Source organism: Phytophthora cinnamomi, assembly GCF_018691715.1.
Source record: "Phytophthora cinnamomi strain GKB4 chromosome Unknown Contig0, whole genome shotgun sequence".
NCBI classification, from domain to species: Eukaryota; Oomycota; class Peronosporomycetes; order Peronosporales; family Peronosporaceae; genus Phytophthora; species Phytophthora cinnamomi.
Window position 1 is genome coordinate 1,446,848 of NW_027150933.1, and position 142,232 is coordinate 1,589,079.

The window sequence follows — 142,232 nt, forward strand, 5'->3', positions numbered from 1 at the left end:
GAGGCGCGAAAAGTGCACCACCGGGTAAAACATATACCCGCTCCTATCTGGCAGCTCCAACTCATACGCGAACACGTCGCCTTTCTTCTTGACCCGAAATGGTCCGTGCCACCGGTGTGCTGGCTTCTTGGTTAACCAGGGTTTGCCTCGTTCCATGTAGAGCCAAACTCTACTCCCCGGCTGGAACAGAATCCCCGGTCTCGCGTCTGCAGCATTACCACCTCTTTCGGTGTCGAGCGATGCGTCCTCAGATGGTTCAACTCGCCCGGGGTTTGGCACAGCTCCTCGCTTTCGGGTCCTGTTCGACTCGTTGTGCTTCCCGACCCTCCGTGACTTTTCGGTTGCCTGGTACCCCTTGGCCATTCTGAGTACTATATCCTGTTGCCGGCTTACTTCTCGGCGCCATGCTAGGGCGTCTGACTTTGTTCCTGATCCTTGTTTGAGGGACGAGAACATCGCCTTTAGCGTCGACCGTGCATCCCAACCGTGAACGAGGTAAAAGTGGGTATCCTTCCTTGTCGCATCTCGGGAGGTGTTGATGGCGAAAATTAGTTTCTCCGCGATCTCATCCCAGTTCTGCTGCAAGGGATCCTCAGCATACACCCTCACTGATTGCATAACAATTTGCACGGAGCGTTCTTGTTGCCCGTTGGCTTGGGGTCGATAACTCAGGGTCGCTCTCGACCAGGACTGCATGGTTTCCGCAAAGGCTTGGGAAACCTCGCTCCCGAAGCGCGGGTTTCGGTCATGTCGTATCAGAGATGGCGCCCCGAACCGTCGGTAAATACATTCCTCAAATGCCTGGGCTATCTACAGTGCAGTCGTGTCCGCCATAGCTTTTTCCATCAAAAATCTTGTGAACGAGCATTGGAAGAGCAAGAGGGTAGTATTTCCTCGGCGACGCTTTGAAAGAGCGATTACAAAATCTATCGAGACAAGTTGAAATGGTCTCTCCGCCAAAATGTTGCCAGAGCGTACCCCCGGAACTGAGGCCGGCCCTTGCTCAAGCTACAGTCTGTACATGCGTCTCCACATCTGCATACATACCGATTTAATAGTAATCCACCCACACGTTGTGGAAAGTGCGTCGAGTTCCTTGGTGTCCCCCTTCTAGTGAGTCGTGGTAACTCTTCAACACCTCCGGAATCATCGTTGAGGGTATCACAAACTCGTAGCATCATCTCTGTGTCTCCCTCACTCCCCGACCAGAGATTCCCGTTCCTACTCAGAGTTAATTGGTCAGTCATTTTCGATGCGTTACGGGCAGCCCGGTATCCGATCTTCTCGTCCTCTGAGTACTGCCTTCAGGTTGAACCACGGCTTTTTTTCGTTTTGGGCTTCAGCTATCCCCCCCCCCCCCCCCGACGTTCTTCCTCCACCGCGAGTGGGTCTATGTCTTCTGCATTTGGTGGTGCTAACGAAGTCTCCGCGCCGTCCTGGCGCTCGTTCGCTGCGCTCCAGGGACCCCACCACGAAACGCCACGGGGACAGCAGTACGATGAACTGGGTGGCTCGCCCGAACAACGATTTGGATTTGCAGACCCAATCCAGTGTCGAGAACCGGGTGTACACCCGAATGGGTTTCCCCACCAGTTGGGTGTAGCACACCTTCACAACCTACAATAAGGCCAGGACTTCCTTCTCGGCTGGGTGGTAGCCCATTTCGCTTTCCTTCAACACTCGCCCACAGAAGCGCACCCGGTGCAACTTCCCTTCGTGCTCTTGCATGAGCGTCGAACTGAGGGCGCACTCGTTGGCGAACAACATCACTCGGACATCCTTCTGCCGGTCAAAGTGGCGTAGAATTGGAGCGTCCGCAATCTACTGCTGGAGCATCGTGAAGCTCTGTTTCGCTCCGATCCTTCCGCAACGGAAGCATCGCACGTTACCTCCCTGCTGCTGGTAACCAGCAGTTGTTGCGTTCGAGAGGCCCATTGGTTCCGGACCTCCCGTCCTCGCTACCGGGCGCGGTTGCGACCTCGGTACATTTACATGGAGTTTAGCCTGCCGCAGGCTAAACTCTTCTTGCATGGCAAGGGTGATTGCAGCTTCGAGAGTACTCGGGTACTCTCGGAAGAGATAGGTCTTCACGGGCCCATCTCTAAGTCCCTTCATGAACGTGACGACCTTAGTCGCCTTGTCAATTGGATTGGTCACGATATTTGAGACCAAGTATCGTGCGCGCTGCGCGTAAGCATGGACGTCATGCTTGCCCTGCTGAAGGTCGAGGAACTCCGCCCTCGACCGGAACTCGTTTTGCGGGGGCTCAAACGCTTGTTTGAGCTCCTCCTTGAACACTGCGTACGTGCTGAAGCACATAGGATCGGAGAGTCGGCGTCCTACGCCCAACTCCTTGCGCGTCCGCCAAGGCAGGACATGGCGAATGCGACCTTCGACGGCGGGTCGACGATGCGTCGAGCCGCTATGGCTGTGTCGAGCTCGACAAGCCATCGGAGGAGAGGCTCACCCTCTCTTCCCACGTAATTGCTTACGCTCAACTTTAATGGTTGAGCACGCGGTGTCGTCCCTGACGACGCCGTCACTGAGGAAGCAGCATCACGCTGCTCCTTCATGATGAACCCCAGAGCAACACCATGTTGCTCCGTCGGCGATAGCGTACGCAGAATTGTAGCTATCGCCGCTTCTCCTATGACTGTTGACAGTCGTTGGAGGGCTTCCCACTCTGGGTCAGACAGGTGGGGGCAGTCAGCGCGTGCAACATGCGTTGCAGGCGTGTTGGAGCTCTCCATGGGCACCTCCGTGCTCATGGGGTTCTCGGCTCCGCGTTCGTACACCGCGTACGAACGTCAAGCAGTCGGTCGTTGGACGGACTACAAAGTGGTACCAGGTGTACTGGGTCTAACTTGACTCACTACTTTAGCTTACACGTCGCGCTACGTGTATGAGGAAGCGTAGGTACTGAGTAATTGCTTAGGTTAATTATATTTGAATACACAAATATAATTTAACTTTAGATAAGACTCCAAGTGACTTAGATTAGGTAAAATGAGAACTGTATTGTTTGTAAATTGATCTTCCTTCTAAAACTGCTAAAACTGTTTATCATCTATGAAAGGGGTTGGCAGAGGCTGGCTGTCAGAGCCCGCTAATATGCACGTCTCTGATTGGTAGAAAGATGCTGCTTTCTACCAATAGGATCTTTGGGTAGGTGTGGACCACTCATTGTGGTGGCCCACTTCAATGTATCCATTGGTGTGACTTACACCAAGGTGAGGAAGTATCTAAAACTTTTAACAGATATTCTATTTGTTAATTCTCGAGTGGTTTGTAGCCACTTGTGCGTGTAACCCCGTTACAAAGTGCACGTGGGTGAACGTATTGTTTCCGGAGGACGGACGCTGCCAATTGCTGCGTATGGATCTTGTATTTCACTCAGGTATCGAAGCTGCTGCCACCGGCCGTAGGCTGAAGTCGCTCGACATCGGGTTCTGCAACTATGAATCCTACGTATCCGATGGGTTGCCTCAGTTTCTTGCAACGATCGGTTCTTCGTTGGCGTTTCTGTCACTCGAACACCAGGAAGATGTCGAACTGGACGATATCTGTCGGTTTTGCCCGAATCTGGAGGGATTGACTTTTAGTGCGGGAGTTATACTGGGAGGCCAGCTTTAGCTGGCTGAACAGTCTAAGTAATATTATTTCATTGCCCCCCCAGGGATTTAATTCGAGAATGTCAATTGAGTCCATAGGTCACAGATTGCGCTAACGCAACACAAACATACGTGTGTGTGGTGGCCAATTGTTTCCTGAATGCTACACGTCTTCACCATTCAACCGACGGCTCGAAGCTACACTTTCAAGGCACCACTCGCGATTGCTTTCGAAGAGAGGAGAGAGAGGGGGCACGCATCGCCTTGCCTCATGCCCCGTAATCATGTGACCCGCCAACGTCGGGGTGTTGACTTACTAATATAACTGTTTGAGATACAATATATGATGTCTAAAAGACGACGTGGGTAAGAGAGCGTAGCGGACCGCTTGGGGCTGTCCTATCATTCGGCTTCAGTGTATGAACGAGTGTTCATTCTGCTCTAACTTGGTGAAGGTCAGACACGATTGCTCTTGCTACGTTACGAGGTCAGACAAGGCTACCCTTTCTGCTCTAACTTACTTCTCTTGCTACTCTTGAAGGCCAGACAAATCTACGTTTTCTGCTTTAATTTGTGTGCATTCATGAAGTTGAGCTAGCAAATGCTCCACATCTCCATTCACCGAAGAAGTTGAACGGCTTGCTTCTTCAACGCCAACGCACGGGCGCTTCTCTTGATGCGCAGGCAACAACCGACGTCTCGCCAATTTACGCTAATTTCCAACCATGGCCCATATTCTATTTTCAGAAATTACCCAAGACACACACTGTCCTCCCAGACTAAAGCTTCGCCTGTAGTCAACACATGGTTTAACTTTGACGAGTACCATGCAGTGAGCGAGCCGATCCTGTTACTAAATTGTGATCGGGGAACCATTTACGAAAGAGCTCAGTTATGTGGATGTGCTGGTGCAGAATGTCCGGGCCTCAGTATCAATCAAGCATCGAGGGTGATTTGATGGAATTCCTCCGCGTGCTCGATTCCAATAGGACGCTGGAATACGTCGACATCACCGTTCCACGAAAATACGAGCGATTTACCTCTGACGCTCTGAAGCACCACCTCGCCCCAACAAGGCACGCACTTCAGCTGTCATCGAATAACAAGGTCGCATTCCTCCGTGTCACGGATGCACCGAAGGCGACGAAAATCAAGAGGATGAAAACGCGCTCGTATCGGCTCCCCCGACACTAGGCCAGCTTGACGATCACGTTCTGACCGAGATATTCGCCTGTGCGGCCCCATCACTTCTCCAGCAGGTTTACAAGAAGCGCGATGAGTGGAGTGAACGTAACGAAGCGCCCATTTAGGACGCAATGCGGGCGTGCAAGTTGAAAGTGTTGTATTGTGCTTTTTGTTTATTCTGAATACGCTATTTTTGTCTTTTCAGGCATCGTTGCTACAGGATTTGGGGGCGTGCCATGAAATGACACAGATTATGAAGCTTGAATTGAAGCTCCTCCGCTACCAGGGAGTGGCGTGGAGGAGGCCCTCTAGGTTGCTTCATGGCAGGCTTCGCAAGCATTTGGGCTGCCATTTCTGCCGTGAGACGCCCGCTTAATTGTGTGTAGCGCTCTACAGCATCCGATCTCCATCTTCCAAACATTTTGACTGCTGAACTATCGTAACCAGCATTGAAGTGTGCGGTAGCGCCGCCGCTCCGTAACGGGTGCGACCCGTAATGCTCTGGGTTGAGTCCTGAGCGTTGAACGGCGGATTTTATTGCGTCGACAACTTGACGCACTTGCAAGTTGCTCGTCGAGTCTACCTTGCATAGTAGCGTGTTTTTCTCTACGCCGAGTGCTTTGTGGTGGTTTACTAAGTACCATGCAGCGAGGACCGGGCAACACCAATTTGCGCTTGAGCGTTCAAGCCTGCGCCTGGCACCTTTTCCAAATTGGTCGGCCTTACTTCCCCTGAAGTGAATGACTACCGCGGACACTTCAGACAGAATGTCTACTTCTCTCTCGTCGTCGTTCACAAATTTGATGTCCGATCGGTGAATTGCGTACAATTTTACCTTCGAGTCTTGTGCCAGGTATTCAGACCGCCTTAACAGAAAGAAGAAGCCCAGCACCGAAGCCCCCCATAAGACTCGGTGCTGGGTTTTTGAGAAATCGATATGTTCGTGCAGCTGTTTGAGGATCGATGTTGTAATTGGGGTTTTTGGTGTGCTGGAAGGGTCCGACCATCGCATTCCGGTAATTGCGAGTTGGTGGCCGGCAGTAATTTGACGTTGTATCCGAGCATCTTCCGATGATGCCACGAGATATGGATGAGCTTTGAGAGCACGGTACTGGCAGTGCTCCGTTGCCTGTGTTGCTCCAACCATATCGCCAGCAGTATACGGCGAACAGAGCGAGCTGGTACGAGTGGTTATTAGGGTTTTCAGGAAGTCATCTTGAAAAATTGAGCCACTCGCACCACTGACACCATTGCGCCCAGGTTTTATTGTATTTTGTTGCTGATGTCGAGGCCAATGAGTGGGACTGAAGTTCCTCGAGAAACTTGTGTAGAGTTTTCTGCATTGTAGCGACACATGGTATCTGCATCCAACGCAACGAGAAGTTAGTCCACCGAGAGCGATGTGGTTTCGTCCAAGCACGTGACGCTGAATGTGCCATCCAGTGTAGAGGGTCTAACTTGACTCACTACTTTAGCTTACACGTCGCGCTACGTGTATGAGGAAGCGTAAGTACTTTGTAATTACTTAAGTTAATTATATTTGAATACACAAATATAATTTAACTTTAGATAAGACTCCAAGTGACTTAGATTAGGTAAAATGAGAACTGTATTGTTTGTAAATTGATCTTCCTTCTAAAACTGCTAAAACTGTTTATCATCTATGAAAGGGGTTGGCAGAGGCTGGCTGTCAGAGCCCGCTAATATGCACGTCTCTGATTGGTAGAAAGATGCTGCTTTCTACCAATAGGATCTTTGGGTAGGTGTGGACCACTCATTGTGGTGGCCCACTTCAATGTATCCATTGGTGTGACTTACACCAAGGTGAGGAAGTATCTAAAACTTTTAACAGATATTCTATTTGTTAATTCTCGAGTGGTTTGTAGCCACTTGTGCGTGTAACCCCGTTACAAAGTGCACGTGGGTGAACGTATTGTTTCCGGAGGACGGACGCTGCCAATTGCTGCGTATGGATCTTGTATTTCACTCAGGTATCGAAGCTGCTGCCACCGGCCGTAGGCTGAAGTCGCTCGACATCGGGTTCTGCAACTATGAATCCTACGTATCCGATGGGTTGCCTCAGTTTCTTGCAACGATCGGTTCTTCGTTGGCGTTTCTGTCACTCGAACACCAGGAAGATGTCGAACTGGACGATATCTGTCGGTTTTGCCCGAATCTGGAGGGATTGACTTTTAGTGCGGGAGTTATACTGGGAGGCCAGCTTTAGCTGGCTGAACAGTCTAAGTAATATTATTTCATTGCCCCCCCAGGGATTTAATTCGAGAATGTCAATTGAGTCCATAGGTCACAGATTGCGCTAACGCAACACAAACATACGTGTGTGTGGTGGCCAATTGTTTCCTGAATGCTACACGTCTTCACCATTCAACCGACGGCTCGAAGCTACACTTTCAAGGCACCACTCGCGATTGCTTTCGAAGAGAGGAGAGAGAGGGGGCACGCATCGCCTTGCCTCATGCCCCGTAATCATGTGACCCGCCAACGTCGGGGTGTTGACTTACTAATATAACTGTTTGAGATACAATATATGATGTCTAAAAGACGACGTGGGTAAGAGAGCGTAGCGGACCGCTTGGGGCTGTCCTATCATTCGGCTTCAGTGTATGAACGAGTGTTCATTCTGCTCTAACTTGGTGAAGGTCAGACACGATTGCTCTTGCTACGTTACGAGGTCAGACAAGGCTACCCTTTCTGCTCTAACTTACTTCTCTTGCTACTCTTGAAGGCCAGACAAATCTACGTTTTCTGCTTTAATTTGTGTGCATTCATGAAGTTGAGCTAGCAAATGCTCCACATCTCCATTCACCGAAGAAGTTGAACGGCTTGCTTCTTCAACGCCAACGCACGGGCGCTTCTCTTGATGCGCAGGCAACAACCGACGTCTCGCCAATTTACGCTAATTTCCAACCATGGCCCATATTCTATTTTCAGAAATTACCCAAGACACACACTGTCCTCCCAGACTAAAGCTTCGCCTGTAGTCAACACATGGTTTAACTTTGACGAGTACCATGCAGTGAGCGAGCCGATCCTGTTACTAAATTGTGATCGGGGAACCATTTACGAAAGAGCTCAGTTATGTGGATGTGCTGGTGCAGAATGTCCGGGCCTCAGTATCAATCAAGCATCGAGGGTGATTTGATGGAATTCCTCCGCGTGCTCGATTCCAATAGGACGCTGGAATACGTCGACATCACCGTTCCACGAAAATACGAGCGATTTACCTCTGACGCTCTGAAGCACCACCTCGCCCCAACAAGGCACGCACTTCAGCTGTCATCGAATAACAAGGTCGCATTCCTCCGTGTCACGGATGCACCGAAGGCGACGAAAATCAAGAGGATGAAAACGCGCTCGTATCGGCTCCCCCGACACTAGGCCAGCTTGACGATCACGTTCTGACCGAGATATTCGCCTGTGCGGCCCCATCACTTCTCCAGCAGGTTTACAAGAAGCGCGATGAGTGGAGTGAACGTAACGAAGCGCCCATTTAGGACGCAATGCGGGCGTGCAAGTTGAAAGTGTTGTATTGTGCTTTTTGTTTATTCTGAATACGCTATTTTTGTCTTTTCAGGCATCGTTGCTACAGGATTTGGGGGCGTGCCATGAAATGACACAGATTATGAAGCTTGAATTGAAGCTCCTCCGCTACCAGGGAGTGGCGTGGAGGAGGCCCCTCTAGGTTGCTTCATGGCAGGCTTCGCAAGCATTTGGGCTGCCATTTCTGCCGTGAGACGCCCGCTTAATTGTGTGTAGCGCTCTACAGCATCCGATCTCCATCTTCCAAACATTTTGACTGCTGAACTATCGTAACCAGCATTGAAGTGTGCGGTAGCGCCGCCGCTCCGTAACGGGTGCGACCCGTAATGCTCTGGGTTGAGTCCTGAGCGTTGAACGGCGGATTTTATTGCGTCGACAACTTGACGCACTTGCAAGTTGCTCGTCGAGTCTACCTTGCATAGTAGCGTGTTTTTCTCTACGCCGAGTGCTTTGTGGTGGTTTACTAAGTACCATGCAGCGAGGACCGGGCAACACCAATTTGCGCTTGAGCGTTCAAGCCTGCGCCTGGCACCTTTTCCAAATTGGTCGGCCTTACTTCCCCTGAAGTGAATGACTACCGCGGACACTTCAGACAGAATGTCTACTTCTCTCTCGTCGTCGTTCACAAATTTGATGTCCGATCGGTGAATTGCGTACAATTTTACCTTCGAGTCTTGTGCCAGGTATTCAGACCGCCTTAACAGAAGAAGAAGCCCAGCACCGAAGCCCCCATAAGACTCGGTGCTGGGTTTTGAGAAATCGATATGTTCGTGCAGCTGTTTGAGGATCGATGTTGTAATTGGGGTTTTTGGTGTGCTGGAAGGGTCCGACCATCGCATTCCGGTAATTGCGAGTTGGTGGCCGGCAGTAATTTGACGTTGTATCCGAGCATCTTCCGATGATGCCACGAGATATGGATGAGCTTTGAGAGCACGGTACTGGCAGTGCTCCGTTGCCTGTGTTGCTCCAACCATATCGCCAGCAGTATACGGCGAACAGAGCGAGCTGGTACGAGTGGTTATTAGGGTTTTCAGGAAGTCATCTTGAAAAATTGAGCCACTCGCACCACTGACACCATTGCGCCCAGGTTTTATTGTATTTTGTTGCTGATGTCGAGGCCAATGAGTGGGACTGAAGTTCCTCGAGAAACTTGTGTAGAGTTTTCTGCATTGTAGCGACACATGGTATCTGCATCCAACGCAACGAGAAGTTAGTCCACCGAGAGCGATGTGGTTTCGTCCAAGCACGTGACGCTGAATGTGCCATCCAGTGTAGAGGGTCTAACTTGACTCACTACTTTAGCTTACACGTCGCGCTACGTGTATGAGGAAGCGTAAGTACTTTGTAATTACTTAAGTTAATTATATTTGAATACACAAATATAATTTAACTTAGATAAGACTCCAAGTGACTTAGATTAGGTAAAATGAGAACTGTATTGTTTGTAAATTGATCTTCCTTCTAAAACTGCTAAAACTGTTTATCATCTATGAAAGGGGTTGGCAGAGGCTGGCTGTCAGAGCCCGCTAATATGCACGTCTCTGATTGGTAGAAAGATGCTGCTTTCTACCAATAGGATCTTTGGGTAGGTGTGGACCACTCATTGTGGTGGCCCACTTCAATGTATCCATTGGTGTGACTTACACCAAGGTGAGGAAGTATCTAAAACTTTTAACAGATATTCTATTTGTTAAATTCTCAAGTGGCTTGTAGCCACTTGTACGTGTAACCCCGTTACACCATCACCCCCTTAAGGTTAGACGCGCGGGGTCTCCGCACGTCGATCTACGGAATTGACCATTCGTCAATTCTCCGCGTTTGGAGAAGAAATCCGCGCTCATTCAACGATGAGCGCACCTCAACAGAAGAAGACTTCGAAGTCGGTGGAGAGTCATCTCTCCATCGATGACTACTTCAAACGCCAGAAGGTGAAGTACGGCGACGTCGTCGACTTCGACGACGACGATGAAGACATGGAGGGCGAGGAGGACTCGCCCTCAAAGCGCAAGGACTCAGTATCGAGCGAATCGCTCGACCCTCATGCTAAGAACATTCGCCCGCGTGAAGGGGACGAATCGGACGCTTCGAGTTCGAATCGTTCGCGGACTGAGAGTGATACCCCACTCGCTTCCGCTGGGGCTCTCAGTACTCCGCGCGCTGCAGGCGCAGCGCGCGATCCGTGGATGCCGTCCGCGTCCGAGATCTCGGACCGGTATGGGAACTCGGTACCTCCGAATGAGGTACCGCTGTACGTATGCAGCGCCATCAAAGATGACGCTGTCGCTGCCGAGCTGCACTTTGATGCGGAAACGCATCAAAGGCGCGATTACTACATCGGACTCTTTCATGAGCTCCGATGGTTTCAAAGCAAGAAGACATCTTCTCGCAGCAAAGTGCCCGACTGGCAGGCACTTTGTCAAAGTTGGAACGCTTTTGTTGACGACTTCAACAAGAAGCCGAGTGCTTACCGGGATCGGATTAAACAAGCGCGTGATCGCTTTGAGACGTACTCGAAGCGTGGAAAGTTGGAGCAACTCCACGTTGCTGCGGAGGAGGCAAATGTGACATGCGCTGTGCCCGAGGGCTTTCGGTGCGCGAAGTGCTTCCCAGGCGCCGTCCGCTTGAGCGACCGCGACCTGAACGGGTACACGTCGTTCCGTGTGCCCGAGAGTCTCAAAGAACTCCGTGCTAAGTTCTTAGCACGTGAGGGTTCGGGCGCTGGCGATGATCGCAGCGCTCGCACTACTTCCGCTGCGCCAGCGCGTACTGCTCCTCGTACGCCCTCACCATTTCCGGAACGTCCTCCAGCAAGACGTTCCGCGGCTCCCATGTATCTCGATGGGGAGGAAATCCTCTCCAACGAATACGAAAACGAGCCCCTTGAGGGTTCGTTTTGGGGATACTATGGTCAACAATCCGCTCAACAATCCAGCGGGTTGAGCCGCGGGCGTCACGGGTCGGCGGTGGCGGGGGTGGGAACACGCCCCGGGTATGATCAGCCATGGGCTGATCAGTACGCGTCTCTCCACGACCGGGTGACCGCCAGGGCGCTGAGTTCGCCACCCTGAAGCAGGAGCTGGCGAACCAAAAGGATCAGGTCGCGGTGGTCTCGCAGACCGCCTCGAATATCCAGGTCGAGTTGGGGACCCGGATGAAGGAGTTGCTCCAGCGCGTCCGCGCGCTGGAGGAGAGGCTGCTCGTCGCCGAGGCCAAGGCTTCCGCTTTTGCCTCGGCTCCTGCCAAGGCTTCGGGTCAGACGAGCTAGATGGCTCGTGCTGCAGGTATGGCTTCAGCCGTCCGACGTAAAAGGTCGGATGGAGGCGCATGCTAGATGGTATGGCTAGCGTGTATGCGTTGCCGTGCCGTGCCAACACAGTGAACGGCCCGATAAGCGCGGAGCAAGCTTGCTTGCTCCGAAGTCCGAAACTGCATGTTTAGGCAGATTTTGCGTAGCTAACAAGACCAATGAACTAACGTTGAATTCATTTGTGTTGCCTCTGCCCGCATTGTCTGCGTTCAGCTTCTGTTGGTCAACAGAAGCTGCTATTGCGTCTTGGACAAACCGAATTACGGCTTGTCTTTTGGTGATGAAATTGATCGCATCCGAGCTGAAGTCATTCAGCTCGCTCTCCGCTAAAGGCCCAGCCTCTGCGTGGTTCTTTGCGGTGTCTGCGTCCTGCGCAGACTCATGTGGTTTGTCCATTGTTGCAGCTGACACTGTGCAAGTGTCAGCGGTTTTCTGTGGCTGCTGTATTGCAGTCGTAGATCCTCCCCCACTTAAAGTGGGAGCCATCACTCCGAGTAAACTCGGTTGACGTAGATGCCGCATGGCATTCACGTAGAACGGTGTATGCCCGGTCGAGGCATGCACTGAGTTATTGATGGCAAACTCTGCCATCGATAAGCATTCGCTCCAGTATTGGAACGAGTGAGCGTAGCTCTTCAAAATGTCGACGAGCACGCGATTCACGCGCTCGGTTTGACCGTCCGTCTGCGGATAATCCGGAGTCGACATTGAAAGTTGGCTCCCAAGAAGTGTAAACACTTCTTGCCACAGGTGCGCTGTGAAGCGCGGGTCTCTGTCCGACACGATGTCGGTCGGCATACCATGGTGTTTGAACACCATGTCGACGAACAGACGGGCCGTCTGCTTCGCGGTCACCTCTGCCGGCACCGCAGCAAGATGTACCATCTTGCTGAAGCGGTCGACGAAGACCACAACACCGGTATTCCCTCCGCTGTCCGGGGGAAGACCAAAGATAAAGTCCAAAGATATGGACTTCCAACACTCCGATGGAGTCGGTAGTGATTGTAACGGAGCCCGCGCGAATGGCGCAGGCTTTACGCGTTGGCATACCTCACAAGCACGGATGTACTTGCGCACCCACATATACTGGTGGTGCCAGTAGATGTCGCGCGTGAGAAGGACGTATGTCTTCTCACGTCCGAGATGTCCCGCAGTCGGGGCATCATGATATTCGTACATGATCCTGAGTCGCAGGTCATGGTCATTCGGCACGACAACGCGGACCGCGTTGTCGTCGACTGCATTATAAAAAGCAGTCCGTCGTGCACCCGATATCGGTGTGCACGCGCGCGAAGGTGCTTGGGCAACTTCTGATGAGCCTTGTCAGAAGGTGTTGTGCCATAGGCCAGCAAGAGTTTCGCGTCCGCGTCGTGCGCGTACGCGGCCTTCACATCGTCCACCAGAGACGATGTGGGTTTGCTCGATCGCATGGCGTCAATGGCACTGACGTCAGCAGCTTCTGCGTAGTCCGGCCGACGTGATAAAGCGTCGACCACTACATTCAATCTTCCGGGTTTGTATTCGACCCGGAAGTTATACTCCGCAAAGAATGAAAGCCATCTCGCCATTCTTTGTGAAATGTGTGGTGACTTCACTGCAGTGCGCAGTGATGCATGGTCGGTGTAGACTACAAACGGTCTACTTCCAAGCAAACACACTCGGAACTTTGCGAGTGCGTACTTCATGGCAAGGAGTTCCTTGTCATGCACCGGATAGTTGCGCTCAGCTGGCTTCAGCTGACGCGATTGGTAGTAGACGACACGATCACGGCCCTCGTGATCGTGCTGCATCAACACACATCCGATCGCGAAGTCGGATGCGTCACATACAACGTGGAATGGACGATCTTGGCCAAGATTGGTGCCTCAGTCAAGCCCCGCTTGACTGCATCGAATGCCTTTTGGCAATCGGTTGTCCAATTCCACACAGCTTCCTTCTTAAGAAGCTGTGACAGCGGGCGGATCTTGCCCGCATAGTCCTCCACGTACTTACACAAGTACGTGGCCAAGCCAAGGAACTGCCTCAGTTCCTTGACACTTGAAGGCGTTGGTCATTCGTTAATCACTCTGACCTTTTCTGGGTCAGGGCGAACACCATTCTTCCCTACGAGACACCCGAGGACGGGTATCTCGCTCGCCCCGAAGATACACTTCTTCAGGTTCGCGTAGAGCTTATGCTTTCGCATAAGCTCAAGTAGCTTCCGGAGATGCACCCTGTGCATCTCTACGTCGGTCTTCCCGTCCACAGCCCGGCTGTGGATGAACACATCATCGAAGTAGCTCGATGCGAAGTCGCGCACCGAGCGCAACATGTGCGTCACGCACGTGTTGAAGGTCGCAGTGGCGTTCTTAAGCCCCTGCGGCATCACTTGCCACTTCCAGAGCATGCCGCTTGACGTGCTCTGCCGTGAGAGGGATATCGTTCTCACGCATTAGGATTTGATAGAATCCATCTCGCAAGTCGAGAGCACTGTAAACGGTGCTCCCGGCCATCGAATCGATGATGACATCTTTTCGTGGTATCGGCGTCTGTGCCGGTACCGTCGCATCGTTCAGCTTGTGGTAGGCATGAACGATGCGCCATCCGCCCTGTGGCTTTTTGACACAGAACGTCGGAGCACTGTGCGGGGACTTCAATTACCGCACTTGTCCTGCATTGCGACGACTTTCAAAGAAGTCGTCGATCGCCTTGACTTGATCTCGCGGCAGTGGCCACTACCGCGTAACGCAATACTTCGTGCCCGGCACGAGACCAATCTCGTGCTGAATGCCCTTACCCTGCGGAAGCTCCGCGGGAATCTCTTCCGGGAGTACGTCTTTGTACTCCCTCAACAATTCGTAATAGGGACTCGACTTCAGCGAGTCCCAACCTTGTTCCTCGAAGCGCTCTCGCTTCGTCTTCGCACTGAGAGTGTCTTCACTCTCAGAGGTACTTCCCATGAAGAGCTGCCTCAGCTCTTCGCTCTCGCTCTCCGTTCTTTCGCTGTCCGAAAGAACGCAGACTTGCTCGATGCGTCCATCGTGCAAGTCGCGCGTGAAGCGCTTCCAGCTCATGGCTGGAAGCGAAGTCAACCCCGACGCCGTCGTCGGAGGATTAGCGAGTTCCATTTCACGATACTGGAATCCAGTATCGGTGCGCGTCAAGACGCTTAGCGTCTCGACATCCAGCGTCACCGCCTCCGTCTGCCCAGCAGACTGCTCTTGTTGCGTCTCGGTCCCGGACCGAGACTTGCACATCGTTCTCCGCATGCGCCGTCTTCTTGTTGTGCGGAGCCCGCCTCCGCACAGTTGTTGTTCTGGTCCAGGTCCGGCCGTGGACAGTTGTTCGCCGGCGGACCCTGTCCGCGGGCGCGCGGTATCAAGCCCGGCTTGACCGCATTTTCCTTCGTGCAGCCCAGCTGCACGGTAGTGTATCCTTTCGCCGGCAGACTCTGTCTGCGGGCGCGCGATATCAAGCCCGGCTTGATCGCATGGTGCTTCGTCGTGCGGCCCGGCTGCACGACAGCATGCAAATTGCGTCAGTGCGGTACGTTTGCAACTGTACGCACTGTTTGCAGCGTCAACCCCCGGAGTTGACACGCATTCGTCACCTCGACGCCATTCATTGGCAGAGCCCCTCATGACAGAGGGTGCGTCGGATCCGGGAGCCGACGCGTCGTTGTCGACTTGACCTCTTCGAGTCAGGGACTGTCCCTTACACGCTTGAACATGGGTGTTGGTTCCCGGAACCAACACATCTTTTTCTTCCGACGTCGGCAGCATTGCCGACGTTGGTCTCACTTGTGCGCGCCATCGCGCACTTCCTGGGCACTCCGGGACAGCAGCATTAAGCGCTGCCTCGACTGGTGAGCCGCGCGCACCTGCTGGGGCGTGCACTGCGGTAACAGGGTCATCGCTCTCTGTTCCGCTGTCGCGGCCGAATCGCACGAGCGTGCGCTTCTTCCAGTCTATCACCGGATCATGCCGTGCAAGCCACGGCATGCCCATTACCACGTCGAACTTATCGTCCAGGTCCAGGACGATAAAGTGTTCGACAAACACTCGTTGTTTATACGAGAAGCGCACGTTTACGACGCGCTTCTCGGTCTTCACGATGGCACCTGTTGCCAGTCGTACCCCCAGAAGACTTCGAGGCACATTTACCTCCTCGAAGTCAAGTCTCGGCAGGCTTCGTAGTCGAACAAAGTTGTTCGACGCGCCTGAAGCTACCAAAGCTCGAAGAGAGTCACTCGCTCTCTTCGAGTAAACCTTCAAGATGACTAGGTTCGGCCTGTCGACTTGCTTCTCGCAGCGAAAGCTAGTCCCACTGGGGGCTGCAGTCTTCAGTAACGCGTGCCCGATGTCGGCACGCGTGACTGCATTACCAGTAGGGCGCCCCGCGCCTACTGGATGTTCCCGTTTTTTGTTGGTCCGCGGCGATGCCTAGCATCGCCACGACGGCCACCTCCAGGGGGCATGGGAGTTGTGCACTCCCGTGCAAAGTGACCGATCCTTCCGCAACGGAAGCATCGCACGTTACCTCCCTGCTACTGGTAGCCAGCAGCCGTTGCATTCGAGAGGTCCATTGGTTCTGGACCTCCCGTCCTCGCTACCGGGCGCGGTTGCGACCTCGGTACATTTACATGGAGTTTAGCCTGCCGCAGGCTAAACTCTTCTTGCATGGCAAGGGTGATTGCAGCTTCGAGAGTACTCGGGTACTCTCGGAAGAGATAGGTCTTCACGGGCCCATCTCTAAGTCCCTTCATGAACGTGACGACCTTAGTCGCCTTGTCAATTGGATTGGTCACGATATTTGAGACCAAGTATCGTGCGCGCTGCGCGTAAGCATGGACGTCATGCTTGCCCTGCTGAAGGTCGAGGAACTCCGCCCTCGACCGGAACTCGTTTTGCGCGGGCTCAAACGCTTGTTTGAGCTCCTCCTTGAACACTGCGTACGTGCTGAAGCACATAGGATCGGAGAGTCGGCGTCCTACGCCCAACTCCTTGCGCGTCCGCCAAGGCAGGACATGGCGAATGCGACCTTCGACGGCGGGTCGACGGTGCGTCGAGCCGCTATGGCTGTGTCGAGCTCGACAAGCCATCGGAGGAGAGGCTCACCCTCTCTTCCCACGTAATTGCTTACGCTCAACTTTAATGGTTGAGCACGCGGTGTCGTCCCTGACGACGCCGTCACTGAGGAAGCAGCATCACGCTGCTCCTTCATGATGAACCCCAGAGCAACACCATGTTGCTCCGTCGGCGATAGCGTACGCAGCATTGTAGCTATCGCCGCTTCTCCTATGATTGTTGACAGTCGTTGGAGGGCTTCCCACTCTGGGTCAGACAGGTGGGGGCAGTCAGCGCGTGCAACATGCGTTGCAGGCGTGTTGGAGCTCTCCATGGGCACCTCCGTGCTCATGGGGTTCTCGGCTCCGCGTTCGTACACCGCGTACGAACGTCAAGCAGTCGGTCGTTGGACGGACTACAAAGTGGTACCATATACAGTTCTGCGTGGGGAGGAACCATGTCACCGAACATTGCCAAGGGTAATTCTGCGAGAGAACCGTACTCAAGTATTTTTGCGAACCACGATAAATCATCGATTGAACCTTGGGAAAGGTTAAACCTTCCGAATCTCGGAGCAGACGTACACTGTGACTATAGGCGCTGGTAAAACGGCTTGGGTGTGCGAAGACAGATAGCCACGTGGCGGAGTGAGCCAAGCAGCTTGGAAAATTCTGTTTTCGATGCCGTACCGCGATCAAAGATATATTTTACGCGAGTTCGGGCCTTTGCAACTTTTTCGGACGGAATCGATACTGTGCGTTGCGTAGTGTTCCATCGTAGCTCCAGTGCGACGAGGTCGGATTGCCAGTCCGAAAATTTGGCTTCATTGATTGAGCGGGGACCCAGTACTGCTGGTATGGCATGTCGTAGTGTAGCTTCAGCTAGTTCTAGCCGGTTCGCGACGTCGGGCTCGATAAGTATGTGATCGTCGACCCATTCGTACAGGAAAAAGGGGTCCATATCGCTCAAATCAGACACAAAGGCCGGTGAATTAGTGCCCATGAGCCACGAAATGGTTCGTCCAAAAAGGGCGTAGCATGGTGGTGAGCCAGACCACCCGAAAGGAGCGGCCATGTCCACGATCAAAATGCCTAGTTGTTGAATCAGCGCCGCCATGCGAAACACCTGATTGCGCGCGTTCTCAAATGCCGAAATGCTCCTTTCACATTCCCTTTTAGCATACGTATTCTCCCCGTGTACCCCTTTCTTGCCAGGAACTCGATCCGCCGAGCAATAATCATCACTGACTCCTAGCGTACCCTGGGTACAGAGTCCACGATAAAAGAAGAGTTGACGGATGCGTCCTTAGGGAATGACAAATCGTGAATTGTGCGAATTTCGTCGACCGGGTTTGTATCTTTCTTCTCAACAGCTCCAATGGGACTGCACAACACTTCGGTCCACCGCTTCAGAATGTCTGCCTCGACGATCATATATTGGCCAGCATCTTGACCCTCGCGAATACTCCTAGTTATCCCACGGAGGTATCGCTTACATGAGCTGTGATTCTTCGGTGGCGGCCTTCTTGGCAGGGGTCCGCGTCTCCACTCTGCTTCTATCCCGTGATTTACTATTCCAACTAGTAATTCGAGGTGCGGGTAACCAGGTAAAACCACCCAAAGCCTCCCCGGGTCAAGGGCCTTACTGGGTCTTTGATCAGTGTGGTCTTCCCCCCGAAGGAACTGCGTAGCTTCTTCTCGACTCATATTCTGGGTAAGAATAATTCGAGATAAGGTGTCGCAGGCAATCTTGCCGATCTCAAATTTCGAGCTTTCTTGTTGCGGCGAGCGTTGTAACCCTCTTTTACGGTGAGGCAGCGAGATTTTGCACTCTTGAAGGAGTAACTCCTCCTCCAGTTTGGCTCGAATCGTTTCTGCCGACTGCAGTGATAAATTGATAAGCTGCTCGGTGGGTACGAGGCGGCTCCCGTTCTTCGATGTTGCAGCTGGTGTCGCGCAAGGCCTCGAGCAAAAATAACTCCTGGTTTTCTTTGTGACAGCCATCGACAGGTGTCTATCAGATTTTGACTTTTGCTTGGCTTCGGTATAACTCGCTGATGGGCGGAAACTTTGTACGCAAGGCTTCAAACGACCATGTTCTCTAGTCAGTTTTTCACTGGATACCGGGATTTCACGGTGGTGTACTTCCTGATTCAAGCTGGTCCTCACGTTCATCTTGCTCGTGGCTTTTGTTCGGCTTGGTTGGCAAGGTCTCAACCGACGCCTCACTGCCGTATCCCCCTCCAGTTTTTCACGCGGCTTGCTGCTGTGTACTTCCTGGAGGCGTCCTATTGGCACGCCGATCTTGCTCGTTGTGCCACTGTCCGTTCTGCAATTGAAATTAATATCCCTATCGATATTCGCAACGCGTTCGAATACATTTGCCGACCTAAGCTGCGCTAATACTCCTGGTACTAGAGGAAGACGCGCGGCCGATCTTCCCTTGGGGAGTCATAAAACTTTGTGCTCGTTTTTCAGTCCGCTAAAATGCTTGATAATGGTATCCTTAACGTCGTCTGGCAACGTCTGAGGGACAAAGTGACCGCGGTTACTCGGACAGCTACCATCACTGGCGGTATCACAACCTGCTTTTGACAGGTAACTCATGCACAAACTCCGAGACTTGCCGGAGGCGGGATCCACCTGCACCGGCAATTGACGAATCGCATCTCGGGAAATCTGTCCCAGTCGCTTCTTGCTTTCACCGAATTGAGCGTTCCGGTGAGGACTAACGCTGCTTTTGTGTTCGCCGGAGCGACCTGCGGTTGCCGCCTTGATGGTGGCTTCAGCCTGACGGTGCATTTTAACAAATATCAGGTCTCGTAGTAGATGATCGTCGTTGGAGCAGCGAATTATGATGCGAGTTAGGTCTTTTCCAGATTCAGCAACACCTCTGAAGTCTTCCAGAAGATCATTGATCCAGTACACCAGAACTGAAAGGTCCTTCATGCTCCAGGTGACTTGCATGAGGGTTTCCTCGACAAATTCGACGATACGCTCCACCAGTGCGACCACTTCAACACAGCAATATTCGCGAGCATAGATAAGGAATCCTCTCACCGCATCGACTACGTCCTCAGTGCACGAGGCGGGTGTTGCAGGCATAAATTCCGCAGTAGCGGAAAGATTATCGAAGTTGGAGCCACCGAATTCCAGCCAACTTATGTGGTAAGCCTGTGAGAGTCAAGCAAAGTGTCGAAACAAGCCGCTGGAGCCAAACTGAATATCGTATACCCTTGTGCAAACACCGGGTAGCGCCTTGAACTTCACGTGGTCGGAACGAACCATACCTTTTACAAAAACAGTAGCAGGCTTACCTTGGTGTTTTGCCGACGTAATTCTTTCGTGTTCTGCTTGTTGGTCCTCGCGTGGTATAAATGCATACTTCGACACTCCCGACGACTTTTTATTCGGTGGGGCCGCCACTGCACTTGATTGGGCCACCGCCACGCTGCTCAAAGCCACTGGAGGTCTCTCCGTAGCCCCCACAGAGTAGCCGCAGCCCTGTAAAACTTGTCTAATGCTGAGAAATCGGTCTAGAAGCTCAGGGATACCTTGAAGTTTTTCCACAATCAATGCGTCCTGGTCCAAAGCTGATCGGTGGCGCTTCCGTTCGCGAGCTCCATCGTCTAGAATAACTACGTTTTCTCCCGCCCGCTTGCTGCTTCCGTGCGCGAGCATCGCTTGGTCTGTTGATACAGGTTCGCGTTCGGACTGGTCCTGGGGTGATTCATCGTCATCAGCGAATGGGTCGAACAGCTCATGCACTTCACCTTCGGATCCCTGATCGACTTGAAGTTGCCGGGGAGGTCTTGATGGTGCTGGTAGTCGACAAAACGAATTCCCAACACCGGCAGGTACCGGCTCCACGCCACCGTCGACATAATAAGCAAAGTCCAATGCATGCTGCAGCGGAAATTCAGTTGGCTGTCCTGTTTTAGGGTCGACCCAGTTACATATCTTCGCCGGAGTCGGCTGGCTTTCGGCCGCCATCAACTCTGCCAGTACAGTGGATAGTCTATTAGCTCGAGCACATCTAGCTCGGCCAAGCACTTGATCGAGGATCATAGACTCCATCGCTTCGATTTCACTGGAGCTCCATTCGTCACTGTTGAACTGGACATGTTCCAGGAGGAGCGTGACGATGGGTGCTACCGTGGCCGCGTGTTCTACGGCAACCTCAAATTCGTCCCCGTCCGAACATACTGTCAGTCGGTCGCCATCCACCGCGATGACCTGGCTGTACTGAACTTGCTGCTCAAGCTGGACAGATACAGAGCGCCTAAGAAACGAACTCCCCCCCCCGCCTTGTTCACCTCGCCTGCCAGCACGGTGTGTTGGGCGTCTACCTCGCGGGGCACCCTCCCTTCGCTTCCATCGAGACTGCGAAATACCACCGTATCGCCATCCACGCGTAAGACCTTCGTATAGAATGGTTCGTCGAAGTCACAAGTTCTGGGGTCAAATGAAGGAACAAGCGAGATGAGAGGCAAACCAAGGTCGGGGGTGCTAAGGGGCAAAGACACGCAGCAGGAAAGTTTGAGCGCTTACAGGAAAATCTGAAACTAACTGGGCGACCGTCCGTGCGTTCTCCTACGTTGGTTTCACCTTTTGCTGCCTCGCCTGAAAACTATTTTCACGCTTCGCTTGAAAACTTCCATTTACATGTTAGGATGACAGTTTATGATTTTCAGGCAACAGCGCATATCTAACGAATACTCTGACGAACACGCGCTGGGTACTAACACCTAGTTAGTCGACTATTTGTGTTGGCAGCTTTCCTTCTTCCAACAGTAGGAAATGGTAGGATTCCTACTTCCTAAAAATCACGCCTAACTGCGTTGGATTCGACGAAGCTTCTACCTTGTTTACGTGGTATATCGGATATTGGATGCAGGTTTGGGGTGGATTTTGGTTGTGCGACAAAACGGCTTTAGAGCGTTGGAATGCAAAATTTGCATTTAATGAGATGATAGCAAAGTCTAATGAAAGTGCCCGTTGGGACTCCTGGTTTGCCTTTGAGCTTTCCGATTGCTGCTAAAGAACCGCCCAGCCCTGCAATCAGTTCACGCTACTCTTGTTGCGCCGAACCAGACTCAAAATCGCTCGCTGACTCGTCTTCCGACGCCGAGTCTGGCATGGATTCCCCAGATTCGTCCTCGGACATGGAGTCTGACGTGGATTCACCCGACTCGTCTTCTGACATCGGGTCTGTCATGGATTCGTCCTCCGACTCCGACTTGTATGATTCGCCTGACGCGTCATCTGAGCCGGGTGCTGAAAGCGACAAACCGAACGTGCCCAAAAGTTCATTCGTTGTACTGAGATTGTAGGCGCCGTCGTAAGGTTCATCAGTACCGAAGAACAGACCTTTATAGTTGGACGGTATTGTCACATTCCACGCCTCGTCATCAATGCACGTCTTGTTCAGTTTGCTTAGGTCGCCATCGCCTTTCACGAAAGATCCGACGATATCGACGCCGCAATACCCGGCGACCGACGGGCTGATCCCCAAGCTTCCCCGCGCACCGTACTTCAGAGTGACGAGCTCTTTCTTGTTACCACGCAGGGCCTTCAGCAAGGCCTCTGCAAATTTGCTGGGCATCAAAGGGTCCATTTCACTGCTGATAAGCAACACGCTAGCTTGCTTCGGGATTTTGGTGGCCTTGTTCCAGTACTCGTCGCGCTCGTAAATGATGCCTTTGCCCTTGTAGTTGCTAACATTGAGCTTGTTACACGTTGGAGATTTTTCTTTAGAGAAGGCACAGTATTTGGGAACGTTTTGGTACGCCAAGTAGCCGGTCATTAGCGTGTCTTGGTATCGTGCCCTCAATTCTTTCCCAGAAGGCGTAGGCGATTCCCACATCTCGGACATCATGATGAGGTTGTCAAGCATTGGAGACGTATACTCGTCAGGGTTGTCATCAGAGTCCAAGTCAAAGTTGATGACCGTGACGGCTTGCATCAAAACCATGGCATCCTGCTCCTCGCAGCGAAGCAGTCGGTGAACAATAGGCGGGAGGAGAGTTCGCGCCCGCGAATACATAAGAAGTCTGCCGAATAAAATCCGAAGCGCAAATGATGGCGGCTCGGCTTCCTGGTGCGTTTTCAACATCTTCACCACTTGTGCGCAATCCGATTTGGGGTTCTTATCGAGGTTGGCCATGAGTTGCAGGACACTTGCTTTGAGTCCCTTTTTCTTGAAATGAGCATTGCACTCGGGGTCTTCCGTGCACATGGCCATGAAGGCGTCGCCAACCTCCCCGAAATTGGCATCCGTATCCGTCATGAACAAGAACTGGTCGAGCGAAGCTCCCGACGTCGTGGCGACTGCGTCCAAAACATAGCCCGTCACTTGCGGAGGGTCGAGGTGCATGATACGCTCGACCAACATCGTTCCATATCCGAGGCCGTACAGCGTCGTGCTGTAATCGTTGCCGTGCTCGGAGATGAAGGTCGTCACATCCATCGCAGCGCTTGTGGTCGAGAATGCCGCGAGGTCACCGTATTTTGCTTCGAGTTCCTTGGCGCACGCAGGAACTTGTGACGGATCCGGGTTCACTGCCTTCTCGCATTTCAGAATGGTGCCATGCCCGGTTCCGCGGTGATCCATCATGTACACGTTAGCGGCTCCACCCAGTTTATCGAATAGGTGTAGACTTAACGCATTCACTGCACAACAAAACAAGGAAATGAGTCCTTCCACAATGCAACTTCTGCCAAGGTAACTCCAGTACTCACATCCGGATGGGTTGTAGTTGACGCCGCCTTGCAGAAGCCACACATTAGGAGCCTTCTCCGGATCGGTTTTCGCTCGAAGACGCTTCACATAAACGTCGATGGTAGGATTGGCCGAGTTGGGCGTCTCGCACACTCCGGTGTGACACAACGGGGCGGCGTATGTTGTGCACTCAGCACTGTTTGGGACATCAAACCCCTTCAAATCGAGCGATATCACGGGGCAGAGTGACCAAGTAACGTTTCCAGCAGCTGCCGATTCTTGTCCGAATGTTAGCGCTATAGCGATAGCCCAAAAGGCCAGCATCGTCGACACCACTTTCTTTCTGTGTGTGCTTGGCTGCTGGTAAATTGGAGAATGAGGTTCCTGTGTCCGTTGGGCATACCAAATCAAAGCCCATGATCTAAAACAATAACGACTTCAGCGATTGCAATGCTGTATCTAAAGCAATAACGACTCCACCGATTGCGTTGCTGTATTAAAGTTTTAATACGGTTGATCATGCTTGACGAGTGCAAAAACACTGCATACCATCACGAAAGTCGTTATGAATTTACAGCATGGGCTTTGACGCTTGCCGCAATTTAACGCATGTTTATTCTCATACCAAACTCAAACGTTGCTCGGTACATGCATCTGTCGTCTACTATAACTGCACTGGATTACACAAGAAGTGTCAAGCATTTGGACCCAGAATCGAGAAGAAGACGATATATTGTTGGAGTTTTTCTGAAAGAGAAGTACAGCCTCTGCGTTCTCAAAATCACGCCAAATGCAACAGCTATGCCCCCAGACCTCCGCATACATGTAGTGAGTAATCTAACGTCGACAGCTCGTGACGTGGTCGCCGCCCAAGGAAGTACATCTGGTTGCCGTCCGAAGGAAACGCTATCTAGTTGCGCGGAGCCCTTTTGCTTATTATACGGATCGACTCAATGTGACCACCGCGGAAAGCTGCCAAACCCCACGTTAAATCATGTACACGCACCGCGGACCGGGTGCCTGAACACGCACACAGTGAGTTGTTGACACTGTCACGTCTCGACTCATCGTTATGACTATTATAAGCAGTAAACAGTCCACAAGTATAGAGGCGACATATATTATATTTCGCCTCTCTACTAAAACAATACGTATATTATGCTTAATCCAGTACAATCCATCGGCCAATCACATCTGTCCTCCCACGCGATTGGCGAAAACAACTGTTCCGGATCTTCCGTTGGCTCCATTCCAGAATCTGATAACCAGCACCGCCATGACGTCCTTGGACGCCGCTCTGGAGCAGCGCTGGGGCTTCCTGGCGCCCTGGTGCAGCGTGCTGCAGTACCGCGTCAACCTCCGCGCGCTGGAGGACGTGCCCGCCGACGCGTGGGGCGCGCAGAGCCGCGCGCTGCACGTGATTTTGCCCCGGCGCGCGGGCCTCTACGGCGAACTCAAGGACGAGCAGGCGTTCCAGATCGAGTTCCAGAACACGCGCGAGGCGCTCTCCCTATTGGCTGCTGTGGCTCATGTGGACCACTCCGCCTGGAAGTTTTTGCTTCGGAAATACTGTGGCGTGGATCTGGGTCGCCCCGGAGACGAAATTTTCGATTCGGAAATTCAGGTTAGGGTTTTGGTGCAGATCGAGCCCCAGGCCGAGACGGACCTCATCCAGCTCTGCGGCGTGAACCAGCGCCGGTATCTGAGCGAGGGCTACGTGAACACGTTAGCGAGGATCGCGGCGCTGGGCGGGGTGCAGCAAAATTCGGATGGGGTGGACCTGGAAATTCCGGTTCGGGTGAATTTCAACTCGGTGGCAAATGTGACGAACAAAATGACAATAGGGCCGATCCAAAATTTGGTGAATATCCAGGCGGCCGAGAAGATCATTCGCGAGGAGTGGGAGAGCTACAACTGGAGTCTGGAGAACCAACCTGTGGACGCAGGCGCGCTGAGATGCACGCTGGTGCTGGAGCCGATGATGGCAGATCTTCGAGGGTTCGGCTGCGGGAACGACATTGCAGAGACGATGGCTAAGTTTGTCGGCGAGAACGTGTGGTTCTCACAGTTGGCGTTGAAGGCAGAGATGAGCTACCAAGGAAACCGAGATCTGGCGTTGATGTCATTTCGGCAGGTGATGGCGGTTGTGTTTGATGCTACGCAACGGAGTCGTGAACTGGCGAACACAAGATATTGCTCTCAGACGCTGGTGCACAGCCAGAAAATGGATCCGCTCCAAATGGGGACGGTGACTTTGTACTGTGACTCGACACTGGGCGCGTCGGAAGTGGGGGCAATGTTTTCGGCGCTGGTACTCAACCAAACTACAAGACATTTGACGATACGTGTGCCGACAAAGTCGAACGGCCGGGTTAACTACAGAGACTGGTGGAGGTGGGTGGCGTACGCGTTTTTCTCGAAGCGAGCCCAGGCGTGTTCTGCGCTGGAATCGCTGGAGCTAGCCGATATTGATGACGTGGATATCGAAAACGTGCAAGCGTTTTCTGCTGTGCTGGCGGCTGAGCATCCTGAAGAAGTTCTCTGTGACTCCCGACGGGGACTTGTCTCTGAGAGAGATGCGGCGCTGAAGCAAGGTTCTCCAGTTCAGTGGCAGCTACCCTGGAGCGGACAATCGCATCCTGGCTCTAAGATTGTAAAATTCGGGTCAGCTATACCTTATATTCTAACATTCGGAGATGACGGGGAGAGCGAATGGTTAAACGTTCTGATTCCTGGTTTTGGCCACTGCCTGGTCCAGCGTTCAGACCTGATATTTCATCCAGCCCGCCGACTCGGTGCTACTTCCTGTACATTGACGTCTCTTACAATTCGATTCGGTGATTTTACGCAACCAAGATTGAACGGTCTGCCACTGCTGCTTTCGGCTTGTGGAGCTTCATTGCGATCCCTGACGATTCAGGGTCCAGCGGGAGAAGTTGACGTAAACGTGATTCTTCAGTGTTGCCCGAGCTTGCGGGACCTAACTCTTCAGAAAGGGTTGGTTGTTGTGGAGATGGATCTCACAGAGGTTCGAACAAGAAAACAACATATCTCGATGCAATCGTTTAATTGGGAAGATGTGACGGTGCTGGCGAGCGAATTGAGCAACTCAAATAGCTCGTTTACTCGCTGTGTCCGACGATTGAGCATTCGACTTACGGGCTTAAATCAAATGGACAACATGCGATGGGAACGATACGGACCAGTGCTTGCTTCCTACCTTAACGCGCTGCTGGAGATGTTGGTCATGAATGACTATTTGGAGTATTTTAAGATAACAGCGCCATCTCAGTGCCACGAGTATGCAACCTACTTCAGAAAGCATCACAACACAACGATTCACCGAGGCGGCACCCTTTCCATTGAGACCAAGGCTGCTCTTCTGAGTGTTTTGTTAGCTCGAACGAAGACGTTACCGTTGAAAAAGGGCAGGAGAACAAGAAGGAAGAAGCCGGCGCGCCAATCCCTTGTCTTAGATACACACCACCAGACATTTGCAAGAATCTGTGCGTTTGCAGTGCCCGCCCCGCTGCGTCAGGTGTACTTTCAACAGGAGTACAGTGAACACACGGCACCCGAGCTCTGTTAAGCATGGACGAACCAGAGAGGAAGTCGGCTAATGGTTATGTGTATGTGTGCTGTAGCGAGGGGGGCGTAATGATTTCTCGCATCACACACAAGATTGGAGTGTCTACGTTGGTGCTTTTGCTGTCCTTTGTCCCCTGAAAGTTCCTACAGCCTGCTAAATAAAGCACGCACCTAGTGTGTTCTGGTCGCTGATCAGATGGGTTTTGTTCTTGCGGTTTCTGTTGTGGTACTGTGACTATGAGTACAGTAAGTAACTACGTCCGCTCATTTTCAACTACAGTGTGGACGCGGTTATCCGTTGTTTTGGAAATCCTGCCGGTCAAGCTGCCATTGTTGGTTGGGTCAGCACCTTTGCTGGCCTTAGTCACCTGATAGCATGGAACTGAAGCTGACAGTGTATGGCGTTGTGCGCTGTAGAGTAGAATGCGAAGTGAGTTCAAGAGCAGGTAAGACAAAGCTCCTAGCGCTACTTGCCTTACAAGGAGGGTGTGCTTTGTGCAGCGCCCTCAAGCCCTCCAGCACCACCCATTGGTGGTGAATATGCAGTGCCACGGTTGACGCGGCGTCGATTATGTAGATGAAGTTTGACGCGGTCCTCGTGTGCTGTCGGTCGGGCTGCAGCGCTGCCGGCGTCGTCGGCAGCAACATTGAGGTCTGGTGTGTCGCCGTCGTCTGGTTCTGATACTCCACACAGTGGGTAGTTTGGGATGCGCCCATGCTCTTCAGCTTCTTCATCGACGACGGGTGCACTGAAATTCTAGATACGAAACCCGGTAATCCCTCTATGTGAATTAGATCATGGAGTTGAAATATCTCATTTTGCAGAAGCTTGGTTGTACCGGTAATTCGAGGTCCTTATATAGTACCTCGATTTATCGTGTATCCTCCAGGAAGTCACAAATCTCATCTCGCTTTGCAAAATCCTTAAAAAGCGAGTGCAAACTTATCTGTGTACAAATGATCTGGAAGGAATGTCTCTCTGCTTTGGTCTTCCTCCGTGCTGGCAGTGCACAATTTAAACGTTCTTTGAAAACAAAAACGGTTTAAACGCCCCATCGAACGTTTTAAAGGTTCTTACCAGCCGAATCGTTCGACTGGCACAGGGTACCAATATTTTCGACATTTCAGCCAATTAGTGACCTGCCAGTCAAGTCTTACTTTTTACGACTTTTTACGCGTGGGTGTTTGTAAAAACGGTATACACGTTTCACTAAAAACGGTAAAAAAAAAAACTGCTTACGTTTTAAACGTTCGTCAACGAACTGATTTACCAGCACTGTCCTCTGCGTGAACGAAGGCACTAGTACGAGTGCTTGTGGTGCTGCTTCCTGAGCCCAGTCATAACTGATAGTCACGAGTGAGCTTCATGGTGGAGCAGGGACCTGCCTATTAATAACTGAGCATATACATCAGGGTTACCATACATCGCAAGTGCTAGCTTCATGTTCATATGTCTGGCGCTTGTGCGACAACAAGTGCGTCGTGATGTATAATAATACATAGTATTGTGAAAAGCACTCAGAATGTCTAATCGGATAGTAAATCGGCTGATTTAGTGCCTTATTTAGAGACGGGAACCCTTATTTATTTCGACCCATCCCTTATTTAGAATTGGGTACCCCTAATTATAATCGGTCTTATACTGCATCGCGTCAAAGCGATTTTAGAGTCGGAATCGATTTGGTCTCTAAATAGGCTGAAATGTCAGCTCCAACCTCGGCATTCCGAGGAAGTCCGCACAAATAAATCCACCGAGCAAGCGGCTATGCAAACACTAACCAAGATATCAGTCAAAATAGGAGGAATCAACAGGACGAGCAGAACTAGCGTCCGTGTCGAGGACGCGGAGTTTCGCTTCGACCCAGAGGGCAGCTTTGATGACCTCGCCGTCATGTTTGAACTGCTGATACCATCGAAGTACCGTCGCGAGCTGATGCCAAATATGTGGCCGACACGCTTACATGGCACACCATACGCGTAGTGTAGCACCACAGCTCTCCATCGAAATTCTGCAGTATCAATCTTGTCTCCGCTGTCTCTCTCCCTCACCACTCTGTTCCGACAAGATGGCTTTAGAGCCCAGTTCCCAACTCCTATTTAGGCCGACTTACTCAGATTAGTACCCACATTAACTTCCTATCCAGTACAAATTACCACGTATCGTTTTTGCTCACAGCCCTGATTTACAGAGCTATACGGAGTGACAAAATCACCTGTTTTCACAATATATTATATTGTAAACATAAGGACTACAGCACAGTTACAAATCATAATGCGTTTCCCATGTGGCTTCCATAAACTAGAATTTGGGTAATACAGGCGTCCCCATCATTCGCGGTAGAGTGTGGAAGGAAGCGATTTAACAGGGAACTAAATATCTGTAGGGAAAATCACAAACACTTAGTGCATCGTGCGACTAGATATGGCGGGGTATACAGAGAACAGGGTCCGCAAATGAGGAGTCTCGTCCGAACACGTAGTCCCTAGTAGCCGGTTTTCGAGCTAGAAAGACAAGCCCCCGGCCAGCTCATTCCTGAATTCACGAGCGTCCGACAACAAAGGTTGCCCAGATGCGATTTCCAGTCCCATCAGCAATTGCTGCAGTTACGGCTTTGCTTGTCAGCGTGGTTGGCGGCTCGAGAGATGCTGACCCCCACCGCTTCCAAACCTCGTTGGTGGACGCACCCTCGCTGCTGCTACATGTCACGCTTGGTAACGACATCTCGATCCACGGGCAAGCTGCGTTCGACATTTTTGTGAGGCCGGTTGTATCCACCGACAAGACCAGCGTTCGCTACGATGGCGCCACCACCATCATTGAAGGCGATAAACGATTTACCTACAAACTCGTGGACGGCGCGGGGTACCTTGTGACTACATTTGGGGACAAGAAGACCTCCGCCGCTGGTAAAACGGTGGCGTGTCTGTCCAACATCTCGCCATTCGACCTCATTTTGCCAGCACTCAACAATGCGAGCGTTATACCAACCAAAACCCACGCTTGGAAATCTATGAAGTGTCCAAGCCAGCATCTGCTCCGGAGTTTTTATCGTGGAATGGACTTGGTGTTGTGCCCGGTTGGGTCGTCCGGTGCAACTGGACTTGGCACCATTGAATGGGGTGGACAAGTGATTGACGTCGCCGTTGCTGTGGAGTATCTTCCCAGTCATATCCGTAGCTTGACCGCGCCAGTTTTGGGCGACGAGAGTGCCCCTTGCTCGATTCAGATTCTACCTACTTCTGTGACACCAACGACACTAGCGTTGCTGACAGGAAAAGTTATTGAGCCTACCGCGTCAATTGGTTAAGAAATGATTAGGTTGGATGGCAAAGCCAGTATCGTAGCGTCACCAGTGCGTGATTGAATCCTGAGAACGGATGCTACTGTAGTACAATACCAACGTACACGGTATCTTTGACTTATTAAGGATCCTGAAGACTAGCTATCATCGAGGCTTGGCGAAGCTACAACCTTGGCATTTTTTTTAAGGATGCCTGATTTCCTGGGTATTTATTAGCCACTTTTCATAATGTCGCTCCACATAGATTGACCAAAATTAACTTTGATCCAACTATTTGACCACTTGGCAGCGCATTGGTTGTGTGGCCAGCACGGCGACTACACACGAGCACGAAGACAATGATAGACCACTTGCAACCGGAGCGAAGCAGAGATCTGCAATCGTCGGCGCGTAGTGCAACAACGCGAGGGTGGTAGGAAGCACAGTTCTCGTAGGTGAATCGATTGAGTGTCCGAATGGTTCTCTGATCCAGACTTCTTTGGCAGATTGGACTTGCGTTGTGTGCGATCAGCACGTCTGGTGCAAGTGCCATGGGTATTTCGGGATAGAGTGAAAAAGAGGTGGAGATCGACTATCTAGCTTATTAGCAACGACTCTCAGCGAGGGAAATACCTGTTTGCCCTGTGCGAATAATGCCTTCATTGGTGACACCGACGACGCTTGCGGTGCTGTGAAAGAAGTGAACCTGCTGCGTCAAGAGATTTAACAGAAGTCGTCGGTGAGACAGCGAAGAGTGAACCATGCGCGTCCAAGTCTACATCGCACCCCTGTATCTTCTTGCACGGCTTGGGGAACCCAAATGAAGAAGCTCAGCTTCAGGATACGCCGAAGTTGACGCTCGTCAATGGGAGGTGCAGCATTTGCACCAGCACGTCTTGGGTTAGCACCAGCGCACCGATGCGCGGCACTGCCGCGCCGCGGCAACATTGCCAGAGATTTCAGTCAATGATGAGACGAACTCCTTCGTGACAGGCATGGCGGAGTTTGATGGCCGATGTCGACCGTCTCGTGCTCCCTAGCCGGTCTCCTACCAGAACTACCTAGGCGTACAGCACACTCGAGATCAGTACAGCTTACATCGTTGCCCTGGACGCGTATCGAGGCAATATCACTACAGCAATGTGTAGCAACAGCTACCACAGCGCGGTATCCAAGTACTATCTGTCATGCATCGTTGTGGGCAAAGTGATTTCTCACAAATCACGTGACGGCCTCGAGGAGCTCGAGAGTTGCCTAGGGGGTTTGGATGCCTCTTTGTTTGGCGACAGCAACCTCGACCAGTTTTATTTGCCCAAGCTCAACCATGCTGACACGGCCTTATGGTTTCTACAAATACACACAGAAGCCTTTCAAGTGGTTCGAGTGTCTGCTTTCATTAAAACTCAAGCAAACATCAAGCCATTCTTATCATCTCCATAAAACACTACCACTCAATTCTAGGGTACACCCCACACATTCCTTTCCCTATCGCTACCATTGATGCTGCAGGAGGGGTTGCTGCTGCTCAATCCGGCTCTACGAAGCTGAAAATAAGTATGCCGAAGTACATGCACGCGCGATGATTTCAGTTTTAATTTACTCTATTAAGTTTTTTTTTCTTAAAAAGCGAATTTCCAACACTGTCGCGTTTGGGGCAAATGATTAAGTTGTCATTGTGCCACCGGTGAGGGCGTGGCGTGGCTGGTTAACTGCGGCGCGGAAGACCTCGAATGGGCAGTTCTGCAGTCTGCTCACTTCGGAGCTCCTATAGTGTTCCTGCGACAGTGGGAATCTACGACTTCGTCAGCAACCGCTCTAACCTAGGATACATCTGCCGCTTCCACAACCTACAAATCATGAAGTAGTCTATTGCGCGAACAACCGTGAGTGTGGCCCACAAGAGATTCTGAAGTTACAGGCAAAGTATCCCCTTGTATTTTTCGATCTTACGCTAGGATGGAGCAGTGCTGGGGGGGGGGGGGGGGGGGCTCCTTTTCAGGTGGTGCTCGGACCTCCACGGCCGCATCCAGTAAAGGAAAGTGGAGCGCGAGGACGACGCTTGGGCCTAGCACAAGTTACGGCTGCAGGTGGAGCTGCCCAGGCGCTACGAGAGCAGCAGATACAGATATGGATTCGTACTTAACGAGGATAACGAGGCAGAATTGCGGCTAAAGATTCAGAAAGCTAGCGATGCAATGGCCCTATTGGCCACCGTGGCTCGCGTTGACCACGAGTTGGAGTTTCATTAAGTTGTTCTGGTGATCGGCCCCACTGTGGCGCAACGGTAACAATGATTAGCTGCGACTCGCTGCCAGGGAGTGGTGTGGCGGTTGCCCGGTTAGAACGCTGCTGCCCACATTTGCCTAGCATGCTACACGCGAGCGAGGCCGTTAAGTCATCCTTGAGCACCGTGTACCTTTCAACAGCTGCAGATTTCCACCGGCCGAACTTCTTGACGGTAAGGCTGTCAACACCCGCGCTGATCATAGCCGTCGCACCGCCGCTGCGTAGTGTGGTCGAGCCAATGCGCGCGGGATCTTCTCCGACTGATGCCGCCACGCACTTCAAGGCACCCGCTACATGGGAGACATGGAGTTTATCGTTCTCAGAAACTAGACATAACAGTATATTGGCTGGTGTCCCGGTCATCTCGTGATGCTTCGTATGGAACCAGGCAATTTGGACAGGACGGCACCAGCCTGGCTCCGAGCGACACGGCGTCCGTGACGTTCCTTCTCTAAGCTGATCAGTTTTTGTTGCCGCGAAAGCGAATTTTCGCCCATCCGCCAGACCCAGAGTCTCGCTCGGCTTATTGGAGTCGTCAAGTACTGTGACGTCTTCTCCCGAGATGCCATAGGACTGTGCTTTTCTGACGCTGGCAAGATACTCGAAACGCCGCCGCAAATATAAGTAACCCAGGACTCCAGCGCCCAACAAAACTCGGTCTCGGGTGGTGGTGAAATTGAGGCGGCGATGAAGCGCGCGCAGGATCGGGACTGTGACTGGGTGCTTTCTTGCGGGTGGCCTGACGTGACGTTGCATTCAGGTGTTTACCAGTTTGGGTCCGGGCAATAGCCCGACGCTGAAGCCTCGCTGGTGTGAAGTAGCGTCTTCGCAGTTTTGCGCAAAGTAGTCCTCATCCAAACCCAACGCGTTCGGATAGCGGTTGCGTCGGGCACTTTCCCCGGTTCTTCAGTAGCGTATCTCAGGCGTGGCTTGGGCAGGCGATCATGCTGAAGCGCCATAAGTGTTCCTTGTTGACGTTGCGTCCTTGGGGTGTGCGGCGGTTATCGTGGCCGGCGTTTCCTGGACGAGGTAGTCTTTCTTTCGTTTGTGTCTGTATATCCCCAACGCGGTTGGTGTGCAGCGATTATCGTGCCAGCACGTTTCTTCGTCGGGCTCGCGGTTATCGTGGCGCGCTTCGACGGTATCCTTTAATGTGTCCCTCGTTTTGGACACGGGTCTGAGCGGGTGAGTACCCAAAACCAGCGAGTGCTCGGGGGCCGGGTTTTCTTTACGGCACTGCCGGCGCTTGGAGGTCTTCGAGACGTGAGGGAGGATATCCAGTTGCGTACTACAAAGAACATTCGGGACTGAGCCTTATCCTATCCTATGCTGTCGACTGACTACCTTGAGGCTTGTTAAGCTTTGGTCCCATGCCTAACCCTACGTCTGTCGTACCTCTGACCTTCAATCTGATTAATGATTTGTGGACCGCGGTCGTGGATCTGGATCGTGGATCGGGAAGACCTCGATCCAGAGTCGGCTGGATCGAGGTGCCAGAGACAGGCGCCCGATCGACCCGTTGACATCCGTCGAGCCGACCCGACTCAGATCTGAGCCACCGCTCCTTTCCCTGAAAGCTGCATCTTGGACCGCTGTCACCTCCTTTCACCTTCGGCGGGCCAACACCGCGTCGCCATACTGCAGTCCGCCTTCACCTTGGCGGCTGCTCCACCACACTGGCACTGATGATTCCAAGCGATATGTCTGATCTTGGAGAGGATGGCTGAAGTGGAATTATCATGGTGTTGTCGACCGAATCCGTAGCACCAGCAGAAGATAGCGAGCAATGGAAGCTGGTACGATTCCTGAGCTTTGGCGTCAGATAGCCACCGTGAAAACCGCTTGAATTTGCACCATTCCGTCCACTGGATCCACGTCCGAATGTATTTTGCTGCCTACGAGTGGCCAGCGAGTCGGACTGCAGCTGGCCGATAATGTTGTGTAGATCTCTCTTAAGTTTGGCGGGATCCTGTAACCAGTGCACAAAGAAGTTAGTCCAGATGGACACGTGCGGTTCTTGCCAATCTCTTGAGGTGGCGTCTGCCAATCGATTTGTACCCCGGAGAAATGCGCGACTGAGACCCGGATGGTAAATACAACTTCTCCAAGTCCATTTGCTCGATTAATATCGTGAAACTCGGTGCAGTATCTAGTCAGCCGATTTGTCCACGCCACCGCCGAGGCATTGTCGCTCCAGCAGCGAATATGGGCAATCTCGGACGGCGCTGTCTTTACCCACTGCCCACCCCATGTTTAATTCGTGAGAGCAATGCACAGGTGCTCCCGGACATCGGTAGATAGAAAACTGGTGACGATGCCCTGGATTTCTTCGTTTTCAAACCGAACTTGAACATATTCCTTGGAAGCGGGGTTCAAAGCGGCGATGCCCAGGTCAGACGCGTCCTTGAATATGCGAAACAGTGGTGTTGACAGCGAAGCGAACTTGCATAGCGTCAGTTCGGAGAGATGGCCATGGCGAAGAATGTGTTCAAACCAACCGAGTTTATTCAGACAACGAATTTCGGCCGAAACGAGGCCCCCGCCGAGTCGCCGAGTGTAGATCTTGAAAATAGGATTTCACTATACTTAGCGCAACCTCTCCAATACCTTTTGTAGCTCATGGCATGTGGCTTAACCGTGGTCAAGTAAGTGGTTGACTCGAAGGAGCCCTTTGCTGATTTTATCCTGTGGAGTTTATACTCTATGCTCCTTCGTATCCCATGTCAACCCCTAGTTCAGTAAACCTAGTCTCCTACTTTCAAAATTTGGTCTCGTTGATGGAGCGAGGCCCGAGAATTGCTAACATCGCGTACCGCAGTGTAGCCTCGGCGAATTGAAGTCTATTATCAGAGTCGATTTCGATAATCACGTGGTCGTCTACCCATTCATATCCAAAGAACGGTACTCGATCGGAGGACTCGACTACTATTGCGGGTGAGTTGTATGAAACTAATGATTAATGTGGCGAGGTGCGGGCCAATTCCCGGCTTTCCAGATCGAACCTTGAATAAACGTAGACCGCCGAACGTCGGATTAGAGCTCAGAAGGCTCAGAGTCTTGGGGTCTCAGCTGAAATACCTCAGCTGAGCCCAGCAACGGCTCGGATGAAACTCCCCAGCTCCGGTCCTTGGTCAGGCGCGGCGTGTGCACCTCCCTTGCAATCCCCTTGACGGTTCTTCCTAGGGCTACGCTTTGGGCCCAGACGTCAGCCAGCCACAGCAATCTTGTTCCCACTTCAGATGTCTCCAGCGCTCTCCAAACGAAACCTGCTCCCCACTCAACAGGTCTCAGCCCGCACGTGTCCAACCCAATCTGCCCTGGGTTTTCTCCAATACAAAACACGGCACTCCACACGCAACTTGTCCACCTCTTCCGAGACCTTGGATCTGGTCTCCGTAGCTTCTTCACTTCCTCCGGCGGCTCCAGCTGAGAGCCGCTTCCACAGGTCTTCACTCGCCCCTCAGACCTAGAGTGGCCCCGAGAAAATTGGCTCGGTTTGAACCTGTCCGTAGTCTGGGTTCTCGCTCTGCACCCAGGGACGCCCGCGTACCACGCTCCAAAATGAGCGAAATTCAGCAACCGCACTGAAGACTTGAGCCTATCTCAGCCCCCGCGTAGTCGCTCCGCCAAAACCTCAGGAGAGTCACTTACTCCCCGAAAATACGAAATACGTGTCGGTAATGTCGTCCAGATCACGTAATAATATAAAATAGCTAATCAAGCTCCTCCTCACACCGGGCACACCCAAAAAGACTATATGGGGTTGGGTTTTGATGGAACCGGTCCTCGGCACCCTTTTCACAAGGAAACACTCCCACTTGCGTCCTTCGGGGCAAATTCGATTCTGATTCAATTATCACACATGCAAACAAAGACCTATCAAGTGGGGGCGCACATCGCCGTTCGGAGAGCACCCACAAAGGGTGCTAAGATCATCCTGAGAGCTGCCAGTGTGCCTAAGGCATTCGGCGCTTCAACCTGAGTTTTAGCCAATAATGGGCCGAGCTCAGCAAAATCCAGCGTGGTCAGGCATGGGTTCGGCAGATCTTCAACGAAGCTTCAGTGATGAGTAGCTGATCCCCGGTGACTCATTGGTCGAAAGTGTGTCGTACCCGGGTACAGCTGGTCCCACCCCGGCTGATATATGAGTCCGTCATCATTTGATGACGCGACCCTCCAGCAGCGCGCATTCACCGTGTACCCATCGGCCACTCTGAGCCCCCATAGTCTCAGGCGAGATTCCAACTGAGACCCCGGCATAAATGCCCACCAGTGTCCGCATCATCTGAGACCTGGGTCGCCAAACTGAGACTCCGGAGCGTCCGCTGAGCCCAAGCACATCCCGCTGAAACATCTGAGCCGAGACATACAGATTCCAGCTGTTCCGGCTGAGACCACCCAAGCTCAGAGCAGTGAGATCTGAAACCAACTGGCTTCAGCTGAGACCAGCTAGTCTCAGTGATCCAAGCTGAGACCCGGGGACTTCAGCTCTTCCAGCTGAGACTTGGAGACTTCAGCGCCTTCACCTCCAAAGCTGGCCGACTCTCAGCCGAGCCGCAGCGAGTTCAGCAGAGACCAGGTCGGCCCTGTTTGCCGCGCATCCAGCCATCAACAGGTGTCTATCCGGGACGTCTGAGCTCAGCGTAGCTCAGCGGGGTGACCGCAATCCGAACTTCACAGGAGTCAAGCCAATCCATAGTCAACTTCAGTCATCGTGGCTTCAGAGTCGCAATAGTCTCAGCGAAATAGCTAGGCCTCCCAGCAGAGACCTGGGGCTTCGGCCGAGAGTGTGTCCATGGTCTCCGAGCCAGTTCTCGTTGAAGTGGCGGTTCCTTGAAGCCAGCTGCCCTCTCCCATCCATTAAGGGTCGTGCGTGGGACATAGAGTGCGTTGGCGGCAGGCTATTGACGGGTTCGCCGGAAAGATCTGAGCGAGCCTCGTCACATTAAACACGCGGTGTCGTCCCTGACGACGCCGTCACTGAGGAAGCAACATCACGCTGCTCCTTCATGATGAACACCAGAGCAACACCGTTGCTCTGTCGGCGATAGCGTACGCAGCATCGTAGCTACCACCGCTTCTCCAATGACTGTCAACAGTCATTGGAGGGCTTCCCACTCTGGGTCCGACAGGTGGGGGCAGTCAGCGCGTGCAACATGCGTTGCAGGCATATTGGAACTCTCCATGGGCATCTCCGTGCTCATGTAGTTCTCGGCTCCGCGTTCGTACACCTCGTACGAACGTCAAGCGGTCGGTCGTTGGACCGACTACAAAGTGCTACCAGGTTTAGTGTAGTGGTCCTACTTTGGCTCACTTCTTAACCTTACACGTTGCGCTACGTGTATGAGGAAGCGTAGGTATTAGTAAACTTTTAACATATATTTTATCTGTTAAAATAACAAGTGGCTTGTAGCCACTTGTGCGTGTAACCCCGTTACACAAACGGTCTGGGAACAAACGATAATACTCCAGCATAGTAATTTCCCCGTAGTAGTTCTATTAATACAGCAGTTCTCCAGTGGGCATATTAGTACAGTAGTTATTAATATTAATTAACAGGTGTTCGTTATGGTTTCCCAGGTTGCTAATGACTATGTGGTGGGTCTGGGTCTGGGGCGGGCATGGAGGCATATTCGTGGGTCTGGTGCTTGTCGGACTGACCAGGAACCATACCAGACCCGGAGTAGACCTGTTTTAAGGTAACCTTCACGTTCACCAGGACCTGAACCAGTACGTACTATCCAAGATCTTTGTTAGCTCCGGCCCTCCTGTTCTTCAGCAAGTTTTTATCTGAACTGAACCTCCTAGTGCCAAGACGTACTATTCCGACTCTTCCAGCAACGAGAGCAAAGGCGGCATATCAAACGTCTGGCGACGACCCGGGTCACCGCAAACAAAATGAAGAAAATTTGAATTAATTATTTTTTCCAGGTCAGACTCATAACACTGTGTTTCCGTTAGCCAGAATTACCCTGCAGCCCGTGCAACGGCGCTCTGGTGGCTCAGGAGGATCGCCACAGACTACGCCAAGCCGACGCCCATCCACTCGTACACATATGAGCGCTCTCGAAGTGCTAGGGCTGCATTCCGATCAAGCTTGTCTTCAAGCGGGTTCTGCCTCTTCGATAATCGTTAATGCTGGAGCAGCAATCAAAGCCTCCGTATTGAATGTAAATCGTGTTGTGTCAAAGCGATTCCCATGCATTTGTTTCAGTGGACGTTATGTACTGGTAGATTTCACGGCTTCATTTTCACCACGCTTTCGCATAAATGAAAGCACAGTTGAGAAGCCACCTCGGGCCGGCGCCGAAATTCTACTGGCAACCTCGACTGTAAATGCTCTTACAATCGCTAAAGCGCGGCGCCTTGCCGTGACTTTGACCCCGTTGACCAACGTTGTACTCGGTTTCCATTCTGACGTTTGGGATGGCGATAGCTCCCGACGCGCAGATAGCGATGACAGCGGCTGCAGCTCGGACGGCGTTCATGGTACCGCGGTCGTTCTTGATGTTTTGGTTGGTAATGACGGGAATTGAAGAATGAATTCTGGCGCGGACGTTGACTACATCAGGCTCGTAGCGTAATGCACGTGGACTCGCTTTATGCTATGGTTTTTGTGGTGAACCGACCATATCTCTCAGATGCAATCACCCAAACCGTTATACTCATATCACGTGCTTTGCCCAAGGCTCTGGCGTGTGTATACGGTACGCGGAGCGATTGGATATTAGCAGTATCCACCGTAAAGGGTGGGCACATTCATGCGAAAGGTATCAAGACCTGAAGTAATCACTGAAATATAGACTGTGAAGATATACACGGCATGAGGAACTCAGCCATGTTATGAATTTGTCGTCTATACGATCGTACGTTTCAGGCGCTTTGTTTTGTACCAGCCGTCGTGGTACACAGCTAATGGAGAGAAAAGATAGCGACGAGCTGGAGCGTCGGTGCGGCTTCTTGGCCCCGTGGTGCGACATACTGCGTCCACGCATTGTTGTGGGCCACCCGGTGCCTGGCGCGAGGGTCGGAGACGCCCCGACGATTCCCCTCCGTTTGCATTTACCGACATTTCATCAAGAATGTCGTGAGAACAGGACATTTCAACAAGAATTCCAAGACGTCCGCGAGGCCATGACCATCTTGGCAGCGGTGAATCATGTGGACTCCGATGCGTGGAATTGGCTGCTGAAGAAATATTTTGCAGACGAAACGGGGAAAGAGGGCGAAGAACGCTTCGAGACGAAGATCAAGTGCCACTTCCTGCTCTACCTGGACCTTGAAGCCGTCGATGCCACTAACCGGGGGTACGATCTTGTCCGGCTCTGTGGGATTGATCAGCTCGAGAATAGGAGTGCCGAGTATTTGAACACTATGCATCAAATTGCAGTGTTAGTTCACCCATTGGCCGTCAATGAAGTCAGAGTGCCGTTCAAGATTCCTGTTACTGTGAGATTTGACCGTCTTGCAGACCCTCTCGACGACAGGATGGAGGAGTGGCTGGACGTTGCCAGAGCTGAGCGAGAAATTAAAGACCAGTGGGAGGGTTTTCAACAGGACGCGTTGCCCATTGTGCCACACCAGGGTATATTCGCGCTGACGCCAATGGCGGTAGACCTGAGTGGGTTCGATCTTACGGAGAAAGCTATGAGGGCATTGGAGAGGCTGGTGAAAGATAATGTATGGTTCTCGTCCGTTGCACTTTACATGGGTATGGAACCCAAAGTGATGTCGGATTATCTTGCGTCCCGAGTACTCTACTACAAGTTGGTAACATGCATCTTTGATCGTTGCCATCGCACCAGAGAGTTCGCGAATACGCCATACTTCTTTGAATCCGATGCGACGAGTCTAAATGCTGGTCAACTCCAGCTTGGCTGTTTGGATTTATGGTTTGAGGAATCAATGCGGGCTTGTGACATCGAGGCGATGTGCTCGGCGATGATTGATAACAAGTCGACCAAGACATTACATCTAAATTTTAGTTTGTCAAATAACGAGGACGCTGCAGGCTGTTGGTGGAAATGGCTGGCGTATGGACTCTTCTCGAAGCGAGCGCGTGCATCGTCGCTGTTGGAATGTCTCTCGATATCAGGGCTTGATACCTTGGCAAAACAACATATGACTACCTTCGCTAGAGTGGTTGCCTCTGATCATCCTGAAGAAGACATTTTCGAAACTCCGCATGGCCCGCTTGATGATAAGAATGTAAAAGTGAAAGCTGGTACGCGGATTCGGTTACATTCTAACGACACACTTGTGGAGGTGAGCGCTGATGAGCTACTCCACGACGAATCCATATTGGTGGGAAAAACATTTAGCGACGACGGGAAAAGTGTGTGGGTGAATATATTGGTTCCTGGAGCTGGTAGGTGCCAGGTTGAGCGTGAGAACTTGGTGTTTCATGAAGTGAACACTACTCCAGCCACGCCGCACAGACTGACAGCGCTTTCCATCGAGTTTAAGCCCAATGAATCAGCACGAGTCGATGGGTTTTATGCTTTTCTCGCAGCAATTGGGTCTGAGTTGAAGTCATTGAGCTTAAATATACCCCCTCAGGCGCGGCAAGAAGACTTCAACGAGAGCTTAATTCTGGAGTGCTGTCCAAGCTTGCAGGAGTTGTCGATAAGTAATGAAGTTGTCGAGATAAGTCTGAACTTTCCCGAAGATGTCGTGCATACTAAGTCGCGTCCCGAGCTGAAGATCGAGTGGCACAATCTTCTATGGCTTGCAGCCAACTTGAGTGATTCGACTAACTCACTTTCGAGGTTGACGCGGGGTTTGGCATTTTGCCTGACCGCACGCTCAGTCGATTTTTCGACGTTTTCGGAGGAACACGACCCTGTTGATGAGTATGCTGATGCTTTGCTGAGTATGCTGCAAGTAAATCAGCTTTTGGAATACCTCGAGGTGTCGACTCCGTACGATCGCTATATGAAGGACTTCAGAAAGCATCACCTCAAACCAATCAACCGAACAAAGGCTCCTCTAGCGCTAAAGAATAAACTGGCGTTGCTCAGCGTGGTCGCATCGAAAGGGACACTCGCCAAGGCAGCCAAAAGAACGAATTATGATCAAACGGCTAGGTCAGCATCCAACAAGCTCGATCAGCACGTGGTGTCCAGGATTTTTGCCTTCTCAGCGCAGCCAGTCCTCCGCCGTGTTTTTTACTGCTTAGTAGCAGGTAGATCGCGGCCATTACCGTGAAGTGCATTAGCCATTTATTTGATGCTTTGAGCTTTGTTGTTTGCGTCAACGAGGCGAAAATCGGATCATCCATGGCACCTTCTTCAACACTGGCATAAACATTCAACGTAAAAGGCTTAAATAACTAGATTAGCAACACCCCAAATGTTGATTGAGCCACGGTCAATACGCATTAGCCTCTCAGCAAAAACAAATGCTTTCAGCTCTTGAGCGGGACTATCGACTCATCTCGCTTAGTACTACGACTTTTCTAGTTATTTCCGGAGGGTGAAACAGGTATTGACAGGAAGCTCCATAGCCTGCCTCGTAGAAGAGAAACTATTCTTCATCGGTCTCCGTGGAGTATTTTTCGTCCCAGTCGTATTCAGAATCCCCGTCATCTTCTGCATGAAGTGAAACCCCCAACGAGAGAGTCTTCCAGCTCAGAACACGGCCCATATGAAGCGTCTGGCGACGACCCGGGTCACCAAAACAACCTGGGGCTTGCAAATCCTACTAAGATGCATGATTATTAAGATGAAATTACGTAGGTAACCCTACTAAGTACAAAGAGTGCAAGCTTGTCATTCTCGTCTCTCTCTCTATGGCTCGCGGCAGCAGCAGCACGGCGCAGCTGGAGCAGCGCTGGGGCTTCCTGAGCCCGTGGCTGGCGCTGCTGGACCGCCGCATCAGCTACACGCAGGCGGCCCACGAAGAGGAGGTCTGGGCGGCCGAGAGGCGCGTGCTGGAGGTCACGCTGCCCGCCAAAAACTCGACTAAGTACGAGCGCTATACGCAGGGCGAGTTCAACTACGAGCTGCGCGAGGTGCGCGAGGCTTTGGCTCTGGTGGCTGCTGTGGGCCACATCGACCAAGAGGCGTGGAAGTTTCTCTTGAATAAAGTATGGGGCGTGAAATTGGGCAAGAAAGGGGCAGAGGGCTTCGACCAGGACATTCCGCCCAGTTTCGTGCTCATTTTCGACCATTTAGTGGGCCTCGTGCCCGGAGAAACTGAGCTCTCGTACCTGAGAGACGTGGTTTTTTTCTGCGGGACCAATCAGGTCGAAGATCCGCGCCAGAATTTATGACGGCGCTGAGGGATATCGCTGTTAGAGCTGGTAGTAAGTTACTACCCAGAGATAAACCGGGGTTGGACATCAAGATCCCGGTGCATGTGTCTTTCAGGGACGAGAGCTACATGTCTGGGCGGCAGTTCAACCTCATTGCCAATTCGGAGAAAATCGTCAAGGACAAGTGGGAGCTGTACGGGAGCCAACCGGTTCCGGGCGGAAAGGTGCGATGCACTTTTGAGCTGGCGCCGATGGTCGTGGAGTCGACGGACACGATGGGGTACTCGTCCTTCGCGCCGAAGATGGAGAAAATGGTGCACGACAATGTTTGGTTTTCTCAAGTTACGCTGTCGGCGGAAAGTGGAGGCGGCCTGATCGGAGATGTTCGCCAAGGAAGGGATGAGTTTAGACAGCTCATGACTGCTGTCTTTGACAGTACGCGTCGAAGTCCTGCGCGCTCGACCTCACGCTATTATTTCGATCGAGGAGCGTATCTTCGAGACGGCAGCCCGTTGCAGGTGAATCAAGTCGACTTGAAAACGTACACGAGTCTGCAAAGCACCGATCTGGGGGCGATCATGTCGGCCCTTACAATCAACCAGACCGCTAAGAAGGTCACGATACGCGGGGAGAAGCGAACTATTTCAGGTGATGGCAACTGGATGTGGCTGGCGTACGGTCTCTTTTCCAAACGGGCACGTGCATTCTCTGCTCTGGAGACGGTCGCGCTAAACCAGGTCGACTCGTTGAGCGTGAGTGAAGCTAAGGCGTTGTCCGCCGTGCTTCATTCTGGCCACCCGGAAGAGGTTCTGTGTGGCACCTCTCCTGGTGTAATTGAGGATAGGAGTGCGACGTTGAACGCTGGAGCTTCGATTCGATGGAGATTCAAGGATGGCCAACCCGTGTTGGATGCCAAAACCATAACTACAAAATCTGCCATCCGAGGTGTCCGCACTTTCAGCGATGATGGAGAAAGTGAATGGCTGAACGCCATAGTTCCAGGCTTGGGGCGATGTCAACTACCGCGTAACGATCTCACTTTTGATTTCTCTAGTGCCATTCCGACCCGTACCGGGGCACAAAAGTCGCTGACGATTGGATTCAACAAAGAAGAACACACGGACCCGCTTTCCGACGGCCTATTAGATTTCCTAGCCGCGATTGGTTCTACGCTGAAGGATTTAACTCTCGATGGGCCACGAGAAGACTTCGACGAGAACGTAATTCTTCGCCATTGCCCCACCCTCCACAGTCTCTCCCTTTGTGGGGGTATCGTTGACGTTCAGCTGGACTTCAGCGAGTACCGCTACAACAACGAGCCGATCCCCGAGCTAAATTGCCATTGGCATGATATCCAAGCTCTTGCAGCAGACTTGAGTGATCCCTCGAACCCTCTCTCCAGGTGCGTTCGTCGACTTCGAATCCGCCTAAACGACCGATGCGACGGCTGGAGACGCGTTGACGGTGGCTATGAATTCGACAAAATTCCGGATGATATGAAGGCCGTCACGCGTATGCTGACCTCTAATCGGCACCTGGCGTACCTCAACGTTCTTTTGCTTACGGACCACCGCAAGTATGGCACTCCATTGAAGAAACACCACATGAAGCCGATAGATCTACCCGCGAAGCTCCCGCGAAAGGTCAAACTCGCATTTCTAAGCGTGGTGTCTGCCCAAATGACACCCGCAGAAGCGGCTAGAAGCAAGAGAGCTCGTCTGGAGTCCCAAAGCGAGTCTGCGGTTGGTGGACTGGACCAACGTGTGGTGTCACGAATCTTTGGTTTTGCGGGTATGGCTCTTTTTCGCTGCGTGTACCTCCAAACGACCAAGCACTACTGGGAACCGTATGATGATGTCTGGTGAGCACGAATGAATGTGTGGTGAAGATGCCTCGACCACGATGCGCATGACGACTAGCGCTATCTTAGTGAAGTTCTTCTGCTTTATGGCGCATCCTCACAGCCATTGTGTTCCATGCTCTATGACGTCTCCATAACGATATCTAGTTCCACGGTGTGCGTGCGATCAGCCCAAACATTCACAGTGAACTGCTCGTTTCGGCAACACTATCTACACCTCTGTCGCCGATCAACCAAGTTCAATCTTGATAGTGACGAGATCAGGACGATTTTGCCCCGGTTGGAGTTCCCTTATCCTTGTTGATAATGACGTTCAAGTCGTAGTTATGCGTGTGTCGATACATCAGCCTTAGGTTTGATTTAGTTTTCGTTTAGCCAGCACTACGAGAAGTCTACCTCCCAGTTGATCAACTTCATTCTTCTTCTTCTTAATGTCTCCTCCCCAGGCCGAAAGCGTACGGGTATCCCGGCACAAAGCATACAGGTATGTTTTGGCAAAATTAAATTATATAGGAGTTTGTACTGCTCGCCCGGGGGTATACACAGTTCGTTAGGACTGTGAGCCTGGGCTTTGTTTTCCTGAGCTTTGGCCTTCTTTTCTGAACTGAACTTTTTGGTATCATTACGTATTTCAAAATTCAAGTCAATTCAATTCATGTGACCGTTTTGAACAGCTGAAGAATTGAACAGCAGAAGGAATGTTTTAAACATCTGAATCAAACAGCAGAAGAATTGTTTTGAAAATTGTTTTGAACCACTGAAGAAAGCAGTTAAAAAATTGAATTTAAGAGGGAAGAAAACGAATGAAAGAGGACACTGAGCAAGGAAAAGATACAATGTATAGTGAAACCCCTATTGTTTACCAACTTAGTTATCAATCGTTGGAATGAATGTGCGCAACAGCCGTATCATAGTAGCATAGTGACTTTATCACATGTGAGTTTATCACATAGCGACTTTATCAACTTTATTAATTGAGCTACCAACTTTGGCTTTTTTCTTATTCTTACTACTTACTATGACGTATTTCTCAGACTTTAGGTACCGCCGGGTGCTGGGGCGTTGCCTAGAACCCGTATAGAAAGCGTCCCTGTAGCTTCAACGCATACAGGACATCCGTGCTCGTGACTGTCTTACGATGCCCATATTCCGTGTAAACGGCTGCATCTCGAATGAGATTCTCCAGAAATACTCGTAGAACAGCACGTGCCTCGTGGTAGACAATACAAGCGATTCTCATGATACGAGCACGGCGGGCGAGCCGACGTATCGCTGGTCCCGTAATACCTTGGATGTTATCTCGGAGAATTTTGCGATGGCGCGTGGTACCTCCTTGCCCGAGGCCGCGTGCTCGGTTGCCCTGGCTAGAGTCACCGTGAGCAGGGCATCTGAACGTACTGTTCGTCCGAAGACCGAGAAGTGCGTCGTGAACGTGCGCTTCTCGTACAAACAACGGGTGTTTGTCGAACACTTTATCGTCCTGGATCTGGACGATACGTTCGACGAAGTAACGGGCATGCCGTGGCTTGCACGGCATCATCCGATAATAGACTGAAAGAAGCGCATGAGCGTGCGCTTCGGTCGCGACAGCGGAACAGAGAGCGATGGCCCTGTTACCGCAGCGCACGCACCAGCAGGTGCGCGCGTCTCGCCAGTCGATACAGCGCTTAATGCTGCTGTCCCGGAGTGCCCAGGAAGTGCGCGAGGGAGCGCACAAATGAGCCCAACGTCGGCAATGCTGCCGACGCCAGAAGAAAAAAATGTGCTGGTTCCGGGAACCAACATTCGCATTCAAGTGTGTAAGGAACAGTCCCTGACCCGAAGAGGTCATGTCGACGACGATGCGTCGGCTCCGGGAGGCGAGGAGGGGCTCCGCCAATGAATGGCGTCGAGGTAACAACGGCGTGTCCACTCCGGGAGTTGACGCTGCAAACAGTACGGACGGTTGCAAACGTCCCGTACTGACGCAATTTTATGCTGTCGTGCAGCCGGGCTGCACGACGAAGCGCCATGCGACCAAGCCGGGCTTGATATCGCGCGCCCGCGGACAGGGTCCGCCGGCGAGCAACTGTCTACGGCCGGGCCTGGACCAGAAGAACACCTGTGCGAAGCCGAGTTCCGTACAACAAGAAGCCGGAGCATCCGAAAAAACGCTGCGCGTGTCTCGGTCCGGGACCGAGACGCTACAAGCACTGTCTGCCGGGTAGACAGAGGCGGTGATGCCAGACGTCAAGACGCTAAGCGTCTTGACGTGCACCGATACTGGTTTCCAGTTTCGCGAAATTGAGCTCGCTAAACCTCCGACGAGGGCGTCGGAGTTGACGTCGCTTCCAGTCATGAGCTGGAAGCGCTTCACGCGCGACTTGCACGATGGACGCATCGAGCAAGTCTGCGTTCTTTCGGACAGCGAAAGAACGGAGAGCGAGAGCGAAGAGCTGAGGCAGCTCTTCATGGGAAGTACCACTGAGAGGGAAGACACTCTCAGTGCGAAGACGAAGCGAGAGCGCTTCGAGGAACAAGGTTGGGACTCGCTGAAGTCGAGTCCCTATTACGAATTGTTGAGGGAGTACAAAGACGTACTCCCGGAAGAGGTTCCTGCGAAGCTTCCGCAGGATAAGGGCATTCAGCACGAGATTGATCTCGTGCCGGGCACGAAGTACTGTGTCACGCGGCAGTGGCCACTGCCGCGAGAGCAAGTGAAGGCGATCGACGACTTCTTTGAAAGTCGTCGCAAAGCAGGACAAGTGCGGGAATCAAAGTCCCCGCACAGTGCTCCGACGTTCTGTGTCAAAAAGCCACAGGGCGGATGGCGTATCGTTCATGCCTACAACAAGCTGAACGATGCAACGGTACCGGCGCAGACGCCGATACCGCGAAAAGATGTTATCATCGATTCGATGGCCGGGAGCACCGTTTACAGTGCTCTCGACTTGCGAGATGGATTTTATCAAATCCTAATGCGTGAGAGCGATATCCCTCTCACGACAATGAGCACGCCAAGCGGCATGCTCTGTGAATGGCTGGTAATGCCGCAGGGGCTTAAGAACGCCCCTGCGACTTTCAACAGGTGCGTGACGCACTTGTTGCGCTCGGTGCGCGACTTCGCACCGAGCTACTTCGATGATGTGTTCATCCACAGCCGGGCTGTGGACGAGAAGACCGACATTGAGATGCACAGGGTGCATCTCCGGAAGCTACTTGAGCTTATGCGAAAGCATAAGCTCTACGCGAACCTGAAGAAGTGTATCTTCGGGGCGAGCGAGATACCGTCCTCGGGTGTCTCGTAGGGAAGAATGGTGTTCGCCCTGACCCAGAAAAGGTCAGAGTGATTAACGAATGACCAACGCCTTCAAGTGTCAAGGAACTGAGGCAGTTCCTTGGCTTGGCCACGTACTTGTGCAAGTACGTTGATGATTATGCGGGCAAGATCCGCCCGCTGTCACAGCTTCTTAAGAAAGAAGCTGTGTGGAATTGGACACCCGATTGCCAAAAGGCATTCGATGCAGTCAAGCGGGGGCTTGACTGAGGCACCGATCTTGGCCGTGGCCAACCAAGATTACTCATTTCACGTAGTATGTGCCACATCCGATTTCGCTATCCGATGTGAGTTAATGTAGCACGATCGCGAGGGCCGTGATCGTTTCGTCTACTACCAATCGCGTCAGCTGAAGCCAGCTGAGCGCAACTATCCGGTGCATGACAAGGAACTCCTTGCCACGAAGTATGCACTCGCAAAGTTCCGAGTGTATTTTCTTGGAAGTAGACCATTTGTGGTCTACACCGACCATGCATCATTGCGCACTACAGTGAAGTCACCTCACATATCACAAAGAATGGCGAGATGGCTCTCATTCTTTGCGGAGTATAACTTCCGGGTCGAATACAAACCCGGAAGATTGAACGTGGTGGCCGACGCGTTATCACGTCGGCCGGACTATGCAGAAGCTGTTGACGTCAATGCCATTGACGCCATGCGATCGAGCAAACCCACATCATCTCTGTTGGATGACGTGAAGGCCGCGGTCGCGCACGACGGGGACGCGAAACGCTTGCTGGCCTACGGCACAGCGCCTTCTGACAAGTCCCATCAGAAGCTGCCCAAACACCTTCGAGCGCGTGCACACCGCTTTCGAGTGCACGATGGATTACTGCTTTAAAATGCAGTCAACGACAACGCGGATCGCGTTGTCGTGCCGAACGATCATGACCTGCGACTCAGGATCAAGTACGAATATCATGATACCCCGACTGCGGGACATCTCGGCCGTGAGAAGACATACGTCCTTCTCACGCGTGACTTCTACTGGCACCACCAGTATAAGTGGGTGCGCAAGTACATCCGTGCTTGCGAGGTATGCCAACGCGTAAAGCCTGCGACATTCGCGCAGGCTCCTTTGCAATCACTACCGACTCCGTCGGAGTGTTGAAAGTCCATGTCTTTGGACTTCATCTTTGGTCTTCCCCTGGACAACGGAGGGAATACCGGTGTTGTGGTCTTCGTCGACCGCTTCAGCAAGATGATACATCTTGCTGCGGTGCCGGCAGAGGTGACCGCGAAGCAGACGGTCCGTCTGTTCATCGACATGGTGTTCAAACACCATTGCATGCCGTCCGACATCGTGTCGGACAGAGACCCGCGCTTCACAGCGCACCTGTGGCAAGAAGTGTTTACACTTCTTGGGAGCCAACTTTCCATGTCGACTGCGGATCATCCGCAGACGGACGGTCAAACCGAGCGCGTGAATCGCGTGCTCGTCGACATTTTGAAGAGCTACGCTCACTCGTTCCAATACTGGAGCGAGTGTTTGTCGATGGCGGAATTCGCGATCAACAACTCAGTGCATGCCTCGACCGGGCATACACCGTTCTACGTGAATGCCATGCGGCACCCACATCTACCGAGTTTACTCGGAGTGGTGGCTCCCACTTTAGGGGGGGGGAGGATCTACGACCGCAACACAGCAGCCGCAGAAAGCCGCTGACACCTGCACAGTGTCAGCCGCGACAATAAGGAACAAGACAACCAGGTCTGCGTCCCGCGCAGACCTTGGCAGGAAAAACCAAGGGTCGACTCAGGGCGCCGACACCCAGAACAAGGAGAACGAGTCTGTGCAGGGCACAGACTACACAAGGAACAAGGATCACGGGTCTGCGCAGGGCGCAGACACCGCAAAGAACAACGCAGAGGCCGAGCCTCTTGCGGAGAGCGAGCTGAATGAGTTCAGCTCGGATGCGATCGACTTCATCCATCGCAGACATACCGTAATTCGGTTTGTCCAGGACTCGATTGAAACTTCTGTGGATAGCCAGAAGCTGAATGCCGATGATGTTGGCAGGAGCAACACAAATGAATTCAAAGTTAGTTCATTGGCTTTGTTAGCTACTCAAAACCTGCCTAAACATGCGGTTTCGGAGATCGGAGCAAGTAAGCTTGCTCCGCCCTTCATCGGACCATTCACGGTGATGGCACGCCACGGTAACGCATACACGCTAGACATACCGTCTAGTATGCGGCTCCACCCGACATTTTATGTCGTGCGGTTAAAGCCATACCTCCAGCACGAGTCACATGGCTAGTCTGACCCGAAGAGACAGACTCGGCAGGAGAAGGCCTCCTCTCCAGCGCGACTACGCGTTGGAGCAGTTAATACAGTCGGGCCTACAGCCAGACCGGCACGTTCAAGGCGGTCTGGGAGACCGCCACAGCCGTGTCACGATAGTACAGAGTGGCAACCTCCGCGCTCTGAAGGTACTCGACGACCGTCACCTGGTCGTGGTGCGACACGAGATGAAGGTCAACATGGCGTTGACCATCGGGACGTGTTTCCACCACCTCCACCACCGCTGCGAGACGCACGCGGAGAAATTCGCTGGATCGTCCAGCGAATTAGAGGAAAACAATCCGAGGTCCGGATTGTTTTAGCATTCGCTGGAGAGGTTTCCCTCCCCAACACGACACATGGGAACCACGGAACGTCCTGGTGGAAGACGTTCCGGACATGGTGGAGGAATACGAAGCCCAACACGCACTACCAGCAAGAAGGTAGTGCGAGCGCTGTAGTAATCTACAACGCCTGACGACTCGCGTGCTAGATAATTAGCACGGAGATCATTGAAGCTTTCAGGTATACATATAGTATACCTGTTGTGGTCGCGGTTGCTAATACGCACCGCCACCTGGACGGACAGTGCGCACGACGCACGGACACCAGCCTCCACCGCAACAGCGTGGAGTTGCTAATACTTGCCTCGCTTCGAAAAGGACTCGAAGTGCTTTGGCGCTTGCTTACCCGATCACGGTAAGCAACAGAAATTCGCTTAGAGATGTCGACGCACAGACGCGGTTGACATCGAAGAATCGTACACAGACACTGCGTTGTCTGTTCCCGTGGTAGCGGCGCACCTTGCCCTGCCGCGCATGATACTCAGCAACAGAGAGCTTACCCTCTGTTGCAATGGCAGTCTTCAGCTTGGTCGTGCTCATTGCGGATGAGCACGGAAACCCCCAGCACAAATAATTGACAAGCAGTCAATATTAATTGACGTGTCGAGACCGACACGTCTAAGCTTAACGGAGGGATGGTGTAACGGGGTTACACACACAAGTGGCAACAATCACTTGTGCATGACATTTGTCACTTATATTTTAACAGATAAATATCTGTTAAAAGTTTTAGATACTTCCTCATCTTGGTGTAAGTCACACCAATGGATACATTGAAGTGGGCCACCACAATGAGTGGTCCACACCTACCCAAAGATCCTATTGGTAGAAAGCAGCATCTTTCTACCGATTAGAGACGTACATATTAGCGGGGTTCTGACAGCCAGCCGCTGTCAACCCCTTTCATAGATGATAAACAGTTTTAGCAGATTTAGGAGGAATATCAATTTACAAACAATACAGTTCTCATTTTACCTAACATAAGTCACTTGGAGTCTTTATTTGATTTATATTATACTTGTGTACTCAAGTATAATTAACTCAAGTAATTACTAAGTACTTACGCTTCCTCATACACGTGGCGCGACGTGTAAGCTAAAGTAGTGAGCCAAAGTAGGCCCACTACACCAGTTGCCATATCTGTGGTCTGAAATCTACAACAGCTTCATCCGTGTTGGTCTGGTCCTTCGCTTGTAGGTCTTTTTGTAAATCTAACAATTAAAAAAAAGTGTTATTTGAGGATATCTGCAAATGCCAGCTATCCAGAAGTTGCCTTCGACGGTACGTATGGTGCGGTGACTTTCTTTGCGTTGTAGGGCCTTCGTCGCTAAGATGGTTTTCATGCGCTGGTATGGTGTTCGTCTCGAACATGCCATAGGTAGCTCCATGTCGACGTCGGTCGTTGTAGTTGCAGCGCTATCAGCCTTGCGTGGCTTGCGATCACGTTTCGAGACTTCGCTGCACTCAGTGATATGCCGGTCATCCATCAAAAGTGTGAATGGCGCTAGCGCGGTAAGGGCTATTTTATCCAATACTAGCATAAAGGAGTATGCTGACGAATGAAGAGGGTGTCTTGTATCATGTTAAGACGTCGTATCACGTTGATTCATGCCTTCGTAACTGAGCGCATCATAGAGTGCAAGTAAGCGTGTTCTGGAGACACACAGCACCACTCGGGTCGTAACTAAAACCGCCGTGACCTGTTTTAAAAGATACAGGACATGCTATTGACGCATCTCGCTTGAAGATACAATTGCACAACTTCTTCGTCATCGAACTGTCAGCACGTAAGTTATGTATTAGACTTGCGCCTTGTGTAGTGCGTTAGTACCAGGACGTTTTCGTCGCGCTCTTCCATGCGTACGATAACGCGCATGCATAAGTTAAATGACCTCGCAGACGCTTGCTTACGCGGTGAACACATGTTGGATCGATCATGTTCATGAAGCCGTCTCAACCAGTTTAGAAGATGCTGGACATCACTATTGGCACATATCGCTTGAAGATAGAATTTTACAACTTGTGTATCGTTGCTACAGTATACACGGATACACCTAATAAGACTACTGCATAACTTAAGCGCGGGGACTCTCGTCGCACTTTTCCGCGCGAACGATAAGCACACGTTGTTTGCAAGCGAACGCACGGGCAGCCAGATCATATTTGTAGGTAGCGCCGCCACCGGAGCTAGGCAAAATATTCTGACCAGGGACAAACCGGGGCTTGATATCAAAATCAAGTTTCAAGTTGCCTACAGTAACGAATGCGACTCCAGTTTCGGCGACCAATTCGCGAGCATCTTGAACGCGGAAAAGGAGACTCCGGCTGGAGTTGTTGACGAGTGAAACGCGACGTTAAAGAGCGGTTTATTCGGTGTAATTTTTCAAAGGGGCAGTCCGTTGCGTATGACAGGCACAAATTGATCAAAGCTGAATCGAATATACGTTGCCTTCGTACTTTCAGCGACGATGGAGAAAGCGACTGGGAAACACCATGATCCCTGGTCTCGGTAGATGCCAAGTTCAGCGAGACGATCTGATCTTTGACTTAGTTAGTACCATTTAAACCCGTCCTGGTGCACTGAAGATGCTTACGATTGAATTCAATAAGAAAGAAGACACGTATTCTACCTCGGACGGTTTGTCCTAGTGTTTGGCTGCAATTGGCTCGACCCTGAAGGACTTGACACTCGACGGACCTCAAGCAGATATCAATGAGAACGTGATTCTGCAGCATTTTCCGTGGTCTGACGACAGCAATGGGGGCGCAGTCAAGTCATGTTGAAGTGTTAGCTAGGCCGGCTCGGAAGAGTTGAGCTGGCCGAAGCCCCCGCCGGCGGAGCCGAGCTAACACGAGACTTTGCGTCCTCTGTCATTTGCTGGGCCAGGGACATGGAGACCGTGTCGTTCATTCTTGTATACACTTCGAACGCATCTGAGGACCATCGCCCGAAGAGCTTTATCGTGAGTTTGTCGATACCGACCGCGAACATTGCCGTTGCCTCATCGCTTCGCATAGAGTTGGTGCCGAACCGTGCTGGACTGCTCCGATTGCAGCTGCTGCACTTCTGATTCCATCGCCCAATGATTTTGCAGTGAGAACGTGGTTCCCGCACAGGCTTGGTCAGTTTTGCTGCCCCGGAGGCGAACTGAGACAACCGCAGCTGTGTTCAACGACTTTGTTGTGACACCTTGGCTGGTAATGAACTTGATATTGTTTGTGCGGATGATGTGTGGTTTGGATCTTTTTCCGTCGCGAGATACTCGGATCGTCTGAGTAAAACGAAAAAGCCCACGACCGCTCCCCCCCCAGAGTACGCGGTCGTGGGTTTTTGTAAAATTGCATCTCGCGCGGATTTCGCGGAGGATTGCAAGCGTGACCGGTTGTTTCTGTTTGGAGGGTGGCGACATCTGTTACATCCCACGCACCTGTCCGGCGTGGAGGCTAACTGTGTAGCCGCATTCGAGCATATGATGCCATGAGATATGGCTAATCGCGGACAGAACGGTCTTCGTTGATAGTGATTTGCATGTCGATGTTGTAGCTGAGTGGCAGTAGTGGACGGCGAACAGTGCAAGTTGGAGAGAATGTTGTTGGACTTCTGCAGGCAACCACCTGTCGTATCCGTGCGAGAGACACCATGCTGTCCAACGTTTCCCAGTGGCTTCATATTTTGGTCTTGATGCAGTTGCCAATGCTTGTGAGTGAAGTTGGTCGAGAAGGTCACGTAGAGTTTCCGCAGTGTCCGGGGAGATGAATCAGTTGCCATGCATGAGATAAGTTAGGTCATAATTCGCGATGCGGTGTTGTCCACGCGCGTGACCCAGCGTCGGCCATAACGTTGATCGCCCCAGGAAGGTGGCTACACGTCATACGAAACCCGAAGATGGCTTCATTGCGCGATTAACCTCTTGGCCCATCCGATTTGAGTTTGATAGTTGGTTGGCCCATGATACCGCGGACGTGTTGTTCGACTACGCTCTAACCAAAACCTCCGGTGTAGTCGAGTTCGAGGCCCAAGTCGGCCCAAAAATCCAAGCAGCTAGTGCGACGCAGAGTTGCTCTCGGAGATTGATATTGAAGCCCGCACACCCTGTTGATGGGCGTATCAGCCGACGTCCATCGTCGTCGAATTGGATCTGAATGTACTGTTTGGCGGCAGGATCCAGCACGATCAGACCCAGATTGCTTGCATCCATGTCCAGACGCACGTCGGCCGGATGATCCTTGGTAAATATGGCAAGAGGCAATTTTTGAAGTTGGCCATCACTCCAAATCGCCTCGAACCATATTAACGCTTGATTAATGTTGTTATCGACAGGTATTTTGCCGTATCGTGGAGCTCGGACGCTCGCAGCTTGAAGACAATGGTAGAAAGGTTTTGCCGCCCGTAAACATGAACTCACATGCCGTAAGCTACCGAGAAGCTGCTGAAGCTGGGTGCGTGTTATAAATTGTCGATGTTGCATCAAGCGGATCCTTCCGAGTGCTTTGGATATCTTATCTCCTGGTATCGAGACGGTGCACTCTGCGGTGTCGAATGCTAAGCCAAGTACTTGAGAAGTGTTTCCCAAGCGGGGAATTTTTCTTCGTTGATTGAATTGGGACCCAGGATCGCCATCATAGCGAGGCGTAGTGCTTCATTCGCCAAGAGTAGTCGATTGCCTATGTGGGGTTCAACGAGCATGTGGTCGTCTACCCACTCGCAGCCAAAGAAAGGTTCCTGATCGTCGGTACTTGGGTCCATTGTTGCTGGTGAGTCGCTGCGAACTAGCCACATTATGGCACCACCAAACGCGCCTTAGTAGACCAGGGAACTTGTCCAGCCAAATGGTGCAGACATATGGATTATCAGGACGCCTAGGTCTGGTATCGTGGCAGCCATCCAACGGACGTGGTCACTAGCGAGCATGAGATGTCGGAATGTGCCTTTAACATCTCCTTTCATGATTTTTGTTAGATTTCCTTTGTGGTCTGCTCGACAAGCCAAATTCTTCGAGCGATTGTTGATACATACTCGTAGACGACATCCGGGGAAGAATCGGTGTTCGATAGGTCATTAGTTGAACGGCCTTGGGGAAAGGAGAGGTCATGAATCAGACGAATGGCCTCCTGTGGATCACAGTCTTTCTTCGGAACCACGCCAAGAGGGCTGTTCTGGATGTCCCACCACTGTTTTAGTACGGTTATGTCCATCACTAGATATTGGTAAGCATCTTGTTCCTTGCGAATCGATTTAACTACGCCATTGAGATGGCGTAATGCTGAGCCATGATTTTCAGTAGTCGCGTTTGATGCAGTGCATCTGCTCGCCATAGAGGTTGAATACCTTCGCGAGCGGTTGTAACAAGAAGTTCTTTGTGCTTGTAATTATCGAGCAGTTTGTTGAGACGAGAGGGATGCATAGCCGTGTTGGGGCGGGGGTCTTGTGTGGATTGACCTCGAACGATCTCAACGATGTATCGCACGCTCGTACCGTGATCGATGGTTATTGTGGACACCACCCGTTGTTGTTCAGAATAGAGCTACCCCCCGTTGTTGTTCAGAATAGAGCTGCCATCGTCGCTCGCTGTCGCGCTGCGGGACATTTTCAGGTGGTGCGATGCTTCACTGACTACAAAATTCGTTGATGTCGTTGGCGCGACAGGCGGCACTGGCTGAAAGGCGTTGATTTAAGTGATGGCGCACTCCGCTTGAAAGTCTCCACAATGCGGTTTTCCGATCACTGAGTGCTGTTCGACTATTAATTTCCGCGCCAATCACGTTGTCCGGGCCTGCATCGCCGCATTGGCCAAGGCGGATGCTGCGACTTGCAGTCTTCTTTCTTGATCGAACCGACGTGTCCTGAATGACATTTTCTCATGCTATAAAGTGACTTGAGTTGGTCCATGGCCACAGAGCTAGGATACGCTGCATCTAGTTGTTGATTTTGTGGCCTGGGCAGTGACTCGCCTGAAGCCATGTCCACCATATTGGTGTGAACTGAGTCACACTGTAGCATTTGTTGGCTATAGTGACTCGAATGAAGTCGTGTCCACCCTTCTAGGGTGACCTGGTCCCTTGCTCTGTTCTTGGTGTTCGTGTTGCGAGTTAACCAGGTACTTTGTAGCTAAAGCAGAACGGCCCGCAGGAAAACAGCACCGTGATGGTTGGCGGTTTGCGTCGGCACGTTGACTTTGCAGCGTACTTGGCTGTGATGGCACTAATACGGGGAAGCGCGAAGGCGGTTCCAATGACTCACCCAGATACTCACGGTCCCATCTGTCTTTTCCCGGGGGTGAGGACCACTTTTCCCTGGGTCCCGTCAGTCGTATTTGAGATTGGGTTTTGATTGCGGAGTGGAGTCACCGGACCGAGGTCTAACGGCATCGAGGCTTTGAGAGGAGAAGACCGAGGTCTCCTATTGGCTACTCACATTTACCGCGCCAGAGTGACAGAAAGCTAGTTAGTGACTGTGGGGCACGGCGGGTCCTAATAGATCCCCGCCGAGCCCTCCAGGTAGTCATAGTGGATACCCTTTTTTGCCTCCTATTAGGAATCCGGACTTAAGACGAAGGCTCGTCCGGTTGTAGGATTAGACCGAAGGCTCGGTCCATATTAGATATTTGTATAGACATTAGGGATTAGTTATAGTCGAGGCCTCACCGCCTCTAACTATTAAATCAGAGCAGAATATTCCCCCCAAGCCATCAGGGTCAAGTCCGTCTACGGTAAGTCTAGCTAGCTTAGCTGTAGGGTCTGGATACGCTCGGCCGACGCGGGGTATGTCTGCCGGTGAGCTTAAGGTACATTGACCGAGCGTTCGCCCTGGTAAGGCCAAGAGTGGATAGTGGCCGAGTGTTGGGAGGTAGAGAGTCCTCCCTGTACGTTTGTACGTTGACCTGGGTGCGTGGCGTGGCCCCCCAGTGTGTTTGACTCTTTGGCCGAGGTTTCACCTCGGCGCCCCTGTTAAAGGCCTTGACCGGCCCGGTACCCTTCCTTTCTGAGGGACCACAGTGGGTTTAGCGCGAAAGCGTTTATATTTACGCACCCCAGCCGTTGCTCGTGGCTGGCGGTGCCTGTGTGTGGGCTCTACCTACCTGACCGATACTTCAACACAAGGCATATTTCCAGCCCGGTGTAAGGGATCGGACCCGGTCTTCAGGTTTAATCCCAACAATCTTCGCCGACCTTTCGAGGGAAGCGTGTGTTGTTGGTAGGACTCGTCCCATTTGCCGAGGCTGAGGGACGAGGACTCGTAAAATCGTGAATTCCTACACGACAACTGGTGCCGCGACCCGGGACTGGTTTGACCGAGTGTTTGTTGTTACGGTCTGTGTAGGTATTGCCCCTTAACGAGCATTGAGGAGAGAAGGAAGAAGAAGAGAGAAGAGAACAAGAACAAGAAGAACAAGATGGCGAACGGATCCAAGTCAGCGGTACCAGCAACGACGGCAAAGTCGACGCGCGGACCCACCGAGTACTCGTCAACCGTCGCTAGCGACTTGACGTCGCGGTTGTCGGTGATCACCGAACGGTCGGTCAGCTTCGAAGAGTCGGTGGATGACGATTCCGACGCCAAGGATGAAATGATGGACTATGATGACCTGGAAGAGAAGTCATCTGCAGCGGTGCAGGAGACGGACGACCAGGAAGACGCGATGTTGTCCGCGGGACACAGCGGGGTTCCCCGCTCGCTCTCGCGAAACCTCGTCGAAGAATTTGATGAAGTGGCGGAGCCGGACCACGCCTACGACGACTATGAGGACGGCACCGAGGGCTCGAAAGCCCTGGTGCAGGTTACTAAGGGTCCTCAAGTTGTCCAAGGCAACCGACCGCCGATGAATGGCAGCACTCCAGCTGCAAACAAGGTGCTTGGACGAGTGTTCAAGCAAATGATGGATGAAAGCGAGTGGATGCAGCAATTCTCGCCCAAGTCAATCCGACAAGCCATCTGGGTGGAGTTGAAGGGCGAGTTGGCCTGGCCAGTAAACTCTGTCAATACCACCCAGGTGGCCGAGGACACGGTCTCGCTCATTCGGGCTATGGGGTGTGAGCCGCAAACTCACCCCTCGGATGCTGCGATCCGTGACTGGCCCCCTGCCATAGCTGGCCGTGAGCTGCAGAAGTGAAAGCGTAAGCTTCGTCTGAGCTTTGGCGCCACAGACATCGGCCTGGCTGGCCAAACCAAGGCCTCGGCGGAGCAGGAGGAGGACGACCCGTCGAAAGTCCCACTTCCACAGACGCCTCAGAAGAAACCAGAGAGCTCGGCCAGACGGCGAGTCGCGCGGAACGCATTTCGCGGACCGAGGGGTCGAAGCCCACTCGCAGTACACAACGCGGGAAAACGAGCCGACGGTTTGCCCCTCGGTCGGCCTCCTCTGACGAGGATGATGATGATGATGATTACCTGGACCACGTTGACGGCCGCGACAGTCCTAGTGACGAATTGGCCCGCCAGGTTCGGGAGGTAAGCGAGATGGAGCGCTTGAGCTCGACGCCGAGACTTGAGCTCGCGACCCACCGACCCCTCGCTCAGATCAAACATTTTTCCGGAGCCCGCAACAAGAGTGAAAACTCGATGCAGTGGCTCCGAGCTTTCGTATACGAGATGAAAGGCACTCACACACCGCCCAACGAGTGGTGCATGGCGTTTGAGTTAAGCCTTCGGGATGGTGCCCTTCACTGGTACCGTCAACTTCCGAGGAAAACCAAACGTCAGTGGAAGTTGCTCAGCGACGCCTTCATTAAGTACTACTGCTCGCAATTCAAGCAGTCTGCTAAGGCTCGGTACTACTCGGCGAAGAGGGATGGTGCCGAGCACATTTGCGACTACCTAAATCGACTGAATGGCTACGCTCGCAACGCTGGCCTCCAGTTCGAGAAGGGTGGTCTCGATGCGAAAGACCATGAGCACCGATTCCTCGAGTCGTGTGGGGACCGAGGGCTCGAACGGCGACTCTGCCACGTTCGAATGAAGGACATTCACGAGTTGGAAGACATGATTAATGACATCTTGAAGTTGGAAGAGCGTGGACAGTCCCGCGAGACTTCGGCTTACCCACCGAGAAGCCGTGAGAGTACTCGTAGACGCGATGACAAACGCCCCGAGGCTTCGCGGGACAGTTACCGACGCGATGTCCGACGCACCGACTCTTCGCGTGACGGTTACCGTCGCGACCGATACGATCGTCGGGACCGAGACTTTGACCGCCGTCGCGATGACTCGCGTCATGTGCCGCGAATCTCGTTGGCAGAGGCTTCGCTCGCCGACATGATGACCGAACTCCAAGTCCGAGGGTCTAGGGGTGGCCGTACCGAGCGTTCGTCACCACGCCGACACTCGTACAGCAATAGCGAGAGCGAAGCTGGCAACGGCCTCTACTCTGAGGACGATCAAAGTGGCGGCGACTATAGTGATGACTACAACTCCGAAGATGAAGGTGGGCACGTAGCCGCGGCGAACGATCATGAAAGACGTGCAGCGGCAGACGGGACCTATGCCCGCTCCGGCCACCGTCAGCGCAAGAATGGCGACTTCGGTCGAAACGTCGACCGAGGAAATCGAAACCTCGGCCGCGATAACCGCGAGGGTCGCCCCCGTCAATATGGACCGTGCGCTGCATGCGGAGGGCTCGGTCACTCGGACCACTACTGCTACCGTCGCTGCAAGCTATGTCAACAAGTGCATGATGTCGGAAAATGTGAAGCTCTGCAAGCGCTCACTTCTCTCCTTCGAACGATGGTTGAGAAGAAGGACCTCACCCCCGAGCTCCAAGGCCTAGTCTTCGGTGGCCATTTAAACTAGGCAGCCCGCCAACTGAAACTGGGTTGGTCCCAATCGGGCTACCACAGTTAGCCGAACCCGCGATCGACGCAGACTGTGTCTACGCGTTCGTGGGGAAGTGCAAATGGCCGAACCATGACAAGGAATGTATGAACCCGATGGAAAATGAAAAGGAGAGAGGTGGAAACCTCGGTGGAGGTGAAATGAGCGACACGAATGATGAAGATGAAGATGGAAGTGGCACAGAGGCTTGGGTTTCAAGCGCGGTGCCGGTAGGACGCACCAGCCCAAAGCTTGGTGGAGTGCTGAAGCTACTCCCGGGCGAGAGGCTGGGGTGGTGGTCCGCGTGGAAATTCGACCAGAGGGCTCGGATGAGAGCTCTGGCCCGAGGCGCGGTAAATGATGTGCGCACCCGAGTCCTTTTGGACACAGGAGCGAATGTGAGTGTGATCTCGGAGCGATTTGCAAAGAAGTTGCGGCTGCGTGAAATTCAGGGTCACGGCCGCTGTATGGAAATACAAGGGTTTACCAAAGGAACGATGGCTACAGAGCGCTGAGCCTTTGTCAAAGTGACGCTCGGCTGGGAACGAGTGTACGAGTTTGAATTGTGGATTATGGATCATGGCGCCGGTGTGGACGTAGTCCTCGGCACCGACTTTATGATTCCGGCTGGAGTGCGCCTGGACATGTTCCACGCGACTGCCAAACTGCCGGGCGAGGTGAGCATTCCGCTCATCAAGACGAAGAACATGCTCGATGAACGAAGTCTCGGTCCGCACATCAACAGCGGACCCGCCGAGGATTTACTTATCCCCGGTCACGAGTGGGTTGACTATCGACCACCGAAGCGCCAACCCTCGGAGGAGACCCACGAGCTGTGGATACGCCGGACCGAGACGTTGGTGCCCACGGTGAAAGCGTTTAGACGGGGCAAGGTGTCTCGAGTACGAGTGACAAACGTGAGCGACCGGCTGTTGTCTTGCCGAGCTCACACGCCCCTGCTCCTGTGGGTCCCAATTGGGGACCTCCCGTATGATGAGGGGTACACTCGGTTGGAGTCGACCAAGTACCGAGAGTGGCAGGTGGCCGCATTTGAGGAATCTCGCGACGAGGATTTGCTCCAGCGCGAGTACGAACTCTATCAGAAGTGGCTAGCCGCGCAACCACCGGCGGTTGATCGGCCGAGTTATCCAACCCCGGCCGGAATAAAACCTCGGCCGCCTGATGACTCGCCGGGCCAGGCATGCCGTTTAAGCTGCGCCAAGCTTTGGGAACGGGAACTCGCGAGGCGCGAGGAGATGGAGCAACTTGCCGCCGACGGCTCACCAGTGGGTGATGATCCGGCGGCGCTCCCTACTCAGCGCGCCGAGCTTGAGTACACTAGTACCGAGACCTCGGCGAAAGTTACGAACGAGGTCACGTTCGACCAGCCCAGCGACGGTGGCTCCGACGTGAGCTCGGAACTAAGCGTGTCTACCGATGAGGTCCCAGAGGCGGCGGAATCCACTTATTACCAGCGTAAGCCTGGGCTGTCTGAAGACTCGGCCGAGGAGGCGGCGGGGGAAGACTCGACGGATACCCTAGAAGCGACGTACCTGTCTGTAGCTACTGCGTTGGCGACGGAAGAGGGCGCAGATGACGGGGGTGATCAACCCTCGTCGGAACATATGCCCAACGAAATCAACTTAGAGGACTACGCTCACGAACTGGCGTTCCTTCCCGACCTAACGGAGACCTCGGTGACAGACCTCGACTACTCGGCGCCGAATGTGCGTCTCCCAGGAGTGAGTGCGGAACGCCAGGATCGCGTTGTGGAAGTGCTCAAGAAGCACGAGAAGATCATGATCTCTAGTGGAAATGCTTTGCCTCCACCCGCTTATGGGGTGGTGTGTGATATCGATGTGAACGAACACTCGCCCATCAAACAGAGAGCTCGGCGAGTGCCCCTTCGGCACCTACGGAAGTTGTACGAACTACTACGAGGCCTGCTCAAGGCGGGCCTGATAGCGTTTTCGAACAGCCCGTGGGCTTCGCCAATCGTGATTGTGTTGAAAAAGAACGGCGAGGACATCCGGCTATGCATTGATTACAAGATGGTGAATGCTATCACCGCAATCATGGAATATGCAATGCCTCTGGTCGATGACCTTCTCACAGACCTCGAGAAGTATCTATGGTACTGCTCGTTGGATGCGGCAAGTGGATTTTGGGCGATTATGATGACAACGAGGGCTCGCCAAATCTCGGCCTTCGTGTGTGCCCTCGGTCATTTTGAGTGGCTCAGGATGCCTTTTGGACTAAAGAATGCACCGATGATTTACCAACGCATGCTCGATAATGCACTGTGGGGGTTTGTACAACCGAAAGGTGGATGGAAACACTACGCAGAGTTAATGCGGTGTGCGGAGGAGAGTGACCGAGACCTTGGTCGAACCCTCGGACGGACCCTGGCTGAACCGTCGGACGATCCGTCACCCGACCCAAACCAAACACCCACAAAGTTTGAAGCAAGCTGCGACAGCACTCGGGCCGAAGACTCGGTCGCGGAACTCATTAATAGGCAGCCGACATGTTCGCAACTGGAGAACCCGACGAGTCCTCGCTAGTCCCGGTGTTTGAGCGTCGATCATTTGTGGACGATATTTGCTTCGTGGGTGAGTCGTTTGATGACTGCCTCGAGACTTTGGACCGACTGCTCGCCCGCTTCGAAGAGTGCCGTATTAGTGTGAGCCTCACTAAGAGCATCTTTGTGCAGCCCAAGGTTGATTTTTTGTCGCATGAGGTGACGCGAGAAGGCATTAGAGCTGACCCCAAAAAGCTCAAGGCCGTAGCCGAGCTTTCATTTCCTCGGTCGAAAAAGGGGGTACAAGCATTCCTCGGTGCCCTAAATTACTACAGCCGGTTCATCCAAGACTTTGCAGTATATGGAGCGACACTATACCAGCTGAAGGACGAAGATTTCACAGACGGGGGTGACCTCAGTGCCGCCAAGCGAAGCTTTGCTGCGTTACAACGAAAGACCGGTGAGGCACCGATCCTCCGACACTTCGACCGTGACCGAGCAGTCCACGTAACACTCTTTGCAAATGAGTGGGCGCTCAGTACAACGCTGATGCAAGAACACGGTGGCAAAATGCACCCGGTACGATTCTGCGGCCGAGTCCTCAAGGACGCAGAGATGAATTATCACCCGGCCGAAAAGGAGGTCCTGGCCCTGCTCCAAATGTTGAAGGTGTGTTACACCCAACTCGCAGGCCGGACCATCCATGTCTACTCGCGATTTTCAACACTCGACTGGGTCCACAAGTCGAAGACTCTGTTTGGACGAGCTACCCAATTTGCGGTATTACTGTCGCCGTGGCACCTGGTGGTGCAGCGAGTTAAGGAGAAAGATTGCGCTTTTGCGCAACTTTTGCAGTCGACCATTACTAGTTTCGTCGACCTCGAAGACTCGCTGGCCCCGGTAACCCCACCGACATGTGGTTCCCCGATTGTTCGTATGGACCCCCAGTTGCTATATGCGCGACTACCCCGTGCATACCGAGGTTTTGTACTCTCGTTCGATGGATCAGCCAAAACCGAAAAACACGGTGGCTATGGCAGTTGTGCCTGGATTTTGTGGAAACTCCCGGAATGGAATATAGTGATCGCTGCGAGTGCTTTTCTCGAGACCACGACGGTAAACCTCGCCGAGTACACCGGCATGAATAACGGCGTCTCGGCGGCCCTAGAACATGGGGCCGAGGACTTAGTTATCGTGGGAGACTCGAGACTCGCAATCCAGCAATCCCTAGGGGTGATCGCTTGTCGTAAGGAGTCGTTAATGGCACAACTGAACAAGCACAAGGAACTCACGGCGAGACTTCGCTCGGTGAAATACTTGCATGCAAAACGTGAATTCAATGCGGCCGCTGATTCGCTCGCGAGCGAAACATTGGAAAAGAAGGCCTCGGTAGTAGTGGACAGCGATGAAAGGAAGCAAGAATTGGTGGAGTTGAATCGAATCCGAGAAGTTAGCTACGAAGGCTCGGCGGACGCTTCGGAAAACTCGGCGAAAGAGACTACACGTTCTGTCAACTCAGTTCAAGTACTGACACCGCACGACCAAAACCGTAGTCGAACTTTTTTCGATTTTGTACGGGAATCAGGACATGTAGCCGCGGTGACCAGATACCAAGCAAAAAAGCGGCGAAAACACGTCCGCTTTGCGAAGGAAGTCTCGGTGATCGATCCAGTCCGCATAGAACACGCGTCCGGCCCAACTGGGGCCAACACCGAGGGTTTAAACGACGAACAGGCCCAACCGAGGCTTGATGCAACAGCGGAGCACGAACCGAGTGCTGACGACATCGACCCCACGGTGGTGCAGGAAGAGCGCCGCCGACGCATAAGCGACGCCCAAGATGAAGAATTACGCTGGTCGAACCTAAAGATGGTGCTGAAAGGAGAAGAGGCAAATCTGAGTTACAAAGCCGCTCGCGAAGCCTGGAAAATGGCCGACAAGTTTGCACTGAGTGAAGATGGATTGCTTTATTTCCTTGGAGTGAACCGTCGGTGGGGAAAGGAACGGACCGACGAGACTACATTTAGGATGGTGGTGCCAACAACGATGGTCCAGGAGGTCCTACAGAGCTGCCATGACTCACTGGAGGGCGGACATCAAGGTATCGTCCGCACCTACCACCGAGTTAAGGCGGACTATTACTGGATCGGCCTGTTCGCTGATGTGGAACGGCACGTGCGCTCGTGCCCGGACTGTAGCTCAAGTAAAAGCGTCCCACAATTCCGTGGGTACTCACCAGGGAGCATCCTAGCCGAGCGACCGATGCAAATTGTATCGATGGACTTCGTTATACCTCTGCCGAGGTCTCGGCGAGAGAACACCGCACTGTTGCTATTTCAGTGTGCATTCACGGGTTTTGTCATGGGCAAAGCCATGGCGAACACTTCAGCCCTCTGTGTGGCACAAGCGTTCGAGGAATGCGTCTACCGAAGGTTCGGTGCGCCGTCGTTGATACGTCACGACCGAGATCCTCGTTTCGTGAGCGAGGTCTTCCAAGCATTCACCGAGATGAGGCAATCGAGGTCTCGGGCTACACTAAGCTATCGTCCACAAGCAAATGGCCAGCAGGAACGCTCGGTTGAGACCGTAATGCAGTCTGTGCGAGTGTATGCGGAGGACCCGCTCCAGCAAGATTGGGATGAGATTGTGGAAAAGCTCATCTTCGCTATCAACAATTCGCATGATGCTACAAGGACGGACACCCCATTCTATCTCGTGCATGGTTGGGACGCTCGATCGAGTCTTCGAGCGATGTCTTCGTCTCTTAAGCGAGGGCTCGGCCGGCAGTCCAACGCCTTAGCGTGCCGACGTGAAGTCAACCGACAACAAGAGATCGCCCTGGCTATGGCTAAAGAGTATCAGGCGACCGAAAAGGCCCGGCGTGCTGAGAAGCATAACGCCACGTTGAGCGGACTGGAGAGGGCAGCCATGCCTGGGTCAGTACAGGACGACGTTTCCGACGGTGAACGAGGAGTCGGCAGAACTGATGGAACCGACGAAGAGTCGGTGGCGAACTCTCTGTTCAAACCTGGAGATCGAGTGTGGTTATACATGGAGCGCGTGAAACCTGGGCTGACAAAGAAACTTGCACATCGCTTCGACGAGTCCTCGTGGGAGCCAGCCGCCAACTTGTCTTGCGGCGGCCTGCTGTATGACTACTTGCACCAAAAATGATTGTATATTTGCATGTAATTGGAACGAGCTTACGAGTGGAGATTACGATTGGAGAAAGGTGATGAGATACGCAAAAGATGATGAAAAGACGATTAGCGGAAACCTGAGAGCTAGCTACCCTTACGCTACAATCACTGAGTGACCCTGAGCTAACTACAGCTGCAAACATGAAAGCGGAAACAAGAGACCGAGGGTTCAAGAGTCCGAGTTAGAAGCGACCCGAGCCAGTACTGTGAGGCGCGCCTCTTGGGGCTCCCCGGTTCTGGGTTGAGCCTCCGACCCTCCGGCTTCCGGAGCAGAGCCACCGACCGCGCGCTCGTCGTCGAAGTCTTCGTCGCTCGAGTGATCGGCCGGAGGAACTGCACGTGCTCCCGAGCGAGGAGTGGCAGTTTGAGCCTCATCCACGTGACCCTCGTGAGCGTCCGCAGCCTCTTCAACCGAGCCTTGGGCCGACCGCTCTGTCGACACTCCGCCGCGGGAACGCGCACACTTCCCCTCCTCAGCCTCCGAGCCCTCGGCTGCCGAGTCTCCAGCATCAGCAGGGGCCCTAGTATCCGGCGAAGCGTGGAAGCGGGTGAACTTGCGAACCCACGACGCGGTGACCAGCTTGGGGTCCAGCGAGGGATCGACAGTGATTGCCGACGCAACTTGCTGTAGGGTCATCCCACGAGGAACGAAGACCGGGACCGCTGGGTTGCAGGGGGCGAAGATGGTGTTGTAAGGATGCGCCGCAGGCACATCCACCCAACAGTTCCGCCAAGGCTCGTGACCATCCAGCTCCGTCACCTCGGTGCACCAGTCCGCAGGGGTCCACAGCAAATTATCCACGGAGTAAATAGGAACCGAGGGCTCGAACATGACTTCCGGGGTGCAGTGGATGCGCCCGTGCGAATCCGGGTAACACCGAGGCCACAGACGGTAGGGGATCCGGAGGCGGAGACGATCGGCACGCCCATTCCGGTTGGAATGGTAGTCTGTCCAAGCCTCGAGCGCCTCGACGTAAGCGGGAGAACCCTCACCGAGCTCTTCGGCAAGTTGCTGGAGCCATCGCTCGACAGCAGCCGGGGAAATCCAATGCGAGCGCTCGTACAAGGCGAAACCCAAGTCGTTCTTCTCGGTGGGGCCGACCGCTCGGCCGTTGATCTGTCGCCAGAACTTGACCACCAACGAGAGACCATCTGCCCGTATCGAGATGCGCTCGTCCGGCATGAATTCGGCGGCGCTGAACAAACAAAGGTCAGCAGGGAGGCTCGCCAAGAATCGCTGGTACGGATGGGCCGAGCTTTCCCAATCCGCGAAGGCAGCAATGCCCTCGGCCGAGTACTCCACCGCGACTTCACTGTCAGCAGGCCGAGGCACCCGAACTTCCAATATTCTCTGCCAGCAGGTTCGAGCACTCGGGGCCGTGAAAGGAGGCTCGAGAAAGTCCAACGCGTCGTCCGGCGAGGTTTTCGTGGAGCGACCAGAGGTTTTCTTGGACGAAGCCAAGGTGTCGGTCCTCCGGGCTGGCCCAGTCGTGGCATCCTTAGAAGTAGTTTGTCGGCTTTTCGTAGGCTCGCCACGTTCACGCCGGAGACTCGGTGGCGGCGATGTCTTGCGCTGCCGACGTTTCTTGGAAGGAGCGTTTGAGGGAGGAGCAGCAGGCTTCTTCGCCTTGCCCGGCTTCTGTTGCTGGGGAAACCGCTTTGACAGACTCTCCCTCCAGAAATTCTCGAACGGCTTCCCAAACCGAAACCCATCTCCAGCATCACGTCCAGTAAGGTCCATGACCTCGGCCTCCGCCTCCGAGGGTCCATCGAGGCCCAAGACGAAGTCATCGGGAGCATTTTCCTGCTCGACCGATGATTTCGACTGGAGTGAGGCCACGGTAGAAGCAGGACGAACCGGACGGCCGTCCCGACGAGGCTTGATCACCACCGACTCCTTGAATGGAGAATCCCGGTCGACAGGGGCCGACGCCTTCTCTTCGAGATCTCGGCCAGCTTCCGACTCGTCGTCCGGAGACTCCGGTGGGGCCGGAGGGGAAGTTGGAACCTCTGCGTCCTCAGGCCTAGCTGGCGAGCCGGGCAGTGAGTTTGTCGAAGAATCGGACGGATGCGGCGATGGAGGCGCGTGGACCGAAGTGTCGGCGTCGACCTCCAAGATTTCCAGTGGTGACTGAGAAAGAGAACCACTACTCGCCGTTGAAGGCCTGTCGGCCAGCCGAGTCCTCGTGCTGCCAGTCCCGCCTCCACGAAGAGGAGACGACCCGTGCGGTGGCTATGACGAGTCCTGGGCCATGGGTCGCGGAATAGCACCAGAATCTGGCCGAGACTTGGCTGCTTTCGCTGCTGCTTTGGCCCTTAGATCCACCGACGGCTTACCAAGGCGAGAGGTACGTCTGACTTGAACTTGGGACTTCGTTGCCGCAAGCGTCGGCGAAAGTTTGGTATGATACGACGGCTTCGCCGAGACCTTGGCTGAACGCTTCAGACGCTTGGCTGGCGGGGCAGTAATGGTCTCGTCGTCCGACAGCTCGACCGAGGTGTCAGGTGGAATGCTGATGCGAGCCGCCTGCGATGGCCCGGAGACCTTTTGGGAGCTGGCGACGCTTGAGCTGGTCGTCGAGGCCGAGGAGATCGGGTGAGGACGCTTGGAGCCCACCGCGACCTCGGACAATCGCAAGCCCAGCTCGTCGAGCTCTCCGAGCAACGAGGAAACCACAGGCGGAAGCGACGAGTCATCGGGGAGGTCGAGGCCACACAAACTGGATCGTTGAGCATCTTGCTGGCGGAGGAATGTGTTAAACCTCTCCACTGCCTTCGTGTACGAAATTAGCCCCGACTTGAACCCCTCTCGGTCTTTCTTGATGACCGCCCGAAGTTCCCTGATCGAGCTCTCATACTTGGAGCATCGAGCCTTCAAGTTGTCAGACATCTCAGCGCTCTGCCGGAGTGCATTCACCGCGATGTCCATCTTGCGAGAAAGGAAGTCTCGCTCCTCCCGAGTGACTCGAAACTTTTCAGCGAGCTGGTTGCGCTCGAACGAGGCTTGGTTGCAGAGGACCTCGAACTTGCGACGCTCGTCCACTTCTCGGCGTAGCAGCGCATCACTGTACGTGAGCTGTTCTTGGTAGTAACGAACCTCCGCCCGAAGGTCAGCCATCTCTGCGTCCCAGCCGGTGGCAGGCGACGGCGCATCTGGGGCCAATGCACGGATCACCGCGCCGAGAGTTTGGGCGTCCTCCAGGCGCTGGTCGAGATCAGAGTCGAGGCGGAGCGGAGGATGACGCACCAAGCCGACCATGAGGTGACCGAGGTCTGCGAAACGCTGCTCGGTGTGATCCTGCAGCTCTCGGACCATATCCTCGGCGGCGTCCCGGACAGCGTCTTCAAGAACATCACGACGAGGGTTTGGAGGGCGCCGAGAAGGCGCCTCCGAGACTTCACCCTCCTCGAGCCGGCAGTACTGAGTCGGGTTGGATGACGTGCCGCCAGGCTCGTCCAACCGAGGGCTCCGCGGAGAGCAGGGAGGCGAACCGTTGACGCGGCCCGAACCCGCGGCCTCAGAGCTCGTTACCACCCCGCTGTGCGAATCAGAGGCGGGAGTTGGTGGCGAACGAGCCGAGGCACTGGGGTTGAACTCAGCGTCACCTCTCGGTGGAAGGTCGTGCGCAGGAAATGATGGGAGACCTCGGGGTGCCCCGCTGTGCGAGTCAGAGGCGGAAGTTGGCCCCGCCGAGGCCTCGACCAACCTAGCCGTGAACTCAGGAGGGAAGGGTACGATGAAGGCATTTGGATCATACTGTGGCATGCAAAGAAGACATGGAGGATTAGCATGAGGAAACCAGCGAAGCTTCGAAGACACTACATAGCTTACCCTGAGAGCGCGGCCGAGAGCTTCCGACGTGAAGACCCGCAGCCCTTGCCGAGGGCTCGGGTGAGCAGACATGCTTGCAGCAATGACGTGCACCACGACGCTCACCACCTGGCAGGTTCGCGTCGAGGTGGGGGCCGTTGTGAGATTGGGTTTTGATTGCGGAGTGGAGTCACCGGACCGAGGTCTAACGGCATCGAGGCTTTGAGAGGAGAAGACCGAGGTCTCCTATTGGCTACTCACATTTACCGCGCCAGAGTGACAGAAAGCTAGTTAGTGACTGTGGGGCACGGCGGGTCCTAATAGATCCCCGCCGAGCCCTCCAGGTAGTCATAGTGGATACCCTTTTTTGCCTCCTATTAGGAATCCGGACTTAAGACGAAGGCTCGTCCGGTTGTAGGATTAGACCGAAGGCTCGGTCCATATTAGATATTTGTATAGACATTAGGGATTAGTTATAGTCGAGGCCTCACCGCCTCTAACTATTAAATCAGAGCAGAATATTCCCCCCAAGCCATCAGGGTCAAGTCCGTCTACGGTAAGTCTAGCTAGCTTAGCTGTAGGGTCTGGATACGCTCGGCCGACGCGGGGTATGTCTGCCGGTGAGCTTAAGGTACATTGACCGAGCGTTCGCCCTGGTAAGGCCAAGAGTGGATAGTGGCCGAGTGTTGGGAGGTAGAGAGTCCTCCCTGTACGTTTGTACGTTGACCTGGGTGCGTGGCGTGGCCCCCCAGTGTGTTTGACTCTTTGGCCGAGGTTTCACCTCGGCGCCCCTGTTAAAGGCCTTGACCGGCCCGGTACCCTTCCTTTCTGAGGGACCACAGTGGGTTTAGCGCGAAAGCGTTTATATTTACGCACCCCAGCCGTTGCTCGTGGCTGGCGGTGCCTGTGTGTGGGCTCTACCTACCTGACCGATACTTCAACACAAGGCATATTTCCAGCCCGGTGTAAGGGATCGGACCCGGTCTTCAGGTTTAATCCCAACAATCTTCGCCGACCTTTCGAGGGAAGCGTGTGTTGTTGGTAGGACTCGTCCCATTTGCCGAGGCTGAGGGACGAGGACTCGTAAAATCGTGAATTCCTACACGACACGTAGTTGCTGTTAACTCCGCCATACTTCTGTCGGAGAAGGCTGCGCAGCTTGTTTGGTGTAGCCGTTGGGAAGAAATGTGCTCTGTTGGCGAATAATGCACACAATTGGGTCAGTGGACGGGCAGCCTCGCTTGGACATGAACTTTAGACATACTTCTTTTCCATCTTGCTGGGGAAGCGGGGGATACGTGTCATTTGAATCTTTGTGGGCATTAGTGCGTTGTGAACTCGGCTGCCGTGATGGTGCGGAAGGCGTGTTCGCTGGGTCACGGGGCATATGACGAGCCAAAACGAATTGGTTCCTCTGTTCAGCCAAGGGCAGGCCGTGGCGTTCGACGTTGTTAGGCGTGAAAATGAGAGCTATCGAATATCTTGATGACGAATCTGTGTGGGTATCAATGGCCACCGCACTTCGATATCTTTAAAGCTGGGCATCAATCCACAGAACTAATGCGGGCAGCATGCTGCTTGGTCGCAGTTGACACGCCTTAAACTCCGTGACGAAACTGTAAAGAGTAGTCGCCAAATGTTGAGTCACGGAGTCACAGCGCGCAGAGCAGTACGTCTGAAAGTCATTAGCTCTGCGAGGATGTCTTCCCATGACGGCGGTTCTGGGGCCGGCATAAACGTTGCGGAAACTGATAATTCACTCATGTTGATGAAGGATTGTCGCTGCCGTCGAAGACGGAGCAGTTGGTCAATGTGAGTGAAGTGGAGAAACGAGAGTCCCCGACTTCCAAACTGAATATCATACGCTCGCGTAGCCACACCAGGGTAGGCCCACAACTCACCGCTGGACACCAAAGATTCCATGAACTCGACAGGGGACTTACCTGTGTGAGCTTCAGTGTTATCATCTCGTGGACTCGTCGTTGTTCAGCGAAAGGATCGAAACTATATTTGCCCCGTGTTGTCGAAGCCATTTCCGCTTCATTTGTGGTAGGTCGTTTTGCTGCATGCGCAACAAGGTGACATGGGAGCAAGTGAGGATTGTGCGTGCGGATCAGGTCGCGTATCTCGATTTCTGCCGTGGGCTCCTCAGACCGTTGAACGGTATTTGTCTCGTTTGCAGAAGCTGGTCTAGGGTGACACGTAGAGAGTGCTTCTCTCTGCTCATGATGCTGTGAGTGCTGCAGCCGGTTGTTGACTCCAGCCCGTGGTGGGCGTGAATTGGTACGAGGTGCTGAAAGAATACTTCTGGCAAGAAGAGATCCTCGTCGGCTGCTTCAACAACATCGTCTACCTCGAGAACGTCGAAGAAGGTCGACGAATTCGATTTGAGCCGCGATTCCTTATCGGTGGGTCGGACGAATTTGCATTGGGTCGCCGTACTTCGGGATTTAAAACATCACTGAAGGACGACCCGAACGATTCCGACAAGTGTCTAGGTACTGGTGTTTTGCCGTCCACATAGTACACGTAGTCTACAACGTGCTGCACCGAGAGGAATGGGTGTTTTCTGGTCTGAGAATCGACCCACTTGCAGACACGGTCGAATCCGGGGGACACATCAGGTAGAATTCTTGGACGAGCTGAACTAGTGTGAGCTGTTGTTGTGGCGCATTGGACAGGTTTCAGGAGCCTTCCCATGATAGCCTCATGAATGCTGCTAAGTTGGTCATACATCCAGCTATCGACTTGGAATCGATGGCACCCCATTACCATTGCCACCACAGGGTATACAGTGTTACAAACGGCATTGGCCCTTGTTTCAATCGGACCATTCATTGTGCTGAGTATTAAACGGTCGTCCGAGTAGCCCGTTACTTGACCGTAGCAGAACTGGTCTTCGCCCTTTATCCACACAGCTTGACTAAGCCACGTTCCCATCCTCTCTCCTCCAGCATCCGAGTCTGGTACTTTCCGCGTTAGAGCCTTCGTTCTCGACATCTTCCCGGTTTTTGTGTCATTGTCGACTCGATAGCGGCGGTAGCTGAGGTCCCTCTTGAGCTTTACACCTTGGCATACGCTGGAGAGTTGAGGGCACCTTCGACATCTTCGGGAAAGAGCAGAAGAAAAGAGCTACTGGGAAGGGTCGAAGCAGACATGGTGCGGCTGGGGCGTGTAGATGAGTTGGTGCTTGATCTAGGTTTAGCTGACGGTTTGGCAAGTGGAACGCCTTCTGCTTGGACTTGCCTACCGATCCCGGAAAAAATGCATTCCTTCGCATACCATCAGGAAACCGACTATGTCCCAATCTTCACAGGTTGTCTTTGTGCGGGGGTATTGTCGATGTTCAGCTCGACTTCAGCGACTACCGCTACAACAACAATCCGGTACCCGAGCTAAAATGCAACTGAAACGACGTTAAAGCACTGGCTGCTGACTTAAGTGATGCGAACAACCCGCTCTCGACGATTGCCCGTCGACTTAGACTTCGTCTGAACGATAAATTCAAGAGCTGGAAATTCGTTGCTGGTGGTTATGACTTTGACAAGCTGCCAGGTGATCTGTGATATGAAGGCCGTGAATCGCATGGTGACTGTGAACCTGCACCTGGCATACCTCGACGTGCTCATACTAACGGACTACCACAAGCAACACCGCAAACCCATTGATCTCCCTGCTAAGCTTTCACGTGATACCAAGCAGTTTTTGAAGTTTTATTTTTCTCCATGATGACGTGGTAATATCAGCAAAGTTTCGTTATGCAGTACTTAAGTGAGGTGCATTGCACTGCGTCGAAGAATCTTAGCAGAGATACTATCTGCCGTATCCTTATGTAAACCGCACCAGACGTAATAAACGGTAGCTCCAGCTTCAGCAAACCAGTTCTCTAGCAGTACCCATGCAACACCTAATCGGAACTTTGTCTGTCTCAAAGTAGTGTGAAAGAATTACTACTACATATATCGACTCAGACGGAAACTTTCCCCGTCGAAGCAATCTGTGACGACAAGGCGATGCAGTCACGAATCCCAATACCCACGATTGATCCTGGGATACTTCAACCTCGGATGTATGCACTCTTTGGCCATTGGCAGCATCACGTGATGAATTACCAAGCAATGTCTATGAGAAATTGGAGTCGTTTTAGATCAGAGTGATCCCCCCTGCTAACGCTGGATCTAGAATCCAGTACGTTTAGACAAAAAAAAAACAAGCACAGCCAAACGGACGAAGTGCCAATATAAAGCTTATGCATTTGTTGACCTTACGTGCAGGAGAGCACGACATATCTTCGCCGAAAAATGCAAAATGTGAAGAAAGCCAATTAACCACCACATTATGATGTTTGGCAAACGCCAGGGCATTCGGTTATTCTCAGAAAGACTTCTAGGAACGTTGACGGCTTGTAAAAGTCAAAATTTATTCACATGAAAACACTTTACGCTGCAATATTAAGGCCTAGACGACACACCGGCGACGTTCAGGCCACAAGTGAACGCGCACCAGAGCCGCCAGTCTAGCTCCCTCAGTTTTCAATTTACCAAGATATCAACCGCAAACACTAAGTAATCGGCCGAGATGAACTTCGTCTCCTCCATTGCTGTTATCCTCACAGTCGTGGTTGCCGTTTCAAATCCCGCCGAAGAGTAATGTCCGACAAAATATTGCGGCAGCGCCAGCTCCGGGAAAAACTCTCAGATCATGCAGTGATGCAACATACAGCGCGTTATGGAGTTTGACCACTGCTTCGAATTGAGTTGCTCGCGTAACACTCCCTGGCTATCGCAAGCATATGCTCAAAGATTATACTGAAGTATGACATCTTCAATGGCCTCCAGCTCCTATATTGCGCATGGAAATATTTGGTGGTAACGGAAAACAATGTGAAAACATGTACCGTACAAGTATTACAACCTTATACTTGTAATACATGTAGCTGGATACGGTGTAATAGTTAATACATGATCGACTTCCCAGCACGCTACACAGTCGTAAATTAGCATGAAACTGATGTTGGTGAACTTGTTTTTTTTTTTGCGGTTTGTGGTAAAGGTGTCGCACATGGTTCAGAGTATCCCGGACTCTCGGTTCTGGTGTCGTCGTCGGCGATATTGCAGCCGTTGGTGCCGGAGAGCACGGAGGCTCTCTGGTGCTTCTGTCGCTCAGCCAGGTGAACGAGCTGGGCGAGCCGCTAGACAGCACTGTGGTGTGGCCGAAGTACCGGTCCGTGAACGTGCAAGTTCACCGGCGCGGGGTGGCCGGTTCTGCGAGCAGCTTGGTGGTCGACGGAGAGTGATCGGAGATGCAGGAGCGTGTTGGCGTCAGTGTCGCAGGCGCGTCGAATGTGTCAGAGCGACGAGCGCGTCAGTGGCTGATTCGTCTGTTGTAGGTGCCTCCGTGCTGTCGTTCTCGGGGGGTTCGGTGAGTTTCTGGTGCTGGTATTCCGTAACAAGGGCAACTCCGAGCAAAGATGGAGATGACGCGTCCGTCGTCGGTCTCGTGATGGCGTCGTGACTTTGACCTCTCGGTGGAGCTGCTGGCGATGGTGTTCGCGAACGAGATGGTGTCGGTGAAGCTGAGTCGGGTGCTAAGTGGCACTGTGCTGGTGGTACGGAGCATGTCGCCTTCGCGCTGATGCAACATCGTGCTTCTAGTGCGCGCGTCGAGTAGCAGCAGTAGCAGCGACGAAGGTTTGTGGAAGATAGCCGGTGAGTTCCGTTCGAGCAATGTAAGCTGGCCAAGGACCACTCATGTGGTGTTAGCACCGCTAAACAGTTAAGTTGTAGACCACGTTGGTTCTCGCGAACTTGACGCCGGAGGAATTGGTGTCTTTGCGGACTGGCGTGGTGGTTTCAAGCGTGGTTCGGAGTTGGATTCGCGGTCTCTGGTGTCAGTGGCTGTGCTGCAGTTGGTCAAGGTGGAGGGCATCAATAACAAGGCGGTGGTGTCCAGGCTAATGGATGGTGTGATTTAAACTTCAATCAAGCAGGACAATTATCTTCTGTAATCGAGTTCCTGCTTGTTGATTGCAGAGAAAAAATTAGTGTTATCTAAACGCTGATAAGCTTCCACCAACTAAGGCTACTATCGCTCTGCGTGTTTCTTGTTGCAAAGTATTTTAGCCAAAAAGCGAAGCCAACGTGACCTTCTGGCCACGAAATCCCTGTAACTTCACCGACTCTTCGGGAAAGTTTCGATCGATACAGTGAGGTAATTCCAGTCTGATCGATTCGGGAACGATTTCGAACTCGTCGTTGTCATTGCCTTGATCGTCATCACTTGATTCGTGGCGTTCGTGCACTCCTGTTACAAGGCTGGGCTCAACTGTGGATGTAGTACCATGCGTTGCTTCGGAGCCAGCGTCAATTTCCTCGTCGTCGAATATCTCATCAAGAAATTCGCTCCATAGAGACAGTGTTTCAGCGCCGTCATTACCATCGCCGGGGCCCTCAGTATCCCTATCTTCATGCGTACTCACCAAGATATGCTGACCAGGTGAGGGTGTGGACAACGCTGCAGCGTCGAGAATGATAGTTCACTCCATGGGAGATGTCAGTAGCTTCTTTTTGGGGTTCTTGGATGCAGAAGCCTCCTTTTGTGCGCGTTAGCGAACGTGCTTGACAATTATGTGGAAAACAAGCGCCTTGCTTGCACTCATGCGGTTTCGCTTTGCTGTGTGTATCATGCCCAAGTCACTAAAAAGTCGTTCGCATGTCGCCATATTCACTGCTACAGATAGCATGTAACGGGGTTACACGTACAAGTGGCTGCAAGCCACTTGTGAATTTAACAGATAGGTTATCTGTTAAAAGTTTTGGATACTTCCTCACATTGGTGTAAGACACACCGATGGATACATTGAAGTCGACCACCACAGTGAGTGGTCCACACATACCCAAAAGATCCTATTGGTAGAAAGCAGCATCTTTCTACGAATCAGAGACATGCATATTAGCGGGGCTCTGACAGCCAGCCGCTGCCAACCCCTTTCATAGATGATGAACAGTTTAGCAGATTAGGAGGAAGATCAATTTACAAACAATACAGTTCTCATTTTACCTAATCTAAGCCACTTGGAATCCTATCTTACTTAACTTATATTTGTGTATTCAAATATAATTAACCTAAGTAATTACTAAGTACTTACGCTTCCTCATACACGTAGCGCGACGTGTAAGCTAAAGTAGTGAGTCAAGTTAGATCCACTACACCTGGTAGCACTTTGTAGTCCGTCCAACGACCGACTACGTGGCGTTCGTACAGGGTGTACGAACACGGAGCCGAGAACCACGTGAGCACGGAGGTGCCCATGGAGAGCTCCAACACGCCTGCAACGCATGTTGCACGCGCTGACTGCCCCCACCTGTCTGACCCAGAGTGGGAGGCCCTCCAACGACTGTCAACAGTCATTGGAAAAGCGGCGATAGCCACGATGCTGCGTACGCTATCGCCGACGGAGCAACATGGTGTTGCTCTGGGCTTCATCATGAAGGAGCAGCGTGACGCTGCTGCCTCAGTGACGGCGTCGTCAGGGACGACACCACGTGCTCAACCATTAAAGTTGAGCGTAAGCAATTACGTGGGAAGAGAGGGCGAGCCTCTCCTCCGATGGCTTGTCGAACTCGACACAGCCATAGCGGCTCGACGCATCGTCGACCCGCTGTCGAAGGTCGCGTTCGCCATGTCCTGCCTTGGCGGACGCGCAAGGAGTTGGGCGTATGGGCGCCGACTCTCCGATCCTACGTGCTTCAGCACGTACGAAGTGTTCAAAGAGGAGCTCAAACAAGCGTTTGAGCCCCCGCAAAACGAGTTCCGGTCGAGGGCGGAGTTCCTCGACCTTCAGCAGGGTAAGCATGACGTCCATGCTTACGCGCAGCGCGCGCGATATTTGGTATCAAATATCGTGACTAACCCGATTGACGAGGCGACCAAGGCCGCCACGTTCATGAAGGGGCTCAGAGATGGCCTGTGAAGACCTATCTCTTCCGAGAGTACCCGAGTACTCTCGAAGTTGCAATCACTCTTGCCATGCAAGAAGAGTTTAGCCTGCGGCAGGCTAAACTGCATGTGAACGTGCCGAGGCCGCAACCGCGCCCGGTAGCGAGGACGGGAGGTCCGGAGCCAATGGACCTCTCGAACGCAACAACTGCTGGTTACCAGCAGCAGGGAGGTAACGTGCGATGCTTCCGTTGCGGAAGGATCGGTCACTTTGCACGGGAGTGCACAGCTCCCATGCCCCCTGGAGGTGGCCGTCGTGGCGATGCTAGGCATCGCCGCGGACCAACAAAAAACGCGAACATCCAGTAGGCGCGGGGCGCCCTACTGGTAATGCCGTCGCGCGTGCCGACATCGGGCACGCGACACTGAGGACTGCAGCCCCCAGTGAGACTAGCTCTCACTGCAAGAAACAAGATGACAGGCCGAACCTAGTCATCTTGAAGGTTTACTCGAAGAGAGCGAGTGACTCTCTTCGAGCTTTGGTAGATTCCGGCGCGTCGAACAACTTTGTTCGACTACGAAGCCTGTCGAGACTTGACTTCGAGGAGGTAAATGTACCTCGAAGTCTTCTGGAGGTACGACTGGCAACAGGTGCCATCGTAAAGACCGAGAAGCGCGTCGTGAACGTGCGCTTCTCGTACAAACAACGAGTGTTTGTCGAACACTTTATCGTCCTGGACCTGGACGATAAGTTCGACGTAGTAATGGGCATGCCGTGGCTTGCACGGTATGATCCGGTCATAGACTGGAAGAAGCGCACGCTCGTGCGCTTCGGACGCGACAGCGGAACAGAGAGCGATGACCCTGTTACCGCGGCTCACCAGTCGAGACAGCGCTTTATGCTGCTGTCCCGGAGTGCCCAAGAAGTGCGCGAGGGCGCGCACAAGCGAGACCCACATCGGCAATGCTGCCGACGTCGGAAGAAAAAGATGTGTTGGTTCCGGGAACCAACACCCACGTTCAAGCGTGTAAGGGACAGTCCCTGACCCGAAGCGGTCAGGTCGACAACGACGCGTCGGCTCCGGGAGCCGACGCACCCTCGGTCATGAGGGGCTCCGCCAATGAATGGCGTCGAGGTGATGAAGGCGTGTCAACTCCGGGAGTTGACGCTGCAAACAGTGCGGACGGTTGCAAACCTCCCGTACTGACGCAATTTTATGCTGTCGTGCGCCCGGGCTTGATACCGCGCGCCCGCAGACAGGGTCTGCCGGCGAAGGAACACATTACCGTGCAACCTGGCTGCACGAAGGAACATGCGATCAAGCCGGGCTTGATACCGCGCGCAGCGGACAGGGTCCGCCGGCGAACAACTGTCCACGGCCGGGCCTGGACCAGAAGAACAACTGTGCGGAGCCCGGCTCCGCACAACAAGAAGACGGCGCACGCGGAAAACGCTGCGCAAGTCTCGGTCCGGGACCGAGACGCAACAAGAGCAGTCTGCTGGGCAGACTGCGGCGGTGACGCCGAATGTCAAGACGCTAAGCGTCTTGACGCGCACCGATACTGGATTCCAGTATCGTGAGATGGAACTCGCTAGCCCTCCGACGATGGCGTCGGAGTTGACGTCGCTTCCAGTCATGAGCTGGAAGCGCTTCACGCGCGACTTGCACGATGGACGCATCGAGCAAGTCTGCGTTCTTTCGGACAGCGAAAGAACGGAGAGCGAGAGCGAAGAGCTGAGGCAGCTCTTCATGGGAAGTACCACTGAGAGTGAAGACACTCTCAGTGCGAAGACGAAGCGAGAGCGCTTCGAGGAACAAGGTTGGGACTCGCTGAAGTCGAGTCCCTATTACGAATTGTTGAGGGAGTACAAAGACGTACTCCCGGAAGAGATTCCTGCGGAGCTTCCGCAGGATAAGGGCATTCAGCACGAGATTGATCTCGTGCCGGGCACGAAGTACTGTGTCACGCGGCAGTGGCCACTGCCGCGAGAGCAAGTGAAGGCGATCGACGACTTCTTTGAAAGTCGTCGCAAAGCAGGACAAGTGCGGGAATCAAAGTCCCCGCACAGTGCTCCGACGTTCTGTGTCAAAAAGCCACAGGGCGGATGGCGCATCGTTCATGCCTACAACAAGCTGAACGATGCGACGGTACCGGCGCAGACGCCGATACCACGAAAAGATGTTATCATCGATTCGATGGCCGGGAGCACCGTTTACAGTGCTCTCGACTTGCGAGATGGACTTTATCAAATCCTAATGCGTGAGAGCGATATCCCTCTCACGGCAGTGAGCACGCCAAGCGGCATGCTCTGGGAATGGCTAGTAATGCCACAGGGGCTTAAGAACGCCCCTGCAACTTTCAACAGGTGCGTAACGCACTTGTTGCGCTGGTGCGCGACTTCGCACCGAGCTACTACTTCGATGATGTATTCATCCACAGCCGGGCTGTGGACGGGAAGACCGACGTAGAGATGCACAGGGTGCATCTCCGGAAGCTACTTGAGCTTATGCGAAAGCATAAGCTCTACGCGAACCTGAAGAAGTGCATCTTCGGGGCGAGCGAGATACCGTCCTCGGGTGTCTCGTAGGGAAGAATGGTGTTCGCCCTGACCCGGAAAAGGTCAGAGTGATCAATGAATGGCCAACGCCTTCAAGTGTCAAGGAACTGAGGCAGTTCCTTGGCTTGGCCACGTACTTGTGCAAGTACGTGGAGGACTATGCGGGCAAGATCCGCCCGCTGTCACAGCTTCTCAAGAAGGAAGCTGTGTGGAATTGGACACCCGATTGCCAAAAGGCATTCGATGCAGTCAAGCGGGGCTTGACTGAGGCACCGAACTTGGCAGTAGCTGACCAAGATCGTCCATTTCACGTAGTATGTGCCACATCCGACTTTGCAATCGGATGCGCGTTGATGCAGCACGATCACGAGGGCCGTGATCGTGTCGTCTACTACCAATCGCGTCAGCTGAAGCCAGCTGAGCGCAACTATCCGGTGCATGACAAGGAACTCCTTGCCATGAAGTACGCACTCGCAAAGTTCCGAGTGTATTTGCTTGGAAGTAGACCATTTGTGGTCTACACCGACCATGCTTCACTGCGTACCGCAGTGAAGTCGCCACACATTTCACAAAGAATGGCGAGATGGCTCTCATTCTTTGCGGAGTATAACTTCCGGGTAGAATACAAACCCGGAAAACTGAATGTGGTGGCCGACGCGTTATCACGTCGGCCGGACTATGCAGAAGCTGTTGACGTCAATGTCATTGACGCCATGCGATCGAGCAAACCCACATCATCTCTGTTGGATGATGTGAAGGCCGCGTACGCGCACGACGCGGACGCGAAGCTCTTGCTGAACTATGGCACAGCGCCTTCTGACAAGTCCCGTCAGAAGCTGCCCAAGCACCTTCGTGCGCGTACACACCGCTTTCGTGTGCACGAAGGACTACTGCTTTACAATGCAGTCGACGACAACGCGGATCGCGTTGTCGTACCAAATGACCATGACCTGCGACTCAGGATCATGTACGAATATCATGATGCCCCGACTTCGGGACATCTCGGACGTGAGAAGACATACGTCCTTCTCACGCGCGACTTCTACTGGCACCACCAGTATAAGTGGGTGCGCAAGTACATTCGTGCTTGCGAGGTATGCCAACGCGTAAAGTCTGCGCCGTTTGCGCAGGCTCCATTGCAATCACTACCGACTCCGTCGGAGTGTTGGAAGTCCATGTCTTTGGACTTCATCTTTGGTCTTCCCCCGGATAGCGGAGGGAATATCGGTGTTGGGGTCTTCGTCGACCGCTTCAGCAAGATGGTACATCTTGCTGCGGTGCCGGCAGAAGTGACCGCGAAACAGACGGTCCATCTGTTCGTCGACATGTGTTCAAACACCATGGCATGCCGACCGACATCGTGTCGGACCGAGACCCACGCTTCACAGCGAACCTGTGGCAAGAAGTGTTTACACTTCTTGGGAGCCAACTTTCCATGTCGACTGCGGACCATCCGCAGACGGACGGCCAAACCGAACGCGTGAACCGCGTGCTCGTGGACATTCTGAAGAGCTACGCTCACTCGTTCCAATACTGGAGCGAGTGTTTGTCGATGGCGGAATTCGCCATCAACAACTCGGTGCATGCCTCGACCGGGCATACACCGTTCTACGTGAATGCCATGCGGCATCCCCGTCTGCCGAGATTACTCGGAGTGGTGGCTCCCACCGTAAGTGGGGGGGGATCTACGACTGCAAAACAGCAGCCGCAGAAAACCGCTGACACTTGCACAGTGTCAGCCGCGACAACAAGGAACAAGACAACCAGGTCTGCGCGGGGCGCAGACTCCTCCACCAACAAGGCCAACGACCACGGGTCTGCGCAGGGCGCAGACACCGCAAAGAACCACGCAGAGGCCGGGCCTCTAGCGGAGAGCGAGCTGAATGACTTCAGCTCGGATGCAATCAGTTTCATCACCAAAAGACAAGCCGTAATTCGGTTTGTCCAAGACACAATAGCAGCTTCTGTTGATCAACAGAAGCTGAACGCAGACAATGCGGGCATAGGCAACACAAATGAATTTAAAGTTGGTTCATTAGATTTGTTAGCTACACAAAACCTGCCTAGACATGCGGTTTCGGATTTCGGAGCAAACAAGCTTGCTCCGCGCTTCATCGGGCCGTTCACTGTGTCGGCACGGCACGGCAACGCATACACGCTAGACACACCGTCTAGCATGCGCCTCCATCCGACCTTTTACGTCGGACGGCTGAAGCCATACCTGCAGCACGAGCCATCTAGCTCGGCTGACCCGAAGCCTCGGCAGGAGCCGAGGCAGAAGCGGAGGACTTGGCCTCGGCGACGAGCAGCCTCTCCTCCAGCGCGCGGACGCGCTGGAGCAACCCCTTCATCTGGGTCCCCAGCTCGACCTGGATGATCGAGGCGGTCTGCGAGACCGCCGCGACTTGGGCCTTCTGGTTCGCCAGCTCCTGTTTCAGGGCGGCGAACTCAGCGCCCTGCAGACGCTCCACGGCGGTCACCCGGTCGTGGAGAGGCGCATACTGATCAGCCCGGGGCTGATCATACCCGGGGCGTGTTCCCACCCCCGCCACCGCCGATCCGTGACGCCCGCGGCTCAACCCGCTGGATTGTTGAGCGGATTGTTGACCATAGTATCCCGAAAACGAACCCTCAAGGGGCTCGTTTTCGTATTCGTTGGAGAGGATTTCCTCCCCATCAAGATACATGGGAGCCGCGGAACGTCTTGCTGGAGGACGTTCCGGAAATGGTGAAGGCGTACGAGGAGCAGTACGCACTGGTGCAGCGGAAGTAATACGAGCGCTGCGATCATCGCCAGCGCCCGAACCCTCACGTGCTAAGAACTTAGCACGGAGCTCTTTGAGACTCTCGGGCACACGGAATGACGTGTACCCGTTCAGGTCGCGGTCGCTCAAGCGGACCGCGCCTGGGAAGCACTTCGCGCACTGAAAGCCCTCGGGCACAGCGCACGGCACATTTGCCTCCTCAGCAGCAACATGAAGTTGCTCCAGCTTTCCACGCTTCGAGTACGTCTCGAAGCGATCACGCGCTTGCTTAATCCGATCACGGTAAGCACTCGGCCTCTTGTTGAAGTTTTCAACAAAGGCGTTCCAGCTTTGACAAAGTGCCTACCATTCGGGCACTTTGCTGCGAGAAGATGTCTTCTTGCTTTGAAACCATCGGAGCTCATGAAAGAGTCCGATGTAGTAATCGCGCCTTTGATGCGTTTCCGCATCAAAGTGCAGCTCGGCAGCCACAGCATCATCTTTGATGGCGCTGCATACGTACAGCGGCACCTCATTCGGAGGTACCGAGTTCCCATACCGGTCCGTAATCTCGGACGCGAACGGCATCCACGGATCGCGCGCTGCAGGCGCAGCGCGCGGAGAGCCCTGAGCTTTGGCATCACGCGCTGCAGCAGCAGCACGCGGAGTACTGAGAGCCCCAGCGGAAGCGAGTGGGGTATCGCTCTCAGTTCGCGAACACTTCGAGCTCGAAGCGTCCGATTCGTACCCTTCACGCGGGCGAATGTTCTTGGCATGAGGGTCGAGCGATTCGCTCGACACTGAGTCTTTGCGCTTTGAGGGCGAGCCCTCCTCGCCCTCCATATCTTCATCGTCGTCGTCGAAGTCGACGACGTCGCCGTACTTCGCCTTCTGGCGTTCGAAGTAGTCGTCGATGGAGAGATGACTCCCCACCGACTTCGAAGACTTCTTCTGAGGCGCTCATCGTTGAATGAGCGCGGATTTCTTCTCCAAACGCGGAGAATTGACGAATGGTCAATTCCGAAGATTGACGTGCGGAGACCCCGCGCGTCTAACCTTAAGGGGGGGGATGGTGCAACGGGGTTACACGTACAAGTGGCTGCAAGCCACTTGTGAATTTAACAGATAGGCTATCTGTTAAAAGTTTTGGATACTTCCTCACATTGGTGTAAGACACACCGATGGATACATTGAAGTCGACCACCACAGTGAGTGGTCCACACATACCCAAAAGATCCTATTGGTAGAAAGCAGCATCTTTCTACGAATCAGAGACATGCATATTAGCGGGGCTCTGACAGCCAGCCGCTGCCAACCCCTTTCATAGATGATGAACAGTTTAGCAGATTAGGAGGAAGATCAATTTACAAACAATACAGTTCTCATTTTACCTAATCTAAGCCACTTGGAGTCCTATCTTACTTAACTTATATTTGTGTATTCAAATATAATTAACCTAAGTAATTACTAAGTACTTACGCTTCCTCATACACGTTGCGCAACGTGTAAGCTAAAGTAGTGAGTCAAGTTAGACCCACTACATAGCACCCGCATTGCCAGCTGCGGAAGCAGACTATTCGGACGTTCGTTCATAACATGCTCCCAATGCTCCCACGGGCAATCGACAAATTCAGTCGATTTCGTTCGGGTGAACCTCCCATTCATCCATGACAACATGCCACGCCTTATATCTCTAATATCTTCGGTATTGAACAACCGACGGTAGTAGTAGATCGCAATCTTACACAGGGCGCCAATCCCTGATACAGAAGTATTGGGTAGTTCTCGCGCTAAGTTCACATAATCCGGATGTAAAGCAAAGCCTAACATGAACAATGGCTGCTCGATCTGTGCCCAGCGATGCTCGACGCACTCCAGTAATTCATCACGGCGTACAAGGTGTTGCTGAAAGCCGTTGTGTATATCACGCAAAGAGATAACAACGTCACCAACCGTATTCTGGTCGCGCTGTAAGCGGTACGACGCGTACGATAGTGGAGCGACAATAGCCTAAAATTCTTTGAGTTCATCCCAGAACACTTCTTCACCAGAGACCGGAGATGCTCTGGGAAATCACCGCCGTTTCTGTGTTGGCGGAACAGGAGTTGGAGAGCTGACTGCATCCGCAACAAGGACGCAAATCATCCTTGCCTGGAATTCCACCTCGTTTCACAAAGTGTGCGCAGTCCGAAGTTCTTTCCGTATACACGCTGCATCAATTTTCGTGCCCTCGGCAACCATTTTGACGATGATGCGTTTAATATTTTGACGGCAGTTGCTGCTTGCTCTGCTACATCGCGAAATGAAGATCGTAAAACAGCCTTCACAAGGTTGTTCACGTCATGCGCGAAGCAAAACACAACACAATCTGACGCCACCGAAGAGCCAATATGCGGCGAGCGTGCCCACATTGTCCCGCGTTACCAGTGACGATTGCTCCAACACGCCACTTCTCTTTCTGTGCTTGCAGGAGGACTTGTTCAAGTTGCGCGGCTATAGCTACTCCATGGCATTCGTCTCCAGCAGGTATAATTCCGTACGTAAGCATTACCCCGAAAAGGGCAAGTTGGCAGCCAAGTAAGTGGTCTTTGGTGATATTTTGCCATACATCTGACAGAAGGTTGACCCAGCCCTTTGTTCTCTGCTCCATGGACTTGAGCGCTTCAGTATCGGCTGTTTTGCACCAACGAGCATGTTCTTTTACGATACGGCCGCCTAAACCTCGCCGGAAAGGAAGCGTTTCTGTCACTCCAGGGCTCAACAGCTCTACAAATCGTAGAAATGAAGCCTGCTCTATAAAGCGATCGGCCAGATGATTGTCGGCTTGAAGTTCAATAAGAGCGCGTTTAATCTGCTTTATCTCGCTCCGTGAAAACTTGCGTTTGCGTGTGTTCTGAGTCTTTATCTTCTTTGCGGGTGGTGATTTTCGTCGCTTCAACTCGGACGACGGTCGCTTTTCAAGTACCAAAGAACGACTTGCGCGCGTTAAATCTTGGTCCCTTGAAATAGCGCTCATTTGCTGCGTCGCGCCTCTCTGCGACTTCGTTCGAGAAGCGACAGATGAGGGCGTTGCTGGAAGTGCAGATGCTGGACTTGCCTCTTGCGGTGTCGCGAAGGTTGTACCCGTTGGGGTAGCCATTGACGGTGGAGAGAACAGCGATGCGGGAGGAAGCAAAGACGCATTATAGTGAGCGCACGTGGCGAGGTGACTCGCGTAGTTTCGTGACCTGCCGATGATCACCTTCAGTGGGCTGGTGAGGGGGTCGTCCTCGTGCGCAGTGATGCAGAATGTGCACTCTCTATTGGAGTAGCCTCCTGGTGCCTTCCCAAGATCTTTCTTCCCTTTAAAGGGTCTGGCCTGCAGTCCTGGGGGGCGTCCACCGCGCGAAGCCATTGGCTTGGTGCTCGAACTCTACTTTTTTTAATCTGAGGCTAGAAATCGGCCAAAACCGGCCTGGCCCGGCCATGGCCGAAGTGCATGGCAAAACTACGCTTCGGCCATTGATTGGCCGAATGGTTAAGTCCCTGCTGCCAACACTACCCAAACGATGCAGTGCAACGTCTTCAGCTGGTGCAATTTCGCGGCTGTAACGGAGTGCAATGCTTCCGTTGAATACGATCTGGTCGCACTGGTTTATGCAGTGTTTGTGCCCAAGTCGTCGTTATGAAGTCTTGTTGTTTACTTATGTTTACTAGCCTAAATGAAGGACCACAAGAGCGTGGCTGGCGTAGCAGACTTTTAATATATCAATTCACCCTTCAAATTTCCATCGTGAGTGCTAGTACCATTACAGCGGCCAATCGCTTGGCAGAATTTGCACCATGCCTCGGTAATTTCTCCATCGACTTGAACTCAAAGGCTGAAGACCAACCTCAGCCTCATGTTTGGGGTCCATTTTTGTGGCTGCTCCAGAGGGGTGGTTTTAGACTGCATAGGGTAGTGTTAAGAAGAAGGAGAAGAAGAATGAAGTTGATTAACTGGGAGGTAGACTTGTTGTAGTGCTGACAAAGCGAAAACTAAATCAAACCTAAGACTGAGGTATCCACACACGCGTAATTGCGAGTTGAACGTAGTTCAGGGAACCCAGGCGGTGCAAAACTGTCGTGATCTCGTCACTATCAAGATTGAACTCGGTTGATCGGCGATAGAGGTTCAGGTAGTGTTGCTGAAATGAGCAGAATTCTCTTGAATTTGTTTGCGCCGCTCGCTGGTTTTGAATCAAATCTTTTGCGTTATCTTCTGCGTTTGGCGCAGGCAAATTCTTAAGGCACTCATTGCTGCACCCAACTCGTGCACATGGGACGGGACAGGATGGAGTTACGACACCCAAGCAGCACCCATCCCAACCCAGTTGTGACCGTTTGGCACCCATTCTGTGCCCACTACAGCACCCAACTCGTGAGAGCCGGCGTAAAAGTTATACACTATACGCGTATATCCGGAAGGTTTAAAAGAGCCGGAGCGGCATGGCATTGATAAATGGCGGCAGCCAGAGTCCGAGGCAGGAGAAATGTTCTGCTGGGCAGTTTTTCTCCTTCGATTTCTAAAGCCCACATCAAACATATAACTCTACAAACATAGTTCAATGCAACGATTTCAGTGACCTACTCCTACTTATTTCGTGCTAACAGCCCTTAGCTACTGCTACTTCTTTCTTCATTCATGCACGTGCGCAAGTAGCGGTAGTTTGTAGACCGCGTCCAGAAACTTCCTCTCCGCCTGGGCTTGGTAGACCATTATCGACACAATGCACGCATCCACTTGCATGGAGGAGTCCACAAGCTCTTTCAGCTGCTTCCACGAAGATTCGAGACGGTTATTTGTGTTGTTGCTCAGGGTGCAAGCATTCTGCCTCTCAAACGCGCACCACATATGACGACAATTATCCCAGTTTTTCACGAAGTACGCCTCAAACGGGTGCTTGCACTCATCACGCGCTCCACCAACTGTACCCAACTCCGTCTGACGGGTGCCCAACACAATCAATCCAACCCTTGTCACTTTCTCTTTCCTTGGCCTCGCGGCTTATACCTTCCTGCGTGGGTGCAGACGAATGTCTTCGAGTAGTGATCCCACTCCTCAGGCACAAGCGGCTTCGTGGACCCGGAATCTTGAATCTTCTTGTTTCGCGTCTCGACCTTGTTGTTTGTGCGAACACGGAAGCTCTGCATGAAGCAGTTGAATGAATAACAAGTTAGATTATGTGAAACCGCTGTAGTTGTCCTATTCAGAACAACAAACGTTACCTGGTACGTCTCGGCTGAATATCCTGTTAGATACTCGTCCAACGCTCCCCAGGAAACAAACTCGATCATCTCGGGGGACGGCGCCATCACAACTGGCTGTTTGTCGCTCTGCATTGTCTGGAGACGGTCGAAATCATCCGAACGACGCTGCTTGGACGTGGAGCTGCCGGTACCCGACGACTCCGCCGACGAGTCAACCCACTCCTCGTCGCTGTCCACATCTACTTCCCTGTCAGTCGCCCACCCGTGGCGCGGCGGTCGCACCACCGCTTCGACGCGCGGCGCCATGGCTTCCTGGCTGCTGGTGATTTCCCCCGCTTTAAAAATGAGTGGTGGGAGTACCGCTATACGCTATGCGACGTATACTCGCAGGACGGATACGGTTTCCAAGGGTTAGGGAAAACTGGGGTCCTGTCCCATGTGCATTAGTTGGGTGCAGCACTCACTCTCAATTCTTAAACGCACTAGTGGCTCCTCGATACATCTGCTGGAGCAAACGCGGCTTTCTCACGAATTTGTCTGCGTGAAACGCAGACAAAAAAATGCTACAATCATTAAAGAGCAAATGCCTGCTCAGCAATCAGCGACACTGATATGACACCGAACGAGTTAGTTATATTGAATTATCTGCTAGCAGCGGCAACGCGACGTAGCTTATGAAGTCGAAGTGCTATTCCTACCGGGATTTCTACGGTTTGCTCGAATTTCCTGTAAAGCATTTGAGCACATGAGTTGTCTCTTACGACGCTGACGATTCTTAGCTGTGGCGTCTCTGATCGGTAGGTCCGGTAACACTGTCGCGAGTATTGAGCGCGCTTGCTCTATCGTCGGGAGGTCAATCCAGATTGATCGTGAAAGGCTGTCGTTTGAATTTCCATCATCATGCATCTGTAGTGCGAAATTTTATTGCGTTCTGTGGCACTTGAAAGATCTTGCCACTGGAGAAAGCAAAATAGTCCATAATCACCCGATGGAGTGCCACAACACCAGTGCTTCCACGCATGTTCTAAAGTCATGGCAGGGGTAGCAAAATCGGCACGAACTCGTGTCAAGCGAGAGCTTTGCATACGCAAGTTTGTGATTGGAGTATCAGAAGCTTCTTGGTTTGAACGGTGCTCACTTGAAAGCGGAGCTGAGCCGGTATCAACGGGTAGACGCGGCTGTGACGCGCTTTGCAATTAAACAGATCGTAGAAGTTCAACAACGCCACATTCGTTCAGCGCGTGGGAGATGCTGGCATCAAGAGCTTGTGATGGTAACGAATGCACCTGGGAACTCAATTCATCTTTCATGAGCGAACCCACAGTTGGTTCCACCGAGGTTACCGAAAGCGTCAACCTTCTCAGCTGCTCTGCAGCCGCCCACCAACACGGAAATCGACGCCGTGGACTTCCTCAACGGCGCGCGCTTCGCCTGTGAACTTCGCCACAGGGGCCATCTCCGAGTCCTCCGCTGCCGACAAAATGAAGTCCGGCCTGTCGGAGAGCTACTCCGACGCCTTCCTGTTCGCCATGAAGCAGACGAGTAAGACCGGCAACACCTTCACGCTCAAGCAGCTTGACATCAACGGTGTGCACCTGTACGACGAGAATTGGGACAGGATGGCGCAGGCCGAGTTGAACAAGGAGGAGGCGCTGGAGGCCTACAACCGAGCGCAGGTGGCGGAGCTGGAGAAGCAGGAGGGGCAGGACGGAGCGGAGGGCAGCGAAGAAAAAGTGGTGGGATCAGCGACACCGACGAACCGTATTCGTCCTACAGGAGTCCCATCTCATGCTCACATGCTGCTTGCAATCGAAAATCAATCAGCTTGGCAAAGGCATGTTATGCGGTCCTCTTGTGTTGGTAGATCCAGCACAGACAACGAGTGATTCCTCTGTGGTACATTTACACCGTCTTCTTGCCGATGACATTGCTCTTGATGGCCTCACCTTAGCTGGTGAGGGATCCACGATCATTCAACGTCCTTCTGGTGCTCATGGTGAGCTTTGTGTTTGTGCCTCTTCATAGTCTCCACAGCACTACAGATTCATCTCAATTAGGTACGAGCAGACAAAACGCAGACAAGTTCTTGCTACATATGACTATAATAATGTTCATCTAGGCTTAACTATACATTGGGAGGACACTATAGGCAGGACACTCGCGCGTTGGCTCTCGTCTGCGAACTTAGTGACGGGGGGTCCGTCCCTCTCTCGCTGCGGTCGGGGGCCGCCGCTGCACGGCCTGCCCCACCCCCTTACGCTAAGTCCTCGTCGCGGCCAGGCGCGGTGTCTAGAAAAAAAAATGTCGGGTTGCAACCCCCGGGTGCTGGCTATTAGTGAATGCACAGAGTGAGTCTCGCGCTAGCATCTGCTCGCCATCGCCCGTAATGTTGCTTACGTTACTTTTTTTACCAACGTGTTGTTTTTTTTTTTTGTGGTTAACGGCGTTCTATTTGGTGTTATGTTCTTTTACCAACGTGTCCTAATCAAGTTCTTATAAAAATATGGTCGGCATGATGTTTTAGGGGATATCGTACGCTTTTCGGTACGCATTGATTTCTCCCATCAGCATGTAAACTACTTACATGTATGTAGTAGTGGTGCGTTACACCGAGGGTCTGGCTTGCAATAGCATACATGTTTTCGGCCAACACTTGACTTCTAGTGACTTTTAACAAACAACAAACACTTCTTTGAAAAAAAGGAGTACATAACATACACTCCAAATATCGTTTTAACCGCTTGATTCACAGAATTAGGGAAACACGTGACTTATGGTACTTTTTGGACTATGGTATGACGAAAAAGTATCTGAGCGTATGCATGGCGGCGTCCGAGAGACGCCCAATCCATTGTATAAGGTTAAAGGGGTTTCTCGGGGGAGCTTACGACATATCGTGTTGATACGTTTATGCCGAAAATTACGGTTTCGAGCGTACCACATGTCGCCAGATACAGTGGACATCGGATTCGTCAGGAGACCGTGCGCGAAACCATTATGACACACTGGTATTTGAATCTTCAATCCGTTGTGTGCTACCATTCACTGACGATGGCAAGAGTGAATAGATACATGTGCTGGTATCCGGCTACGGTATATGAGACGTAAAGCGTTCCACCTCGTAGTTGACAAGCTGACACTCACGTTCAAAATGGATGGATTAGTCTCGATAATCTTCCTCCTGTTCTGTGTTCGGTTGGTCGGAATTTGAAGCAATTCACTTTCGGATGTTTACAACTAGAACTCAATCCGAACCAGACCATCCAGAATTGCCCAAACCTAAGGGCTTTGGTTTTCAGCGGTGACGTGGTGACGACGTGCGAGAGTACTACAACGAAAAGGAAACTTAGCATGTGCTTACTTTCGGTCAGCAAGACGTCCCGGAACTCTACGGTCGATTATGGAATCCCAAGTGCTCGCTGGCTAAGTGTGCGACCCGACCGCAAGTTGATTTACGTTCATTGGAGGTACAGTGCAAAAACACTCGTAGGTCACTTGAAGTGTCGACTTGAAACCACTTCTGAAAATGCTGGATTCAAACGGCATCTCGAATATGTCAATGTATTAGTGCCGTTTGACTTCATAGAGCTCGAGCTTGTGCTGCGAAACTCTCATCATGTTGCGATCAACTGTCCGCAAATGTTGCCTCGGGATGAAGGCATCGATATTAAGTGTGTTGGCACCAGTAGCGATAGTCCGTGCTAAGAAGCACAAAGTTCCGCGAGGAATGGGATCAAGGTAACACAAGGTCGGCAATCTTGTCGCTTGCTGCCAATCCAGTGCGTCGGGGGGGGGGGGGGGGGGGGGGGGGTATTGCTACAAAGCTTTGGGGACAAGAAGGAAGGATATCCGATGATTCTTTATGAATCAGAAGTCTAGTATCGTTTTTCGAGCGAAGAAGGACGTAGCCGACGACCTGGAGCATAAAGTTGTCCTAGCGTGCGAGGTTAATTAGCACCAAATCAGGAGGGGATATCAAGCGAATACGTGGCGGCGCTGTTTCACTGATGCAATTCGTTTGTCTCTCTTTCTTCTGAGTTTTAGAACTGAATAACGATGCCTTTACCTCAAGCAGTGATGGACCCTAGTCAATACCCACTTGGTAGTATAATTACCAGCTCTAGCAAAAGGAGACAGACAATCCCCTTCCCTTGGTCTTGGGCAAATGAGAGATCCGGTCTTGACACTTAACTTGAGTTTATCTTCCACCCTCGCTCCTGTTGCACATGCCTTCGTGCAGCACTCTCAACTTCCAACCGCTGCTGCAGTTGTCCAAGTCGAAGGCACACTTATTTTCGTAGGTTATGCCATTACTTCCGCAAACGGGAGGGGAGTCCGTGGGGCAGAAATCCAGCCCACAGGATGTGGAGCCGTCATCGGCGGAGATGCCGGCGATCACGAGTGAGGCGAGTACAGCCGCAGCGACGAGCTTCATGTTGTTTTCGGCGGTATATGTGACTGGTAATCGGAAAATCGAAGAATGACCTGATGCTCAAGCGCTGTCTTCGCTTCTGCCACCAACGAGTGTGCACGTGACGATTCTGGTTGGAATAGGAGCGTTGTTTTTGTTTGCTTCTTTGCATGGCGTGAGCATCTAGCTTGTACCAACTGTGCTATCAGCAAGTGATCTGCTTGCTACCAACGCCAACACTGTAGATACTGTGAATGCTTCATGATGGATTCGGAGATAGGCAAGTTCGATTACCGTAGGTATCAAATACTGTATTGCGTCACTCCGATGTATGATAGATAGGCAAGTTCAACTAGGCATGCTGCACATTACAATGTCTCACAACCTCGCCGCGAATAGGTACCGGTATGTTATGTACAACCGAGTTTCCTTTGTTAGTGGGGTACCCAGATGTGATTGGATTTTATATCGGAAGTAACGAAATTCGTCATGACGAAAATATGCAATCACGAAAGTCATGCAGCTGAGGAAACCCGGTCAAGCACGAAACTATAATTGTTGCATTTTATCGAAGCGACAAAGTTTGCCAAACAGTGCTATTGTTGTTGATTTTAAATTTACGAGTGCCCCAATAAGCTTCAAAGTTCCTTAGTGCTTTCGTCCTGCCGCTGACGTCATCGTGCGATGTTGTAGCGCCTCATTGTTAGGCTGTAAAGCCAAGTCTCCAACGAACGAAGGAATCATTGGAACATTGAACTAAGGAGGACGGTAGTTTTCAGCACTCGTAGCTCCCGATTCAAGTTCTGGTACATGTAACAAGCATGTTTGTTTTTGCTACAAACCTACGTGATACGAAGCAATGCACGTTTTCGTGATGACTTGTAGAAAGCACGTACCATGCACGTTTTCGTGATGACCTGCAGAAAGCATCTGATAATTCTGATAATTTGAATAGGGGGTGGGGTATTATTAAAGGGATGGGGCACTGTCGCAAGTCCCCTTGAAAATTTTGGGGTGGGGTACTATTAAAGGGACGGGGCACTATTACAGGTTTTATAGTACATGTAGGAGCTCGCTGCGACTGTCGTCTTCTCCGTTTTGAACATCTGCCGCAACTTACAGCCTGCAAGCTTCGGTTGCGTTATGGCTCCGTCCCTCTTACGTTGTAAAGTTCAACCCACTAACAGAGTGAGATTGTACATGTACTCCTGTTCACATCTTCTCTGATCCGCACGCGGAGGAATGAACACAAGCACGCTATACCCACCCAACAGCCACTGTCTCTCCGATGCCGTCATCGGTGCCGTGGTACAGCGCGTCAAGCCTTCATCTCATGCGATAGATGCCCACATCACGGCTGCTACCATGAGTGGCGACGCCACGGAGAACCCCATGACAGCCCGCGTAGTCCACGTCCCCCACGGCGATTTTCCGGTGTCATTCTATCGGTCATGGGAGAGACCGGCAGGCCCCGCAGTCGAGACTCACACACAAACGCAGTCGGTATCTCTTTCTTCGGTTTCAAGTGCTACGGATACGCCTCGAAGACGTATATCGCGTCAGGAAGCTAGTGAAGGCCCAGAAATGAGTCTGCGACAGCTACACCGTGAACTCCGTCGAATGGCTCAAATTCGATACAGGAAGAAAATTCACGACCACGCTTGTACACTTGAGAAGGACGTCGCGTTGCTACGCGAAGAGATCCAGGTGCTGGAATCCCAGTGCATGCGCATTTCCCATCGTATTCTGGAAAACACGACACCGTTCAATGTGGCAGCGGAGTGGTTCCGCCTATTCCGTTATGGACTGAACGGGTATGTACCACGAGCAGAGCTCTATAACCCGTCGGGGTCAGGTGGTCCGTGTGGATCGATCACGCAGCGAGAATTTGTGTTGGCTACTATGACCGAAGATGTGGCCGTCCACGCCGGGCGTGGCATCGACGCGCTGCTGGAAGGGTGGAGGTTGGCTTCGATCACGTGGCCTGATTTCGATGTCCAAGTTCTTCGCTGTGAGATTGGCCCTGGCGACTCCGTTGTTATTACTTGCAAGATTAGTGTTGTGATCGCTGAGAACACGCTACGCCACGTCTTCCCGAATTTGGGGGAGTGCAAGAGGGGAAAAGTGCTCGCGTCGAAGCTGCTAGGACAAGCGTTCGTGATCAACAGCTCGACGGTATTCCAGTGGAACAAGAAGCAGCGACGCATCGAGAGCGTTCTCCACAACTCCGACCTGTTTACTCCAATGATGGAGTTCTTGGCCAACTTGGACGACCTGGCTTTCGTCTTTGGGGACGCTCGAATTACCTCGGAGTGTCGGGTGATTCTTGAGCGAGACGCCTAAGCCGTTAGGTGGACTCTTTGCAGCTCAAACCCGAGTGTGTATCAAAGTAGACTTCATTTCACTTCATGTATTACCGAACACGCAAGTTATTCATACACACTACTTAGTGTTTGCCTAGTTGTCGATAGCTTCCTGCGTCGAATGCTTCTGCTGGCGCGTTTTGTAGCGACGCCAGCGTAGCGACAGGAACGCGTAGCCGATGAAGAAATACAACACCGTGAGCTCCAGCAGAATAATGCTGTCGCTACGCGCGTCGCGAGACTCCATGCTGTAGTGCGACAGCACTTCGTCTCCCGAGTGGGCAACGCAGCCGTCGTCATCCGCCAACGAGCCCGAGCCGGACTGGCTGAAGGAGTAGTCGTCGCCGACAGTAGCGAAGCCAACGCTGCCACTGCCGCTTCCACTGCCATCACCACCACCGCAAGCCAGGAAAGCGATGCGGCCCCAGAAGAGCTTCATCAGCGCCTCGTAGCCGTACTTGACCGGCGAAATGTAGTGCAGCCAGATGAGGTAGTCCGGTACGTCGTCCACGTTGATCAACAGCCCGCCGAATACGACAAACAGGATCAGCAGCAGCATGTAGACGATCAGAGCCACGCGCACACGACGGAACAGACCAAGCAGCAGAGTCGCCATGCCCGCGGCGCTCCAGGCCGCAAGCCACATGACCAACTGCATGAAGAAGTACAGCTTGAAGCCGTGGCCGATGCCGATCAACAGGTAGGCTGGCACGAACAGCAGAATCGACAGAATCATCATCGCCGGCAGCTCCGTGAACACCTTGGTGAGGTACCAGCACACCATGTAGTACCGTCCGCTGCGGTGCTCGCGCTCGGCGACGGCCATCTCGCGCGGCAGGAACACGAACGTCCTGTACGCCATGACCAGCATCTGCAGCACGACAATGAAGAAGAAGGCGCCGGCCCAGTTCTGAATGTCCTGCTGGTTGTCCAGGTCGAGCTGCAGGAAGATCAGGCCGAAGATCACCCCGAGCACGATCATCCAGAACGCGTGCCAGCCGAAGACAGCACGGTAGCGAGCAAGACGCAGCACGTGACGCTGGAAGAGCAGCGAGAGCTGGCCGCAGCATCCAACACGACGACGGTTAGCACCTGCACTGGTCTGCTCTTCCTGGTCGTCGACATTGTCGGCCAAGCACAGCTCCGAGTACCGCGTGGACCAGGCCTCCTTGAAGAGCGTCGCCTGTGCGTCACTCGTCTCGTTGTCCTTGCCTCGCGCGGACACTTGGCGGATGAAGTAGTCGACGGGGCTCATGTACTGCGGGCACTGGTATCCCAGCGACGCGAAGTACGGCACAGCCTCACGGACCTTGCCATGGTAGACAGCAGCTCCGCCTGCGAGCAGGTACAGCACGTCGAACAGCGCATACAGGTGTGAGGACGGGTGCGTCATGGTCACCACCACAGTGCGTCCTCCACGAGCCAACTGGCGGAGCTTCAGCACCACACGCTGCGAGGAGTAGAAGTCCATTCCGCTCGTGGGCTCCTCGACCAGAAGAATCGACGGGTTAATGAGCAGCGCCGTCGCAATGGCCAGCATCTTGGAGTCCGCTGGAGACAGGTAGCGGATGAGCATGTGGCGCTTTGCGATCAGCTCCAGCTCGTCCAGAACCATTTCGACGCGCTCCGCCTCCAATTCACCGGCACTAGCTCCACAGCCCAGTCCGCAGCACCCAGTAGACTTGCCAACCACCAACTGAGCTTGGAACTGCAGGTGCTCCTCCACCGTCAACGTCTCGTAGAACAAGTCGTCGCGCGCGACGTACGCTGCGCGCTCGACAATCTGCTGAGGACTGGAAGCCACGCCATTCAACGTCACCTTGCCCTTCAGACGCTTCTGAAGTCCACCGAGACTTCCCAACAGCGCCACGTTCGACTTGTCCGACGGACCCGTGACGAGCACCAGCTCACCGCACTTGGCCGAGCCGCTAGCATCGCTCAGCAGGTACTGCTGGTGCTGCGTCTCGCCATCAACCTTGGTCTTCTTGTCGCTTTGAGCTTTCAGCCACAAGCTGCTCCAGCCCAACGTGATCGCGGGGGCGTCACAAACAGCGTGCGCTCCGACGCGCGGAGTCTCAACACGGATGTAGTAGTTCTCCGCCTCGGCAGCCACGCTCCGCTCCACAGCGGCAGACGAACTGTGTTGACTCTTCCTCTCGCCAACACGCTGCACGATGCTGCGCGTGACAGCGTGCTTCTCGCCCATGGTAGCGTTGGCGATACGCTGCTGCGCGCTGCCCAACGCTCCCTTGAAACTCCAGTCGTATCGCCACTGCAGTCCGTTGATGCGCTTGTTCGCCAGCGCGAGGAGGAACCAGAAGGCGAAGAAGAAGAAGGCGAAGCAAATGGCGAACAGGATGAGCGAGTCGCCCAGGGCCGAGCGGTTCTCCATGCTGTAGTACTTGAGAACGCCGTCACCCGTGAGCGCGACGCAGCCCTCCACAGTCCAGTCGCAGTCGATGGAGTCCACGCGCTTCCAGAAGACCTTCATCATAGCCTCGTACGCGTACTTCACCGGCGAGATGTAGTGCAGCCACACCAGCCAGTCCGGGATGTCCGTAACGTTGATAAGGAGACCCCCGAACGCCACGAACAACACCAGCAGCACGGTGTACACGATCAATGCGAGCGTGACATTGCGCAGCACGCCGAGTGTGAGGAATCCCAGGCCGATCGCAGCCCAGCCAGCGAGCACCAGCACGATCAGCATGTAGACGTAGACCTTGAAGCCGTGGCCGATACCGACCAGCAGGAACACCGGCACGAAGAGCGCGATCGACAGGATGATCAGCGCTGGAAGCTCGGCGACGATCTTGGTGAAGTACCAGCACAGCAGGTGGTACCAGCCTCCGCGATACTCTTGACGCTCTCGAAGAGCAATGGCAGTCTCTCTCGGCATGAACACGAACGTCCGGTAGGCGATGAACAGCATGAACACCACCACCACGTAGAAGAAGGAGCCGTTGAAGTTCTGGATGCCCTTCTGGTCGTTCAGGTCGAGCTGCAGGTAGACGAGTCCGAAGACCACGCCGATCAGCAGCGCAGCGAGCAGGTGCCACCAGAACACAAACCCGTAGCGAGAAAGTCGACGCACGTGGCGAGCCCAAAGCAACCAGAGCTGGCCGCAGCATCCCATGTGGTAGTAGCGGTTCTTCTGGTCGTAGTCGTCCACGACGGCGTCTTCGCTTGCAGCCGCCGCACGAGCGGCGTTGTCGGCGTACACCGCAGCGTTGCGGTTTGCCCACTCGCGCTTGAGCATCTCGACGCGAGCAACGCCCTCGTCATCCGATGCTCTGTCGCCGACAACCATCTGCAGCATCAAGTAGTCCATCGGACTCATGTACTCGGGGCATTGGTACCCGATGGTTGAGAAGTAGGCGACGCAGTCCGCCGCCTTGCCATCGTACACGCAGGAAGCGTCCGCCACCAGGTACAGCGCGTCGAAGAGCCCGTAGAAGTGCGAGGACGGGTGGTGCAGCGTCACCGCCACGGTCAATCCCTGCTCGAACGCGAGCCAACGCAGCTTGGCCACGATCTTCTCGGCGCTGAACGTGTCCAGGCCATCGGTGGGCTCCTCCACGAGCAGGATGGACGGGTTCGTCAGCAGCGCAGTGGCGATGGCAAGCAGTTTGCGCTCACCACGCGTGATGCCTCGGAGCGAGATGCCGCCGCCGATCAACTTGTCACGGCAGTCAGACAGACCCATGTCCTCAATGACTCGCTCCACGCGGACCAAGCACATCTCATCCGTGTGCGTGCGATGCATGCGGAGCTTCGCCTGCATGACGAGGTGCTCGTGCACCGTCAACGTCTCGTAGAACAGATCCTCGCGCATGACGTACGCGATGTAGCGGTTCATCTTCTCGTTCCATTGACGGCCATTGACCGTCACGTTGCCCTCCATGGCGTCTTCATACCCCGCAAGACACGAGAGCAGCGCGAGACTTTCGTCCTTTGAGGGCCCCGTAATGACCAGGAACTCGCGGGCCTTCAGCGATCCGCTCACGTCGTCCAGCACGATTTCATTAGCTCCGGACGGCGTGGTGTCGACCGGAGCAGTTCTCCAGCTCTTGCGGTTCAGTCGCAAGTTGCTCCACGCAAGCGAGCACGGCTTGACAGCCCACGCATCCTCGTCGATGTGGCTGAGACTGTGGCGAGGACTCGCGATTTCCAGGTAGTTCTCGTCCAGCTCGATGTCCGGCTCCGCGCCGTCGATCAACACGGTCGTGCGGCGTTCACTGTCGCGAATCTGCTTTCCAGCAGCCACAGCGGCAGCGCCGACGTTCTTGGGCGTGCTATCCGATGGAATACTCCTGCGAAGCTCCTCGACTTGGACGACCGCAGCGGCAGCAGCAACGGTCCTCTCATCATGGCTAGGAGAGACAACCGGCACTGCAGCTTCGTCGCCTTCAACTCCTTCGGAGTCGTCGAAGGACACCACTGTAGTGACCGGCTTCTCGGGCGTGTCCTTCTTGGCGAAGAAGCCGAAGAAACCAGCACGAGCAGGCTTCTCCTCCTTCTCCTTGGGCTCTTCACGGTCGATGCTTTCACGCTGGACAGGGTGCTGGGCCTCGGCGACCACCGCGATATCCACGGTGTCGACAGCATCAGCAGCGACTTCCGTGTAATGCATGCGTCCGGTCTCGAATTCTTCTTCCTCCTCCTCCACGGTTGTCGTCGTGACTGAGGTGATGATAACCCCACCGCCCACCGCAGTCTGGACAGGCTCCTTGTCACGTGGAGACTCGGCGGTGGCACCTTGGCTGCGCGCAACAGGCGAGCGGAGCTTGTCCGTTGCTGGAATGGACTCGAACCTGGACTCGGGGCCGTACGTCGTGCCTTCCGCTGCTGCATACGAGAGCTGCGTCGGGTTGTGCTGGTCTTGTTGGCGCCAGAACTGGCGAGCTTCGCCCGCACTCAGCACCGGAGTGTGGCTCGCCGCCTCCGTGGTCGATGCCTGCTCCTCGTCGGCAGCAACGATACGCTCTTCCTCCGTCTTCATCTTGTCTTCTTCGCTTTGAGGCGACGCTGGTTTGTCGCCCCAGAACTTCCAGATGCTGCGTCCGGTCTTGCGGGGAGGGGCCTTGGACAGAGACTCGGACTCTTCCGTCGTCATGGTGGTGGTCTGCGTGGTTGTCACGACCAGCGGGGGAGCAGCCACGGTGACTGGAGCGGCAGATTCCTCGTCGACAGGTATCTCTCCATTGTCGGACGTCGGGGAGTGAGCAGCAGGCTGGGTGTCAGGCTCCTTGGTCTCAAGAGCTTTCACCACAACAGCAGTAGCCACGCCAGCAGCGCCTGCGAGGGCAGCAGTTCGAAGAAGATTCGTGTCACGTGGGGACTTGGAGGAAGCCTCGGGAGATGCCATTGTCTCGGCTACTGGCTTGTGCTCCGGCACGTCGACAACGTCGGCATGAGCGTCCACGACAGAGGCGACGGGGGTCTTCTCCTCCTCCGAATCATCCGACGCGTTGATCTCGTCGAAAGTAGCAGTGCCAGGGTTCTCCACCTCGCCGTCCTGAGAAACGGGAACGTCTTGCTGGATCTCATCGACAACGTGCAAAGTGGCGACCACGGTGTTGGGAGAAGCAGGAGTTGGCTCCTCGACCTTCGCCACCTCCTCGATCGGAGCTGCGTCCGACTTGCGTGGGACCTTCGGCTCCGACTTGCTGAAGAAGCCCCAGAATCCTCCTTGAGACTCTTCTTCGACCGTCTCCGTCGTGATCGTCGAGGTGACAACCACACCCGGAGCAGCCTCCTCCGTTTCGTGGTCAGGTTCGTGGCTGGCAGCCAAGGCAGCAGCCGTGATGACACCTGCTCTAGCCGCAACAATTGCCGGCAGCACAACACTTCCACGAGGTGCTTCGTCGTCTTCCTCGTCCTTGGACGGAACTGCTAACGACTCAACCTCATCGACGTTCGACTCGACAAACGACGTAGTAGCAACACCTTCGACCGCCGTTGGCACAACAACAGTTGCGAGGACGTCAGCATTTTCAACCGGGGCGTCCTCGTCAACTGGAAGCTGTTGGCGGGTCTGCTGAACGCGGGCGCTCGGACTCTCACGAGCGTCGACGCTCTCCTCCGCCACGATTGTCTTCGTCTCGACCGTGGCAAAAGTGGACGTCACCACCGAGTCCGTATGGGCCACTTCTTCCTTGTCGCTGTCCTCCTTGGGCTCCTCCGACTTGCCGAAGAAGCCCCAGAAGCCACCTCCACTGCCGCGGCGGACGTGACGCGGGCTCTTGGCATCCTCCTGGGTCTCAGGGGCGAGCGTAGCGTCAGTCACACCAGCAACAACCTCCGGAAGCAGCGAGGCATTGCGAGGCGAGTTCACGGGGGAAGAGGTAGCGACCTCGTCCGGCGTGACAGTGCGGACCACTTCCTCCACAACGTCAGGAACAACAGGGGCCTCGAGCGACGCAACGACTGGAGCAGCAGCTTCATCATCTTCGGCCACGTGCTGCTCCTCTGGCGATTCAACGGGATCAGTAACGTCCACTTCGGGGGCAGCCTCAACTTCGTACGGTGCTTGGGGCGTCACGAATTCGTCATCTTCCGCGTTCGGTTGCTGCTGCTGAGCTTCGTTCACTTCAGGTGTCGTGGCAGCGGTCGATTGCTCAGTGACGACGTCAGACGTTTGCTTCTTGGTCGACTCCTTGGGCGAGGTGGGCTCTTCGTCATCGCTTGACGGCGCCTCAGCTTGGTTCTCCTCCGATTTACCGAAGATGCTCCAGAAGCCTCCAGACGCACGGGGCTTCTCGTTGTCCTTCTCTGAAGCAGCAACGGTCTTAGCCACAGACTCCACGGGCTCGTCAACCGAAGTCACCGTGAAAGCACCTTCCTCCGGGGCCGCAACGTCGACCTCCTCGTCCGGAGATTTGTTGTCATCGACAATCGTCGACGTCACAATCGCAGCGCCAGCAACGGCAGCCGCTAGCGCAGCAGAAACAACAACATTCGGGGATTCTTCGTCGTCAACAACAGCGCCCGTGATGGTCTTCGCGGCCGTCTTGGCCGTGGTGGTGGTTGCCGCACTGGCAGGAATTGGTGCCTTCTCTTCATCCGACGAGTTCTCCTCAGCCTGGTTGTCTTCAGCAGGTTGTTTGGGGAAAGAGGCAGGCTTCTCTTCCTCTTCATTCTTCGTGAAATAGTCCCAGATGACACCCGGCGTCAGGCCAATTTTCTTGGTAGCTTCCGGACTAGTAGAACCTTCCTCCGGTTCCGTCACAGACGCCACTCCGATGCGCGTTGGCGTGGTGACTTCGCTCTGGTTCTCGGACGTGGTGACACTGGTCACGACCTTCTCTTTCGGGGTCAAGTTCGTCTCGGTGGCCACGCCCTCGACTTCCTCCTGCGGTTGGTTTGACGAGACAACCGAGCGAGAAACAACACGACGCGATTCTCCGCCTGGAATCACGATGCGGTCCGACACGGAGTAGCCTCCGCGACTCGATCCGCCGCGGCTGGAGCCACCCACAGATTCGTCGCTGCTTCCGGTTCCTTCACTCTGAACAAACTCTGCATCAATATCCAAGTCATCGTCGACGCCCGCTTCAGAACTGGAACCCGCTGTGCCCTTGCGGACGACCATGCGTCGAACCACGCGCTGCGGGGTCACCACACGACGGGTGATGATCCGACGACCAGGGGTGCTTAGAGTCGTCACAGTCCTGGTAAAGCTGCCGCTGCTGGCGAGGTCGACGCCTTCACTGCCGATGTACTGCACGTCGTCTTCAGATTCGGCCCCCGAGCTGGAACCAGCCTTGTGGACAACCGAGCGGCGGACCGGAGACGCCACAACGCGCCGTGTGACCGTGCGTCGGCTTGACGTGCCTCCGGTAGAATTGTCGCTCGTGACGCTGCTGACACTACCGGTGAAGCTGCCAACACTGACGAGAGAGCCACCCTCGCCTTCGATGATCTGGCCGTCCGCGTCCACGATCTGCTCCACAGGAACTCTGGTGCCGTCCTTGCGGACGAGCATGCGTCGAATGATGCGACGCGTGACCTTGCGGCGGCCTGGAGTGTCCGCCGAGCCTTCGTGTGTGATGGTCTCCTCCGTCGTGAAGCTGCCGCTCTTGGCCAAGTCGCTGCCTTCCGTCGGGATCACGTTGCCGTCGGCATCGACGTACTGCACTTCTTCATGCAGCTCTCCGTCCGCTCCTCTTCTTCGGATGATCACGCGCTTCAACGTCTGCCCGGGCGACACTACTCGTCGTGTCACCATTGTGCGTCCGGAGCTGGAACCGGGTGCCTCACTCCCACTCACACTGGAGAAGCTGCTCGTCTTGACCAGCTCGCTGCCGTCGCTCTGCACCACGTTGCCGTCGGCGTCCACGAACTGCGCTTCTTCGTGCACTTGGCCATCAGCGCCGGTTTTCCGGACGAGCACGCGGCGGACAGTCTTGCCCGGTGTCACCGTTCGTCGGGTCACCACCGCGTTCGAGCTGGTCGAAATGATACCAGCAGCAGCGAAGGCTTCGTCGCTGGCGCCTTCGGTCTGCACGACGTTTCCATCGGCGTCGAGGTACTGCACTTGTTCGAGGACCTGGCCGTCCGCTCCAGTGCGACGCAGAATCCGGCGGGACAACTTGCCCGGCGTCACGATGCGGCGCGTGATCGAGGACGCAGCAGGCGTGGACATTGTCGAGCTCGTCGTGACGCTCGAAGTGGACGCAGCGTCGTCGCTTTCAACAATATGTCCATCTGCGTCCACGAACTGCACGTCTTCACGGACCTGTCCGTCCGCGCCAGTGCGTTGGACAACCACGCGGCGCAGAGTCTTCCCTGGCGTCGAAACGCTGCGCGTGACCGTGGTCGTCCCCGTCGAAGACGTAGAAAACGTCGTCACCGCCTCGTCCGCTTCGGCGTTGAAGAAGTTGCCACCTTGCGCCACTTGACCATCGGCGTCCACATACTGCACGTCCTCGTGGACTTTTCCGTCCACATCGGTGCGACGCATCACAACGCGACGCAACGTCTTGCGTGGCGACGCCACGATACGGCGCGTCACCTTGGCGGACCGAGGCGACAGCGGCACCGTCGAAGCCGAAGCCGAAGCTTCACCGGGCACAGTGATCGTCGGCACCGTCTTGACCACCATGTTGCTGAGCATGCCGCTTGGAGGCAGCTCATTGTCCTGTGCCCATTCCATCGTATCCACCCTGGCCACGCTCTCGTCGTCGGGCAGCATGCCGTGCTGGCTGGTGGCTGTGCCCATGAGTCTCCTGGCCAGCGACTCTCGACTGGGGGACGACAGCCTCTTGGTCGGCTGCTTGGACGCCGACCTTGTCACGAAGTGCGTGACAGTCTCGGTCGGCTCCGCCTTCAGCTGCAGCCCGGAGGACTTGGAGCCAAGTAGCAGCTGCTGCTCGGACGCGGGGGTGCCGGCGTCCGAGAAGCCGTCGAAGGACGCGCCCTCCTCGAACGACGACGCGGACGTGGCGGACCCGGGCGTCATGAGCTGCTTGTGCAGGAACTGGCGCGTGCCCAGCGCCCCGAAGCCCGCGGGCGACGAGGTGGCGCTCGAGTCGCGCAGGTGCGGGTTGCGCTTGAGCAGCACGCTGCGAGCGGTCGTGGATTGCGAGTGTGCGTCAATGGCATCACCGCCGCCGATGTGCTGCTGGTTGTCCGTGTGAGAAGAGTCCGCCATCGTCGCTGCTTAATTAGTGGTTTATAGTTTGCTTATAGCGCTGGAATCGTAGCGTGTTATTAGGTAGTTGATACTATGCTTGGGGTACTGGTACTTGCAGTTCGCTGCAGTGACGGACGCGTGCAATGCGCGACTTGTTGGGTCGACGGACTCTTTTCGGGAATGACTCGCGCCTTCGAGTTGCGTGCAGTGCGCGCAGTGCCTTTCGCCGTGGTTGTTGGCCGGCCTTGCTCTCTGGCATGCTGCAGGCAGGGCAGGCAGGGCAGACTTCATGGTCCGCAGCGGATACTTGTCGAGCTATTGACGCGCTGACTCCTTAGTGTTCAGACCGGCAGATGAGCCACACGGAGGTCGGATCGTTTTTTCGGGGGGCGGTGCCATTTTCCACCACTCACAGTCGCTCTTTGACGCTTAATCAGCCAATGAGAAAGCATAAAACGAAAAATTAGAGCAAAACAAGCAAAAAAATAGATGCTGCGGTGGTACCACGCTCGCGGGTGCAAAGCGTACACTTGCATACAGGTCGGCTTGCTGCTGCTTGCAGAGAGTTTGTTCCAGCCTGGCGACTGTGCTTCCACGGGGAAAAGACGGCTGCGCGTTCCGCCGCGACGCGTTCGAAGACGGTCGATAGCACTTATTCGGCTCTGATCTATTACTACCTGGGCGATTTGGGCTCTCTAGCGAGTGCTCCGGTACTGTCGCCTCGCGCAGGCCACACACGAGCTCAAATTCGGCGCGTGAGTTGACGTTGCTCACTGTGGCGCTCGAACTCGCCGTCTCCAAGCCGTTCAGTGGCGTGGCGACGCGTCCAGATCCAGCCACCGCCCGCCTTTTTGGGACGGAGGGTGGCCCTTCTTGCGCGGCACATCGAGATGGCATGGCCACTGGACGGCGCGGGCAAGCGGGCGCTGGACAGCATCGCCGCGGACATCCTGGCGCCACAACTCGCCTCTGCAGAGTTGGGGCGGGCGCAGTTGCCACCTTCGCGCGCGCTTCAACGCGAAGCCGATATGCGCATTTACACATGAAAACGCCCAAAAGTTGCTGTAGTTGAAGCGGATTCTCTGTAGACGGGTCACTTAGGCCCACGAGTGCACGACCGGATGCTGCTCGTGCTTCTGCACTGTGGCGCAACACGCTTTTGCAGACGCGCGTCGGACCTCGAGCGGGAGAATAAGACAGCCGCACCGCCGGTGGCGCCCTGCAATTGGCCATCAACAGGTGCATCGGCGCGAACGCGCGCGTCGTCAATGCGCGCGGGCGCCTTTGATGCTTTGAGGGGTCGAGACGCGCAGCCCACGAGTTCGCTGACAGGAAGCACCCAGCCGCTTCACGAGAAATTGCACAGCGGTGACCTGCCCACCAGCCCCGTGAACTAACTTTCAGCGTCAAATGCTACGTACGTGCACGAACGTCGTTGCAATTCAGCGACGCAGGGAAATCGTACAGATGTATGTAAGGTTTGCTACCGAAAAATGCATAAAGATGAGATTCCATTTTACGGGTACCATTATAGGTGCGGTGATGTAGCTAGAGTCGCCACACTAGAAATCTCAGAAAGATATACAGTGCAGCGAGCCCCGCCGGCTTCTGTGTTCAGCATAACACGAAGACGGGCCTAGCGAAGGCACCCAACAAGTGCAGCCGACCTTGACCTTATGCGGCCTGTTCTTACTCGTCTCGATCTTCTCGTTGAAGTTGTAGATCGTGGTGAACACGCAGCGGTGGTTGGGCTTGTTCCGCTTGATGCTCTCGCTGAACTTGTGCTTCTCGCTGAAGCTGTTGATGTTGACGTTGTTGCCGACAGCACGCTGGCGTTTCAAAATACACTTGTAGAACGGACGGGCTGCAAATTTCGCAGCTCCGTTTTCTCATTTAATGAGAAAAATTGTTTACCACCACGGATCTCCCTAGCAGCTGCGGATTCATCAACATGTACCGATACCTCATTCTCGTTGTGTACTTCCGTTGGCGCCGTTCTTGATCTAAGCAGGCTCAAGAAAGCAAGCGTGCTTTTCCTCGGCAAAGATGCACACTGGCGAAGAATCGGCAAAAGGTTATATATTTTGAAGTCGTCGATGGCTGCCGAGTATGGCGGCTGCAGGTATTCCAATCGTTCATTCATGATAAGCATTTTCAGAAGCGCGATCAAATCGGCTCTATATGAGGTCGATTGCCGTTGACAAGTACCCACTCCTTGGGCTAATGGACTCGTAGACAGCGTGCAAATGCTGTTTGAGGGTCGCTCAAGTATCTGGCAAACTTTGTGCCGTCAAGCCAAGGTATAGTCAGCTCGGATATTGGTACGTTGGCGGAAGTCTGGCTGGAAATGAAGTACGCTCGTAGCGAGCGTCAGGTCCTGTCAGTTGGCGCAGCATCGAATGATGGCGTTCTCTTCGATGTCAATTCTTACCTCGACAGACTCGTCAAGGAGGATCCAATTACCTCGATAAAAGAAACGAGCCCTACCCAACCGGTCATATTGCCCGTGTCGAAAACTATTGTCAGCGTTCTTTGGAGTGACATGGAAATCCAAGTTGCTCCTCTGGACTTGACAACGACCAAAACTAGGACTCAGCACATTCACCCATTCGCTCTCCCGTCATCACTGAACAAGGTCTCCAGTGTGAAAAATCGCGAATTCGAAAATGATTCAAGAGCGAACAATGCAGTTGCAATGATATACCCCCTGCTGACAGATGCACAGTAATTGGATCGGGTCTCTATTATTCCACAGTATAGCATGATCTTGCAATACTTCACCGTAAGCGTACGTCGCATCAAACGCCTTCATCATGAGTTGCTGTTGTCCACAAACTGACCTCGCTTAGTTCGGGCAGCTTTTCCCATGTATCAAGACAAATTTATCCTCAATTCTTATTGCGATGCTTGGTTTCTGTGGTTGATGTCGATGTATTGTAAACTTGTTGCTGTCGCTCTGCAGATCTCGCACAGTTCTTCCTGTGGTTGTCAGTTCGATCTCCACCAGCGAACCACAAATGTCAGATATCTCCAAGACACCCGACTTTTCCGCCACCGCCACACTCGCCCAACACCGGTTTCGGTTTTCGCTTCACCCCGATCAGCTCCTAACGGGTGGAACAAGATTGAAGGCACGATAACATTCGCGCTTTCATCGACGGCGATCTACCGCTATGCACTTTCGCTGGACGGCGTGGAGAAATTTCACATTTGGATCAAGGACTGCCAGAACAAGCGGCAGTGGTACGTCAGCTCTGTACACGTGCGCACATTTTTGCTTTCCGCTCAGTGCTTGTTCATTCCATAGGGACACGGAAAAGATGCTTCGGAAGGAGCTTGTTACCCTAGCCAACACTATTTCAGACTGTGAAGTGACCGACTACGCTGAAGTTTGTCTGCGCTTGGCGTGAGAAACGTTTTAGCCCCGCCTAACTGATTTCGACATAACTGTTCTCGTTCTTCCACGTAGCGCTGGACAAGCCCGCAGTCGACGGTGCTTCTGCAGTTCCAATAACGTTTCAGAAAGTCAGCAACAATGAGTTTCAGCCGGAAATATCCGTTGAGTACGTGATCTTAAGCAGACCAAAGTGGCGACGTTCTCGTTAAGTTTGGAGCCGAGTTCGTTAGAGCCCATTGATCACCTGGAGACAAAAGTGTGTGATCTCTGAGAGCGGGTGGATGCTCTCAGAGTCGGCGGCCAAGGGACAACAGCCGCCGTGGTAAACGGCCCTGCTGATGTTCTCCAAGCCCGCGCCAGTCTGACCAAGTCGAGAGACACGATCATCTGGAACGTTGGTGCGGTATTAACGTGGTATAAGAGACCCTGGTATGTACCAAATCGCCGTGGTGGTGAACCCCAAGGCGAATACCGCTGACCTCATGATCCAGCTGAGTGCCTATGCCCACAACAATCAAAGGTTGGGTGCACAACAGAATGCTTATTTTGAAGCATGTCGCGGTAGCTATGCTGGCTTCCGAACGTTGGTTGAACCATTGCATAAGCGAATCTTTGATCAGGTTAGAGTACCGTACCTCACAGAAAAAATGCGTAACAAATAGAATGCCAAAGCCAGATTTTTGCGCATTTGGTTTCGTTTGAGAGCACTTTATTAACACAAAGAAAGCAGTTTCCAATTCCTGGCATATTTGATGCATTAGCGCCTTGCCTGCCTAATGTTAGAAGCCCAAAATACCATTTCAATAGCTTTGGGCGCAACCGTTCTATTATACGAAGCCAAAAACAACGAGAAAAGCTAGGTGATATCATTCTCCGATTTCCGAGTTCCTATGAAGAAGTTTCTGCAGCGAGATGCTTCAAACGCAGGGCGGGTGGTAGCTCAAGAGGCACGCACGAAGCAAAACAGCGTCAACGTGCAAATTCGTATCCAGGCGTTTCCAGAACTGTCGCGTAAATCCAGGGCCAACATCGACGGCAAGGCTGCAGAAGCAAGAATTCAACAGCAGCAAATTCGCAGATTTTGTGGCGACACAATTGCTTCAACGCTTGATGTGGCCTTTGCACAACTGTCGCTTCAATGTGGCGAATCTCCACGTGGCGTCCTGCCCACTAGCAAGCACTACAGTACGATGACATAGAAGGAAAGATCAGTCGTCATCTTTTACTATCTCCATCCAGCACGGACGCCGAAGTAATATGCAGGGTTTTCGGTGTTCGACATGCAACTTTCTACAATTGGGTATCCAAGCACTCGTGTTACCCTAAATGTATACCGTTTATCGAGCACATGACGCTAAACACCGTCCTGCAGTCCATTCCTGCTGAAGTTCGAGGTCTCTTTAGAGTAGGGAAGCTGTGGAACGCTTTCCACCTTCTGAAATTTGCAAACTAAATCTTAACATGATGAATGCATATTTGCCTTTTTAGCACGCTAAGAAGAGTGCCAAACGTGCGGCACCCAAAGCATTCTTTCTGTGAGGTACGGTAATGGAGATTGTTAGGTAAACACGATGCCTGGTGCTTCGACGTCAGCCATTATATGCGTTGAATCTTAGCAATCAAAATAAGATAAATTCGTCCTCAAATCGTTTCCAGGTACCACGTTACCCTCTTCTCACTTGGTGAAGCCAGCTCCCATGTCCTTCCAAAGCGCTTGTCTCTCTTCCTCACTAAGGTGCTTCATATATTCCATTACCATGTCTCGATCAGTAGCAGGGCCCAACTCAAGCGGATTGTTCGCCCCCTGAAGTCGTAGCTCGGGATCATAGCACCAGCTCATGTAGATAGTCAAGGACGTACGATAGAGAGGACTCGGTATCCCGAGATCCATCTCACCCTTTTGCAGTCCACGGTTGGACGGCATGCAAGATCTTCCAAGTCGTTGCGCTGCCTTTGTAGTTAATTCGCCCGTCTTCATGAAATTATCGATCCAGTGCTGTTTGTAGACCTGAGCGAGAACGTACCCCGTGCTGTTAAGGGGGTGATCGCGAATGGGTAAAACTACCAATTTGTCGAGCCCCATCATCTTGAATAATTCCGTTGTTGAAGGTACCGAGGAGCCAGCACTTCCGGGAAATCCAAGCGCCGAGTCTAGCGTCCTGTCGATGAGTTCCTTGCAGTTTTCTGGATCATAGTCGAGAATTGACGCTCCATACACTTGCGTTGACCAGTTCATACTGTAGCCGTAGTGCACACAGTCGCCATACATCGAGCAGCGACGTGCCAGATCGTGGAAATCGTCGGGCAGAAAGTAGTCGAGAACGTTGGACCACGAGATCGTGTACGGGCGCAATGTCGCAATTCGTGCTAGAAGTTCTTGGTTTTCGCGGTCGTTTGAAGCTTCTCCTCGAACTGCCTTGACAACGCCATACGTCACTTCGATTGTCAATTTGCTGTCCATTATCAACTCACGAAGACGGCGAAGGTTCGTCATAATGTGGATGATGAACAGATCAGCAACCGAAAGCCTGTCCACGGAGTGTTTTTGCTTCGCTTGCCGCTCAGCATAGGCCTCCACCAGGCTCATGAAGTCCACAGTATTGAAAGCGATGTCCTCTTCGAGTGGCGGAGCGCCAACAGGCACATTCCACATCGTCACACTACCAACCTGTAGTGAAGCGCTAGGTTGCTTGGGGCGTCTCTTCTTTTTACTGGTCTTCTTTGCCCCTGATTTAGCGCCTTTGGTTGTCTCCGCAAGGGTAGACCCACTCTGTTCCTTTTCCAATAGGTTGAGAACGTTGGGCGATGCGTGGATCTCGCCTGTAAGCATGTACTGCATCAAGTCGAGCCTGTCGATTTCGCGACGGAAACAGCTAGCCGCGATCAACGTCTTTTTGTTGTACCGCTCCAAGTTCAGAAAAAACTCCGACCGCGCTTTGGAAGCAGATATTGTCTCTGTCGCTGCCCAGTGCTTCAAGTACGAGATCACCTTTGGGTGTTCCTTTCTCTCCTCCAAAGATTTTAGCACACGCTTCAAGCACATCCGGAAATCAGCCAAGGTAGTCTCGTTCCACGTCGATGACAGCCAAACCTCCATCACGCTCGAAATCGAAACGTCGGGCGTCCCAAGCATGTGCGCGATAACCTTACATTTGGCAACTGCAAATTCGCTCATCTCGAACCCTATAAACCATAGGGGGCCTGTGCTGGTCGATGATTTTCCCTGAATCTTCGCAGCTACAAGGCTGCTCAAATCATTAAAGCCGATAGCGACGTGAGTCGTTCCGAAAAAGTATACCTCCGCTCGGTTCGGATTGTTGGCAAAGTTGGAGCGGATGCGAGCGTCGTACGCGGGTATAGCGCCTTCTTCACGACATTCAATAATATCCCCGTATCTTAACTTGTCTCCCTTGGCTTCGAGAATTTTCATTGCTTCCGTTCCATGCCAACGTTTTATCAGATCAGCAGGCTGCATATTCTGGTAAAATATCCGATCGCGCATGGTTGACGCCATTACCCACGGGTTTGCGCTGGCATCCAGGTAGGCACGGTGCAGGACCTTCTGAGCGAAAGTCGGGTCAATCCCGTCGGGCCATCCTCGAAGTTTCGGGAACTCGGTGTGAATCTGCGGAGGAGGATGTTTCACAAACATCATCATCTCGCGCGGGAGGTCCTTCTGTAGGCGCTTTGACTTGGACTTCGTCGTAGAGAATGCTAAGCGCATCATGTTCTCAAACGCTTCCATTCTGGCAATATACTCGTCGATTGATTCCTTTTCTTCGCCGCTCTTGGGGCCCAGAGGTGAGCCCTCCACCTTGGATTCCTCCCGCAAAATAGTCGAAACAATGTTATCCGGCTGTAACGCATCTCGCTGCTTGCGCTGCACTTCGGTCGGCACATCTGAGACTTTGTGAACCTTTTCCGACGCCGACGGCTGCTTTGAGCGGCGCTCAACTTCACTGCTCATTCTGCTCTTAAATTCCTGTACGCGTTCTCTGCTTTCAGCCGAAGAAAATGCCTTTGAGACGACGCTGCCACGGATCGCGTTCAAGTCAGCAATGCACTTCTCCTGCGTGACACCTAGCTTCTGCAAACAGCGAGCGCGTCGAGTCCAGGCCTTAAAGTTCAAAGGGTGAATGATTCCAGCAATCGTGCAGCTTAAGAGCGCGGCTTCTGTGTTCGGTATCTGGTGGTCCGACTTCGCCGAAGATGCATCAACTCCTCCAACACTGATGCCGGGGACGGCGGAAGTCTCGTCGTGCAGCATTAAGTGAACAGCAGCAACATTATTCAGCACAAGAGCAACATCACGACAGCAGGGCGCGAGTGCTCCCACCCCCTTCCGATAGCACTCCTCGGCCGCACGAAATTCGCCCTTCACAAAATACTCCGACCCCTCCTTGCGCCGGCCGTCGGCGTCTTTCGTCTCATCTTGACTATCCCTGGTAAGCATCAGAAACCCAGGTGAAGCTAGCTCTATACACCATTCCACGTACGACTGCAGCACCGACGTCTCGTCCCCCGTCGCGGTGGAGTCGATCTTCTTCAGCGTGCCTTCAAGCAGCCGTCGCTCCTTCGCCGGCAAGTTCGGGATCACACTGCATGCATGAGCAACAACGCGTTGCGCCATCAACCGCGTCTTCCCTTCATCTTGCTTTGTTTCAGAGTCTTCAACCAGCGCCGACGCCAGCCGGAACCACGCTTTCACGTATGCAGGATCGAGGTGCACCGCCGTGCCCGCAAGTTGCACCGCCATTTTGTAGTCCCCCACTTTGAACCGGCACGTGGCAATATTGTTCAGTAGCACCGCCACCTTCCCGACCTCTGTCTTCACCTGTTGGATCGCTTGATCATAGCACGCCAACGCTCCTCGACCTTCGTTCACCGAGTTCAGTACACTGAAATAGTCATTGCCCAACTTCTTCCACGTCTCGAAATCCTTCGGTACATCTCTCCACGGGATCATCTCCTTGGGCTGTTCGACCCGAATACCTTCGGACAGGTCTTGCCGCACTTTATAGTACGGCTCGAACACAACAACGGGCTGTCCCTTGGGGAACCTGCTGGCAAGTGCATGTTGCCTCTCAAAATACGGGAGCTCGGCGTCCACGAGTCCGTAAGCTGCGACCTCCACCAACTGGCCCGTCACATCTTCCAGTAGCAGAGACGATGACGCAATCCCGAAGAACGCGTCGTCCACAGCCACCCACCCACACAGGTACCGCCCGCGGTGGGTGGTTCCCACCACCAGCTCCTGGCCGATCATGGGTTTTAGGTCTTTTACCGACCGCATGTCGAGGTTAGGTTTCGCGTTCATGTTGGAAAAACTCATTTGCACTCCGTCCGGCCCGAACTGCCCCGCTCTGAGCTGCTCGGCGAAGGCGCCTCCGGGCCGCACGAACCGGGCCCGCGCCTGCCTGAAGCGCTGGATGAGCCCCTCGCGCGTGCGGCTCTGCTGCGCCTGCGCCTGGAAGTCGCCCACCTGTCCCATGGCGCTCTGCAGCAGGCTGCTCTGCTCCGCCTCGGGCAGCGACGCCAGGAACTCCATCATCCTGGACGGGTCGAAACCCGTTGGCACGGGCAGCGACATCGCGGCGGAAAATATTTTTTGTAGGGTTTTTTGGGATTTTATTTGGGTGGCTAAGCGGAAAATCTGATTATCGGTATGCGATCTGGGAGGTGATCAGCGTAATTTTTTTTGGAGGTGTTCCAGATTCTATTTATTCGATTCCTAATCTGCACCCCGATCTGCGCGCCTTCGTGCGATGCGCTCAAGTGCAAAGTCACCTACACGGGAGCCGAGTGCGGCGTACGTCTGGCTGCCCAAGCGGCGAAACGTCCTGAACTACATCCTGGACTTCAACACGTCAGGGGTCTAACAGGATAGGTTATGAAAACAGTTTCTAAAACAGTTCCAGAAAAGGTGGGAGGCGGTGGCGTGCTGGCGGCGGTAGCTCACGTGGACTACGCGGCTTGGAGGTACTTGCTGGAGAAGCACTGCCCTGTGGACTATGGCGTCGAAGAGGAACCGGTTTATGAAGAGAAAAATCCCAGTTCGGTACGTCGTGACGTTTGGCCACGACACCCAAACAAATATTTTAAGTGACACCCACGACATTGACACCCACGAGTTGGACTGGTGCTCTTCTTCAGCGTGCACCAGCGCCAGCGTCCCAGGGAAGAGTATTGGGATGCATTACGGCAAATTGCAGCTGTAAACCCAAATTTGGAACGGGGCTCGTTTGATTTTGATGTTCCTGTGCGCGTGGAGTTTTCACCCTCCGATAATACCGATTGCACGGAAGAGCTGATTGAAATTGGAATAGCAGAGAGGCTTCTAGAAGAGCAGTGGGAAGAGTACTGAATATCTGACGAAACCCGCCGTGTAGCTCCTGGAGAGTGGAAATGCACCTTCGTTTCAGAGAGGATGATTGTGAACGAACGTGCGTAGTGTCGAAGACGATATTGGGCTAGCGATTAAGACCCTGATGAACCATAACTCGTACTACCACTTTTCTGACGAGCTTTGCAATACCCTCGACGGACTCGTATGGCCAGCTATTGTCCAGTGTATCCGATGGTACTCAAGTTCGAAGCCCGAGGTTGGCTCGAGGGGGTCAAGTACATGACAGCGAATCGATGCCTCGGGTGGGATTGTTGCTTCTCGTTCGCCAATTTGCCCTCGAGGCATACCAAACAGCTGCTCTTCGGGGTGTTCGGTCTCCAGCATAGCAACAATAACTGCTTCACGGGTGAATGTGATGGTTCCTGAGTGTGGGCGATGCAAAGTACCAGTCACCAGTGCCACCGTGAAGAAGATGTAATTTCACTGACACAGCTACTGGAGACCAATCCCACTTTGGAATACCTCGAGGTCGTTGCACCACCCGGGTACAATTCGTATCTTGATGCATTCCAAGGGTATCATCTCATGCCCATATGGGTTTCACGCAAGACAATATCGCTTGAGTGCAAGGCTGCGTTCCTGAGTGTCGTGTCACGTCGTAAGGAATTCTCAAAAATGAATACCAAAAGGTCCAGGCAAACTTCGTCTCCATCTAACTCGTTCTTCTACGATTTGGATGAGCTTGTGCATTCCGAGATCTTCGGTTTTGCGGCTGATCCAGTGATTCGACGGGTATACTTTCACCAGGGGCTCGTTCCCGCAGACCGACGTAGTTTTGAAATGGATATTTAGCTGAGGAGGTGAAGGCGCTGGCCACTTCTCAAGTTGTCTGGAGATCACATATGTCATTTTTCACAGTTATGTGTTTACTCGCCGGTTGATTAGACCGCGATGCCGCCGCCAGTCGGCAATTTTGCTTAGTGCATTCACGAATCAGCAACGCCAGCCACGATGACCCACCAAGTCCCGCTGCAGCAGAGCCAGCTCGACGATATAGCGGATCGTCTGGCGCGCATCGAAGCCACCCTAGGCTTGAGCGTTGTCTCTCACGGAGAAGTGCCGCAAGTTCGGGCCTACACCGAGTTTGAGGACACATTCTTGCCTCCGTTTCTCGACTCGTGCGACAAACTAGGGGACAACACACGCCAATTGGGCAAACTACTCGAGAAGGCGCTCACTGCACAGCGCGCATTCTTGGTGATGGCGAGTCAGACCAAGAAACCACAAAACAGCGTGGTGACCTTCGAGAGCTTGTCCCAGGTGCAGTCTTGCATCAACGAAGCTAAGAGCATACGCGACAACAGAAGCGACTTCGCTAACCACCAGAACATGATCTACGAGGCGCTGCAAGCTCTAGGCTGGCTGTGTGTCGAGCGCACACCCAAGCCGTTCGTTGACTCGTTCATCGAAGGACTCGACTTTTGGGGCAACAAAATCCGTGTGCAGCACAAGACGTCCAACCGCGACCATGTCAGCTTCGTGGTAACATTGACGTGCTTGTTAACTGAGCTCGCAAAGTACATCAAAACCTACCACCTCACCGGAGTCTCGTGGAATCCTACGGGAGGCGATGTCGCCAGCTACACGCCTACCGCTGTTGCTGTTGGCATCAAGTCTATCGTCCAAAGCAGCGGCAAAATGGCGGGACTCAAGAAGGACACGACGGAGATGGAGACCTGGCACAAGGATCACACGTCCGAAGATGGCCCCACTGTGGACCAGAAACCCGTCAAGGTGACCAGGTCTGCAGTCTGCAAAAAACACAACGGCAACTGGCATATCAAGTACCAGACCGACCCTGCGCCGCTCATCGTCAGCGGCATCTGTATGAAGCAGCAGGTGTACATCTACGGCTGCGAGAACGCGACCATCCTGCTGAAGGGCAAGGCCAAGAACATCGTCTTAGACTCGTGCGAGAAGACCAAGCTCATCTTCGACAACGCCGTGTCCGGGATCGAGGTCTTTCGTTGCAAGAGCGTGCAGGTGCAATGCAAGGGCGTGGTGCCTTCCGTGGCCATCGACATGACGGACGGCTGCCTCGTGTACATCTCGTGGGAGGGCCGCCAGGTGCAGTTCGTCACGTCCAAGAGTTCGGAGATGAACGTGGCGTGCCCGGAGGGGGCGGGCAGCGACGAGTACGTGGAGAGGCCGATTCCGGAGCAATTCGTGCACAAGTTCATGGACGACCTGACCATCTCCTCCGAGGTCTCGGGCCTGTACTCGTATTAGGATCACCAGGCGCCCCCTGTGCTGATGCACGTATCGATCGCAGCGGCTCGAGTTTCACGCCTACCGGTAGCCGCCCCACTCTCCTATGCCCAATTTCGTAGCCCCAATGATTGTTAATATAGTGTTCGTCCCACCAGCAGTATTCAAATGTTACGCTACGAGCAAACGAGTCTCAGCGCGGTGTCCACCGCTCTGTGCTTGTATTTCGAGTTACTGAAATGGAAGTTGAACGTATCGCTGGCTGGTCTTCGCTATCATCCCCCCCCCCAGTGTATCACTCATAGCACAACAAGTGGAGGAGTCGCTGACGGATCTGACAGTTCTGGTAGAAACGCTCTTTTTAATTTGATTTGGTTCTTCTTACGCCAAGTAGTTACCACTTCCAAACGTCGCTTTCCAGTCTTCCTCCAGTAGCAGAGCGCGGATCATTTCGCAGTACATGGTATTCGTAGTCTTCTGAGCTGTAACGACGCACCAGCGTCTTGGCCCTCGGCCAAGACGCTGAGGCGTCGAGTGCCACTCGTTCTAATTTCAACCACTAGGTTACCGTACAGGCACACGCCTGGGCACAGATAATCTACATGTTTGAACGAGCATAATTAAAGAGTGCACAACTTCTACATTCATTCTTTTCACTAGGAATCACTATACACGGTTCAAGTAAGACCTCGGACCGGTTCAGGTGAACCGCAGTCATTGCCTACCTTCAAGATTCAACTTCAAGGACTACGGAGAATCTTGTATAGTGAAATGCATATAATTGCATAGGGTAACAAGGGAGTACCTCCTCGAGGTAGCCCATAGCCGACAAACAACTAGCCATTTCAATCTCACTTTCATTTTACCAACTTCCGCTCGAGTCTCCATAAAGATTCTCAAGCCTCCTCCTCCAAGACCTCGCCTCACGACTCTTCGAGCCATCCTCCGTGGATCTTCGCTCTAGTCGTCTTCTTCCTCTGCGCCGTTTCGCCAGTCGCTGCATCTGGTAGCATTGGTTAAGCCTAAAAATTGGTTCTATTGAATGCTAGAAAATATAAGTTAAGGTGAAAACATAACGGATAATGCCGAATAGAGTACTTTTCCAAATAGTATACCTAGACCAAATTGTGTACCGTTTTGGCGGTACTCAAATAATAGTGTACCGTACCAAATATAATACCGTCACCACCAGCCACCAATAACCAGAACCACCAATTTTCTTGGTCGGCTCTCTTCGTTCTGCGTTTTACCAATCCCTACAAACCCCCAGCAGCCAAACCACTCCCAGTGAAGATGCCGTCGTCATGCATGCCCAAGTCAATGGCCGAGAAGAAAGAGGTCGTTCAGTGGATCGAGAAAAACGGCGGTGTGCCCACCCCAGCCGCTGCTTACTTCAAGAACGAGCGCGGCTGGAAGGTTTCCGAAAGTTTTGCTCAAAGTGGAAGGTGCGCATTGGAGAAAATGCTAACGACGTGAGCGACAACGGAGGTGCCCTCAGTGAGGACTGTTTCGATGAGATTACGATTTGGGACAGCGAAGAGTGTGTAGGACTAGAATTAGTGTACCGATCCAATTTGAGTACCTTTTGGTAACTGAAGGTATAATACAGGAATTGTGTACCGTATACAAATTGGCATTATCCGTTATATGTAGGGAATACTCGACTCACTGTCAAGGTTATCTGGATACAGGTGTCCCCGCTGAATCTGCAAAGGTGGGACCAAAAAAAACTTCGAGGTTACAATATCTGCACAGGTGGCGCATAGACGCTAATGTACTGCTTTTATAGACGCTAATGTACTGCCCAGTCAGCAAGTGCGTGGATGCTGAAAGATCAGTTGCCGGTCTGCTTGTGCTCCATCTCGCACACCATGGCCTTCTCACTCAGCGTCAGGCGCACGTATGCCTTCTTGTTAACTTTGGACTGGTTCGTCATGAGGACTTTAGGTAAATGGAGTTGGTTGTTGTGCACACTGCATGTCCTGCTAGATATAATGTTCATTGTGGGCCTTTCATTTTCTACCGTGATCTAGCAACTCGATGTTTCACGCAGAGACATTTTCCCGCAATGATCTTACTAATTCAGTACATCTCACCAGACAGCTGTGGCAAATCTTGTGCACTGGAAGACTCCCGCACACTCTGTGTTCGCGGTAGATAGCCGATGGCAGTTGCAGATTCAGCGGGGACACCTGTAGTAGGGATATGTCTCGAGTCGGTGCCGACGATCGATGCACATGTCTCGCATTTGGCGTTACGAAACATTTGAGCAACCCCACAAGGAGCTACAAACCACCAGCGTGTTGTAGCAATGGTAGCAAATTCAAATCCACTTTGTCGTTTTTCTTAAACTCACGCCAAAACAGTTTGAAAAGATGTAGCTTGTTACGGCACCTCCGTGCTTATCACACAGAAAGCGAAATAATCCCTAATAGGATGAATACACCAATCACAAACAGCAAGCCAGTCCCGACATTTATCTTGTCCTTCCACTTGCCCGAGGATTTTACGGCGACCGTTCCAAGTTCCTTGATGTTATTCGTGGTCAACGTCCCCGATCTTCCCCTCATTCGCTATGCAATGCTTGTAACGCCAGGAAGACTCAGCAAATGCTCCGCAAAGGCCTTCTTCCCCTGCAACTCTTTGATGGCCTTTGCAACCTCGGGGTTGTTCTTCACGACACTGCCGAGCTTGAGGTTCTTCTGGAAGATTTTGGTCAGGTGCTGGGAAGCTGTAACGCACAGCGTTATATATTACTGATTTGTAATTTATTACAGTATTCCCCGGCAAATCTGGAATTGCGTCGTCTAATCTACCTCGCAGAGATAGTACAGTCATGCATTCGCGATTTGCGCTTCCTTCAGGCTATACTGGGCAGTACGGGCGTTCGACCTGCTTAAGGGCCGGTCGCAGGCTGTGGTCTACACGGTGCTTCGCAACGACAAGCTCTTCAAGTTGCCGAAGGAAAACTACTTCTTAAAGAGAAGCCTTAACAGACCGCGCCTTCCTCGCCAACTTCCGACATGAGACATTCTTAGCCACTAAACGAGTAATTCAGTACATTTGCATCTTTGTCCACAACTGTGCAAGCTTTGCTACCTCGCAGTCTCTATTGGTCCGACCTTTCCAGAATTGCAGGGGAAAACTGTACGGTCCGTACAGTATTGTACTACGGAGAACGTAATTTATATTTGTTGTGGTACGTATCACGGGACGGCTTACGGGACGGCTTACGGGACGACTTACGGGACGAAGTTTACGGGGCGACCCGTCGACTAACAATTAGGCCTGTACCGTATACGTTTTGCTCATAAACTGTCGCAAACTGACTGAAACAGAACGTTGTTAGTTCTGTTTGTACACGGTCAAAACTGCGCCAAACTGACAGTAAACTATCTCGATACTTTATTCCGTATATTTCTGCAATGCGCGATTTGACTAATGCTCTCGCCTGTTTTACGTGTTCGTAGTACCGGCACCAGAACTGCTTGGCCCTCTCATCGCGGAGAACCGGCGCCAGAGCTGTTTGGACCGCCCAGCAGCAGAGCCCCTTGGCCCGCTCGTCGCCGTCACTTGGCCCTAACGAAATACTACTTCGACGTAGTTAGTACTCCCAAAGTGCACAAAATTTGGCTAGGACGATTGCAACCATTATCTGATTTTACGGGAAACCAGGATAAATCTCTACTAAAATGATACGTGAATTTCATCTTCTTTCACAGGAAGGGATAGGAACAGGCCAAACGGTGTTAGTTTAGGGCTCGTTAGTTGTAAGTTTGAGCATAAACTGAAACTACGGGAAATGTTTCCTGCCAGTTGTCAGTCACGCACAACGTTATCAGACCTACTAACAATTGCATTCAACAAGGAGTGGCCATGAAGTGAGTAGCTAGTCTAGAGTACAAGAGAGTACGGACTTTAAGTTGCAATATCACTTTTCTTTTTGCCCTTTACGAGCTCAAACGTCGATTATATCACAGAAGCTTGATTCTCTCTTCGTCCTCAACAGCGGCAACGCCGACTATCGCCTTGTTACTCGGTGGGTGGTGTCACCGTTCACGACATTGGTGGTTTGGGTGGTTTTCTTGGCGTAGGTGACGTCTGACACTAATGCTGTGAAGGCGGCTACGAGGAGTACGAGGAGGTTGCGCTGGTTCATCGTACCAAAATGTTGTAAGATCAATTTTCGCTGCTAATGGGATGCAGCACCGGCGTGCTACGAGGGTGTTTCGGAACTGAACGGCATCGCTAACTCCGTTTCCACGAACCATTATTTCCACTGTGTAACATCCCGACGCATTATCCGAGTCGGTTGGGGGGATGGATCTCCATACTCAGACGAAGACAATGACTGATTACAGTACTCACTCGAGGGCATTGCCGTATCATAATATAATGGGGGCACCGGTAGAGCGTGGCCACGACACGGTGGTCGGCGGAGATGAACGGCGGCGACATGCCGTACAAGTTGGGCGACGAGCCCAGCATGGTCTACGAGAACGGCTGGCACGAGTTAGTGACGGAGGGTCGCTGGATCCAGACGGTGGCGAGACCACACGAACGCGATCTTGGCAGCGTGCGGTCGTGCCGAGACGACAGCGGCCGGAATGGACGGCTGGTAGTGGCTGACGGCGAAGATCTCGGAGCTGAAGGGTCGGCAGCACGAGCTGGCCCAAAAGCTGCGGTGAACGATGGCCACCCAGTTGAGAATTGGCAGGCGCGGAGGCAAGCGGACCCAGTTAAGGATTGGCAGGCGCGGAGACAAGCGGGCTCACTTGATAATCTGGTCGCACGGAGACAAGTGGACGGAGTTGAGAGCTTGTTCGCACGGAAACGAGTGGCACGTGCGCCATTGGCGGCTTGGTGACGAGCTGCTGGACGACGAACGAGGGCGACAGCTCTCATTGAACGAGAACGAGAGACGGTGGAGTGCCGACGGGTACTCTGCAGTCATTGGGCGAACGATGGGCGGTAGAGTGCCGACGGGTGCTCTGCGGTTCATTGGCAAACGAGGGACGGTGGAGTGCCGGCGGGTGCTCTGCGGTTCTTGGACGAACGAGTGACGGTAGAGTGCCGACGGGTGCTCTGCAGTCCATTTGGCGAACGAGGGACGGTAGAGTTGGTGCTCTGCAGTCCGTGGCTGCAGCTGGACAAGCAGTTGATTGGTTAGCTGGGTTTCAGGCGGCGTGACGTGCCAGCGGGTGGTGGACACAAAGTCCGTCATTAGCCATGTACGTACTTGACGTGGGATCTGGGGACGGTGAAGCTGCGTGATTGCGAGTGTGGCTGTGGTTGAACGAACGAACGAACGAACGAACGAACGAACAAACGAGTGTGGAGGTAGTAGCTCACGTGAGGTGGGTGAACTCTCTTTGTATTGATTGAGATCGGTTCTGGTTGTTAGCCGTGGGCTAGAGACTACGAACTACCTGAGGACTATTGAGTAATCTAGCCTATTTAATAAATTGGATCCGTTCGCGTATACGAGCGATCCTGCGTAGTTGCTCGGTTGGCTGCTGTCGGTCAGTGCGGAGTTAACTTCCAGTCCTGCGGTCGAACGGACGCAGCGGAGCAGTGCGATCTGCCCAACTAGCCGGACAAGATACAAGGCTTGTTACAATAATACCCCCCCCCCCCCCGGGCCTTTTCTCATGGACGCTATCATTTACCAGTACCGGTATGCTGCAGTGATGAGCGTCGGCAATTTTTGTTGGGTCGGGTCGGAAGAGGCAAGATCACCTGTGTAGTCGAGCTAAAGACCCTCTGTCGAAGAATGCTCTTGACGCGAGTAGGTCGTTAGCTGCCGTCCCGTAACCAAATTGACGAGTGCTCGTTTTTCTAGTTGGAAGTGGTCAACACGAGGTGATCCACGCACGACTGGCCGAGCTGAGCGAAGGTGGGCTACTCGAAAGTAAATGGGTCACGCTTCTAACAATATATGAGATCGCGCAGAACGAAATGATACTTAACTACCATTTTGAGGTTTAAAAAAAAAACGATCAAAGATGAGCAGTTGAAAATCGGACCTATCCGAATTGATGAGAAAACGAGGGTTTTGTGTTTGACGCACGTCAGCCATTGATGTTAAGTTCGCACGAGACATGGAGTCCGATTCCGACAGTCTGAGCGCTGTGGTGTCGGAAGGAGCGGCGTCGACGAGTGATAGCGACTGGGGGGGGGGGGGGGGGGAGACGTCACCGTCGATGTCAGAGGGAGAGGAAGGGGTTCAGAAGATGGCACTGAGGGAGAGCAACGTGTCCGTTCCCACGATTGCCCGCTACAAAGAACGATTGATGACTGTGTGCTGTGTGTGAAGCTGCACACAGGAAACCTCAACCTAAATGCCGCTGCGCTGAACCTCCCGTGAATCGTGTGGTGGCTAAAAGGTGTTGCTTAAGACGTAGGAGAGACGTAGGAGAGACGTAGGAGAGGTGGTTCCAGTGCGTGTGCGCCACCAGTAACTCGAGAGCGGCACGGTTATTAACCCCCTGGTTACCAGAAATTTGTACACAAAACGGTAAATTGAATGTCGTAACTTACGACGTAGCAGTTCACTTGAAATCTGTATTGGTGCATGAGACCATGTGAGGATAGGTGAATAAATTCTTGAAAGGTTTTTCTGTCAATGTCGTATAATAAACTGCATTGGCTCGACCTTGATATCGTCAATGTCATAACATCCTCCAGAGCGGTCGAAGCGGAGGGAAGAAAATGGCGGGACTGTTGAAAAGCCACGCCAGCCAGTACGGATAATGAAGCCTAAAAGGTACGTTGTTCAAGAAACAATGCATTGCGATCGTACGAAAGTGTCACTCATCATGGCTGACTGCGCTCACAGCCACTCCTACACGACATTACACATCATCACTCTCGTCCGTCTCCTTGTTGCTCGAGCTGCCGGCTCGAGCGAGCTGCAGTTCGCGACTTGTCTTCTTGCGCTTACCAGCACGCTGTCCTGGACGACGAAGCACCACCCGCTTTCCCAAGGTGGGTGAAATGCTTTTTACCGCATCGAAATCGTCGTGCCATATCTCAGAGCATATCTTGTTGACGCCCTTGTACTGACGACGAATTCTGTTGCAGAGCCACAATTTTGCGTCGTCCAGGGAGCAGCGCTCACAGAAGAAGGTTGTAGCAAACGACTTCTTGGCGTCCGATCGAAGCAAGGCGCACACCTTGCACGAGCGTTGGCGGCGCTTCTGCATGCCGCTGACCGTGACCCATTTCTCACACTGCTCGAGCTGGTGCGTGAATCGCACAGGGGCGCGCACCCGCTTCTGTCTGCCCGGCGGCGGAGTCGCTACGACCCCAGCGAAGTCTGCAGCCTTGAGCTGTGGCAGCTGGTTCTGCAACACTCCGAACACTCACCCCGCTTCAACGCCGGCTTCCCGGCCATCGCTTCTGCCTCCTTGTGTGAAAAGTAGGCGTTCACAAGGGCCAGGTCTACAAAGCCGAAGAACAGGTTCTTGTAGTATTTAATGAACTTAGTCGACGTCTGGAGCGAGTACTTCTGAAGGCGGACCTGGTCGTGGACGTCCACACCGCCCATCCAGCGCTGATAGTTTGTGACCGCTTCAGGACACGGCACTGATATCGGCCCGACTAGCTTCACGATGCGGTAAATCGACGACTCGGACACGACGGCACGCAGTGCACGGGCTTGCGGTCCCACCAGTGAAACATTACCATGCTCGGAATAGCAACGGACCTGGCAAATTTGAAGGAGCCGCGGGATATGGAGACCGGGCGCGTCGCTCGCTTCTCCTTGAGCGCAGGGTCAAGGCCGAGTCGGTTGGTAATCACTGTGCCGATGACATAGACATTCATGACTAGCAGCTCGACGCAGAGCAGCACAGATGAGTAGAACCTGTCAACCACAATGACGTGCCACTGATGCCGGTTGCTGGCAAGAACAAGCTTCAGGTTGCGCACCACCGCGGCAGCACCCGTCTTGTGATCGAGTGTGCTCTCACCGCGATCTTCACGTCTCCGCTTGCCCCCCTACATCTCGAATCTAGGAAGTAACGACATTCGGAGGCACGATCATCCGATGCAATCGTAAGTTATGACATAGGAATATATAAACTAAACACAAAGCCGAACCTCGTACCGATGGCAGTATGGGTTCGCGGGTCGCAGGTCATGAAGATTTTGGAGCCGTAGCGGTGTGGCTTGTCGGGCATGAACATCCGAGTGGTGTTCCGGCGGGACGTCGAGGGCAGGACACCCTCATCGAAGCTGAACACCGACGGCAGCGACCACCCCGCCAGGAACCGCTTTTGGAGTTTATCCACGACCGGCCGAAGCTTCCACAGCTTGTCTCGCGTCCGTGGGGCCTCGTTGTTAACGAAGTGGAGGTCGCGTAGGAAATCGGTGCAGCGGTTACGCGCCATGTACCACTCGAAGTTTCTCGCTGGTACGGCGCCATCCTCCACCATCGACCAGTGGGTCGAGAACTGACGCTTCTGTGGACAAAGCATGCGTGCGACAAGTAGGCCGACTACGTACAGGATCTCGTGGGTCTCATACTCTTTCTTTGACTTGATACGCCTGCGAATCTGCTGGAGCATCTCGCACCGGCCCTCACGCTGCTTTGCGTGTAACGCTTGGGCCCGACGGTCGACTTGCTGGACCGCATACCGGTTGGTCTCCGTGGTGATCGCGACCCACAGCGACTTCGGCATAAAGTACAACAAGGTCAGCAACGGCGACTCACATACCTCCCGCAGTTCGGCAACAGGATGTGCTTCTTCAAGGTCCATGCCGCCGTACGCAATCGCATCATTTTCATAGCCCGACGACACCGCTGTCCGTTGCATCTCTCGGAGCGCCGCCTGCCGCTGTTTGATCGCACGCTTGTCTCGGTCGCTGGCTTCAATCATCAAAGAAGCGATAAAGGCTTCGTCGATCTGCACCGCATCACTGTCAGACACAGCGTCGTCATCAAGCTCGTCTTGATCGTGACCCGGATCTTGGTCATCGTCCTCGACGACGCCGTTGTCGCTGTCGCCCGAGCTGATGCTCTCGTAGTTGCTGGAGTTCTAGTCGTCCGCGACATAGTTGACGTCCACCTTCACGCGCCGACGGCGGGTTGTTCGTGCTGCGGATTTCTTTTCCTGCTCACTGTCGGGACTTGATGGGGCGGACAGTTGCTGCAAGCTAGTTGCGGCAGCCCGTATAGTATCATCCGCGTGTACGCTCTGCGAGAACTCAAGCGGCCGTGTTACAGTTCCATGCAGAGTTCGACTCCCTGAGGCCTCGGCTCGTGGTGCTTCTCGTCGTTGCTCGGTGCACCGAACAACGCATCCACAGTGCGCTGGGTCAGCTCAATGCTAGTGTCAATCTTGGGACGGTCGTACTTCGTCATCTAAGGCGTCTGCCTCGCTTTTGTTCGACGCATGGACTTCCAGCGCGTTCTACTCGACCGTGCTCTCGTCCATTACGCCCACATCGTTCGCGCTCTCGTCCACGGTCTGGGCACACTCCGCGTGTGCGCCCTGGACCTGCTTGGCCTCGGAGTACATGCTCGCGCCCTCGTTCTGCTCGCTCGCGTTCACGTCATGCGCACTCTCGCCCTTCTCGCCCTCGGCGTGCGTGTTCGTGTGGTGCGCACACGAGCCCACGTCCTCCTCGCCCTCATTCTGCTCACACTCGGTGTGCGCACACGAGCCCACGTCTAGCGCGCCCTCGGTGTACACGCTCGCGTTCTGCGCGCTCGCTCGCTTGTCCTGCGCGCCTTCGGCATGCGCGCTCTTGTCCACGTCCTGCTCGGCCTCCTTCGACAGGCACGATGTTAGCGTATACTCCACGACTGCCGACTCCCCGATGAGCACGCGGGTGCCATCAGGTGTAGTTTATCTCCACTCGTTCGACAGGCCGTTCGGTCGTTTCGCCTTCCAACCCGCCATGCGGAGCTGCCGCCACAGATGCGGGAAGTCGACGTCATGGTTGGCGGCGGTGCCCGCGGCAGGGGTCGTGCGGCGGGTGTGCACCATCCAGCAGATTTTCGAACGAGGAGGTCGGCCACTAATCTTTGCGATGTGCCCGCTGTTCCCCTAATCTTCATCCGGCACCCTCCATTTTGTCCCATTTCTGGATTTTTGTTTTTGACCTCCCTGATCTTATTTTTTAATTACTTGATTTAAGTATGGCTCGAATCATTACCTGTTGCTGACACTGCAATATCGTAAGTTACGACATAACAAAAAAGTATGTCATAAGTTACGACGTTGGTAACCAGCCTGGTTACCAGGGGGTTAAGTGTGCGACCACAAAGAAGCGCACTATGCTACTTAAATCCGTTATGACTTGATAGCTCCATTTGGACCTTCTTTGATGCACGAGCCCAAAGAAGAGTCTGCGTACTCTACAAGATCAAGCATTTTGAGCTTGTTCCGCTCGTCATTGGCTAACAAAAACGCCAGTTTTGGCTTCCACGCGGAATTTTATCCCTAGGCAGACAATAAACGAAAAACCGAACTTAAGAAAAATGTCAACTTCCAAATTTTTCATAGCTGCTACCTCATCGAGCACTCGAGGTTTAAATAAATTGAGACTGTGCGAATGAGGCTTGGTAGTCGAGTGAGTAGTTGGAAGGAAATCCGAGCTCGATTTAGGTTAGTGTGTTTGCTAGCTAGTAGTCCCTACTGTATGCAATGTTCCCTAGTAGGTGAGGCTTGTAGATGTGGTCCAAACGATCTCGGCTGCGGTCCAAACGAAGTTGCCAGTCGTAAGGCTGATCCGCCTAGTCACGGCTGCGGCTCAAAACGGTTGACTCAACACTTGCAAATCATAAGCACCCAAATTGAAGTTGTCGTCCAATCACATTCCAGTATCAGAGATAGTCCAGCCAATCAGGTTGCGAGATCTTCCCATCTTCAACCACAGACCCCGGTGGCACGTGCTAGCACGCGCAGGCCGTCTGGCTCGCGGTAGGGATCCAGTCGATCAGACAGCGAAGTGCAACCTCAACACTCCCACTCAATTCGATGTCTCGAGCTTGGGTCCAACGTTGCTACACATCATCAAGTAGCGCAGCATCTTCGACGATAGACCCTTCGTCATGAAGTCTGCGAGCTAGTTTTCGGTCTCCACATACTCCAGCTCGACTTCGTTGCTCACCACCTTCTCGCGAATGAAGTGGTAGCGGATGTCGATGTGCTTCGTGCGAGCTTGGTATCCAACATTCTTCGCCAGTGCCATCGCGCCGTGGTTGTCTTCGTAGATCACCGTAGCCCCACTTGTTCAGTGCCAATGTCCTTCAATAGACGGTGCATCCAGACGCACTCCTTCACGCATTCGCTCAGCGCCATATACTCGGCCTATGTAGAACTTAACGCGACAGTCTTCTGATACGTCGAACGCCACACCACAGGAGCACCGCACATCATTAACATCGTCCCGCTTACGGAACGACGGTCGTCGCGGCTGCCGGCCCAGTCCGCATCGGAGTAGGCGACGAGCTCGGTTCCACATAACCCATCGTACGTGATGCCCACGTCCTTGGTCTTCAGTAGGTAGCGCACTACCTTGATTCCGGCGTCCCAGTGCTTCTGGCCAGGGTTCGCCAGAAAACGACTCAACTTGGCAACCACGACCGAAATGTCAGGTCGTGTTCCACATGCCAGGTACATCAGGCTGCCCACCAGCGATCGGTAGGGCTTCGACTTCATCTTGGTCTTCTCTTCTTCCGCCTGCGGTTCATCGGCCTTGGTCAGATGAACTCCAGCTTCCATAGGCGATGTGCACGGCTTCGCGTTCTCTTGCCCAAACTTCTTGATGATCGACTCGGTGTACGCTTGTTGAGAGATCCTCAGTGTCTTGCGATCCATGTTGTAGTCGATCTCAATTCCAAGAATGAAACGTGCGCGCCCGAGGTCCTTCATTCGAAACTTCTCCGCGATTCCAGCCTTCACCGATGTAATCACCGCATTGTCCCGCGATGCGATCAGCATGTCGTCCACGTAGAGACACACAATGCAGTGATCGTCTCCGTCCCCTCTTGTGTACACACACGGGTCGGCGTCAGCAGGCTTGAATCCCATCACCTTGAGGTGCGCGTCAATCATTTGGTTCCATACTCGTGACGCCTGCTTGAGTCCGTACAAACTTTGCAGCAACATGCAAACGACGTCCTCTTCACCGTCTTCTTCGGCAAGTGTCAAGAGGTCTCGGAGTCCCTCTGGCAAGTCCATGTAGATTTCTTCTTCTAGCTTGCCGTACAGGAATGCGGTGTCGACGTCGCATTGCTCGATGTCGTATCCATCTGCGACGCGCTTCGCCAGTTTGGCGCGAATCGAGTTCAGGTAAGCCACCGGGGCGTACGTCTCTTCATAGTCCACTCCGTGACGTTGCGAGTAACCCTTGGCTACGAGACGGGCCTTGTGACGAATGACTTGTCCCTTCTCGTTGCGTTTCAATGCGAATACGCAACGACAGCCGATCGGTCGTTGGTGAGCTGGTCTCGGCACCAGCTTCCATGTCTTGTTTGCTACGAGCGACTTCAACTCGCTCTGCATAGCCCTCTTCCATTCCACTTGGTCCGCACTCGCCATAGCTTCTTCATATGACGTCGGGACCTCTTCCATTGCAGCCATTGCTTGGCCACCTTCAATTGCACTCGCCATAGCTTCTTCATATGACGTCGGGACCTCTTCCGTTGCAGCCATTGCTTGGCCACCTTCAATTGCATGTTGGTCCCCGTTAACCTGAACTCTGTCTTGCATCATTTTCTGGCGCTTCGTGCCAGTAGTCGAGGGTGCCACGACTTGCTTCTTGCGAGCGCCTGCCTCTTCAGGACCCGTTGTATCGTCAATGTGGCGAGCACGCGATCGGGTAATCATATGATGTGTCGATCCGTATGGCACGATCGGATCGTTTACGCCCATGTCACGTTGAAGTGGGATCACGTCCCCAACTTCAGAATCCATTGGCACGACTTGTCCTGACTCGTCCGGTTGATACCCACCATGGCTGGGCTGCTCCACCTTGACTTCATCGTCATCCAGCTCCATTTTCTCCACCATGTCATCCAGACTTGTTGTTTCCACGAACTTCACGGTGCGCACGATTTGCACCTTCCCGTCACCACGTTGAGAACTCGGTATCCCTTGACACCATCCTCGTAGCCCACGAAACGACACTTGAAGGCCTTGGCATCAAACTTGCGACGCTTGTCGTCGAGAATGTGCGCGTAGCCGACTGAACCAAATACCTTCATGTTCTTGAGCTGCGGCTTGGCTCCATGCACAATTTCGTAGGGCGTCTTGACGTTCACCGAGTTGGGGAGCCGGTTGATGATCCACGCAGCCGTGTTTACGGCTTCAGCCCACCACTTCTTCTCGATGGCTTCGCGGTAAAGCTTACCGCGCGCCATCTCCACCAGACTTCGGTTCATGCGCTCAGCCAGTCCATTCTGCTAAGGCGTGTATGGCACCGTCTTTTCATGCTTGATGCCACTGCGGTCGAGGTAGGCCTTGAACAGCTTGCCCGTGTACTCGCTGCCATTGTCAGAACGTAGGCGCTTGATCATCTTGTCTGTTGCGTTCTCCATTGCTGCCTTGAAGATCTTGAACTTCGACAGCACTTCCGATTTGGCCTTCATGAAGTAGATGGTCACGTGACGTGAGAAGTCATCAATGAAGGTTACCACATTCGTGCAGCCACCGGGTGTCTTGGTCTGCATCGGACCCATCACGTCTGTGTGCACCAGATCCAGTACGCCTGCACTCTTGACGAGCTTCTCCGGGTGTCGGGGATAGTCGTCCGCTCTCATGTTGCCCATGCAGCAGCCTGCGCAGACGGTACCACTTGTGACACCATCCGAAACGCAAGGCACTCTCTCTACCATGGTCAACAGCTGTTCGTAACGTTTGAACGGGATGTGGCTGAGACGGGCGTGCACTACGGCCCATGGCTCCTTACGAGATGTCGTCGCCGCACGACACACCTCGCCCCCCACTGTCTTCAACTTGTAGACGTTTCCAAAACGCTTGGCCTCCATGACGGTAGCATCACCATAGCGAAAGACACACTTGTCCTTGCTGAACTGCGCGACGACGTCCTTCTCGGCCAGCTTCGCAACCGAGATGAGGCTTCCATCAACTTCAGGGATGTATAGCACAACCGACAGCGTGACAGACGTTCCGTCCATCCGCTTCATTCCGACGGCGCCCTTTGTAACTGCGTCGATCTTCGTGCAATCCGCGATCGTGATGCGGACTGACGTCTTCAGCTCCTTCATGGACGCGAACTCGTCCCGGACGCTGGTTGTGTGCGAGCTGGCACCGGAGTCCACGAGCCACTCCGACTTCTCCATCGAACTCGTTGCCGTAAACGCGAAGTCGGGCACAGCCTGCGCGACTTGCCCACGTTCGTTGTCGCCCTTCTTCTTCCGGCACTCGAATTCCTTGTGGCCAGTCTTCTTGCAGTAGAAGCACTTGCCGTTGAACCGATGCTTGAAATTCTCCTTCTTCTTCGTAGCAAACGCCTTCTCTCGAGCCGGTGACGATTCATCCGAGGCTTCAACACCAGCGAGCGCTTGGATTGCGTACGAGAGCGTCATGTTCGGCGTGTTCTCGAGCACGGTACTGATCATCCGGTACTCATCGGTCAAACTGCCGAGCAGCAGCACGAGTTGGCGGGTCTCGTCGAGAGGCTCACCAACCGTCTCCATTTGGAGCACGATTTCCTTGAATCGGTCCACGTGCGTCGTGAACCGCGTACCGGGCTTCATCTTGAAGTTATGCAGCTTTTTGGTGACGAGGAGTCGGTTCTTGAGCGTGCTCCGGTTGAACTGCTCCTGGAGCATGGTCCATGCGTCCATCGCAGTCATCGCACCACGGATGTAGACTTGGAATGTGAGGCTGACGTCGCCAGCGATCACTCCAAGGGCTTTCAGATCGTCGGTCTTCCATGCATCCGTGGCCCGGTTGCTCACCGGGTCGAACTCCGCCTTGATGATGTGAGGCAGCAGTCCCTTGCGCGAGAGGTTCATCCGCATGTTGAACTCCCAGTGGAAGTAGTTATCTTCCACGAGCTTGACGGTGTCCGCGTAGCTTGGGCTCATAACCAATTGAGAGTGTGCGAATGAGGCTTGGTAGTCGAGTGAGTAGTTGGAAGGAAATCCGAGCTCGATTTAGGTTAGTGTGTTTGCTAGCTAGTAGTCCCTACTGTATGCAATGTTCCCTAGTAGGTGAGGCTTGTAGATGTGGTCCAAACGATCTCGGTTGCGGTCCAAACGAAGTTGCCAGTCGTAAGGCTGATCCGCCTAGTCACGGCTGCGGCTCAAAACGGTTGACTCAACACTTGCAAATCATAAGCACCCCAATTGAAGTTGTCGTCCAATCACATTCCAGTATCAGAGATAGTCCAGCCAATCAGGTTGCGAGATCTTCCCATCTTCAACCACAGACCCCGGTGACACGTGCCAGCACGCGCAGGCCGTCTGCCTCGCGGTAGGGATCCAGTCGATCAGACAGCGAAGTGCAACCTCAACAAAATAGCAAGACCTACATACTTGGATAGAGTGAATAAAGATCTTTCGATTGAGCCATCAATCGCAGAAATCGTGTTTTGGGAAAAGTAACATTTCGTTCTGTGCGTTCTCATATGTACCATTTTATTGGTACTGCTTTGGATAATATCCAAAAACCGGTTTTTACATATTATGTAAATCCACTCTGTCCAGCATTAGATGTTACCCCACCTGGAAGAGCGTTGGGGCTTTTTGCGCCCGTGGTGCAGCAAGCTGAGTAGTCTAGGGCTCATCACGTACAAAGCGACGGAGGCGGAAGGGCTGTTGTGGCACCCCAAGCAGCGGGTGCTGAGGGTGCTCGTCCCCGCCGTCCCGGCGGATTTTTCGAAGATCCCGGGGATTTTTACGACGGAGGCAACTGGATCCAGTTAATCCGCGAGACTCTCGCGCTGCTGGCAGCAGTGGAGCACATCGACCACGTTGCGTGGAGATTTCTATTGGAGGAGCACTGCGAAGTGCCGCTGGATGAGGAAGGGTTCGAGATTTTTGAAGATAAAATCCCAGTTCGCTTCGAGGTGATCCTAGATTCGCGCGTCGAGCGTGACCTGATGACCGCCCAGAACCTCAACCGCCATAAAGTCATCGCGTACCAGGCCCTTAATATCTCTTGCGGGCTATCGCAGCGCGAACGGGTGAGTCAGGCGTACGTGACGTACTTGTCTAGAATCGCAGCGATGGGAGCTCAACCAGGTGGGGTGGATATCTCGATCCCAGTCCACGTGCACTTTACTTCCGGCTTCGCTCAGATGAGCGAACTTGTCCAATGCATGAAAGCGGAGTCGGATATTAAGCGACAGTGGCGCGCATACGATGAACAACCCCTGCGTGCTGGGGAGATGAGGTGTACTTTCAAGCTGGAGCCCATGATCGTGGAATGCCTTCACACTGTCACTATTGACCAGGATGTGTTCAGTACACTGCTAAGTGTCATGCGCAGGAATGCTCGCGTTAATCACCTGGAGATACCTCTTCACATGGACTACATAGGAGGCGTGCCTATCGGGCAGCGGATATTCGCGCACTTGATGAGAAAGATTATGGCAAACGATGCGCCGGTGTTGCGATCGCCAAGCCCAGAGACGCCCCAGGGACAATTAGGCTCGTTGTACTTGGCTTGCTTTCCGACGTTGCCAGAGCTAGCTTTGGAGATGGCGTTCTCTGCGATAGCTCACACTCAGTCAACCCGGGAGCTTACATTGGATCTGCAGTTTTGGGAACCGGAGCACTACAGCGCTGATAGAGCCTCCTGGTGGAAATGGATAGCCTACGGACTCTTTTCAAGAAGAGCACAGAGCTACTCAGCGGTGGAGAGGCTGTGTATAAAGTCCATTGGCACAATGCGCGAAGCAGATGTGGAGAGTTTTGTAGCTGTTCTGGGGTCTGAACACCCCGAGGAATACATTTTTGGAACGCCTCGGGGGCAAATTGGCGAGCGAGCAGCGATAATCGACGACGAAGCCTTGATTAGGTGGCATGTTGGCGCGCCTATCCGTTCAACGAATGACCTCAAACTTGATAGGCCCGCACAGCGTGTTTGGACATTTAGTGACGATGGCGAAAGCGAGTGGGTCAACGTGCTAGTCCCAGGGCATGGGCGATGCGAAGTTCAGCGCTATGACCTAATGTTCCCTGACAGTGTGCTTCTGGCAGAAAGTGGGCCGTGCGAGCTGAAATCTTTCACAATTGGTTTTGATGACAACCAGGTCCAAGACACAAGTGGGTTCCCACGTTTCCTCGAGGAGGTTGGATCGAACCTGAAGTACTTGACTATCGGGAAAGGAAAGGCACAGTTTGACGACAACGCCGTACTTCAATGCTGCCCCCTTCTTGAGGAGCTAGTACTGTATGAAGGTGCCGTGGATATCCGCCTCAACTTCTCTGAATTTCATAAGAGCAAGCGAAATCTTCCAACCCTGACGTACAATTGGGCCAACCTTGCCGCATCTTTGTCGGACTTTGCTGACTTGAGTAACCCATTGTCGAGATGTTTAAAAAAGTTGCGGGTTCATCTCTGTCGCTGTGTGCCAGACGACCAGACCGCCAATTACCGGTGTCGTACAGAAGAAGATGTGACTGCATTGCTTCAACTACTGGAGACCAATCGCACTTTGGAGTATCTTGAGGTTGTTGCACCGCTCGAATACGACTCGTATTTCGATGAGTTCCGGGCGTACCATCTCCAGGCCATGTGGGCTCCTCGAGAGACTCTTTCTCTAGAGAACAAGGCTGCATTCTTGAGTGTCGTGTCAGTTCGTAAGGCGTTCACGGAAACGAGTACTAAGCGGTCCAGGCAAGGATCACCTCGAGCCAATGGACCTGTTAATGAGTTCGACCAGCTCGTGCTCTCCAAGATCTTCGGTTTTGCGGCTGATCCAGTTATTCGACGAGTGTACTTTCACCGGGATATCATCCGCGAGAACTGCCGCTTTTTTCAAATGGCCCTCTAGTTCAGAAAGCGACTAAATTGATGCCCTCGTGGAAAAAGGGTGCTGGTGAGGACTTAACCAATCGCACACGAACGAATCCTCATCATGAAAAAGACAGTGTAAACGATATCCCAATCTGATACTTCATCGTGCTGGTCCAAGCGGGCATTTTACGATCAGTAGGCCCAAGGATGACATTCTGTCCGTAGCGGATGATTGTTCGACTGACCAAGTATAATCGGATACTTCAAGAGCGAAGTGCGCTCTTCTGTCTCATCGTGGCTGTGGAGAGAAATTGCGTGCAGAGTTTTCAAGAAACACCAGCGCCAATCTAATAATTTATCTCGCCCAACCACACGTACCCATAATTTATTACTCCCAACTTTCAATGTGGTCCCCCTCACTGAGAGACTGTTGAACCCGGCACACTAGACGATGCTCGAGATACTGCTTTTCAAGTGATATTCAAGTGAACGCCAACGATCGAGATGTATAGCTGTTGTTGATTCATGGTGTGTAATGCCTTTGCCCTTGAGCTGGACATGTTCAAAAAATTATTTGCCTGATCATGAAAATCCAATTATTTATTATTGTTGGTGACCTTACTAAAGAAAATTGCTTATTTGATGTCTCGATGAACAATCAGTACTTATTGCGTTTTCGGCTTCCCTGCAAGGATGTCGAGTAGGTCGTGCTCTGTGCGGAAAGCTAGGATTAACTCAAAGTTAATGTTGATTTTGTCTTCGAACTTTCATGTCCCTCTCGCCTCAACGGCACTCCAGTGTTTCTCTACAGCAGTAAGTATCTCCACGCGTCGTAGTCCACTTGTTCGATAGCTGCCAACAGCGCGAGGAATTCACGGATTAATAGGATTTCGTTGTCTCCATCGTAAAAGTCCCCGGGCGATTCGGATAATTCGAGCACGAGCACTTGAAACACTCGCTGCTTGGGGTGTCACTTCAAGCCTTCTGCCACTGGATCATCGTACGAGAGTGAACCCGCGAGCAGGGCGCACCACGGGTGCAAGAAGTTCCAACGCTTTTCCATGCTCAAACAAATTACTGGTTTAGCAATATGCAGTGCTACATGTATCTACGATGTGGCTTACCACAGGTACGCAATCAACCCAGGAGGACCTTTCTCGTTCAAAGATTGAATTAATTTAGCGCGATCACTAACAAAAAAGCAGGGTATCTAAAGTGTTGCTACGTTAATATCCAGGGTGGCCACTGTGCATGTTTTCGTGGGCTGCCGATCAAGAAAACATTCGTTTGGGGTTGGTTCTCTACAGCACAGCGTACATGTATAATATTGTACTTCTTAGCCGTATTCTCTCAATCAAAACTTCCTCCAAGCAGTGGAGTTTTCGATAGCAAAAGATAAAATCATCAGCACCAGTTTTTGATGTTGCCGGCATTCAACTTCGTTTAATGAAACAAGCACAGCTGAGCAGTAATAACATGTTGTGTGTAGGACTTGTATTGCGGCGGTATGAACATCTTACCCGTACATTCCACGGTAAACGCACCAGAAGAGGAAGAAAATACCGAGTCCGAACAAGAAGCCCGTCCCATGATTGACCCAGAGATGTTCCAACAAATTCTTCGACCTGCCCGAGGACTTCATGACGACGACTCCAATTTCCTTGACGTTGTTCGTGGTCAACGGCTTACCCTCCATTCGCTTTGCGATGTGCCTGACGACAGGAAGCCCCATCAAGTGATCAATGAGCCCCTTCTTCCCCTCCAGCTCCTTGATGGTCTGGCCGACCTTGGGGTCGTTGATGGCCTTGACAACTTCCGGGCTGCTCTGCACGGCGCTGCTGATCTTGGAGTTCTTCGGGAAAAATCTAGTCAGGAAGCCGGGCATCTTGAAATTTATTATTCCTCTCTCTTCATCCTCTGCAGCGGCGGCGTTGACTATCTCCGCGTTGCCCTTGAGGTTGCGGTGAGTGGTGTCGCCGTTCACGGCGTCGGTGGCTCGGATGGCATTCTTGGCGTAGGCGGCGTTGACTATCTCCGCGTTGCCCTTGAGGTTGCGGTGAGTGGTGTCGCCGTTCACGGCGTCGGTGGCTCGGACGGCATTCTTGGCGTAGGCGACGTCCGACGCACACGCTGCGAAGGCGACTACGACGAGTAAGAGCAAGTTCCGCTGGTGCATCGCGCCCGGACGCAGCGAGGCGTTCCAAGGTCTTATCAAGGCTGCGGAAACGGGAGTCAGCCGATTCGGAAGTGAGTCGGTTCGACTGAGGGCCGTTCACGATCTCATTTCCGCTGTGCCACATTCCTTCGCATCTTCCGAGCCAGTTGTCGCGACAACTGGGAAGAGAGCAAGCTCCACACGTTCCCTGGGATGGTGAGTCTCCATACTGGGGCAAGGTGAAGTGGGCAGGGCAACAGCTCCTCGCTCGAAAGGAAAATCTGTGGAGGGAGCTCGAGGTACCAAAAATAGTCATTAGTGTAAATGGGTAGCACAAATTAAGGTCCCGCCAAAATTTGGTCAATGCTGTGTAGACTATAAACCGTAAAAAGTTGCCGCTGCATTTTGCTGTTTCTTGGCAGCAGCATGCTAAAAACGTAGCCTATAGACATTAAACAAGGTTGCTGCACCTTCGCTGGGAGGCTAGATTTTTCTACTCGAATTTTTTTTCGTTGGAGGAGAAGATCTGTGCGGTTAGCCTCAGACAAACTAAGTACTGACTTATCCGCAAACAATTCAGAAATAGCCCTCTGTGGTGTCGCGGTGCCACAAGGTGAACTCTCGTGATGTCGCGAACCTGTCGTGTTATTAAAACTAGAGGCGATGCTATGGTCTGGGAGGCTTCCATTGTGCAAGTTGTAGAGCAGGCTAGAGCTATACAAAATGAAACGTGCTCGCAGGATAAGTTTCAAACTCTGATGCAGCACCCCAATACTAATACAAAAATACCGCCAAGCTTGTCGCTCTAGCAGCGGGGGCTTCGACAACAGGATCGTGCCAATGTCACCATTGCGCGGCGTTATTCTCATTAAAGTTCGTGAGGCTGATAAACCAGCAAGCTGGTCTCCCAGTACCAGTTTATACATGCGTTGACTGCAAATAGATGAAAAAGGCGCCTAATTCAGTATAGCACATCCCAAGTTGCGCAAAAGTTTCATCGCATTTAGCTAGAGGGCGTCCAGTACTGTCCTGGTTGTTCAAAATGACGAACCACACTTCGAGATAGTGCCACTACCTGAACAAGAATTTGAATCATTCGAGGAGGCTGAGGCCAATACGGTGTAGTGATCACCTACTTGCACTTAGAGATTTAAGCCACCAGAACCCACACACCAGGCTTGAGGCTTGCTCTGGTGGGGATGCCTGTGACTATCCGACCCATGTCGGGACCGGGTTCTGACATCCCTCATTACACTATGGGGCATTTTTCGGCACTTGGAGCCTCCAGCCCACCCAACTATCCTACACCGGGGTGCGGGTTGGCAGGGCGGACCACTCCACGGAGTGGCTGCTCGTCCAAGATATTGCCTATCTCCGGCCTCCGTGGAAAGTCCCGCACTCGGCGGGGATTGATCCCGGTACCTCCCGGTCTCCGCGTCAGGATTTGACCACTGGCCCATCGCACTTAGAGTAGCGCGCTTGCGCCCCGCCATCCCCAGTTCTGGTACCAAAAATAGTCATTAGTGTAAATGGGTAACACAAATTAAGGTCCCACCAAAATTTGGTCAAAAAGAATATTGTTGTCTCTGGATAACTGACAGACAATCATCGAGCTCCACAGATTTTCCTCACTGGTAGTTGCGATGGGATGTTTTGCGAAGGCTCCCATGTGAGCTTGCGAGCCCACCCACTGAATCAGATAGTAGACGCTTGTGTTAACCCACCGCTTTGTACAGATTCTTTCGACGTCGATTAGCTCCGCGGCGAGCACCGCCTTAATGGGGTTGTTCGAGGAGGCCTCCACCAAGTTGGCGACCTTGGTCGGTATTTTCGCGCACGGACAAACGAATGTTTTCTTGATCGGCAGCCCACGAAAACATGCACAGTGTCCACCCTGGATATGAACGTAGCAACACTTTAGATACCCTGCTTTTTTGTTAGTGATCTCGCTAAATTAATTCAATCTTTGAACGAGAAAGGTCCTCCTGGGTTGATTGCGTACCTGTGGTAAGTCACATCGTAGATATATGCAGCACAGCTTATCCTGATACAATGGACGCCTACCAAAAATAGGGAAATCACCCAACATAGATGCAGCAGATATGACAGGACATATCACCAAGTATGTCAACATAGCCCAAATTCTGTCCACCACAAATATCTTAATGACCAATCTCTGGTCGATTCAAACGGTCTCATGTTAGAAAGATATCGATTCAGTTTGCACTACATAGGACAGTTCGAACGGGACACTTGTACAGCCAAATCTATCCAGTTCTGCTTGAAGTTTGGCTTGAAGGTCGCCATTTCCCTTCGAGATCCCTCCTGCGAGCGCGATGTTCGAGGACGACGACAGCATGCTCCTGCTCCTGTGTGAGGCGTTTAGGACGCACAACGAGCGCGTGTGCGACGCTCGACGCGACGTCCACCAGTTGATGCTGGAGGAGGAATGGCGCATCGCCATGCGCGCGCGCCACTACCTGACTACTCGGTGCCTCGATGCACCGTGCGAGTCCGCATGGATGACTCTCTACAAGCATGGCTCCGACCTGAATTTTCTGAATGCAACGAGTCTAACCAGGTAAGCTGCAACTAACATCTATGACTCTACTCCTACGCTAACACCTCCTCGATGTACATGTATATAGGGGTGCATTTCATCAGTTGCTGGGTAGGTTCGCTAGCTTCTACGACCTCCCGCCCCCGTCGTCACGAGGCCGTCCCCCAAAGCTGCGCTACCTACACCAAGTGCTGGGGCTCGTACTAAGTTTCTACGTGGGCTCTATGGAACAGAGCTCGCTGTGCATCACGTTCGGGGTGCCGCCAAGCACTCTATCACGAACGCTGCGCAAGGCCGAAGAAGCGCTGTCGCTAGCGCTGACTGGTTACGCACCTGCACGCATCTCCTGGCCCTCGCCCTCACGTCAGGTGGAGCTTGCACGCATGGTCAACAAACGCGAACCTTTGCTGACCCACACGTTCGGATTTATCGACGGTAAAAACTTACGCGTGCGTGTACTGTACATGTGAATGATATTAGCTGCTTTTAGTCTATATCTACTAACTTTAGACGGATGTGACGTGGGTAATGTACAGGTCCAGCAGCCCTCTAACGCCGACCTTCAAAACGCCATGTACAATGGCTGGCTGCACTCGGTCTTCGTGACCGGCACGATTTGTTTTGCGACCGACGGCTGCATCATTTGGTCGAAGCACAACTGTCCGGGGTCGTGGAACGACTCGGACACGTCCTTGGAGTTCCGCAACAAGCTGACGGACCCGCAGTTGTGCCCCAATGAGCTCATGAATGTAGTGTCTGACTCTGCATTTCCTTGTTCTACGGCCATGACGGGGAGGCCTTGAAGGACGGAGACATCGAACGAATTGAGCCTTGTCTTCGCAGTGCCGCACGCACACTGCACAATGCGATCACCTCCATTCGGCAGGTTGCCGAGTGGGGAATGGGCAGTGTCCAGAAAGTTTACAGCCGTCTGAATCTGCCGCTGCCCTACGACCCGATCCTACGAGGCATGCGCCTCAACAACCTATTTAGGATGGCGAACTACAGAGTTCGCACGGTCGGCATCTCCGAGATCAAGACCACGTTCGCGGGCGTGATGGATTTGCCGAAGCAGGGCGTGTTTGAAGCTCTACGATTGCGTTGGTGTAAAGATGGTTGAATTCAAAATTTCGTAGTTGATTTCCTTAGTTTTCGTACAGCAGCGCTACCGCTGGATGCATCGGCACAGCTACTAACCAATACAGAACAGGGTTCGCACTCGAAGCTATGTAAATGGACTGTGTTGCTGTGATCGTCATTACTAAGGGCTGTTTGAGATGTTACGCTACTAAATGCACTTCCTCCCTCTTTGTATCTTCCGCGCTGTTATCTTCACCACACTAGAGCATTCAGAGCTCATTCTTTCTTTGTTAGAGCTCCCAGGATGAGCAACAGTTCTTGAGTGCGTGCGCGAGCGTCTTCCTTGTCACGACGGGCGCGCTCCTCCGCCTCCTGCTTCTCCTGACGGCGCCGCTCCTCCGCCTCCTGTTTCTCGTGACGGCATCGCTCTTCTGCCTCCGCCTTGTCCGCTAGATAGCGTGCCTCGCGTGCCGTTTGTTCGTCACGACGACGCTGATCTTCGTCAGCGCGGCGAAGTTCCGCCTTGCGCTCGTTTTCCTCGCGCATCACGAGCAGCATTTCGAACATGGTGCCCACCATGTCGCTGGAGCTGCTCTCCAGGTCAGACAAGCGCTTCTTGAGCTCTGCGGTCGCCCTCATAGCCTTCACGCGCTTTGTTTTAGCATAGCTAGCCTCTGTCAGTTCTTCGTCTTCGTCCGCAGCACGCTTGCGTCCCACGGTATCGCGGAACTCAGCCAAGTTGATGCCTCCAAGCCTGTTGGAGGAAGTCGCGTAGCGCTTCTCCGTCGGTGGTTTCTTGTCTTGCGGACGTCCAGCCGAGGCTGGTCGGGGGCAACGCATTGCACTAGCAGCGTCGGCGGTTGCTGTGAACGCAGCAGAGACCGCCGGTCCCGCCGCACTCGGGCCTTGACCCGTCTTCTTTGTTGTAGAAGATCGCAACTTTCTCTGCGTCAACTGCGCAGCCAGCGGAGACGGTCGCGGCGTAGCGAAAGCCTCCAACCCCTCGCACACACCGGACGTGTGCAGCAAGTCCGAGAAGACGCCGCTGGCCATGTTGGTGTTGTCCCCGACCGATGTCTGCGTCTCGCCAGAATGCACGGAGTCGCTGGTGGAGACTCTCTCGCTCGTGTCCGCATCGCCGCCCACGCGCGGGTTGTCACCGAGCGCCTCGTCGCCCTCGAAGCCGAAGCACAAATCGGCTTGATACTCCTCCTCCTCGCCCTCCTCCTCGACTTCATTGTCGACGTCGGCGCCGTCGTCCATGTCGACCACACTGACCTAGGCGTCGATGGACTGCTTTAGCAGCTTCGCTTGCTTCACGTGCGGCGGCATGTCGGCCACACCGGTGGGTTTGCGTGCTCCGAAGATCATCTTGAACTTTCGGCGGAGGCTCTCATGGTCTCGCTCTGCGACGCCACGCCCTCGGTTGGAGTTGTAAGCGATTGCCAGTCGCTCCCATTCGTCCTTACCGAGGGGCAGGTAGTGCTCGACGAGCGTCAGGAGGCGGCGCACTTCAGACAGCTTGTAGTTAGTACTTCCGGTCAGCTTCGCCATCTGAACAAAAAGCGTGAACACGTAAGTTGCAGTGATCGGTGACGGTAGCACTAGCCAGCAA

General features: G+C 53.3%; 13 protein-coding genes across 13 annotated transcripts; 7 read left to right on the forward strand and 6 right to left on the reverse strand.

Annotated features, from left to right (window-relative positions):
* Positions 1-21,779: 21,779 nt before the first annotated feature.
* Positions 21,780-23,324, reverse strand: IUM83_01960 (Serine protease; the record flags this gene model as incomplete). The annotated part of the gene is made up of 1 exon (XM_067925855.1): positions 21,780-23,324. The coding sequence occupies one exon, from the start codon at positions 23,322-23,324 to the stop codon at positions 21,780-21,782; it is 1,545 nt and encodes a 514-aa protein (XP_067800894.1).
* A 1,381-nt stretch (positions 23,325-24,705) lies between these two features.
* Positions 24,706-33,039, forward strand: IUM83_01961 (uncharacterized protein; the record flags this gene model as incomplete). The annotated part of the gene is made up of 2 exons (XM_067925856.1): positions 24,706-26,036; positions 32,973-33,039. The coding sequence occupies 2 exons, from the start codon at positions 24,706-24,708 to the stop codon at positions 33,037-33,039; spliced, it is 1,398 nt and encodes a 465-aa protein (XP_067800895.1).
* Positions 33,040-42,374: 9,335 nt separating this feature from the next.
* IUM83_01962 (uncharacterized protein) lies at positions 42,375-72,508 on the forward strand (the record flags this gene model as incomplete). Its single annotated transcript, XM_067925857.1, has 3 exons — positions 42,375-42,790; positions 42,883-43,591; positions 72,248-72,508. 3 exons carry the CDS (start codon positions 42,375-42,377, stop codon positions 72,506-72,508), a joined length of 1,386 nt encoding a protein of 461 aa, XP_067800892.1.
* A 15,716-nt stretch (positions 72,509-88,224) lies between these two features.
* On the reverse strand, positions 88,225-88,761 carry IUM83_01963 (Histone H4; the record flags this gene model as incomplete). Its single annotated transcript, XM_067925858.1, has 2 exons — positions 88,225-88,392; positions 88,474-88,761. The coding sequence occupies 2 exons, from the start codon at positions 88,759-88,761 to the stop codon at positions 88,225-88,227; spliced, it is 456 nt and encodes a 151-aa protein (XP_067800893.1).
* Positions 88,762-89,936: 1,175 nt separating this feature from the next.
* On the forward strand, positions 89,937-90,406 carry IUM83_01964 (uncharacterized protein; the record flags this gene model as incomplete). Its single annotated transcript, XM_067925859.1, has 2 exons — positions 89,937-90,191; positions 90,320-90,406. The coding sequence occupies 2 exons, from the start codon at positions 89,937-89,939 to the stop codon at positions 90,404-90,406; spliced, it is 342 nt and encodes a 113-aa protein (XP_067800898.1).
* A 4,080-nt stretch (positions 90,407-94,486) lies between these two features.
* IUM83_01965 (uncharacterized protein) lies at positions 94,487-95,209 on the forward strand (the record flags this gene model as incomplete). Its single annotated transcript, XM_067925860.1, has 1 exon — positions 94,487-95,209. The coding sequence occupies one exon, from the start codon at positions 94,487-94,489 to the stop codon at positions 95,207-95,209; it is 723 nt and encodes a 240-aa protein (XP_067800899.1).
* A 114-nt stretch (positions 95,210-95,323) lies between these two features.
* IUM83_01966 (multidrug resistance protein ABC superfamily) lies at positions 95,324-104,884 on the reverse strand (the record flags this gene model as incomplete). The annotated part of the gene is made up of 1 exon (XM_067925861.1): positions 95,324-104,884. One exon carries the CDS (start codon positions 104,882-104,884, stop codon positions 95,324-95,326), a length of 9,561 nt encoding a protein of 3,186 aa, XP_067800896.1.
* Positions 104,885-106,276: 1,392 nt separating this feature from the next.
* On the forward strand, positions 106,277-108,276 carry IUM83_01967 (uncharacterized protein; the record flags this gene model as incomplete). The annotated part of the gene is made up of 5 exons (XM_067925862.1): positions 106,277-106,283; positions 107,125-107,187; positions 107,829-107,885; positions 107,971-108,109; positions 108,174-108,276. 5 exons carry the CDS (start codon positions 106,277-106,279, stop codon positions 108,274-108,276), a joined length of 369 nt encoding a protein of 122 aa, XP_067800897.1.
* Positions 108,277-109,938: 1,662 nt separating this feature from the next.
* Positions 109,939-113,853, reverse strand: IUM83_01968 (uncharacterized protein; the record flags this gene model as incomplete). Its single annotated transcript, XM_067925863.1, has 1 exon — positions 109,939-113,853. The coding sequence occupies one exon, from the start codon at positions 113,851-113,853 to the stop codon at positions 109,939-109,941; it is 3,915 nt and encodes a 1,304-aa protein (XP_067800900.1).
* Positions 113,854-115,620: 1,767 nt separating this feature from the next.
* On the forward strand, positions 115,621-116,898 carry IUM83_01969 (Adenylyl cyclase-associated protein; the record flags this gene model as incomplete). The annotated part of the gene is made up of 1 exon (XM_067925864.1): positions 115,621-116,898. The coding sequence occupies one exon, from the start codon at positions 115,621-115,623 to the stop codon at positions 116,896-116,898; it is 1,278 nt and encodes a 425-aa protein (XP_067800901.1).
* A 6,833-nt stretch (positions 116,899-123,731) lies between these two features.
* On the reverse strand, positions 123,732-126,662 carry IUM83_01970 (uncharacterized protein; the record flags this gene model as incomplete). The annotated part of the gene is made up of 4 exons (XM_067925865.1): positions 123,732-124,177; positions 124,246-124,536; positions 124,988-125,918; positions 126,303-126,662. 4 exons carry the CDS (start codon positions 126,660-126,662, stop codon positions 123,732-123,734), a joined length of 2,028 nt encoding a protein of 675 aa, XP_067800600.1.
* A 5,909-nt stretch (positions 126,663-132,571) lies between these two features.
* On the forward strand, positions 132,572-134,859 carry IUM83_01971 (uncharacterized protein; the record flags this gene model as incomplete). Its single annotated transcript, XM_067925866.1, has 3 exons — positions 132,572-132,706; positions 132,781-133,102; positions 134,441-134,859. The coding sequence occupies 3 exons, from the start codon at positions 132,572-132,574 to the stop codon at positions 134,857-134,859; spliced, it is 876 nt and encodes a 291-aa protein (XP_067800599.1).
* A 1,479-nt stretch (positions 134,860-136,338) lies between these two features.
* On the reverse strand, positions 136,339-136,998 carry IUM83_01972 (RxLR effector protein; the record flags this gene model as incomplete). Its single annotated transcript, XM_067925867.1, has 1 exon — positions 136,339-136,998. One exon carries the CDS (start codon positions 136,996-136,998, stop codon positions 136,339-136,341), a length of 660 nt encoding a protein of 219 aa, XP_067800602.1.
* Positions 136,999-142,232: the final 5,234 nt, after the last annotated feature.